At 39.4% G+C, this 144,179-nt stretch overlaps 3 protein-coding genes and 1 long non-coding RNA gene across 4 annotated transcripts; all 4 read left to right on the forward strand.

Moving 5' to 3' along the window:
* Positions 1-31,562: 31,562 nt before the first annotated feature.
* On the forward strand, positions 31,563-38,128 carry fpr1 (formyl peptide receptor 1). The gene is made up of 2 exons (XM_066683471.1): positions 31,563-31,737; positions 34,623-38,128. The coding sequence occupies exon 2, from the start codon at positions 34,650-34,652 to the stop codon at positions 35,760-35,762; it is 1,113 nt and encodes a 370-aa protein (XP_066539568.1). The 5' UTR covers positions 31,563-31,737; positions 34,623-34,649; the 3' UTR covers positions 35,763-38,128.
* Positions 38,129-56,213: 18,085 nt separating this feature from the next.
* On the forward strand, positions 56,214-82,564 carry si:dkeyp-84f3.5 (uncharacterized protein LOC334144 homolog). The gene is made up of 3 exons (XM_066682240.1): positions 56,214-56,407; positions 57,872-57,952; positions 79,686-82,564. Exon 3 carries the CDS (start codon positions 80,109-80,111, stop codon positions 81,951-81,953), a length of 1,845 nt encoding a protein of 614 aa, XP_066538337.1. The 5' UTR covers positions 56,214-56,407; positions 57,872-57,952; positions 79,686-80,108; the 3' UTR covers positions 81,954-82,564.
* Positions 82,565-87,760: 5,196 nt separating this feature from the next.
* LOC136708112 (uncharacterized) lies at positions 87,761-95,806 on the forward strand. Its single transcript, XR_010804318.1, has 4 exons — positions 87,761-87,963; positions 88,947-89,022; positions 92,858-92,904; positions 95,639-95,806. It is a non-coding gene; the product is annotated as an uncharacterized lncRNA (long non-coding RNA).
* Positions 95,807-101,786: 5,980 nt separating this feature from the next.
* znf1035 (zinc finger protein 1035) lies at positions 101,787-111,051 on the forward strand. The gene has a single exon (XM_066682394.1). It carries the CDS (start codon positions 101,816-101,818, stop codon positions 109,502-109,504), a length of 7,689 nt encoding a protein of 2,562 aa, XP_066538491.1. The 5' UTR covers positions 101,787-101,815; the 3' UTR covers positions 109,505-111,051.
* Positions 111,052-144,179: the final 33,128 nt, after the last annotated feature.

Below are 144,179 nucleotides of genomic sequence, written 5' to 3' on the forward strand. Positions count from 1 at the left end.
AAATAACCCAAACCCCGCAGAGAGACAAGCAGACGAGAGATGAAATGTTCAGACTTGAAAATTAATGTCCAACAACCAAACAGTGAAACAAGGGAACTTAAATACACACCACAGACAATGAACACCTGGGACAGATAATGAGGGGGAAAGACCACAAAGGAGGCATAACAAGAGTGGGGAGCTAAGGTGGAGACGTGCTCTTAGCACATGGCAAAGAAGGAAGACACAGACAGAGCAGGAACACACTAGACAGGGCAAAAGCATGACATTCACCAGTTGCTCAGGTGTTACTAAATTGACAACTTCTTCTGGTAACTCACCAAGGCTATGTTCACACAGCAGTTAAAAGTGGCCCAAATCCAACCTGTTTCTTCATATGTGACACAGATGTGTCGTTTGTGTGGCTGTATGAACAACACAAATTGCATTGAATCTGACTTGTTTAAATCCATAGCAAATCTGTGGCAATGCTACTCTGTCTGAACAGCCAGAGCGGAATTCATGTGACTTTCATGTGACCCTGCTTACCCAGTTCAGGGTTGTGGTGGGCCCGGAGCCCACCCGGAAGGGTACACACCCTGGAGGTGGCACTAGTCCTCGACACACACTCACACATTCACTCACACCTATGGACAGTTTTTGAGTCGCCAGTCCACCTACAAATGTGTGTTTTTTGGACTGTGGGAGGAAACCGGAGCACCTGGACGAAACCAACGCAGACACAGGGAGAACACACCAAACTCAGTAACGTGGAGCGGGACTTGAACCGACAACCTCCAGGCTCTGGAGCTCTGTGACTGCGACACCACCTGCTGTGCCACTGTGCGGCCCCAATGAATTTTCGATTTGTAAAACATATTGGGAAATGAAAAACCTTTGAAACTTCTAAATCCAAGTCTTTGTCTATTTATGAGAAAATAAATAAAAATTGGAAATTGGTATTGTATTTATAAACAAACATTTCTTAGTAGTTTGTTAACAATTTTATATTCTTCATATCATATGAAGGCTGCTTAAATGTGGATCGGAGAAATATTAAACTCATTGTTTGCAAGAAACTCTGCAACATCAGCTCATTAAGATTCTTTAATTTATATCCTGGTTTCCATACTTATTTGGAACAGAGAAAGTGGTTGTGTTGTGACATAGCACCGCAGTAAAACACTAGTCCTGTTCCATTCTGTTTAAAAACTATTTGAATGGAACAGACGCATCATCTCAAGCATCGTTTTGCTTATATGGAACAATTTATGAGCATTTTCTGTTCAGACTGATGTCAGATATAGGTCATGCTATATAAAAAGTGTGAACAGCACACCAAAAAAAAAAACTGATTTGGGCCTGCTGTGTGACCGTAGTCCCAGCCCTTCATGCTTTTTGTGAAGTTGACTCATTTTCTTAGCAACAAGTCATGCCTAAAGCAGTCTTTTAGCTACAAGGCAGATGTGGTGATGGTTTATTTGGGCTATTACACAAAGGACATGGTTCGTTTTTTGAGATGAACCATCGTACCAGATTGGGTAAGCTTTGCAGGGTGTCATACGTGGCTCTAATTCAAAACCTGTCTTGTGTGAACAATCTTCCACAGGTCAAGCCATCTCATTAGCCTTGGAAAATGCCCTGCCACATTGTCAACAGGATTTGCTGGTTGTAACCTTCAAACTTTATCTAGACCTTGTTTTTCTCTGTTTGTCACCTCTCTGACCATTTAGCCCTTTTTTAAGGTGACCATATTTTGTTTTTCAAAAAAAAGGACATATGGGTGTAAAAAAGATGACTAATCCATACACATGCATGTTACTGAACTTTTAAAACATAAACAGTAACATAAATAATTTTTACAAGACACTTCACATATAGTTCATAGTCTGGTCCTTAATCTGGTTTTAATCATCTAGACATTTTGCCTGCTTTCGTGTAAAGTAAAACAAACAGTTGCGCTGACGTAATTTACTCGTCAGGAAGACAGTAATGGTCAGATGTGTCAGTGTATTCATGATGTTATAGAGATAAACGAGTTGACTTTCAATTTTGTAAACTATAGAGCAGAAAAAGAAAGGCTTGTGTGTCACAGGAACACTTCCAAACATGTAGAAGAGATTATGATAAACTACCTTAACAATTTTCAACACATTTCTGTTTGGGGCTCAAGTAAAACACTTTTATGTATTATACAGAAAATTGTGTTAAGCCTTAGTGATGTAAACACATGTTGGAGCATGTGGCAAAGTGTGTCCCAATTCTGCTCTCAGCTGCTCGACACCTTGAACACTTGAACTCTCAAGCCTATTTTTTCACCTACCACAACGTCATCAAAGTGCACACCTCAAGGAAGGGAGAAAAGACTGTGGACAGTAAAATCTTTGACATATTTGGTGATTTAGAAAATCCCATGGGATCCCATCCGGACACATTTTCTAGATCCCAAAATGAGGACATAATTGGCAAAAAGTGAATGTCTCGTCACCTTACCTTTTTTGTGATCAAAGCTTTCATGGCTCTCCCTAGCCCAGACTACATAATTTTCTTGGGGTTTCTTGAAAAATTCTTGGTGCTTTTACCTAGAAATCTAATTTACTTTTCTGAAACCTGTTACCAGCACTTCATTTGACAGAGTACCGGTGCCAGTCTGTAACCAAGCAAGATGTTCTTCAGTGGTAGCTATAGTGAATTTCTTCTAAATGGAGCAGCATTCCGAGGCAACTCAGATGTAAAAGCCAATTCTGGATTAAGTTGATTGTGCTGGCATCCTGTTTGAAAACTGGTGTTAATGTTGAATTGCAGGACTTCAGTGTCCACAACTCACATTGATATAATAGCCTATGTATTGGTAACATCAAACTTTATATTTGCTTGGAAGGTAAATTTGGTCAATCATCTGAAGTCTGCTCTATGACTTCACTTGCCATATACTAATAGGAGACCAGCTGTATATTCTCTAAAACAGCTTCTGATTGGTATTTCCTCAAGTACATTGTATTCTTTCCCCTTCCACTTGAAAATGGATGATCCACTAGGCTGCTCTTGTGGATGGAAAGGCTGTTTGACTTGGCGGGGATTATTTTCATCCTGGCACAACAGAGAAGTTCTTCAGCTCTCATCTGGAGCCTTTTTGTGCACACATCTGTCTGCAGTAGGATTGTGACACATCCATGAATCAGTTAAGTGGTGGTAGTTCAGACAATTGTGCATTCTTCTGGTTATTGACCCCTTACCAATCAAGATGGCCTCAAAGTCAGCTGTAATAAGGATGGGTTAGATGAAACCATGGCCATTATCTTTTAGCTGATGTGCGACAGGCCAATATTCATTCTCCAGTCAAGCCATACAATTTGAAGGTCATTCTTCACTCTTGGAAAACTGGATTTGGTCTAGATTATTCATTCATTCATTATCTGTAAACCACTCTGGTCCAGATTAGCACTTCATATTCCAAAGAAACTGAGAAAACTGGGATTCCAAATGTCTGGCAATTTATGTTAATGTAGTTGCTCAGTAGCAGGAATTCTTTTAGAAATTATTTTAGCAAACACAGAAAATAAATCTTTCTTTCAACGGGATGTTTGGGGATATTTTGGAATTAGGCCACAGCTCTATGCCACTTGGCAGTAATATCACCTAGATAAAAGAATATATGCTTAAATTATAATAAATAAATATATTAATATATTTCCTCCCACAGTCCAAAAACACACGTTGCAGGTGGATTGGCGACTCGAAAGTGTCCGTAGGTGTGAGTGTGTGAGTGAATGTGTGTGTGTCTGTGTTGCCCTGTGAAGGACTGGCGTCCCCTCCAGGGTGTATTCCCGCCTTGCGCCCGATGATTCCAGGTAGGCTCTGGACCCCCCGCGACCCTAAATTGGATAAGCGGTTACAGATAATGGATGGATGGATGGATGGATATTAATATATAATATATAAAATAAATAAATAAATATAATAAATTGTATAAAATAATTATATTTTATAAAAAATATAAATTACTGAAAGCTACTCAGAGTGGTCTGACATATAGTAGTTAATCATAATGAAACTTACTGACTCAGTTCTCTTCAACTGGAAACTCACAATTTCAACAATTTAAATATTGCCATTTTTGTTACATGACATTTTTAGGATGTTTTTAACCTTACAACCCCCTGAAAGTATCCCTCTGCCAAGAATGGAATTTTAAAGGAGACATACTATGAAATACAAATCACCTTGTCTGTGCATGTGTACATTAATTTGAGTATCTGGAGTGTCTACAAACCGGATGACGGTCTGTGGGGAGTTTGGTGTGTTCTCTCCGTGTCCACATGGGTTTCCTCTGGATGCTCTGGTTTCCTCCCATGGTCCAAAAACACATGTTGGTAGGTGGACTGGCGATTCAAAAGTGTCCATAGGTGTGAGTGAAAATTTGAGTGTGTGTCACACTGTGAAGGATGGTGCCCCCTACAGGGTGTGGTCCTGCCTAGCGACCAGTGATTCCAGGTAGGCCTCAGACCCACCGTGACCCAGAACTGGAAAAGCGGTTACAAATAATAAATAAATGAACGTATGAATGAGTGTCTACCAATACACAAACTGAAATAAGGCAATCCAGTCAGATTTTGTGGTTATTGAAAATATGGGATAAAATTAGTTGTACTGATTTTGTGCTGTATCTTATTTTGAGTGCAGACACTTTAGAATTGACCAGTAGCTATCAGAGTCCTGGAACTACGTTTATGTGTGGGAACAAGTCTGAGGTTTAAAAGAGCAAATTGAACAAAATGAGCACCAAGAAATCAGTGTACAGATTAAATATAGTAAAGCATAAACTGATTAAAACAATAAAAAATACTACGCTTCTTGCTTATCACTCCTGGGCTCTCACAATGAACTGAGCTGTGGCTCATTCTCATTCATTTAAAGGAACAGGCACTGAAACAGGTGTTTTAAAAAAAAGCTGTTTAGACAGGAGGAAAACAGTGATGTGGTGTTTGATCCTTGTGGTACCAAAGCATGTAACAGATTTTTCATTAATAATGTTCCCAAAAAACTCAACAATGGTATGAGGCAGGATATTCACCATTTCATATTGAAACCTTCTGTGAGATCACTTTTAAAGGGCATTAAATGATTCAGACATCTGGTTCCGGTCCCCAGTATTGTGAACAATTCAGACCCTGTAAGTGTCTGGAGAGTGGAGCATTATATATCAAACCACTTCAGGCCATTTTTGAAGACAGTGTTTGCTTTATAACCTTTGAATTATGCATAAAAATCAGAATTCAAATGAATGCTTCTTGTTTCTTGAACAAAAAAAGCTGGAACATTATTGTCTTCTCTGTGTTTTTTCAAAGTGACTAAATTACACATTGGTTTGGTGGAGTTTTTTGATTTAATTGCATTACATATTCTCTCTCCCAACATGTGCTGTTTGTCAGGGCCCGTTTTAGCGTCGCAGATGTCCCTCTATAAAAGTCTAATTTAAACATGTGAAGTGGAAATGGAGCTCATTGCTACAAAACAGCACCATGTGCTTTGCAGATGCCTGCTCCCTCAAAGATGATGAAATAGCGTTTGTATATGTGGTCATGGAAGGAAAAACAGAAAAAAAAGAAAAAGAAAAAAAAGTAAAAAGGAAGACTTTCAGACTTCCCAGAGCAAGGGACATTAACCTTGTCTATGCGCCAAATTTCGACATCCACCAGCCCACATACCCCCTCCTGAGCACATGTTTAGATCTTCAGTGGTTTCCATTCTTCATCTTTCCTGACAAAACAGTGAATCTTTACTCTTTTGTCTACCTCCTCTACATGGGTCTCCTGTCTCCTGCAGCTCTTCCAAAATAAGCACAACCCCTCAGATCATATCTTGATATAAATAATATAACAGAGGCCCAGTTTTAATTTTTGTTTTGGTTTCCCAAAAACCTCTTTAATATCATCTTAACGGAGAGAGAGAGAGAGAGAGAGAGAGAGAGAGAGAGAGAGAGAGAGAGAGAGAGAGAGAGAGAGAGAGAGAGTCACGCTATCACTTAAGAATCTTCTTTGTTTTAAGATGCTTTTGGGAAAACCAGACCTGGTTTGTAACTCACTCATTCACTTACTCACTCATTTTGGATTGTGTGAGGAAACCAGGGCACCTTGAGAGAAAAACACGCAGAAACAGGGAGACAACACCAAACTCCTCACAACCATAGGTCCTGGATTTCTGTGAAAGGAAAACTACCTGCAGTGCTGCTGTGCTGTTTTGGTGGTGTTGGGTTTGGATTTTTTTTTTTTTTGTATTGTGTCATTTTAGGTGATATTTCAAACATGCTGGATGTGATGGTAACACTTTAAATTACAGCCTGCTAATTACTAGGTATGTACAGAGTACCTGTTAAGTAAGCCGTAAGATAAAATAAGTACTGAGTAAGTAAAAGGTATGATAGTAGAAATATGTTGCTATTATTGAGTATCTTACAGACATTTTACAAATAAGGAAGAAGATTAGAAGATAAACACCCATTTACTCATTAGTCAGCTATGTACATATGAAGTCTCAATACATATAGACTAAAGAGTGTAAAATATTTCCTAAGTATGTGATGATGATTATTGTGGTAAATCACATCCTGAACCTAATGAGCACAACCTATGAACCTATGAAACTCTGCTAGTGCCTGTAATGAAAGTAGCTGACCATGTCCTTCCCTGTGAAGGATTTATAATTACATTCAGAACTACAGTCAGTTCAATACAGAAGCTGCATTCCTTATTTATAAAAAAATGACAGCAATATTTATTCATTATCTGTAACCGGTTATCCAGTTCAGGGTCGCGGTGGGTCCAGAGCTTACCTGGAATCATTGGGTGCAAGGCGGGAATACACCCTGGAGGGGGCGCCAGTCCTTCACAGGGCAACACAGACACATTCACTCACACCTACAGACACTTTTTGAGTTGCCAATCCACCTACCAACGTGTGTTTTTGGACTGTGGGAGGAAACCGAAGCCCCTGGAGGAAACCCACGTGGACAACACACCAACTCCTCAATGACAGTCACCCGGAGTGGGAATCGAACCCACAACCTCCAAGTCCCGGGAGCTGTGTGACTGCGACACTACCTGCTGCGCCACCGTTCCGCCCATGACAGTAAATGTCACTTGCATAATCAGTCATACTTTTAATTCAATTTTTTAATCTGTAATTATGCTGAGAAGTACAAATAGATTCGGAACGTAGTTACATTGTTCAATGTTTGTAAGATACTCAGTAATAACAACATATTTCTACTGTCATACCCTTTACATACTCAGCACTTTGTTTTATCTTACACCTTACTTAATAGCTACTTACTCTGTACTTGCGATGTGCCTTATTTGTAAAATGTAATAACATATTTCTAGTATCATACACTTTACTTACTCAGTAATTAATTTATCTCACGCTTTACTTTAATAGTGCAGGAGTTAGGTCAGTGGTTCTGAAAGTAGGTGGGGCGTACAGAGCTAATTTTGGTGGGGGGTCACAGCAAGGCAAATGAGCTACGCATGTTTGAGCACTGCTAGCAAAAGATGGACAAGTTTGTGAGAGCTAAAGGTGCAGCAGATGATGAGTTTTCTCAAGCCACAACGTCCAAAGTGAAAACAAGAAAATATGATGAGGCATATCACATGTCACATTCTCATCTACGAGAGGGGGCCACAGCAGATAAGGTTTGGGAAACACTGAGTTAGGTTATTGCAGCTTTCCCAGAACAGTAGAATTTTTTTAATATCTCATATTTTAATAAATGCTGCTATGCAGGTGCCTCCAGACTACAATGTCATGTATTTATTTTTTTGTTTAGTTTAAATAGAATGTTGATTCAATTCTGGATTTTTTAAAATTAATAATGTATTTTCATTTTTCAATTTCATGTATTTTGATATTGGCGGCACGGTAGCAGCAGGTAGTGTCGCAGTCACACAGCTCCAGGGACCTGGAAGGTGTGGGTTCTAGTCCCGCTCCGGGTGACTGTCTGTGAGGAGTTTAGTGTGTTCTCCCCGTGTCTACATGGGTTTCCTCCGGGTGCTCCGGTTTCCTGTATGTACTTCTTTAGGATCTTCTTCATAGGCAGCTGAATTTTATTGCATTTTTTTCTGCAGCTTCCGCTGAGGTAGCAATTGTAACACAATTGTGCAACAAATTAATTCTTAAGAAACTGCCTCAGAGGCAGGGCATTTTATATCTTCCTCAGAGGCAATGAGTTACTTAATCGACCATTTAAACAAAACAACATACTGAGATTTTTGCAACACTTCTAATAAATAATGAAACAGAACTAAGTGCACGGAATATTGCATATTTATTTCTTCCAAAGTAATTTCTCTCAGTCAGAGCAGGCAAAACACAAGAGTCTAGGCGGAGCATTAATGGTTTATGGTGGAGTATTTGAAAAGCTCAGCCCAGTCTGTTTTAACCAATCACATTCATTCCGTACCTGTTGGCTGATAACTAGCTATGTTCTTTCTGTGTGTAAGACCCTGCCTTCAGAACCATTTTGAGTAGTGTTTTTGCCAATATGCATGTTTGGATATAGTGTAGCTAGCTAGACACATTAACTAATTTACAGTATCATATGGACATAAGCAATAGTTCTATTTGTAACAGATGGTGGCTGTTAAATACAGTTAAAAATAGATAATTTTTCAATGAAGCAATAGCTTGTTTTAATTCTTGAAAACAATATAGCATGACTACTCTGGGTGGAGGGCCGCAAACGCAATGTCGCCTAGGTCCCCGCAAAACAGCTCAGAAAGCTGTGTTTGCTGATGTTGTGCATTCATGTTCCCACTTTGAGCTCAAGCTCTGTGGTTAAGGCTGAATGAAAGGAAGTGGGTACGGCTGTTGAGCTCCAGCTTTTTGTTGACGTTGTGGTGGCCCTGCCTTAACGGCATCGAAGATGTTTGGACTCAGGAACAGAATTCCTGACCTCTCCGCAACTGTGACACATCAGAGTGTAACTCCCCCAACTGCTCAGCCACAACTTGATCAACAAAACTCCAAGAGGTTAGCACCAATGGAAGATTTCCTCTCTTCCAGTCAGTTCTGGTTCATTACAGTTTTACACTGGTTAAATGATTTCCTGTTTGATTGCTGGGCTCGTTTAATCACAGCCACACCTGGAGTACTTAAATTAACTCATACCAACAGATGGATTTCTAAAAGCTGTAAGTTCTTTTACCAACAAAACCAGCTCAACAGATGTTCACTAAAAATTAAACTAGGAGGCATAGTTGTGTAAAATATAGTGTCACTGACGCACATTTGTGGGGTCAAATATCTGTCTCAGGACAGTCTGTGAGGAGTTCGGTGAGTTCTCCCTGCATCAATATGGAGTCCCTAAAAATCTTGAAGGAAACTGTGGGGAAGCTCTGTTCTCACATTTGTTTATGTTCAAGTGGAGCGTTTGAGAAGTTTGAAGTTTGAGGGAAAAAACGACTGCGGTTTGTACGTGGCTGAAATGTAACCTCTGTAAGTCTGTAAGTTGTCAAAGACCTCTAATTGCCATTTAACTGCCGTGAGCAGATATAGAAATCCTAGCATACTGGACGGAGCCCCTTTGTTTTTTTATTTTACCCATTTACAGACACTGCGGATTCATAAACCATTTAGACCAGTTTTGAGCATTCAAACAGGCTTGAAAGCTAGCAAATTGTGTGGAAACATCGAGAGAATTTTATTAAAAAAATTTTTTTTTAATTACAACCATCTTTAAAGAACATGTTATAGTGTTATGGTATCTGCTAATCCTACTGAGTTTGCAACAAAAAAATATGTGAATTCAGAAAAAATGTATGTATATTGTACATGTTTGCCCTCAAAAAGGAGTTATTCTGTTTTCATTCACTTGTTCATTTTCTGTAACTGCTCCTCCAAAAGGTGAAATGACACAGCTATTTTACCGCTAACACAAATATAGTGCATGCCTCCTGGAGCGTGGTTCTAATGTGTTATGCTGAGGTGGTGGCATGGTTTTTGTTTGAAGTTTGAACAGCATATGTGTATGTTATGCTATGCTCAAAGTATGTAGTATTCTGAATATTGAAAGTGTTCCGCTCATATAATAGAACATAGGGACACCCCCATTACAATTTGGTATTTCACACACTGCCATGTTGGTAGGTGGATTGGCTATGCAAAAGTGTCCACAAGTGTAAGTGTGTGAGCGAATGTGAGTGTAAATATCTGATTAAAATACATGTTTTTATATTTTATGTGCTGTGCAAATGTTTATAGACTCCCTTCATAATTAGTGAATCCAGCTACTTTAATGTGCACCTATTGTGAACATAGATGCTCAGCTGTACACACAGCTATATAATCACAGTTAGTCAAAAACCTAACGTCACCATTCTCTGTGACAGGTTTAGGCTAGAGAGGTATAAAAACCTAGCATTATGCTCTGGAGCAGTGGACGTGCTGTGGATGGAGCACCTTTCAACACCTTAAGGCTGAGCTAGAGTGGGGTTTGTATTCCAAAATTATCATCCGATAGCCAGCCAATCTACCAAGAAATGTTCCAATATTCCCAGTTAACCTTCTGAAAAGGGCTGTTAATGAAGCAAAGAGAATAAATGGTACATTAGTGACAGAAGGGATTTTTTTATATTATCTCAATAGTAAATCAAATGATCTGATGGCATATATAAATTAGTTTTCTGTATAATCACAGGACTGTAAAACCTGTTGAATCATTACATTCAGACAGAACAAAATTAATTCGTTAAAACATATACAGCACAACATTTCTCAGAAGTGATCCAGCACATCTGCCTACACCCATATGTTATCTAGGAGAAAGCAGCCCATTTTAAATCATTTTTCTCCTCTAAACTGATTTTTTTTTATCTCCAATGTCTAATTCTACAAGATAGATTTCCTTGGGCTAATATTGGCACATTTTATTTTTTCTACCATAAGTAATTTTTAAAGTTTTGCTATATCAAAAAAGGCAGGGTTACACTTAGGAATGAAGTAATTGACAGTCTTGGCTTGCCTGAGAATACTTGCGGGATCAGCCGTCTTCTCCCAGAACTTTCTGTTCATTTCTTGAAGCAGCCTAGTTGTACTGGGGCTGTCAGGCACTTAGCTATTTAACTATATATTTACATATTTCCTTATAATTTTTAAATTTAGACCATTAAATAGTCATGTCATTTTTTGCTCAGGTGCATCTTGGCTTCAGACATTGTGAGTGAACTCACCTTTCCATCTGTTGGAGCAGTCACAGGCGTTTACCAGCTTTCCTTTCCAATCCAACCTTTTATTTATCCCCATCTGTTGGTTGGTAATCAATTATGTTCCTTCTGCCTCAAAGGCAGCACTGCTTCCAGAGCAAATTTTTCAGTAGAGCATTTGCACATGTGTGGTAGGGGGTGGGACTTTCTTTGGTTGGATCTTTTCAAAAAGTTAAATGCCACTATTCCACTTAATGCTGTTACATTTGTAAACTAATGCTTTGTTAGGAATCCAAGCGCTGTTATTGGTATTGTATCATGTTCCTGCCAAGATTTTCGAGGTTCCAAGTCCTTAGACTTAGACCAGTAGAGTTGGTTTTGTCCAATATCTAAGGTAGATGCTATCTATGTCGTTAATATCGACAGTGAGCATTACAGAGCAAGATACAGTTGCTGAATTGAAAAATAATTCAAGGTCAAAGCATTGAGAGTTCCTTATTTGGTGTTAGCATTTTCCACTCGACATGGTGTCACTCTGTAACCACTTTATTTCTTGCAGCACTTGTTCTTATTGTAATCTCTTGTCTGTGCTTGTTTCGCAATGGTCTGACTGGCCATTTTCCTCTCAAAGTAAGCAATTCTTATAAAACCATGAGGGTCATACATGAAGTCTGGTTTGCAGAACTAGTAAGTGATATTTTTAAGACATGTTTTTCTCAGTCATTGATAGAGTTTCCTGTGGGTGTGTTTTGTTGTAATTGCTTGAGATGTTACACCCGCATTCAGACAGGTCACTACTGGGATAGATTATATTGTGCTCTGGCCCCTAAATTATGGAACGTTGCCACAATCTCTTTGCCTCTACTCTCTGTCCTTCTTCTTAAAAACTGAGCTTAAACTTACCTCTTATCTCAGGACTTTCATCTGCCACCTAACTAGAGTTAACTACTGTAGGGTTTTTTCCTTTTAGTATGAGAAAGGTGTTATAAAAATTAAACTTATTATTATTACTGCTAATTATATTATTATTATTATTATTATTATCATTATTACTGTGCTTGCAAAGCACTGCATTGTTCTCTCTTTATGCTTTATTGTGCTACTTCTTATTTTTCCAAGATGAATAATTCAAACTCTTAAAATATAAACTTAATTCAAACTTTGCTACATAGATCTTGTAAATAGTACAGTGACTAAGATTAAATTTGAGAGAAAAATCAATGTGACATTATCACCCAGTTTAAACTGGCTCGAACCAGTTTCCTCTCTCTCTCTCTCTCACTCTGTCCCTCTCATTAAAAGTGAATGAACAGAATCTCCAAAACATCTTACATTCTATCTAATGTATTTTTTCGTTTTTATTTATTTATTTATTTATTTATTTATTTTTGCTTTACAAGCACTGGTATGCATATCTAATTATTATAATTTGTTTTATTATTATACAAACATGCAAATGTATTTTTTCAAAAATAGGTTGTTTGTTGTTGTAATGGTTTTGAAAATCACTTGCCCTTTCATAGCTCATAATGGACTTTGGTTCATTGTTTTGCATGTCAGTTAAATGACCCATCTCTTTCTTACAAATTCAGCTTTGCAAGGACAACAAAGAATACCTCCAACTGTGTCCAATACTAAGCAAAGCGGAGGAGAGCCCATCAGCAACCCTCCAGTCCTTATTGGACTAATGTTTTCATTTCCCGGGAAAAGGAAAGGGAGAAAAACAAGCTGGTGCCAGTTGTTCCTCAACAACTAGGAAAACACAGGTTGGGTTTCCACGCAGTGTGTCATTACATTTTTTCTGTAGTGCAGAAATGAGGGCAGGTTCATGGATGTTTAAAACATTTTGCCCTGCCACACCCTGTTTGAATCTCTGCACAAGAATCCATTCCAAGTGGAGCCCTGTCCCTGACTCAAACCTGCTCTCAGCACCACAGTCCCACTAGTTGTTTTACACACCCAAATTGGTATTTATGTTGGACAGCCAAATTGCGAGTTGGGCTGACAATCAAGAAGTGTGGTGAGAACTTGGGTCTGTCGAAGCTGCCCTCAAACTATAACCTTGAATTGTCTATTAATATACTTCCCAGACACCATTATTTTGAATGACTCATAACAGCTTAATGGCACAACTCTGCAACAATTATAAACTAAGGAAAAACTGGTGTTACGGATTGGAATTAAATTAGGGATTTTAATATGCCATGGGATTATTTTTTATATAAATGTCATGCTTGCTTGGCAGTACTTTTGCAGCAGAATTCCAGGACCCTCCTTTTTTTTTTTTGCTTCAAGCAGTAATTTCAAAGATAAACATAACTATGGGATGAGTGCAGTGTGGTTTTACTCAGATGTTCAACACATAAATTATGACTGAATAATCCACTTGAGGAAGCACAGGAGAATCTCATGTGATTTTGTATTAGATTTTTATTTTAATTTCACGCAGGGGAACTGTAAATTTCGAGCCTGTCCACTTTCTAAAAAGTATGGGTTCTAAACATTTCATTCCAATGAAAAGCAAGGTTAGCGAATACATACAGCCTTACACAGTTGTGTGCAAAAGTTTTGTCAAGCCACGTCAAATGACTTTCTAAGTGAAAATAAGTGAACATATTTCTCAACAGAGAACAAACTTTGACCTACTCAGGTGGCATTATTTTTACCCGTGGATATAGAATAAAGTAAATATTACTGTAGTATCCAATTAGTTTTAATCCTGTTTAGGCTCTAATAAATCATTTAAGTAATTTTTCTGGAGTGTGTGCTACCATTTCAGGAAAGATTCCTGAGCCTTTTACCTATTGTAAAATGAGCAGTAAACATAACCCCAGGTTATATAATAATCCTGTCATTAATAGACATGTGGGTGAATATTTTTTTACATCTCTGGTTAAAGGAGTTTGTGGGTTTTCTTGAGAATAGAGGAACTGGAAGAAACTTATATAAATGAAATACATGGTTCAAGCTATGAAAAGTTCATTGCTCACTCTGAAATCCAAAAAACCTAAAGGATTTTTCACTGAAGAATTTCTAGTAGCTGTAGGTAGGTTTTAGGCATAATAGCACCCTCCGTGAACATTATGAACATTTATACTACTCAGTAAATTACCATTAAATGTTTTATAATGCCATTTTCTCTGTGAATTGGTGTTTTTCCACTGCATAGCATTAGCTCAGCTCAGCTTGGCAGGTTTTTTCCTTGGTCACTTTTCCACTAGTACAGCATCCCCACAACATGTAACCACCGATGTTACAAAAACCCATCTCTGATAGGAACTGCAGGCTTTGAAATCCACAACAACAGCAGTGGTAACATTAGGTGTCGTTTTTCTAGCATAGACCACGCCCAGGAAAGCGTCGGAGAGGGGGGTGAACTCAGGAGGTTTGGGCTAGAGTTCGAGGTGGCTTGGAGGCATGCGCGTAAAGCCGTGCCCCACCCCCAGGGCTTAAGTGGTTAGAATGAAAGCGGGGTGGTGGTGGGTGCAAAGTTGTTCAACGGAGGGATGGAGTGAGAGTGAATTAGTGATGTGTCCTTCGCGAATGAACCGGTTCAATGAGCCGGCTCTTGTAAGTGAACGATGAGAACCGGTTCCTGTCTAAGTCCGAGCCATTCTTTTCTAAGGCTTGTCATTCAACCAATAAGAGAACAAGCAAGCTCCAACCCTCCAAGCTGAGACACTTGGTTTTCCTGAATGCCAATCTGCCTTCCAAAAAATAGTTGAAGAATATGTTAAATCAGTTAAATGTTTGTTGACAGTTGTGGTGGGTGGCACGGTGGTGCAGCAGGTAGTGTCGCAGTCACACAGCTCCAGGGGCCTGGAGGTTGTGGGTTTGATTCCCGCTCCGGGTGACTGTCTGTGAGGAGTTAGTGCTCCGATTTCCTCCCACAGTCCAAAAACAGACAGTCGTGGTTGTTTTAATCACTACCGTTGAATGCTGCTGTTTTGCACTTTGCAGAGAATTTGTTTATTTTATTACCCAGAAATGGATGATTATTTAAACTAATATGCTATTTTGTAATACCTACCTTTTGGGTTCCTTTGGGGTTATTAAGGTGTTTAAATAAAAATCCAGTTATTTATACAATTGAATGATTGAGTGCAATCAGTGAGTTCTTACAAGACAGCCATAAAAATAATTGGCCATTGCAACACTATTTATTATTTTTAATATTGAACAATAATATTTTGTCCATATAGTCATGTAAAATGTAGGTAATATTGTTCTGTACCAGTGGAAATAAGTGGTAAAACAAAGAGCCATTTAGGAGCCGAAAGAGCCGGCTCTTCAAGAGCTGGCTCCCCAAAAAGAGCCAAAATTCCCATCACTGGAGTGAGTGGGTATAAATGAAGCTGTGGAAAGGTAATTGGGGCGTGGTCTAGCTCCCAAATCTACGTCACGTGGTGACTTCACTTACCTGTTGTGTATTGATTTATTTTTTTTTTATTTTCTTTGCAGGAACATGACTCTGCACCCCAGTTCTCACAGACCACAGTTTTTCTTTTTGCATGGTCCAGCTCTCGCTGGAGTTTTTGGTTAGCCACCAATACAAGGAGCCTTCGAACCTCTTCAAAAGACCATAGGGTAATTTCACAACCTGCTGTTGTGAGTCAGATAAAAATAGTTGTAAACTCTGCTGTAACTGGAAGATTTTACAAGAGGTTACCATGTAAACAAGTCTCTCTGGCCAATCAGCGCTCCGCAAGGTTTACACGTCACATTTAGTACCTACTCTGCTCACTTCGTACCAGACACAAGCAGAGACTGAAAAAGTGGTACCATATGATTCACACTGTGTGACTGTAAAGTGTGAATGGAATAGTCACTCCTATCTCTGTTATTTTTACCAAGATTTCTTATCCAGTCTTATCTAATCCACCGTAAACATTACTGATGTTCTTTGGTAAGATTACATTACCCCCATAAACCATGTAAAACGAATCGCATCAAAATGAGGCTTAAGAAAGGAAAACTTAAATGTGCCAAAACATACTATCCTTGAGGGGGGGTTTGCTCCTGATTATTATGGACATATTTATTTACATTTTTTAAAAAGCTACCTGCTGTATCTTGAAGAAAATTCTTGCTGTGATTGGACATCAAGTAATTTTAGCAAGATTTAGGATCAAGCAGTTTAAGAATATTTCAAAAATAGATTCAGCATTACAGAAAACTTTGAAAGTGGATTTACAGAACACTGACCACTAATGTTTGATTTATGAGCAAATTGTTTTCTGAAGTTTTTTTTTGTATTTATCTGGTTAAATCATCTTTTATTATGAAAATGATTGCAGTGTATACATCCATTCTGTTCTAAATAATTCTAAAAATGTGTATGAATGTATGTGTATATATTTAAAAAATGTACATAAACAACCCACACATTTTATGAATTTCTTCTCCAAATTATTGTATTTTTTCTCAGTATGGTCTATATTTGCAAGCTCCAAGGAAAAAACTTATTTACTTTATTACTCAGGGTCACATGTAATATTGCAAGAAATTTAAATAGAATGTTACAGCCATTTCTCGCATCATAGAATGTTAACCACGAGTCTGATTCACAAGTTCTATTAAGAAGGACATAAGTTTGGCCCCACCTGAAGACAGCCCCCATATTACAGAAATATGGGTGACCCTTGTGTGTCAAATTCTTTGCAAAAATAGATTTGACTGCAGTGCAGTGTACTTACTGTCCTGTATTTTATTTTAGCTATAACAATAAAATCATACTATGATTTTGTTGTGTTTTCAAGTGTTGTAATTTATCGCACTCACTTCAATGAACAGATTACAAAACAAACAGTTATACATTATATTTCAGTGATGTATGTTTTTAAACTCAGCAAAGAAATGGCAAAAGTGATTTTTGCTGTGCAAAAAAAATCAGTCAGAAAATGTAATTTGACCAGGCTGTTTAAAATTTGCACATGACTGTGTGTGCTGGGATGGTGCAGTGTCTGTAAAAGCTGCACTCATTTATTCTGGCCTCCACTCCCTCTTTCATTCCAACACCCCCTCCCTCCCTCCCTCCCTCCATTCCTTCTTCCTGTCTCCACTTCCCACTTCTCTAATTCTTTAACAATTTTTTTCCACTCAACACATCTGGCCAGGTTGCAGTACAGTGTTCTGAAAATGCACAGCACAGCTTTCTAATTCTCCTCTGCTTTAAAAGAGCAGTTCTTTTTTTCATTTACCATTAAAAAGCAGCAAACAATATTTTTGAGTCATTTGTTATTTGAACATTTGTTTAGTAAACAGAAACCTGCATTACCACATAATAGCCCATTACTATGAAGTGGGAAATTGTTTACCTATGACAACAGCTGTCTGTGTTAACACACACACACACACACATATCCAACTCTTAATTAATAAGTAACATATTGCCCTAGTGAAGCTGTGACACATTTCTGTCCCCATTAAGCATAGTATGAATATTGAATTGGAGATTCAGATATTCTGATTTTTTTATCACTATATATTAGACGTATATTGCAGCCTTTATTGTGGGATGCACTTCAGTTCTGTCTGTGCACACCTCTACAGGTTTGGGTTATTGAGAAATTCTTAGAAAGTCTTTAACATTTTGGGATAGTTATTGTTGACTAACATAAAACATACAATGCTGCCAACAGTGATTCTTTGGGGCAATTTCATAGAACCACTGACCACAGACCATGCTGAGTGATCAGGAAATCCTGCACCAGACCAGCTTAAATCAGCATACATTACATGCCATTTGACTCAGCATGGCTGTAAATGAGATGTGCAAATGTTTGAAGAATCTCAATCTTCCCAGCCAAGACAAATTTAGTAACCTTCACTAATGAGTATTTGAGATATGAGATATGAGATAACATCTTAAAAACTCTAGATGACCACCAGAGAGACATTTTGTCCAGCTGTGTTACCTCTGCGTCCTTCCTTTACTCCAAAATCACTTTAGTGTGCTCCGTTCTCACGGCTCCTTTGACAAGTTGTTTATAGTGCAGGCTTTGGAACTTTGGAATTGGGAGCTGAGAAGAAGGTCCCTGAGCCTTTAGCCAAATTTGACAACCCACTCCCGTAAATATGAAGGTCTGAGCTTTGTGGGTGTATAATAAATGAAAGTACATGTTTTTGGATGGAGGGCTTGCGTAGGTGGTGGTGGTCCCTCCCTATCCCTGCTGGCTCAGTGCTGCTTTGGGAGAAACATGGGTTCAGCTGTTCTGAGGTACAGGCAGAAGGAGAGCTTACACGAAAACCCCAAATCTCACAAGCACTGAGCCACCTACACAATCCACTTCCACAGCTTGGACTGATTATAGCCTTCCCAAGAGTTTCTCCTCCATAGCCACAGCTTTCAGGTCTTGGTACATGTATGTTCAAAATCTTAAGGAAAGCTCTAACATGGTTTGTTGTTTTGGTATTCGGATGGCCATTAGTTTGACAAATGATTTGAGATGTCTGCATTAACATTCATTCATACATTTACTTTCTTATACCACTTAACCATTTCAGGGTTGCTGCTGCAATAACATTATTTTCATTATTGCATGCTTTTATAAGCTAGATTTAAATTGTTAACACTTCTAGGACTGTTCATGAAACAATTACAAAACCATGGCATCCCTGTAGAAAGTAAGGAATACCAAACAGAAGAAGGAAGAACACCAAGACTCTAAACACAAGTATAGCTAAAGCTAAATGGAAAAAGAGATGACCAGTACACAAGGAACAAGAAAGGGAGAAACCAGTAACTATAAACTAAGGCAGAAACTAATTACGAGGGAAGATATAGCCAAAAACAGAAAGAAGAGCATAGAAAATAAGGCTAAATTTAGAACCAGAGAAAGGGACAAAACTAAACCATCACTGAATTAGAATACAGTTTGTGTTGGTCGTCCTTTAATTCTTCATCAGTGGACACAGGATACTGTTGGCTGCATATATTTAATCAGTGGACTATTCTATATATAAGTCCAGCAGTGACACTGAGACCTTTTTAAAACTCTAGCAGCCTTGCTGTGTGATCCACTTTTATCAAGACAACACACTGTGAGTGTAGAAACAAGGTGGTTATGATGTTATGGTTCATTGGTGTTAACAAGTGCCAAATCAATTAAAACCTGACTTAATTATTTTTAATGTGTTATGCTATGATAAGCCATCAGAACACCATCAGTAGTGTAGGACTCAGCACATTCTGGAAAAATTTGGTTCCTCTGATGGTGTATTAATAGTAGAGGTGCAGAGCATTTTCTAAACTTCTGGTCCCACATCCCCCTGGGGGTTATGCCATATACTTTAAATATTTTTAACAGTCATCAAAAAGTGATCATGGGTTTCCACAAAATAAAAAAATAAAAACATCCAACACTGTCATGGTAGATGTCAAGATGACTGGCAAGTACCAATCACAAGAAAAACGCCACACATACACTTAAGGGGAATATTGATGATTCATCATGAGTCATATCACTTTTTTCACATCTCTGTAGGTAAATGCCTGTGTGTATTTGCATTTGAGGTTCAGGGCACCCATGAATATACATAACCACTCTCAGCACTTGTGGATGGAGTGTTCTTGCTGACACAGTCTGACCACTTCCTGCACTAACAATAATAGCACACACAAATCATCGTCCTTAAATAAGGGAATTCAACACTTTGTGTTTACACTTGTATCTTTCTCATATATTTAGAGTCAAATATCACTTTAGTGACGGATTCTGTTCAATCACTTCTTAGTCAATCAGTCATAGTGACACATGTGCAAATATTTAGCCCTCTTTCAGAGTTACTGAGATATTTTACTCTGGCTACCCTTGCCATCTTGCCAAAAAACAGGTCAACTGGGCCACATGCTGGGTTTTTAACTGTAGAATGTTATTAGCACAGTGGTGTCATCTGACATATCTACTTGGAAATATCTATTGTACTTTAGTTTCTCCAATCATTTATATATTAAATATTTTATACCCATATTTTTTAGCCAGATATCCTCCCTATTATTAATAGTTGCTAAATCCACCCCATTAGCCATGACTCCCCCAACCCCCTCTGCACAAAAGTCCATTAGTTTGGAATTGTGAAGGCAATTGTGCTTCCTCAAAGACAGCCACTGCTTATTTTTCAAACTGTGGCAAATGCACTAGAGGAGAATGCCTGAGAACTGCTGAGATCTGTTCCATCTTTTACCAGAAACACATAGGAGATTTTTGAAGTGGTTAGGGTTACCAAACTTTGAGCAAAAGGTCTCAACTTTTAAGCTTTTACAACTATGCTTGATGAAGTGCTTCATATAATTTTGGCTAATTGTGTAACATTAAAAATAAGACAAACAAAGTAAACTACTCTAGACAAGCCATAACTCTTATTCTGAGCATGACTTGGGACAGTCTCATTTTTAGTATAAATTGCCTAAAATGTTAGCCCATGAAGAGTGTTGCCTTAACCAAAGTATTTTAAAAACTCATTAAGCAACATCTACCAGTCATAAACACACCTGTGGGCTTATGTGAGGTCTTGACATAGGATGTTATGCCACATTACAGAGCTCATTTCATTAAAAAATAATAATAGTTATTATAATAATAAACCTGAATCAAGAGCATTTCAAAAATACTTTATTTGTATTTAAATTTGTATTTTTATACTAATGAAGTCAAACGATTTATCACGTTGAACATTTCACAAGTTTATGATAGTGGCATAAACTCTACTATTGTCTGGAAATGTATTGGAGAGATCAAACTCTTCTTTCAAAAGCAATCCCTTAAAAGCAGAATCTACCATTGTAGGGAAACACTGTTCTCTTGTTTGTCTATGTTCAGAAGCCTCACAGAAAGGGAGGTTTTTGTATGTGGCTGAAGTGTAACTTGGCTGTAAGTTTTTATTCACTGTTTGAATTACCAAAGAAACTAATTTGTAACTTGAGTTGTTTAGTTTTGTAGCACATTGGCTCTCTGTTTACTTCCATGCAATTAGCGCTCTCCTGAATTTAGAGTCAGTTCCATCTTTAGCAAAAAAATAAGTCAATATTACCCTAATAGCAAAATTCTTATCTTCATGCTTTTCAACATTTGGATGTCTTTTCTTTATCTAAAAACCTCTAGATGCCCTTTCTCTGCTGTGAGCAGAGAGAGAGAAAGTCTTGCGTACTGGACTGAGACCCTTGGGTTTTTCTTCGTAAACACTTAGACCAGTTTCGAGCATGCAAACAAACTGATTGGAATTAAACCTTTAACATGCTGCTTTGATCATGGTCCTGAAGTTTGCTCTCTAATTTACTGGTGCCAAATAGGTGCTAAATCAGGTTGCAATGCAGTGAGTGCAAAGGCCATAACATACACATATCGACATAACAATAAAATCTGACATATATTGTGTAGACCCCTTCATGCTAACAAAACTCTAAAAGACCTCTGAAAGTGTCCTGTGTTAACTGACAGCAACATATTAACAGCAGATATGTTAAATCCTGTAAGTTGTGAGGTCGACCTCCATGGGTCAGCCTTGTTTTCCCAACATATCCTACAAATGCTCAATCAAACTGATATCTACTAAGGTTCCATACAAATGTAAAAATACAAGGTCATGACGCAATGCAAGGTATCAGTTTTAGGGGTGTAAAGTCCCCCAACACTGGGCTGTAAAGCAGTGGAACTAGAGAGAATTAGCTCCATCCAAGGCCTTTGGGAGAGTTGCACTGGTGTTTGTGGTTCAGAACTCATTATTCAATGTCAGTACCTTGTCAGGACCTCACTGAATTGTTTGTGGTTAAATGCCATTAATTCAACCAGTGAATAAAAACTTTTTAATTCAACCATTGAATATACACTTGCATACATATTTTAAGTTATGTACAAATAGCAGTCGGTTTCTTACTCAAAACATACCATTCCACATTTAAAGTTGCAAAGATTCTGAACAAAAATAAACACAATGGAAATTTGAGAACTGTAGTTATCCAGGATTGTCTATGCTGCCTTTAAATCCTGGCAGCAATATTTTTACTACTACAAAGTCTCCCAAAAGCTGCAGTAACAGAAGCTGTTACTGCAGCAAAGGGGGAACAAGTTACATGCTTTGAACATATGGAAGCTCCACTATGAAGCAAAAGCATGTCAACATGAAATTACCAAATGCTTCTTTAAAAATAAAGGTATTAGAAGAAGCATTGAGTTAGTGGATATTTACAAGAATTTGACAATATACTACTGAATTTTGACAGATCTACTGTAAAGTGAACGCAAGATTAAAGGGAAATTGCAGGTATTTCATTGTGATTTTTTTTTTTTTTTTGACAGTGTACCTCAACAAAGGAATTGAGGATGTGGTCTGAGACTGTCTGGTCAAAAACTATTAACAATGTCATGCTGCATAATGGTGAGAGAGTTTAAGTCTGAGATGACCACACTTTTGTGAGCTCCTCACCACTGTGATCTTTGTGTTGAGGCCAAAATAAGCGAAGAACAATAATGTCTCTGTCTAGTCATGGCTGTGTTGAACTTGGCCATTCTGACTTCAGCAATGACGTCTTTTTGCTCATGTTTATGTACCAATGAGTCCCTGTTTGTGTATGCTATTTCTTAAATACACTACATTGCCAAAAAGTGGGTTTCTTTTTAAATAAATGGTATTAACAGTCAGTTTAGTAGTCATTCTTTTGCCAAAGCAGATGCTTCCACCCTTTGGGAAAGGTAGAGTAGAACAAGTAAGTTTGAATGATGTGATTAGAAATTTGATGGCATTAGGTCAGGTATTGATAGTGGATAGGTTCTGTATCACAAACACTAGTGTAAGTCATGCCAGAGGTACTGAATGGAGCTCGATCTCTCCAGATGCAATTCTTTACAGCTCAGTGGTGTTTGAACTTTTATTAGTCTGGGGGACTCTTAAAATTGAGCATGATAACCTAAGGCTCCTGTGGTAATTCAATTCATTATTATCTGTGGAGATTACAAAAGCCGTGTGTGCAACTGAACATCTGTGTTCATAATGGATGCACCATATTTTAGCTAAATGTAGTAATTCGAAACGTTTATAAACATCTTCGGGAAAATACAGCAAGTTGTCATTATTCAATGTAAGATCTTTATCTAATTCTTTTATTTAAGTAATTATCTAAAGCTTTTGTTATGCATAATTTAATAATTTCACAGGACATGGATTTTTTATTTATCATGGAGACCTGAAAGTATGAAAAAATTGATCTTGTTGAACTGTGTACACAGAATTATCTGTATTTTAGTATTCAGAAAGCCTGTAGCAGGTAAGGTGGCCTTGCTGCTGTGTAAAGAAAAGGTAAAAAAAAATGTTGAAAACTTTCAAGTTTTGAAATGTTTTTTAAGAATATGCATGGCAGTCTTGTGTATTATTGCTTACCACTCTCCACAGATTAACAGTACATTTTTAAAAAATTATTGTTAATATGTTCCAGAGGAACATAATATACTGTATATATTTGTGCAAGACTTTGCATGTTGAATCAAGGGTTAAATATTGTTAAAGCTTAACTGCTCCTTCAGTAGCTTTCACAGGAAAGTAATGGCAATATCATTTTGACAGCAAATATCAGACAAATATTAATAATAATCTTCATAGGCCTTTGGTATGCAATAGATTTTAGGGTTGTTCAAGCACATTTAGAAAAACAAGCTTCTTTGTAAGTTATTCATACTGTGGCCAAAAGCCACCAAACTTCAATTAAAGCTTTACCCTATAGATGTTGAAACATTTCTGTGAGGATGTAATATCATTCCGCCACAAGAGCATTGGGGAAGTCAGGTGATGTTAGGATTAAATTGAATGATCAGATCTCCTCCCTGGATCACCACCTTAACGTGGTGGAGGTGTTTACGTGCCTGCGTGAGCCTAGGAGGGCAATGGCCCCTTGTAGGGTCTCCCAAGGCAAATTGGTCCTAGGTGATGAGCCAGACAAAGAGTGATCCATAAAGACCCAGATGAAGAGAACAGCAGAGACACAGATTCCCTTACCCGGAGTAGGGTTACCGGGGCCCCACCCTAGAGCCAGGTCTGGGGGAGGGGCTCCTTGGCGAGCGCCTGGTGGTCATACTTTCACTCATTGAGTCCGACCAGGCTCAGCCTGAAGGAGCAGCATGGGTCCACTCTCCCATGGGCCCACCACCTGTAGGAGAGGTAGTAATCCAGGTCTGATGCATTGTGGATTGGGTGGCAGCCAAGTGCGGGGCCTTAGCGTTCTGATCCTTGGTTACTGAAACAGGCTCTTGGAACATGGAACCTCTCTAGTGGAAAAAGAGCCTGAGCTGGTGCGCGAGGTTGAGAGGTACCAGCTAGATATAGTTGGGTTCACCTTGACACACAGTATGGGCTCTGGAACCAATCTCCTTGAGAGGGGCTAGATGCTCTAAGCGTAAGGCAGGAGTGGGCTTACTCAGGATACCGTAGGCCTCATTTTGATGATCAACTTTATAGTCGTATCATTGGACCTGCGGCCATATGTTCTGGACACATGGGTGAAGAGAGGTGCTGAGCTGTCAACTGAACACCACCTAGTGGTGAGTTGGATCAGATGGCGGGGGAGGATGCCGGACAGACCTGGCAGGCCTAAACGTGTGTTGAGGGTTTGCTGGGAACTTTTGGCAGAGGAACCTGTCAGAAAGGTCTTTAATTCCCTCACCTTCGACTGGATCCTGGAGGAGGCCAGTGACATTGAGTGCAAATGGGCCATGTTCCAGACTTCCATTGTTGAGGTGGCTGAACGGAGCTGTGCAAGGTTGTCGGTGCCTGTCGGGGTGGCAATCCCCACACTCGGTGGGGGACACCCCAGGTGAGGGAGGCTGTCAAGCTGAATAAAGAGTCCTTTAGAGCCTGATTGGCTCAGGGGACTCCGGAGGCAGCTGATGGGTACCGAAGAGCCAAGTGGCTTGTGGCTTCAGCTGTCGCTGAGACAAAAATTCGGGTGTGGGAGGAGTTCAGTGAGGACATGGAAAAAGACTTTCAGTCGACTCAGAGAAGATTCTGGCAAACCATCAGTTGACTCAGCTGAGGAAAACAGTTTTCCACCAACACCGTATATGGTGGGGGGGGAGGAGTTGTTGACCTCGACTGGGGACGTCATTAGGTGGTGGAAGGAATATTTTGAGGATCTTCTTAGTCCCACTAGCATGTCTAACACAGAGGAAGAGTTTGGGGACCCTGGGAAGGGCTCGTCTATCACTGGGGCTGAGGTGGCTGAGGTAGTAGGAAAACTCCTTGGCGGTAGAGCCCCGGGGGTGGATGAGGTTCGACCCGGGGTCCTCAAGGTTCTATATGTTGTGGGGCTGTCCTGGCTAACATGTCTTTGCAACATCGCGTGGACTTCGGGGGCAGTGCCTCTGGACTGGCAGACTGCGGTGGTGGTTCCCCTTTTTAAGAAGGAGGATCGGACTCCAACTATAGGGGATCACACTCCTCAGCCTCCCTGGTAAGGTCTATGTGGGTGTACTAGAGAAAAGAATCCGACTGATAGTTCGAACAATGGATAGGAACAATGCGGATTCCGCCCGTGGAACACAGGGCCAGCTCTTTCCGCTCGCTAGGATGCTGGAGGGTGCGTGGGAGTTTGCTCAACCAGTCTACATGCGTTTTGTGGATCTGGAGAAGGCATTTGACCGTGTCCCTCTGGATATTCTGTGGGAGGTGCTCTGGGAGTATGGTGTACTAGGATCTTTACTAGGAGCCATCCAGTCCCTGTATAAACAGAGCAGGAGTCTGGTCGTATGTCTGGCAGTAAGTCTGACTGGTTTCCAGTCGGAGTTGGACTCCGTCAGGGCTGCCCGTTGTCACTGGTTCTGTTCATAATTTTTATGGACAGAATTTCTCAACGTAGCCAAGTGGCGGAAGGTGTCCAGTTTGGTGGTCTCAGGATTCCATGTCTGCTTTTTGCGGATGATGTGGTCTTGTTGGTTTCATTGAGCCGGGACCTCCAGCTCTTGCTGGACCAGTTTGCAGCCGAGTGTGAAGCGGTAGGGATGAGGATCAGAACCTCCAAATCCGAGTCCATGGTACTCAGTCGGAAAAGGGTGGAGTGCTCCAGGTTGGAAGTGAGATCCTGCCTCAAGTGAAGGAGTTTAAATACCTTGGGGTCTTGTTCACAAGTGAGGGAAAGATAGAGCGGGAGATTGACAGGCGAATTGGTGCAGTAATGCAGGCTCTCAGTGAGCTGAGCAGAAAAGCAAAGTTCGCGATTTTTCCATTCAATCTACGTCCCAACCCTCACCTATGGTCACGAGCTTTGGGTAGTGACCGAAAGAACAAGATCGCGGGTACAAGCGGCTGAAATTAGTTTTCTCCGTAGGGTGTCTGGACTCTCCCTTAGAGACAGGGTTTGGAGCTTGGACATCCGGGAGAGACTCGGAGTGGTGAGACTTCCTGGTGAGGTGTTCTGGGCATGTCCAATGGGGAGGAGGCCCAGGGGAAGACCAAGAGCACCTCGGTATACCCCCGGAGGAGCCGGAATCAGTGGCTGGGGAGAGGGAGGTCTGGGTTTCTTTACTCAGACCGCTTCCCCCGCGACCCATACTTGGATAAGTGGTGGAAAATGGATGAATGGATCAAATCTCATCCAAGCAATAATGGATGAATTTTCCAAAGAACCCAATCATTTTAAAGATGGATCGTCAAGGGTTATAGAGTAAAGAAAATGCTTCTATATAGACCCTGAACCCTTAAAGACATTTTTGCATAATAAAATTTTTTTTTTTGCATCATGAAGATTGATGAAAAATGTGCTATGGATTGTTCTATATAGCACCTTTTATATGGAACTAATAATGGTTCTTCTGTTGTAACGTATTTGACATCGTAACCATAGACGTTTTGTTGAAGGTGCTGTATAGAACCATCCATAACACTTTCACAATTCAAAGGACCTTTTTATCATGCAATGGGCTTTTTAAGGGCTCATGGTTCTATAAACAATCATTTGTTTTAATAAAGAAAACTTGAAGAACCATCATATTTAAGAATATAGCATAGAAGGGTTTTTAGTAAAGGCGATGTTTCTACTTAGAACCATAAGTTCTGTATAGAACCACTTGCATTGTGAAATGGTTCTTCAGATTTATAGAGAATGTGGTGTACATGGTTTTTATATAGCACTAAAAAAATGATTCTTCTGTTATAACAAGCCAGACCAAAGTACAATAGTAGAACCATTCTTATTGGTTTACAGGATCTTCTTCAAAAAGGTGCTACACAGAACCATATTAAGTTTTTTTAATCAATCTAATGAATTATTTCATCAGGGACAAAACCTTTTCAGGATGGAAGTAGTTCTATATAGAACAGTATATAGAACAGATGGTTCTAACTGGATCCATCACATTAAATAAAGAACCCTCTTTTCTAAGAGTGTACTTCTTCCAACACTTGCCATTTAGTATGTTGACGAATAGCTTGAGTTCCACTACTACAGAATGTGCAATTTTCTACAAAGTTAGCAAAATATTGAGCATCAGGGTCCAAAATGGATGCATCTACAAACAGTTGGACATATAGTATAGGTGTCTCAGATATATAGATTCTGCAGTGTGTGGTCAATGAACAGTTAATTTTTGATAACTCTAAAGGAAGTAACTGCCTTCATGAGTTTCCATTTGAAGAAAATATTTTCAAAGAGGAAAGGTGTGTGGGGACTTGCCAAAAGAAAACATATCACATGGTGCCCAGAAAAAAAAATCCTTCAAACTCATGTATGTTCATTGACATGTGTGGATCATTGGCTGTGCTGGACACTAAATAAATTAATTTATTTGCAATGTGGGTTATACATATGGTCCCAATCAGAACATTTTCTGTGAAACAAAGCATTTCATGTTAAATTACTCTGAATTCAGCAGTACATTTAGAGATCTGTGGAATTTATCTATCTATGCAGTTGATTTACTTCCCCTTTTAATAATAGAACAGAAAACCACATGCAGAAAAAGCTCACAAATTTACATAGGGCACAGAATTGTACTAGCTTTAACTTTCAAATGACTAACAAATGACCTTTGATTGAGTCTAAAAACTGCCTAGAATTAAATCACATTGAGATGTTTATCTGTGAACAGAGACCCAATGTATTCTGTGATAAAAAAAAATGAGTGGTGTGTCGAACAAAACACATACTAGTTTATGTAAATCTTTTTTATTATGAATTTTATTATGATAAATACATCTCGATACAACACTTCAAGTAAAAAATGCAAACTTATACAGTAACAATACAGTAATAAACAAATTAAATGGCCCACCTAGCTGGCTACTGCTAACAAATGTTTAAATGTAGATGTTATATCTAATGGCAAAAGCTAAAACAAAAATGTATTTCTTTAGTCCTTGCTGGAGGATTCTTTAAAGCAGTGTATAAATGATAAAACTGTTCCAACTGATACATCAGCAGTTTAAAAATACAGTGGGTATGGAAAGTATTCAGACCCCTTTAAATTTTTCACTCTTTGTTTCATTGCGGCCATTTCCTACAATCAAAAAAGTTAATTTTATTTCTCATTAATGTACACTCACTACCCCATCTTTAAAAATGGTGTTTGCACATATAGTGCATTGTATGTTGTCAGTCCCACTCAAACCATGGCCACCAAACATAAAAGCTTAAAACCTTTTGAAACATTGTCTCGAAGTCCATACCAGCATTAAAAAGTTGAGCTAAAAGTAGCATCATCACATCACCAAGTATTTAGAAACATTCCACCTGTATTTTTCCTTACTGATCCGAAATGAAATTCAACGGAATGAATGTGGGAATAGATATACTGTATTTTTCTTTTACCTGATGTTTGCTAATGCGTCTAATGTGTATTTGGGGTGTTAGTTATGAATTAGGTTCTGTGCGTATTACTTTGTGATATGAGCCATTGTTTGCTTATTGTTTTTGATGTTTGATTGTTTGTAATATGGAATTATGTTGATTATTTGATTTTTGTTTTCATTTGTGACTATTTATATGTGGATAATTTAATAAAGTGGAAAAGGGAGTAGATACTGCCATTATTAATAAAAATATAAAGCACATACTGTATTAATTTCCCAACCTGCACACAAGCACTCCCAACCAAATATCCCTTTATAAAAATCATAATATATAACAAGGTACAAAATAATTGACAATATACAATGGTGTATATAAATAATAATTTTAGAATTAGATAAAATAATCCAAATAATCTTTTCACTGCACTCCACCATCTGTTGAATTATGAAAGGGACACGTATTTGGCTGCTACTGTGACTATGCAGGAATGTTTCAGACAAGCCAAAGGTGCAGGTGAGCACCAGGATTTTTAATCTGATGATAGCAAATATTGAAAGCAAGCAAAAGGAATGGAGCTGTGTAGTAACATGACTGAATTTCAGAAAATAGAAAAAGAGCTGTGCTGTCATATTCTGGAAAAGTTACAGGGGCCTTATGGCTGTCAGAGAAAGACCAGCAAGGAGTTATCTGAAAAGAGACTGAACAAGCACCTGAGAAACTTGCTGAATCCTGTGTGGGAGAAACCTTTGTGATAGTATCAGGTTTGAAACATGAGAGCAGAGTGCTAACTTATCATCAGTCTATTCTGTGACGTATATCCACATGAGATTGGAAATACTTTGCCAGCCTTTGGCAGTAAATACCATTTGGCACTGTTTACTTGTTATTTAAATCATTGACTGCTGAATGATAATGAATTAATTAAGTTTTACAAAGAATGCACAGTAGAAATCTGATAGGAATAAATGAATATACTGTCATTAATTTATTTACAAATGTTCAGAAATCCAGCTTCTAATTTCAGTTTATGTTGGCAAACTATTTCCATATGTTTGTAGACAAACAATATGCATGGATCTATGAATATACACGGTGGTTAGCACATTCGCCTCTCAGCGCTGGGATCTTGGGTTCAAGTCCCATATGGGTGGAGTTTCCATGTTCTCCCTGTGTCTGTGTGGGATTCCTCCAGGGGTCTTCAGTCTCCTCCCACAGTCCAAAAACATGGAGGTTAGGTGAACTGGCTTCTCTAAAACTGCACTGGTGTGTGCGACTGAGTGTGTATGTGTGGGAGTGAATGTGTGAATGTGTGTGCCCAGATATGGATTGCCACACTATCCTGGGTGAACCTCCTAGTGCCCGAAGCAGTCCTCCAGGTGGATAATCGTTCCTGGTTGAGAGTATGCTGTGCACATTTGGCTGCTGCTTCTCACCAGTGTGTGTTTGTCGATAGAGTGGTTCTGAGCAGTGTCGATTGCAAAAGCATCCATGGGTATCTAGAAGGGGACTATATACGTGTAAAGATGAATAAATAAATCAAATTTGTCACTGTCTCTGTAATAATACACTTAACAATATTCATTTTATGTATTAAAAGCAGTATACACCATAACATTTATATCAGGATCTATTCAGACTATACCTCGGCTTAAAACTTTTCTTTTCTGATGAGAAAATACTTTATTCTCTCATGTCATATCAGTCTTATAAGTGTAAAGAACCTCAGTTCAAAGCTAGGCCAAGTTATGTGTTGAAACTGTTAATGTTGAGTTTAAAAATATATTTTACTTCTTGGATGATAGTGAATTGAAGAGAAAATAATGAAGTAAATCACAGAAATAATGGTCGTATATTTTGGAAATGTAGGTAGAAAATTAAAACATCAGTGGAGGTTAGGTTGACCCTTGGAACTGGAACAAAAATATAGAGAAAGAATTGTCAGTTGCTCGCTAAAACATAATATTATGTGAAAGCATTGTTTACTATCAAAACATAAAGGTGATTTCATATGCCTATCCTAGTGTCTGTGTCATCATTATATTATTATTACTATATTATTATTATATTATTATTACATTATATTATTATTATTATTATATATATATATATATCGTATTATTATTATTGTTGTTTAACTAATATAAACTCAATCTCACAATTGAATCTCACAATTCAACAAAGGATCAAGTGACATTCAGTAGGAATAACTACATTTAGAGCTTTAAACTATTTTGTTTACCACCTATTTCATAGAGAAATTTAACTTAGCCCTGGAATTCCTAATATGGGCATGAAGGATATATAAGGAATACCAATTATTATAATATTATGGTTTTGCACATATAATAATAACGTAAGATATGAATAACTTACTATCTTAATATCAGTAGGAATTTCCCTCAGCTGTTAGACAGGTTTAAGTTAGGGCTTAAGTTATGCCCACCTAGAACCTGAGGTTTATGATTGGCTTAGTACAAACTGATTGACAGCAAAACGCCCTTTACAATTGGCTGCAGTCACTTTGCTCATTGCCCCGCCCATTGAGAGTTCCAGCACTACAGATTTCTTCCAACACTGTAGGTATCGGCAGAACTTAAATAAAAACGTTGGAGCTGTGTGAATGGGACCGGAGAGCCTGTGTAGTTTACTTCACGCTGTCTTTTATCAGTTTTAGCAAATATTTTCGTTTAAAATGTGTTTTTCTTTGCGGTCACCTCGCTGAATGTGGCTTGAGTCTTGAGCTGGACTTTTCAGGAGCAGTTCTGAAGGTTTCATAGACGAATTCTTGTGGTAAGATTAACATTTTCCTTTTATTCAGTGACACAGAGGAAACGTTTTTGATATTGTTTTATTTTATTTTAATTTTAATTGTGCCTAACGGTTCAAGCGTCTCCTGTTAGTTATTTGGAATTTATTTGACTTTCCATGACTCATGTCAATATAATATGTATAATTCACGTTTAAAGTTTGCAAACCAAAATTTAAGGCTAGGGAAAGGTATCAATAACCTTGATATTTTATATTTTTAAAACTTCTTAAAGTATTCCTGAAAAAAATAACAGAATTTAGAGGATACTAAAAAAATAATAATAATTTTTTTTTTCATTCCAGTAGCATCTATCATGTGAAACATTGGGACATATTTCACAGCAAGTGAACAGTCCATTTTTAATGCTGGAAACAAGAAAAATGCATATGGATCTGAGTGATTTGACAAGGACCAAACTGTGAGAACTAAAGTGGGTCAGAGCACCCTCACATGGCAGTTAGTGTGGGGTGATCCCATTATAGAGTAGTTAGTACCTACCAAAATTGGTCCAAGGTCCATGAAAAGACAACAGTTGAACAGGGTCATGGGCTCCCACAGCAAATTGATGTATATAGGGCGTGGAGGCCACTGAGGAGCTGCTGTAGAACAAATTGCTTAAAACCTTCCTGCTGGCTATGATAGAATGGCATCAGAACACTGCAGCCTTGCAGCTTGCTGTGTATTAGGCTGAATAGACATAGACCAGTCAGGGTGACCATATTGATTCCTGTCCACTGCTGAATATGTCAAAATTGGGGTTGTGAGCATCGGAATTGGATGATGGAGGCAATGGAAGAAGTTGGTCTGTATGTTGGTAACCTGGAGAAGAAATGGGACAGTATACAATATTGGAAGGCATGACGGCAGAGGCAGTGTGATGCACTGGGAAAACCTAGGGACTGGCATTGATGTGCATGTTACTTTCAATTATACCACCTTCCTAGGCACTGTGCTGACCATGTACACTCCTCCATGGCAACAGTATTCTCTAATAGCAGTGGCCTCTTTCAGCAAAATAGTGCACACTCCCAAACTACAACTGTTCAATTATAAATGTTCAGGAAAAATACAAAAAGTTCAAGGTTTTGCCTTGGCCTTCAAATTCCACAAGCATCTGTGGGGTGTGCAGGAAAACTAATCTAATCCTTGGATGGCCCACCTCTCAACTTACAAGGTAGAGTATCTGCTACTAGTTTTGGTGCCACATACCTTCTGGGGTCTTTTGAAACCCATGCTTGGATGGGTCAAAGCTTTTTTGTGGCAGAAGGAAGACAGACACTATATTAGGCAGGTGATTTTAATGTGTCGCTGTCACACACCTCCAGGATCCTGGGTTTGTGTTCAAACCCCACCAAGGGTCACTGTGAGGAGTTTTGTCCCGTGTCTGGATGGGTCCTCCCACAGTTTAAAAACACATGTCGGTATGTGCACTGGCTGTGTAAACGTTCCCCTATGTGTGAGTGACTGGGAGGGTGTGTGATGCCCAGGGACCCTGTAAAGGATGTTTTGCTGCCTTGCACAGAATGATTCCAGGTAGGCTCTGGATCAAACATGACCCTGAACCAGAAGAAGCTGTAACCCAAAAAAAAAAAAAAAAAAAAAAAAGCATGAATGCATGATTTTAATGTTATGGCTAATTGGGGTTTATTTTTATGAGTTTTATCATAGAATCATTTCTTGGTCTCAGAATTCTGTATTATTATGTATTAATATGAAGTTAACCAATGACAAAAAATAGTGACCGAATGGGTTTTAATTAGGTTAAACCCTACAGGCTAAAACTGCAGTGTAATGTACTTATTTAAAAAAAAACAATACACTGATTTTGAACTGATTTTCATGTTTAATTTAATTTAAACTTCTAGACCGTCTTGTAATGCTGTTTGGATACAAATATCCACCCACACTGAGGAAGGCATGAGAAGGCATAGGGGAAAATCCAAACGCCAATAGTTTTTAGAGGATTCACTGTGGTTTTTGCATTATTGCAAAATGTTGAATGTTCCACTAAGCATAGTGTTACAGCTATGACCTCTAGTGGACGAATGCAGAATAGCAGTCGTGTGCAAAATATCAGGCAACCCTGGTCAAATTACATCTTATTTTTTCATAAATTCTGAAAATGAGTTAGTGTATATTCACGAACAAAAAAAAAACAATTATATGTTTAGAACTGAACTTTTAAAATTATGTGCAAACTTTAGTCTGACAAAGTTTTCCTAAATTTCTATCAAACACAAATATTAATATTTTAATGTGCACCACAAGTTCAAATGGCATAGCAGTTATAGGATGCCATGTCTGACCTTATATTGTTTTAAAGGGGATTTCAAAATTCTTATGAAGAACAATTATTTTTGTTTACTTAGAAGTGATCAAACTGTGGGATTGTGCCCCCTAGTGTGGCAAGAAATAATTGCAGGGGGGGGTGTGGGTCACATATGAGATTGAAAAAAAAAAAAATATATCATTTTTTATTTTTCTACTATCTAAATTAGTAACCGATTATTTATTTTATAACTATGTGAAATGATGAGACCAAGACAAATGCAACATCATGGACACCCATTGATGAGGAGAGACCTAGAGCATATGTTCTGTTCCTATGTGCAGAAAAGAGGAGAAAGCTGATGTATGCTGCTTTGCATGCTATTTTATTTATTATGTAAAATAACATGTGACAAATGGGATTAATTAATTTTGTATATATGCTGTAGTAGTTTGCATATTAACAATGTTGGTGTGTGGGGGGTTATTAATAAAAATGTTACCTGTTTAGAAGCCTTTTGTTAATTTGCCCTGATCAAATCTCTATATATTTACAATAAGTCACAATAATTTCTGTTTATTATTTGTTTGGTTACAGGTTTGAAGCTTGTGACAACAGGACAAAATGCCTAGCTTTCAAAACTCTACTGTTGGTAACTCGTCTGCAGAAGACTATTATGACTATGATGACGATGAACATGAAGAACTCAGGAAGTCCCTCAACATTATGTCGCTCATAGTCTACTGCCTAGCCTTTGTATTGGGAGTGGTTGGGAATGGCATTGTGATCTGGGTGTCTGGATTCAGGATGAAGAAGACAGTCAACACCGTGTGGTTCCTTAACCTTGCTGTTGCCGACTTCCTTTTCACTGCTTTCCTGCCTCTCAGCGTGGCTTACACTGCCATGGGGTTCCACTGGCCATTTGGCCGCTTCATGTGCAAATTCAACAGCACTCTCAGCTTCCTGAATATGTTTGCCAGTGTGTACATCCTGGTGGTGATCAGTGTGGATCGCTGCATCTCTGTAGTGCGTCCTATTTGGGCACAGAACCATCGCACTGTTGGCCGAGCATCTCTTCTGAGTTTTGGTGTCTGGGTTTTTGCATTGCTGTTGAGTTCTCCTTACTTTGTCTTCAGGGATACGGCACCAGAATACCAAAATGAGAATGTCATCAACTGCTTCAACAATTTTGCATTCTCTGATGACTATGAGACAGCAGAGGTGGTGGAGCTCCGGTTACTGCGGCATCGAGCCATGATCATCACCCGTTTCTTACTTGGATTTGTCGTGCCTTTTTCCATCATCGTCTCCTGTTATGCGGTCATCATCCATCGGCTCAAAAGAAACCGCTCCATGTCTGGCCGCACTGGACGTCCATTTAAGATCATTGCTGCTGTGATCACCGCCTTTTTCCTGTGCTGGGCTCCGTACCACATCCTGGTGCTAATAGAGATGGCTAACCACATGGCAACTGACTACAGCACCACCCTGGAACATGTCGCTACCATTGGCATTCCCATAGCCACCAGCTTGGCTTTCCTTAACAGCTGCCTGAACCCACTCTTGTACGTCTTCATTGGTCAGGATTTCAAAGACAAGGTGCGTAAGTCTGTTCTAAAGGTTCTGGAGACGGCGTTCACAGAGGAGGTGTCTCGCACCAACACCTACACAAATTCCATGATCAACGGACGCAGCAAAGATCAAGGGAGTAAATCTTTCTCCGATGTAGAAGTTTAAATGATGGCCACAGATGCCTGTCTTGTAGGCGAGTACATACTCCAAGCCATTTGGTTTGTGTAGTACACCTCATATGTAGCCTCCTGGATGAGCTATGCTTTTCCCCAGACTTTTACTTGGGCTGTGTCTCAAAGTCATTGCTTGGTGGCTATTTCTGTAGATATTGCAGATGAAGATTTAACTTGATATGAAGAAACAAGGTGGGGTCCTCATAATAGAGCATGAGAGGTAAAACATAAATTACACTCTGCAACCAGCTGAAACATGAAGGATTTATAAAAGTCAGAGCATTTTAGGATTGAGGTGGAAAGTGGCACCCGAGATTGAAAATATCCAAAGTATTGGTGGTATACAGCTGAATTGAGAAAAAAATGTTAAGGGGAACAGTGGCAATGGTAATACAGACACAATTTGAATGAATATGCCTTAAAGGCATAAGACACAAAGGGTTTCCAGTTATATATATATCATCAGAGGAATCACTTTTAAGTTCCTAAAATGAAAGAAAAGTAGATTTTTTGTACGGTTTAAACATTTGCATTTACATTTATCTTTAAGGCATTTAAAAGACACTCTTATGCTGAATGATTTACAACAGTGCTTTTTTCATCTTCAGAAAATAAATTTGCACTAGTACAAATGGGATTAGAGTCCAAATACTGTTGAACAAGAACATCGCTAGATACAGAAGCCTAAGCTGAACCTTAAAGAGAAAGACAATAAACATAAGTGCAATATGAAACCACAATCAGTGCTGAATCAGTGAAGAAGAAACAATTCAATGCATTAATAAAACAATTACACCATTACGACACTGACAGAAAATACTTTAATTTAATTAATATGTTTAATTGGTCAAAGATTTTAAGCATATATTTTTGTTTTAATGTTGGTATAATCTTTAAAAACATTTGTACCTAACAGAATAAACTAAACAGTATACCAAAGTATATTTGTTGGAAAATATACAGGTAAATGTGTTCCTTTTAACGTAATCCATGTCATTTAAAACTCCTATATACCAATGAATAATTTTTATAAACTGTACTTCCAAGAACTAATAAACAGTTAGGAACACTCGTATTAAGAGTCTAGCAGTGACACACAAGCTTTTGGTTTATTTCCAGATAATTTACAAAAATTATTCTCTAAAGAACCTTCCATTAATACCTTTGAAGATTCTGTTCCTTTTAAAGATTATTTTAAGCACTGAACATCCAAGAACAAAGAACTATTGGGAAATCCTTCCTTGTTTCCTTTTTTTCAGCCATAAATAAAGCATTTAAACCAACATTGTATTATTTTTCTTGTGTTTAAAGGACGATGTATGATCTATTATTGAAGATTATATAAAATATAGTGTATCATGTATAATAAAGTATTATATTAAACAGATTGCACTGTGCCTTCTGTAAGATTGATAATTTTTTCCACTTTACATTCTTTAAAAAATTAAAAGAAGATTGGACTCAAACAGGAAATAAATTTATGGTTCCAGTTCTAGTTCATTTCCACCAGCTTGAGACACAGTTGGAACTAAATATATTGCCACAAGATTTTATTGTCTTTTTTGGTTACTATACTTATCTCTGGAAATCTAATTTGGATAATAAGCCACCGTGCATGCTAGTTACATTAGTTTGTTGTCTACTGTGTATACAAAAATAAAACTGCAGAACCACATGTGGATTCAAATAATGTATTAATTTCAATTTCATGAAGGAATTTATGAGCTGAATCACTCTTTCTGTGGAGTTTAGCATAAATATTAATATTGTTATTTTAAACAAATTTATACTCTTAGAAAAACTGTTCAGTGTCTTTAGTTAGGGAATATAATTGTACCATATTAAACAATATTTGTAGATTGTTCAGTTGATTGAATATGCTACATTTCCAGGACTTCTTGAATATTACACAGTGAAATTTTTAAAATAGAGAAGAAAATATAACTTACATTTAGGGAACACAACTGGACTTTAAAACCACTGCTATACTTTTAAAGATGCATTTACACTGTTTGTACCAAATTTATAATGATCATTAACAATGGTAAAAATTCAGCAAATAGCATTTGACAAAATAAAATTCTAGTTTACATTCTGGCATAAGTGTTCGTGATTTAATAGTGCTCAGTAACTTTTTTGTCACCAGTACCACTAAGGTATTGTGTAGTATTTGGTTTGATTTGCAAATTTAGCAAAGGCAGAGAACAGCCACATGTAACATTAAAAGACCCAAAGAAAATGGATAAAGAAATGTAAATAAATTTAGCACTCATTGTCTTGTGATTTTGTACAATATATTTTATGGCCCATTCTTATACATTTGTAAATGTATGTCTTTGTGAAATTTTTAAATGTATATTGTAGGTGTAAATTAATTAACATTAAATGGATCGTTTCAAATACAAATTTCAAATGTTTTTTTTTACCTGACACACAAACTGACAGATTTTTCTCACTCAGGCTTTGACAAATGCTTCATGTTAATGTTTATTATTTTAGACCAAAAATAACCTGAAAATCTTTGAAATGAGGGTGTTTTTTCAGGGTGTGTTTTTCTGTTTGTTAAACCATGGGAATGCACAGTCATCAAGAATTAAAAAAAAATAGTGCAAGAGACAAATCTAAATAATAATAACAATAATAATAAAACATATAGACAGAATGCATTACAATGTCATAAAAATAGGGCATTCAAGCATGAATTGGACAGACTGCACTGACTAAAGGTATTTATTTAATATTATGAAATCTTCACATGAACTAACATGACCAAAATGTAATGCAATAGAAAACAAGTTAAATAAATTTAAATTGCCATCAAAGGCAATATTCACGATTTTAATCAAAAAACACTTTTTATAAAATTCTGAGGACATTTCCTTACCATTTGCTAGCTCTTCGAAATGTGTATCAGTCTGATATGCTAGGCTTTCTCCTTCATGTCATATGGAGTTTTTTAGACAATGATATCGCTCTATTCCTGTTCTACAGGTGGGTAATATTGACTTATTTTTGCTGTTTCAGAATACTAACAATGGAAATTTTTCCCAATTCTGGAGACGCTAACTGCAAAACTAAACAACTTGAGTTACAAATGAGTTTCAATGGTAATTCAAACAGTGAATAAAACACATACATACAAACAATAGTCATTTTTCCCTCAAAATACCGTTTCTGCTTAAAAGATATGGAGCTTCTCAACACAAACCAACCAGGGAGCCTACAATCGTAGATGTCCCCTTTAACACATTGGACCCGAATCTAACATTCTGCAGAGTAAAGAGCACAACTTATATTCTCAGATTTATAACTCATGAATGCCTGAAGGCATCTGTGTGCTCCACATACTGTTAGAAACCGCAGATCCTATTGTTTCTAAAAATAGCGCTCTTATTGTGATGCTGTGAAGCCTCTGGGAGTAATCCAGTTTGAAAAAACACCTAAAAAACAAGGCACTCCTTCAAAATCTGTTTTATTTTGCGCTCATAACTGATTGTACTGCAATCATAATGCATTCCTCTGCTAAAAGACATGAATGACATCAACCCACGCTGTCTCCAGGCAGGAAAAAAAAAGAGTCATTCAGCAAAAACATACTCCCATTATTTATTTTTAGTTTTTCAATGTTTTGTGGGTTTCACATCAAATAATATTAAATTAGATCACCAAATATAAACTAAAATGCTTAAATAATTCTTCATTGTGTGTATTCTAAATAAACAAGTATTATTTCATCATATTTTTAAAAGATAATAATAATAATAATTGTTACTTATAAGCAGCTGAGTAAATTGCCAATGTACCAAAACAATTTTTATTTGTTTGGATATTGTCCATATTTGCCCTGAACAAAATGCTGAACGTCCTAGAGCTTAGAATATCAAGAAAAATAAGTCTGTCTGATGCTTCTCATGAATGTGTGTGTGTCTGTGTTGCCCTGTGAAGGATTGGCGCCCCCTCCAGGGTGTATTCCCGCCTTGCGCCCAATGATTCCAGGTAGGCTCTGGACCCCCCGCGACCCTAAATTGGATAAGCGGTTACAGATAATGGATGGATGGATGATGCTTCTCATTAATTTTGTTAATGAGTAATGATATGTGGTAACATTCTGGTCAGAACATGGCCAGTTTTAAGAGAATATCAAATATCAGTCAGCATTTAAACCTCAAGTGATTACACAGCTCCAGGGACCTGGAGGTTGTGGGTTCAAGTCTGTGAGGAGTTTGGTGTGTTTTCCCCGTGTCTCTGTGGGTTTCCTCCGGGTGCTCCGGTTTCCTCCCACGGTCCAAAAACACACATTGGTAGGTGGATTGACTACTCAAAAAAGTGTCTGTAGGTGTGAGTGTGTGAGCGAATGTGTCGCCCTGTGAAGGACTGGCGCCCCCTCCAGGGTGTATTCATGCCTTGTGCCCAGTGATTCCGGGTAGGCTCCGGACCCACCGTGACCCTCAACTGGATAAGCAGTTACAGACACTGAATGAATGAGCTGTAATAGAGAGAACAGAGCCTCTGTCAATGCTAATCTTAGCTCAGCACTGCAGAAACTGTACTTTTAGAGGAAGGTAGGCACATTTTTCTTGTGCGTTCCCACTCTTCGTTACAAGTTTTTTCTATCTGTGACTTCAATATTTTTTCTTGTTTAACCTTTTAATTAATTCTGTGATGTCCAAACCTATGTCCCTAGTGGTGAATTTGCTGCTGTCTGCAGCTTCTTTAGTGTGGAGTTCTTATTTTTGGACTTACGTAGTTCAACTTAATCCATGTTCGCCTGACTGCAGACTAATCACAGTCATTACGGTCTGCATCAATGCAGCGCATAGTTATATTCCTGGAGAGGTGCTAGTCAGAAAGGCAGAGTTGTATAGAGAAAGAGTTGCATCAACTCTGTTCACTCCAATGGACCAGTTTTTACAGCAATGGCGGATCATCGAGCCTCTCAATAGTTCCCCGAAATTAGTCACTGACACCAGCAGCACCGTGCAGCAAAACTAACACCAGATACAACATTAACATCAATGTTCAAAAATACAAAATTAGCCTACTATTCAACTTTGCTTCAGTTTCTCACTTTTCAATCTGTGCAAAAATGAGCCAAGACAGGTGAAGGGCACAGGATTGAGTTATAGGAGTGAGAAGTGAGATATTGGTGGGGTCATATTTGCTGAGTCAAAGCCCATCCAATACCCAAAATATTATATAGCTATAAGCTGATTCTTATGTAGCTAAGGCAGTAAAATACTGCATGTATAATGATGTGGAACATCATTTTATTAACGTTAGAGAGTGAGGATGTGTTCCAAACAACACACTATGGAAACATACACTACAGAAATAAAAGGATGATGCAGCAGTGTGTAGTTTGGGACACTGCCGAGACTAACGTTAAATTGCTGCATGTTTAGAGCGCTTTCTCACAATCTGAACACTGCTAATATTAAGACTGACTCTCAGATCCTCCTCTGTTGGCGTAACAGTTATATACAAGCCGCTTTTATAACTGTAATTAACCGTCATTGTTATCTGTTGTGTTCTTGTTACTGACCTCAAGCCCAGAGCTGGTAAAACTAATTTTATAAACCAGACTATGACGGTGAACCTGAGGCCAGTGAAGCTGACGACTGGAGCATTTTTATATTTGAACAGGTGCCTTAACGAAGGCTGAAAGAATACCCACGGTGTCTGACTCATTGTCTCAGTGGCGCATTTTCAAAATAAAAGTTTGCAAATAAAAGCATATTTGGGTTCCAGGCAAGCTACGTTTTTCTGGTCTCCTATCTAATGTTCTTTTAGTATATTTAAGGGCTATTAATGAATCCATTGAGTTGGTGCTTTTTACTGAGTAAGCGTTATAGGCAAAACAGAAAGGTATTAATAAAGACAGGCTCATTCATAAAGAATTGCTCATTTCTTTAGATTCCTTGCCCCCACCTGCAATACCTACACGCCCCATTAGTGGGGGCGCCCCACACTTTCAGAAACACTGGGTTATGGACTTTGAGCAATTGGGCTTAATTATGCCAATGGTAGGATGATAGGAATGGGACTTTTATGTAAATCCTACACATTGTTGCTGTTCAATGAAAATATTAATTTTGTTAGAGAAGAAAAAAACTTATTTTTCAATGGAAGTCAGTGTAAAAGAAATTACATTTTAAGTCATTTTGAAACATTTCTATTGATCCACCTATCTTGATTTTTTTTTTTAAATAAAATGTGAAGGACAGCTGTTGTGTTCAAATAATGTAGTAAACTAAAAATCCGCAAGAATAGATACATGCATTTTTTGGACAACGACAACGTGGATCAGGCTCTGGCCACCAGGGAGCGCCACTGTATAAATTATGGCCTGTCAAGTGAGGGGTTCTTTGTTATTTCTTCGTTTAACTTGTATGTATTGAAAAATGGGTCTATCATCAACACAAACCAGTAGTTCATTATAGAGGTACTGCATAAAATGGAGATTCAGTACTGAATATACAAAGAATAAACTGGGCAGTAGATACAATAAATAAATAAATAAATAAATAAATATCCTGAACAGGCCTGAGAACAGGACAGTATACAGATTGGAATGAAAAGAATTTTAAGGCTATATTTCACACACGCACACACACACACACACATTCCTTAGTCTTCTTTTAATGTGCTTTTTAAAACTGTAGGCTGCATACAGAAAGTCTAAGATTGACTGCTTTTTTTTCTAGTCTTCTTCCTCTCTTCTGTTACCTGAAAAAAGCTTTGGAGATGCCAACTTGCTGGCTGTCCATATACTGAAAGAGACAAAGAAGCTAATTCAGACACCTGCCAGAGCAACACTGACTGGACAAAAATGCTATTGAAACCACTCCTCTTTAGGAGCATGTTGCAGTGTACATAGCATTCATGAAATGTTTTGATTAAAAGGGATGTTTACCATTATATTTGTTGCATGTTTTCTCTGCAGTAGCAGTGATGTCACTTTTAATTTGTTCTTAGTCTTCCCGGGAAGTGGAGATTCTCCAGCAGGGTGTGAAGCAGCTTCTTTCATCTGCTACTTTATTTGGACAACTGGCAATATGGGATCTCCAAATTTGCTTCCAGGCCACAGAAGAGAGGAAGAAGATCTATACAAAAAATAAAAAAAACAGCAAGTTTTAGGGCTCCTGGAGGCAGCCACGTAGTTCCAGGGGGGTCCAGAGCCTACCTGGAATCATCAGGCGCAAGGCGGGAATACACCCTGGAGGGGACGCCAGTCCTTCACAGGGCAACACAGACACAGATGCATTCACTCACACACTCACACCTACGGACACTTTCAAGTCGCCAATCCACCTGCAACGTGTGTTTTTGGACTGTGGGAGGAAACCGGAGCACCCGGAGGAAACCCACGCGGACACGGGGAGAACACACCAACTCCTCACAGACAGTCACCCGGAGCTGGAATCGAACCCACAACCTCCAGGCCCCTGGAGCTGTGTGACTGCGACACTACCTGCTGCGCCACCGTGCCGCCCAGCCACTTAGTTATTATAAAATATTCTACTCAAGTATTTGATATTTGATGAAATTTTACTCAAATACAAGTAAAATTACCGGTATAATAATGTACTCACGTAAAAGTAAAGAGTAGAGCATTTGAACTTTAGTAAATTTAATAAATTAAGTAAAAGATACTTAAGTTACTTACTTTTTAACAGTGTGTGGGTGGGTGGGGTGTTCTCTTCTGTGTAGTGTAAAAAGGACAAGGGGATATAAATTTCAAACCAGTTGGTTTTAATTAATGGAGTAATTTTACAAATGAAATAAACTGCTTGTGGAGAGGCCTGGAGATATTAACATGACTATTAAAGGAGCAATCTGTAACAATGACACCAAGCGTTTAAAATCGTAACTATAATACAGTTTCAAAACAGTATAGAGGGCTGTCTGCCTCATCCCCAGAAGGTTGCCAGTTTGAGGAAAACTGAATGAACAAGCAAGAGATGAACTTAAGAACTTGGGCCGTACTAGCTAAGAAGAATGTGCCATAATCAACACATTTACACAGAAAAGTGTTCATCATTTCACTAAAACATCTATCTACATAAAAAAGTGAATAGGTGGCCACCACTTCCTTGCATTTACAAGTCTTTACTGTCCAAATCCACCTGAAATATTTCAACTAGACAAGGCTGGTGTTACATATCGATTTTCCACCATAAATGTCATTTAGGAGGCAGAGTTTATCCACAATTTTCGTAGTCAAACATTTCATTCCATTAGGCTATAGATTTTGAAAATTTTTGAAGCAACTGTTGTTCCACTTTATCCATTTAAAACACAAAAATAAACTGTATTATTCAAACAAATATTCCAAATTTTTGTATTCAAGCATTTAGTTGCACCTTAAATGGGTCTGTTTATGAGACTTATTTGTGTTTTTGTCCAGCATCTTATTAAATACTCATTTCCACAATAAACAACTATGCAAAGCTAAAGCTAGCACTAGTTTTTATAAACACTCATTTCCCATTTTGAAACACTTATTATGTCACTACAACATCTACCTACTAGTGAAACGTTGGTATATCATGTGTACTACCAAGCTTCATTCCACCTTAAATAGGTGAATATGCAAGGCTTTTCAGACTCAATTATTACTCCTTAATTTGTTTAAAACACACACACACCAGGGGCGGTCACACAGATCCAGGGACCTGGAGGTTGTGGGTTCGATTCCTGCTCCAGGTGACTGTCTGTGAGGAGTTGGTGTGTTCTTCCCGTGTCTGTGTGGGTTTCCTCTGGGTGCTTCGGTTTCCTCCCATGGTCCAAAAACACACGTTGGTAGGTGGATTGGCGACTCCAAAAAAGTGTCCGTAGGTGTGAGTGTGTGACTGTGTGTGTTGCCCTGTGAAGGACTGGCGCCCCCTCCAGGGTGTATTTACGCCTTGCGCCCAATGATTCCAGGGAGGCTTTGAACCCACCACAACCCTGAATTGGATAAGCGGTTACAGATAATGAATGAATGAATGAACACACACACCACAAAGAGACACACATGAATCTGCCTGAATTTCTTTAAAACAAACATACAATGGTATTTACACTTTTCAATAATTTTGTTATTCACCTTTTTCTTATAAAACACACAAAACACAGTCCTAACACCTTTCAAATGCCTTGCAGGGTTTTTTTTTTTTTTTTGCATTTTTATTTACATTTAAACAGTATAGGATGTGATCATCCTCAGTAAAGGATGTGATTTTAAAAGTATTGCGGTACAATACTTAAAAAAAAATTAAGTAAAAGTAAAATTACAGAGTTTAAAAACTACTTAGAAAGTACAAGTATGCACAAAAAAAAATCTCAATTACAGTAATGCAAGTAAAAGTAATTCGGTACTTCCACCTCTGGTTACTTCATTTTTTAAACAACTCTCCTTCATGATCCTGCAGCAGCTATGAGACACTATTTTGCTGGTTTCCAAGTACTGGAGAAGACCAGAGAAGCTGCTTAAAACACTTGCCAGTTTCTGGATGCAGCTTTAGTGTTATTGTACACAACCATAGTCTTAGTAGCTTTTTCAAATAGATGCTCTACATAAATGACAACGGTCATGATGTAGGTCATGTTTGTAGATATAAAGGGGAGTGTGCCAATGGGGAGGAGCTGATCAATGGGGGCAGCTATTTTAGACAATAGCGTTATTGTGGCTTCAAGCAACAGTAGGTAAGATTATTATTTTTTTTTTTTACTTCTGGGCTCCCCCCTACAGAATATAGAGCCAGCATAAACCACATTGAACCCAAAAGAAGAATGTTGACTGATAAGGTAAAGTAATATTACAGAATTTCAAACAAATAAAATGCTTTAGTTTTATTCATTCATTCATTCGTTGTCTGTAAGTGCTTATCCAGTCCAGGGTCACTGTGAGTCCAGAGCCTACCCGGAATCACTGGGTGCAAGGCAGGAACACCCCTTGGAGGGGCACCAGTACTTCACAGGGCGACACACACTCACACATTCAGTCACATGCTCACACCTACGGACATTTTTGAGTCACCAATCCATCTACCTATGTGTGTTTTTGAACCATGGAAGGAAACCAGATCACTTTGAAAAAACTCATGCGGATAGGGGGAGACCACATCAAACTCCTCACCTGAGGGCAGGACTTGAACCCAAAACCTCCAGGTCCTTAAATACTGGTGGGGTGGCATAGTGGTGCAACAGGTATTGTCACTGTCACACAGCTGCAGGGTCCAGGGGTTGTGGGTTTGAGCAGTGCTCTGGGTGACTGTCTGTGAGGAATGCTGTGTGTTCTCCCTGTGTCTGCATGGGTTTCCTGTGGGTACTCCAGTTTTCTCTCATGGTCCAAAAACACTGTTTGGTAGGTGGATTGGCGACTGAAAATGTCCATAGGTGTGAGTGAATGTGTGAATGTGTGTTGCCCTGTGAGAGACTGGCGCACCCTCCAGGGTGTGTTCCCATCTTGTGCCCAGTGATTCCAGGATAGATTTGCAAGTTAAAACTCAAAAGCATCCTTTGGACATGCAATTGACAACGACTGACCAAATGGGTTGCTAGGATATTTGTTTGAAACAACTCAGTGTGACAGGGATAAAACCAATACCAAAACCAAGTCGATTTCTTACAACTTCAATCTGTATGCCATGTCTTGAAAATGCATGTCTTGAAAAAAGCATGCATGTTTAATCTGTTTTGCAGTGGAGCACTCAAAATTTGCATGACAACTCAATATCATAGCAAGTCAAGCTAACAAAACCTGAACCAGAAGCAATATACTGTAAAAACCTGGATATAAGATGTTTTAGTCAACAAAACTTGGATTCCTTTATACTTGTGCACAAATGTATCTGCATCACTTTGCAATTACAATGGCAAAACACTAGGGCTGAATCACAAATATATTTCTAAACCATGCAGGTGATAAAATAATGATTTCTTCATTTAAAATGTACATTGTATGTCAGATGATAAGATACATTTATACTGCACTTTAAGTTTTAGCTCGCCCTGATTTCGTGCACTGTCTGGGTGTAGTAGTATTAGTTTTTAATTTTTCCAGGTGCCAGAGTGTCACGCCCTGGCCCTGTCATGTCTGTTGTTCCCACCATGTGCTTACTTAGCACATCCATCCATCCATTATCTGTAACCGCTTATCCAATTTTAGGGTCGCGGGGGGTCCAGAGCCTACCTGGAATCATCGGGCGCAAGGCGGGAATACACCCTGGAGGGGACGCCAGTCCTTTACAGGGCTACTTAGCACATGGCTCTGTTAATTATTGTTCATGTCTCCGCCCTAGTGCCAAATTAGCTCCACCCCCTCATCAGTGTCTCCTCTTGTTATCCCTCTTGTTGTTCCCAGGTGTTTTGTATTGTCCTCTAGTTTATAAGCCCTGTCTTACAGCACAATGTTGGTCGACCATTTGCATTCCATGTATCCCTTTGTGTCTCGGTATTGCTGTTGTTCCAGGTCCCTCTGTTTCTTTGGAACTCTGTGTTTGGATTTAGCATTAGCTCTGTATGTAGGTTTAGCCTTAGCTCTGTGATTAGGTTTAGCCTTAGCTTTCTGTTTAGTTTTTGGGTCTTCCTGTGTAGGTCTGTTCAGGTTAATGTTTAGTGTTTTGACTTTAAGTTTTTCTGTTGATTAATTACTTGTTTTCTATTTCTTCATTATTCTTTTGTTATAATAAAGTATCCTACCTGCATTTACCTTCCAGATTGCATACCGTGATAGAATGGTTGACCTTAATAAAGAGGTAGCGGGAGGTTTTAGGAGACTTGGTGAAGTCCAAGCTTCCATAATCCAAGCCCTAGTTGAGACCAGGTCTTCAAATGAGCTACACTGTGTTTCCGTGGGATGTATAGGACTGGTACATGTACAGCAGGTGGTTAATGAAGGCTCCAGAGTAAAGCAGAAAGTTAAAAGAAAAAACAAGGCCAAGAAAAGCTGTCCTGCTCAGAGCCCCGAGACCTATCCTGCTCAGAGCCCCGAGACCTATCCTGCTCAGAGCCCCAAGACCTATCCTGCTCAGAGCCCTGAGACCCTTCCAGTTCAGAGCCCGAGGCTTGTCCTTCTCAGAGCTCCAAGTCCTGTCCAGCTCCTCTACACCAGTCTTCAGTTCCTATGGATGCTAGAAAAGCATGCCAGTTTGCCCTTTCTTCATGGACAACTATTAGGGAACTGGTAGGCTCTATCAGACATACCATAGATGGGTGCCTGTCAAGAGGAGGCTCTCAAAGACTTTATATTCAAGTTGACTGTTATGGTTAGTCTGTTTGAGGACGAGCTCAGTGTACCCCAGCCTGCTTCCGAGAACAACGCCACAGGGCCCCCTGCATCCGAGGATGATTCCGCAGGGATGCCCCGGTTCCCAAGAGAGCGGCAATCCAAGCCGCTCCTGTTCCCTAGAGGGTGGCGATCCAGGCCACTCCTGTTCACGTGACTGTGGCTTTGGCCGCTTCTGTTCCCATGACTGTGGCTTCGACCGCCTCTGTTCGTGTCCCTAGATTGGCCCCAATGACTTTGAGGTCGATTCATGACACAGATAAGGTTACTAGGCTCTTGAAAGCATATTTTGAGGACATTAAATTTTGTTGCATCATGGCAGTGGTTAGACATGGGTATAATGGCTGAATGTACGATTTCACCATTAGTGTTTACGATGACAATGGAGGTAGTAATCAGGGCCTCTATGTGGGTCGTAGGTGGGAAAAGGTTGCATGATGGTACTTGGCTTCCCCTAATCAAGACTTACATGGATGGCATGATGACCTTAATGACTACTGTGCCTTGCACACGGCGGTTGCTGGGAAAGTTAAATGATAATCTAAGTTTGGCTAGGCTGAAAGTTAAACCAAACAAGTCTAGAAGTCTCTCGATTTTCAAAGATAATCTTGTGCAAGAAAATTTTTGGATGGAAGGAGAAATGGTTCCTACAGTACTGGAGAGACCAGTGAAGAGTTTAGGTGGATGGTATAGTGCCGCGCTAAATGATACTGACCAAGTTGTAGGAATAAAGGCTGAATTGGTGAAGGCTGTAATAGCATTGATAGATCATGTTTGCCAGGGAAGTTGAAATTGAGGTGTCTGCAGTTTGGCTTACTGCCTCATATTAGATGGCTTTTGACAGTTTATGACATTTTGATAACAGAATTAGAGAGGATGGATAGGGTTATGAACAAGGCTGTAAGGAAGTGGCTAGGCAGTGTGGCATGGAATGGGAGAGGGGTACTGGAGTTACCACTCACAAATTTATTTGAGGAATTTAAATGTGCAAAGATGAGTCATGACATGATTTTGTCAGGATCGAAGGACACAGTGGTTAAATCAGCAGCGCCAGTCACAAAAGCAGGAAGGAAGTGGGACCCATGAGTGGCAGTGCAGGTAGCCAGGAGCTTATTAGAGCTAAGTGATGTGGTTGCCAAGTGCAATGTGGAACAGCAGGCCTTGAGTCAGGTGATTCGTGGAAAGCATTTAGTAAGGCCACATCACCAGAGAGAAGGCAAATGATGACTAGATTTATTTGCGATCAGGGAGAGGAGGCACGGTGCGCAACAGCAGCATCACAGGCAAAACAAGGCCAGTGGTTTCGCTGAAGGAGAATCTAGAGAAGCGGAAGATCATTTTGCAAGAATTGTGGGCGATGGAGGCAAATTGTATTAAGTTTTTGCTTGGAGCAACTTATGTCCTTCCAACTCTACAAAACCTTGGACAGTAGGTAGGTGAAGATCCTAGTTGTAGATTATGTACAGGGGTTGGTACGCTGAAGCATATTCTATCAGCCTTAAGTTTAGTTTGTTACAGGGGAGGTATACATGGAGACATAATCAGGTGCTAAGAATTTTACCATGTTTGTTGGATAGCAAATGCTTAGAGGTGAATGCATTGTTTTAGTGGTTTAGTAATAAAGTGATTAGGTTTGTGCGTGAGGGTGAATGTATTCAAGAGTGTGCACAGGCTATAAATGTTGGTAGATGGGGTGAAGCACAAGTTTGGAAATTGCTGATGGATGTAGGTTAAAAAATTGCAGGTCCCAAAGTGCATTGCATTAACTACACTGAGGCAGATATGGTGCTGTACTCTGAAAGTAAATGGATAGTTAATTGAATAGAGTTAACAGTTCCATTTGAGGATGCATTAGACGAAGCATTTGAAAGGAAGAAGCTGAAGTATGCGGACTTGGTGGCTGAAGTAAGGGAATGTGGGTGGCAGGCATCTGTAAGACTGGTGGAGATACAAGGGGATTTGTAGCCAAGTCTGCAACATCCCTCCTTGTGCAGTTTGGCATCAGGGTCTGGAAATTAAGGGCAGCTGTGAAGGAGTTATCAGAAACAGCTGAAAGATCTAGTCAGTGGTTGTGGATAAGGAGAACACAGATTAGTTGGGGAAGTGCTCTGTAGAGGTGCTGTTGTGGTGTTTGGTGATGTGGCACGTTAAGATCACATGGAACTGTTGGCACTGAGCATGCATTAATGGTGCCAGTGGGGCTAAGTACAGCCCACCTTTCCAGGGAGGCCAGTGTGAATTTATGGTTTTTGATGCTTAAGGATAAGGTAGGACTGCAAAGCTGGCTTGGAGGGGGTGTGTCTGGGATGCTAGACTTCACTGTTGAGCCTTCTGGAGGTGTTGTGGGCTTAATTCAGCGCATCACTGACAAGGGGAGGTGCCTACCTGATGACCCCCTGTGAAGAGCTAGTGATACAGTGGGTGGTTTCGGTACTCATGGGCTGGGCTCAATGAGTAACCTTAGAGTTTAAGGGTAGCTGGTTGTTGATCGGATCATATACAGCCACAGCAACCTTAGGGTATAGCTGTAGGATTGGAACAATAGAAATTGTGTGGCTGCCAGTAGGGAGAGTGTGGGGTGGGCCCTATGTGAAGCTCTAATGGATTGGCATATGATATATTACATCTTATCTTTTGTTTGATTATAATTAATAATAATTTATAATCTGAAGTGTGATATGTAGGGAGTAGGGCACTATTTGGGACAGAGTTTACATGTGGAAGAGAGGTTTAAAGTTCTTGACTTCATTGATTTATCTCTCCTTAGCTTGATCCATGTTCATCCAACTGCAGAGCAGATGTTGTGGTCTGTTTTTTCATGACGCATAGTCACATTTCTGTGGGGATGTGCATCAGGTTACATGTCGAAGAGAGGTTTATAATTCTTGACTTTCTTGATTAATCTCTCCTTAGCTTGATCCATGTTCATCCAACTGCAGAGCACATGTTGTGGTTTGTGTTTTCATGACGCATTGTTACATTTCTGTGGAGGTGTGCATCAGGTTATGGCATAGGGTACAGGGCTACATTGTACTTATGTTTTGAGCTTTGATACAAATCACTAACACCACTAGCAGCTAATGAGTTGACTTGGCTTATGATCACTACTATCACAGCAAAACATCAAGCAAGTGAAACAACATAAGTTATTACTTAATAGGCCAAAAAGACTGTAGCTAGCTCATTATCTGTCTTGTATCCTCATGTCTCTTTTGCCTCATGCCAATGAGTAAAATCAGTGCAATATTTACTCTTTCCTGGTCACTAGCTTAGTCTCCCACTGTTGTTCTCTTACTTGCTTTCATTTTGTGAATCACATGTCTTAAAGCATTACACAGTTCTCATGTGATGTATCCTGCCCCTCCTCCAAAGTTGTAAAGTGCGGTTTTAGTTTAGATTACTGCTGTTTCAATCCAGAGTCTTGTTCTTTCTGTCCGATGCTCTCCAATGAGGGTGGGAATTTAGTTTGACTAGTACATTGTCGCTGAGTAAAGAATTTTCCTTCTCTAAAGTTACTATTTTGGAAATAGAAAGTTTCCTTTGGACAGCAATGATACTGAAATCTTTGTCTTATATCACTCTCATGTCTCTATGATCACTCTCATGATATCTCTTTTTGTCAACTCTTGAACAAGAATGCAGTGTGCTGTAACTCCTCCATTTGGGATAGGTTCTTGCCCCCTACTTGGAGTGAGCATGCCATCGGTTTCCCAGGAGATAACTATGGCCTAAGACTTGGATGTGTTGAGTCATATAGTGGCCCTTTCATATACTGGCTGCAAACAGCTCAAGAGCCTCTGTACCAAGCCAGAAGGACACAATCATCTACAAATTGCATGCAGCCAGTGTCCTGTAATCTAAGCACTCTTTTTTCAGAATAACTCTTGCCATTGTATCCACAAATATTAAGGAGAGGTTTCCATGTCCCATCATTTCTCTGAGAGCATAAAGAACTGTTCCACACATCCATGGCCAAAATAGATGGAAATAGAAATAGAATCTGTCACCTGAGCAACCTCTAACCCAATCGAGTTCAGAGTTTCACAATTCTTGCTAAGCACAGCTTGGACAATATCCCCCTTCCCTTCCTGAGCTGTTGAAGAGTTGTACAGAACCTCTTTGAGGCTGCCCAGAAACCATTCTCCATTACCTCTCTAAACTCCTCCCATGCTGCAGCATTTTTGCTCTCCAAAATTTCCCAGGATTGTCTAAAGTCAGCCAAAACTCTGATGGACCAAATGGATATAAAAATACATTACACACAGACAATAGACTGTGTAATATTAAAAATCTCATCTACATTATACTTGTATAAGATTAAAATTATACTAGCTATACTAAACACTGAGTACAACACAGTAAAAACTGAGACCAATGTGAAGGAAATTTTTAAATTCATGATTCTTTAACCTTTGTGAGTGCTCATTGAATCACTAGTGTTTAATAATAATCACTGACAATTAGTAGTCTTTTTGTTTAGTATGAAGATGAGTTGTTTTATGAAATGTATGTTGCATTATTCTGTTTTCTCAAAGTGTTTCACTAACAGTCTTTTGTAGAAAAGAAATGTGATGTGAGGATATGGGAGTGAAGCTTGAAAGAGTTACACGTCTGCATACAGGAGATCAAGGACTTTTTTGATTCTAACAAGCATGGGATGTAGCTGATTCTTAGAACTCAGTTTCTGCACAAAACTGTTATCTCTTTCTTCCCTTATAGGTGGCTCAGTTACAAAAAAAAACTCCTTATATGATGAAGTTCTTAAGTGTGTGTGTAAGTTATAAAAAGTGTTTTTCCTTTTGATAGAGCAGAGCAGAGTAGAGGGTTAGTGCATGCTTTTAGCTGCTCTCAATAAATGTTACTCCACTTTCAGTCCCATTTCTTATTAGTTGATAATTTCCATGACACCAGGTGTCTACACAGCAAATATATTTGTGAACTTATCCGTACACTGTTACTGACTGTCCTTAGCAGCATAACATTCATTCATTCATTATCTGTAACCGCTTATCCAATTCAGGGTCATGGGGGTCCCGAGCCTACCTGGAATCATTGGGCGCAAGGCAGCAGCATAACATTCATTCATTCATTATCTGTAACCTCTTATCCAATTCAGGGTCGCGGTGGGTCCAGAACCTACCTGGAATCATTGGGTGCAAGGCGGGAATACACCCTGGAGGGGGCGCCAGTCCTTCACAGGGCAACACAGACACATACACAGACATTCACTCAGACACTCACACCTACGGACACTTTTGAGTCGCCAATCCACCTACCAACGTGTGTTTTTGGACTGTGGGAGGAAACCGGAGCAACCGGAGGAAACCCACGTGGACACGGGGAGAACACACCGACTCCTCACAGAGCAGCATAACAGTGATGATTAAATTTGTCCACTGTCTGGCTGCTTAGTAGCAAGGGTGTAGAATTGGGTAGGGACATGTCCCTACCAATATCCAATGACTGCTGAATTGTCCCTACCAATCATTTTGGTCAAATATTATAATACAATGCTCCATCAGTATCTAGTTAATGTATATAGAACACAAACAGTTAAGATCTTCTCATCTATGAGTGAGGAAGAGTTGGAAATCTTGGTATCACTTTATACTACAGTGTATTTTATAATACAGTGTATTATCTACCAGGGTTTTAGGGTGTACTTTCCTGGTACTTTCTGTGTAATTTCCAACATTTTAAAATGTAGTTTCCCACATTTTAGAGTGGTAATTTCCCACATTTTACAGTGCATTTTCCTGGTACTTACAGTGTAACTGTATTAAGTTAGACAATTCAAATTTTATGTACAAAATCATGAGGCATGTAGGGATTTATAAAAAAAGTATTCATTATTTACACAAAAATGACAAGTGAAAGAAAGAATTCAAAGTAAATGTGCAAACCATCCTCTCAGTTTGTAACGCATAAAAGTTAAAGATGAAGACTAAAAGAGAATTAAGGATGATTTACACTCACTTGTTTAAAATAACATCAAAAATGCAGAATACTAAAAAAATAATTTGTTACATTGCTTGCTGTATTTCATTCTATTTTATTTGTAGTAGTTTTGCTCTCGCTTGTTTTATTTCACTCTGTATTTTATTCAGAATTTTCATTTTAATTATTTTAGTCTATTTTGTTTTATCTTACTGTAATAAATTAATTTGCAAAGTGCCATAAGTTCATTATTAATATTATTATTATTATTATTATTATTATTATTTACTGCCTGTCATAATGTCATTTTTGGTGCTATTAAAACCTTGCTAACAGACAAACAAGGCGACAACATGTCTTCAGAGATCATGATTTTTTTTTGTTAGCGATGATGATTTAACACTGTTTACTGCTGTGTTTATTTGTAACAAACAATTTTTCCTCACCTTGATCTCTGAAACAATAACTTCCACTGCGCAGTTGCCTAGGGTGACCAGATCTGAGATGGTGAAAAAGAGGACACGTCTCCAGGAGGGGGTGGGGGGGTGGATGACTACTGACGTGCAAACTGACCAATTAAATGTTTGCAGAGAAGGTTATCGACCAATAACGGTAGCTCTACAGTCAGACCCTTCCAGTCCGAAGATTTTAGGCTACTTCACCACTCCCCCTTCTCACTCAAGCGAACCAATCGGAGTAGGGGAGGGCGGGACTAGTTTGTGAATGATACGCTTCTCGAAGTTCTATGTAAGCTCTAGAAAAACAAAATCCTGGATGTTTGTGAAATTCCACCCGGGCATTTTTTTAAGTTTAAAAAAGAGGACATGTCCGGGTAAAAGAGGACGTCTGGTCATCCTACAGTTAACAGAGATTTTGTTTTTTGGTCCTCCATTGTCTCCACTATCTCACACGAAAATGAACGGAGAAGCCTATATTTAAATAATCACAAGTTTATTTGCATTGACAATTTAAAGGTAAATGTGGGGAGCATGACGCTGGCTCATCTGTGCACATTTTGAAGAAGGTTGTGATTTATAAAAAGAAAACAGCATTCAGGTGTGCGTACAAAAATATGATTTTTGGGGCACATGTTATTTGTTGGCTTTTTTTGTGCATGCACATTTTCATTCCAGAATCCACACAGCTTTTTAAAGAGGCCCCTGGAAAGCCGAAATAACTGTTGAACATGTTTTAGTTTCGAAAGTAGAGAGTGCCGTTGATCACTTCTTCAAGTTTTAAAAAGAAACCAACCAGAAAAGAAACCAACCAGTATCAGAAATGCCTCCCAATTCACTATTGCTTATATTATTCCCTATATAGTTATAGGAAACTCAATTTAGGAAGGTAGTGAAAGATTTCAAACTTAGCTGGATTTATTTTTTACCAAACAAGTGGATTTTGGGTTATCTGCTATCTGCTAGTGTATATGTTATCTGCCTTACTTTTTGCAGTGCTGGGATTGTGTGAGTGCACTGAAAATTGTCCATTATGTTTTGGGACACTACTCCAAAATGGTAGAACCTCCAAATAGTGCATTATACAGTGAATAGGGCACAGGTTTGGACTAGCACAGAGCTAGACTGCTTCTCAGTATATATTCTTTTGTTCTTGTTTTTTTCCTTGAAGTCATCTTCCACTGCCAAAATTTTGTTCCAAAACTCAAAACACAAATGCCAAGAATGTTTTTTATGTTGCCCAGCCAAACTAATGACGTTTCATCTGACTTGCAATTGAGAACAACCTGAATATCCCATTATTCACTGCGGCATCATGAATTTACTAGGTCACTTCTCAAGAGCACTCTTCTCAAGTATGTTCTTCTAAAGTAAGAAATTAAGTCTATTCTTTGTGTTCTAGGTATTGAGATACAGCACAGAGGGATAGTTATTAGTTTTGAAAGGAAATGGAAATTTTGAGCAGGTTTTAAGTTCTCAGAGTACTGTTTTCCTCCCAAAACATAATTCAAAATGATATTCTTCTTTCAAACATAACAATCTTCTCTAAACCTGACATTCTTCTCTTAAAACACTGTTATTTTCCAAAAGTGTAATGTTCTCCTCTCAAAACATGATATTCTTCTCTCAAATATTTACAAAATAATCCTTGTTGCAGAGCTCTGGAGCTAGACACTTTAGAAATTGCATTCTGGGTTACAAACTTCCGGGTTGTGGTTCTTTCGGCGTTCCATACAAATCAATGTTTCGAGTTTGTAGGAGGTAAACACTAGGTGGAGCTTATAGCTTTGACTTGCGGATGGACGGAAGACGTGTTCGGATTTACAGCTTTCTCTTGTGGTTTACGCTTCTTTTTTTTCATTTACATCGGTCTCAAAGACGCATGTACTGAATTGCGGACAAGGGCTGGGCAACGAGTTGCAAAACTAAAGGAAAGAGGGACGAGAAACCGCCGAAAGAGCCAGGATAAATGCGGTTAGTCTTTCATCCTGACTTGAGGTTTTGGACGAGGCACAGCGAGAGCGCGTTTCAAACCGTGAACGTTGTGTGCACTCCACTGTTAGCATTAGACGCTTTAGTGACATTGTGTACAGTGTAAATGTATGTGGTTTGAGACACAACCGTAGGTGTTGTTTATCAAGTCAGCTAGTAGCTATTAGCTGTTGATTAGCCTGGTTCTAGAGAGAATAGGTTCTAAAATGTCCATGAATGTATAAAGTACATTATAATAATTTTAACTGTTTTTATTTTATGTTTTATATATGATTAGGCTAATGGGAGTTGTTTCAAAGTTCCACTGATTTTTAATTATTTGCTCAATTTTAGCTAGCTAGCAGGCGGATCCTATAGTAACAATAGCTATAGCTATGCTATCTAGCTAAATAACTGCTGAGAAAACGTGGTTTGCTATTGTCGACGCTATATATATATCAATATATATTCAATGAATGCTTTCTTTTAGCATTTACCGGTAGCCTCTATTTTAAAAGTTCCAAGTCCACCTTAAATTCTGCCGAAGTTAGCACTGGCTACTTTATGGCGCCGGAGGACAATTTGTCTACAATATGAAGCTATAAAGTTAGTATACAAATGTTAAGAACTATAACGCAGTCTGTCGTAGTTTGTCTACTAATAAATAAATTAGTGTGAGATATAGGCCCTACATTGGCATAATTTGTTCTATCCAAACATGTGCCAGTTATGAATGTTTAGAAAGTGTGAGAATGAATGGTGCCGTAGTCTCTACAAGTTATTCGCAAAGACCCCAGGGAACTGCTTTACCTTCTGAAAAAGACAATTAATATGCCCCTTTAAACGTGGAGCTCATTAATATTTAAATTTTAAATAGGCATGTGTTCAGAAATCCTCAAATATTGTCATGGAGATAAATACAATGCTCAACCTGCCGCACATTCTTTTTACTCTGTATGGACTATAGCCTCGTGCTTTGATGAGAAGTCTGTTTAGATGAATATAAGTTTTCATTCAGCAATAGAAATGGCAACACAGTTGTACTGTAGGTGTGCACTTAACATTGAATATTCATAAATTATGTGAAAGCAAACGTTGATATTAAGATGAAGTACATTTTATAAATGAGGTCCTAGGTTTTGGATTAATTAATTAACATATCTACTTTTATTTTTTTTTATTATTATTGCAATTCCCACATCATATTTATTTGGCAACAGTTTCCTCAAATCCAAATCTCCTTACATTAGGTCAAATGATGGTTCTGGAAAAACACAAATACATAAGTTATTTTAGAGACAGTGAATTAATAATGTGATAATGCTCATTGCCATAATGTTTATTGCCTGCATTTTTTTTTTCATATCATCCCATAGCAATGTGTGTCTGCAGCAGGGAATGGTCTGTTCTAAGGTTATCTTGTTCATTTTAATCATTTATGCTCTTGCATTTATTTTATTGCTGTAGAAATCTTCAAGAGAATTCCTTGCTGGCTGATAGCAATCAACATAGTGGATAAAAGTTCAGAACAGAAGTTTTTGGGAAAATGTAAGTACAACAGTGTGTAGTTTATTTCTTTGTGTGTTTGGTACCAATTACATGGTTGGAAGCATTTCTTTAAAAAACAGCATTGATTCCATTGATTTCTTCTCAAGGCAAATAGTAGATTTATATCACATTTAATGAATTGCTTAAAGGAAATATCTATGATTGTTCTCTCTGGCATCTATGACACAGTTCTCTTCGGTTGCTTACATTCAGAAGTTCCACATCTATTCTGTCATATCACATGCTATGTTCACAGGGCCATTACAAAAAAAATCCACAGTAAAATATCTTCATATCTGATGAAATTATCAATATTCATTATACAACACATTTCTCCATGATCTTGTTTTGGCTAACTTCTGCTTAGTGTAGTTTTTGCGTTGTAGCCCATCTGTCTCAAGGTTCACCACATTTGCACGTTTAGAGGGGCTTGTCCCCAGGTATATATGTAAATGTAGTGACAATGTGTCATTCAGCTTTACTATGTTCCAGGATGGCACTAAGACAGCGTTTCTGAAAGTGTAGGTATTGTGCAAGAATCATAAGAAATTAGAATTTTTATGCCTGTCTTTTAGCCTGCCTTTCTGTATTCCTAATAAAGCTTATTCAGTAAAAAGCACCCCTCACAATTGATTAATTAATAGCCCTTTAACATGTTAAAACAACATTAGATAGGAGACCAGAAAAATTTAGCTTGCTTGGAAACAAATATTTGATGCTGGCATGTTAATTGCGGTGGACCAAAACAATACAACAGGGCAGTAGACATGTATATAGAGCTGAGTGATATGACCAAAAATCTATATTTAATAGTGTAGCCTGATCTATGACGTCGGATCCAATCCAAAATTCATGAGGGGAGAAAATAATTTTGTGTGAGGGGGGAAAAACCATGGCAGGAAAGGAAAGCGCTCTTGCAAATGGGAAAACATTTCCAGGGAGGAAAATGGTTTGAGTGAAGAAAAACCCACCTTGGTCGAGGACATTCAAGACAGTCAAGTTCTCCCTGTGCATGAGGGGAAACTTCTGCACTTGTGTTCTGACAGGGGGTAGCCATTCTAGATAAAATACACCCCAAACACAGACTGAACAGGAGACTATAACATAATTAATGTTAACTTGTTTACGTTCCCAGGTTAATGCGGTCTCCTATGTTCATTTACCATAACAACACGAGTGCTGTACTAACTGGGAATAGAAATGAAGGTTTATTGCCAAAATTACCCAAAGCTTATCATTGTTATTGTTTATATAATTTATGACTTGAAAGTGGCAGTATTGAGCATGCAATCCTGTTTTGAAAAGATGTGTAATGTAAAACATGCTCATTACAGGCTCATTTTAGCACAGATTTAAAAGTGAGATACTGAAGCACAATTTAGGTAATAAGCCAATTTTGTATATTTTTGAACATTTATGTTAATGGTGTATCTGGTGTTATGTTAAGCTACTGATTTAGAGATAGAATTTGATGTTACTTCAGTAAATTAGAAAATTGTATACTTTCAACTTATACATTCGTATTTTATTACCATGTAGGGGCAATATGACATGTGGGGCATGGAAAGTCCCCTACTTCTGAGTTGAGGAATCATAGAAAAAGTTTGAAAACAACCACACTAAGATGTATGTCAGGTGGTGAAATGCATCCAAGTAAAATCAGCCTTACACTTTTCATTGTCGAAAAGACAAATGTGCAAAATGTGGAATAAAATCATTTTATCACAAGTCTTGCTGGAGTGGCAGCACACACCCCTCATCTTGATCATTTGTTTAAAAATGGACAGGAGGCATGTGTCATGTCTTTTTCTCGTCTTGATGTTGTGTCTCCTCGTCAGAGGAGTAAATGATCCCACTTTGTTGTGTAATTAGGAGGAAAATGCCATTAATCTCTGTTAGCATTAATCTCTGTTTTAGTTTTTTTTTTTTTTTGTCATAGAATCTAACGGAAAACTATTACCATAATAGCCTCTAATGTATTTCTCTGCTGACATGACCAAATATGTGAGTTAATCACACATATATCTTATACAGGCATCAGTAATTGCTTTGTTTCGCCCCACTCATGTTTGTTTCGGTGTGTAAGAGGCTACAAGCAAAGCCATATTTTGTCCTGTTCTTTTCACCCTGTTTACCAGTATATAATCAAATCACACTGATCCTGTGTTCAGAGAGTGCAACAAATTCTTGGAGAATTGTTCTATCACGACTGTCTGCCTGAATTATTTCTCTGTTTTAGTTTAAAGTCTGAAAAGTTAAGATGAGTGGTGACATTTCCATGCCACATCAAATCGGAGGCTGAATCTCAAATATCTGTGTCTGAAGAACTCTCCCTGCTCCACACAGCTCTCCGCGTGACACAGAGTGGCTTCGTTGCTAAGAGATGGACAAACAGTAGCCATGCTGAAACAAGTGAAAATATTTCTCTGTCTAAAACCAATAATACCAAATGCAGACTTTGTTTTTATTAACTGTTGTGCGAATTTGAGACTGTAAGTAATCAATTTCAGTTCTTAGAACCATTATGAATTAACAAAATGATCTGTACCGTTTTGTATTTGGCTGTATTTGAGTCATCAGTAACTAATATCCATTCATATACACGGTTTACAGATCTGTAGATGTCACAAATCACTCATCATGGGTGAAAGTCAGTTAGAGATTTATTAAATACAATGGGTGAAGTGAGGTCAAAACCAGAAGAAATATTCCAAAACCCAAAAATCACTACAGAGAGATTAGTCCAAAAGATAAAAACGAGTATCAGATGAAACAGAAAAATAAAATTGGTTGCACAAAACTTTTCCTTAAGGTTTCCTTAAAATGTTCACTTATATATTTAAGGTTTTTTCCTTATCTTTGTCTTACCCCTTAAGGAAGCACTAACAGTTTGTTAAATCGTTGCTCCGTGACCGGCAAAACCCACTGAATAAACTGATTATGACTGTTGGGGCCATGCAAACCTGTAATACTAATGTAGAAATGTGTGTGTTTTTAAGTACAATCTACAATTCTCATTAAAGTGGAGTAGGGTACTCTACAGCCAACTACAGAAATTCTTCTCACAATCAATGCAGGGTGCAGGGGGAGTCAAATGCAGTGAAACCGATATAATATTGAAAAATACAGTGATATAGAATTTTGGTCATACCGCCGAGCACTAATAGGACATTAGAGCCATAATTTGTCATGGTACCTTTACCTTCGATTCTTAAGTACATTTGAAGGTAAATACTTTTGTACTTTTATTCAAGTAAAGGTCTACAATGAGGACTTCTACTTTTACTGGAGTAATATTTTACCTTGAGTATCTGTACTTTTACTCAAGTACATGGTTTGTGTATTTTGTCCACCACTGCTTTTACAGATGGCTTGATGTGGGACTGACTGCAGATTCCAAATTCAGACCACTAACTGTATGAAACTAAACACAGATGAAAAGTGCTACAAAACTACTCGAGTTACAACAATGAGTTACAAATGAGATTTTATTGTAATTTAAACCGTGAAAAAAAAAAAAACAGTTACATCAGCCAACTTACAGCTTCTGAATGAAAACAATCAGCAATTCCCCAAATTCGTCTATGTTCTCTTTACGCAAATTGGGCTGTATGGAGCACATTCTTAAGTATTAGGCATATTAGGGCAGTTTTCCAAGTTTCAGGAAAAGAAGATTGATTGCTCAGATCCACGCCTACATGTGACCAGAGTATGACACAGGTTTTATAAAATTGGACAGGTTAACCATTGGGTCCTGGCGCTTTTTTGAAGGCATTGATTGATTAGCATCAACAATTTCTTTGTAAAATAAAGGAGCATTTTGGCAATCTTTGTCATCATCTGAAGTCACTGCCATTTGTATACTATCTAGATATGTATAACACTGAACCTTAATTCTGGGATTTGTAGAGATTCTTAGTAAGTTTTAAATGTGGTATTTTTGGTATGTATGGAAACCTTTTAATATCTTCACAAACTTAATTGTTTTGAATGCTTTTAGTCTACTAGCTAATAGTCTACTAGATGTACTGCCATGTTTGTAGTACTTTTGCCTTAAAGAAGTAATTTACTAATATGAAGTATACCCAGAATCCCAGAGTATGTTGCCAATACATACTAGGTTGCAGAACATAAGATTTGATAAAAGAAAAGAATTAATTCCCCAGAATCTGCTCTTACATACTGGGGTGTCAAAATTGGTATGAGTACAACCATGACCTGATGAGATAGATTAAGTAATTTGGCAGGAATGAACTGTATAGATAAAGCTGCCTGGAATAAAAATGTAATTGAAACAAATCTTCTTTCAAGGTAATTGAGTGAGATGAGATATAAACCTTAAATGCTTATTGATTGAAATTGCAGTACCACACCTGTGTGGAACTGAAAAACAAGGGGGGTAAAAACTGACCAACTCAGTCTTTTTAATTTTAGAGACACTATATATAATTTCTACCTCAAAATTACAGCTTCTAAATGATTGTGATGTTCAGCAGTAATAGGGAGAACAGAGCCTCTGTGGCTGCTATGCCAGGTCTACTGCTGGGTAAGTAATTTCTGACTAACAGGGCAAAGGGCTCTCGCAAGAAATGTGAAATGCTTTATGTAACAAATCTCAAGGGTGGTTACCTAGCTACAAGAATAATTTAGCTTGGTATTCCCGGTACAGACACTGTGGCAGAGGGAGCTAGGAAGAGAAAGGTGGAGAGAGAGAGTGCCCGTACAAGAGTTAATACTGGACCGAATTTACAGGGTACAGTGAGCTGTAACAGACACAATGACAGAAGTTGGAGTAATAAGCATCTTGCATTGTAACTTTTTTCATGTGTTGCTGTGTTTGTTTGTGATGAGTTTAGCTTACAAAAGTGTTATAATCAGGAATTTTGATAGTTGGTGTGCAGTGAGCCAGGGTTTGTAGCTGCTAACTTGAACCAGATTGGCGCACTATTTTGCATTAGACATTTATTCTGTTAATATGTGCTTTTCTCTGATTGATGTGTGGATGAAATGGTTAGAGTTACACTTTGTGTCAGCGGAACCCAAGCTTTGTTGAGGACAATGTTGTCAGCTTTTTTCGTTACAGATGAATAAAGTCAAGTGGGGGCGCCCACTTACTTTAGCCGGGTTAACTCACTTTTTACTGTTTGATATCGATTCTGGTAATAAGTGCTTTTCTGTTGGTTGCTGTGGTTATAATGGCTAGAGTACCACCAAAGATATATTTTATGGTTATAATAACATAGTCCAGTGTATATTGATATATGCATTTTAAAATGCAGTCAACATCTTTCTATTACATTACCCACACTCCCCAGGCTCAACATCATCTGAAGCCCCGAGAGCCATTGTGACCAATGTAAATACCTCTTGGTGTGTGTAGACCTGTCGCAGTTGCGATTATTTGAGATAACTCTGATGATCTGCTCTAACCGCGATCAACCTTTTGCCACATTTCAGGCTTCAAACATAAAGATATAAAATGTAAATTTTTTGTGAAGAATCAACAAGTGGGACACAATGGTGAAGTGGAATGAAATGTATTGGATGTGTCAAACTTTTTTAACAAATAAACTGAAAAGTGGGGCATGCAATATTATTCGGCCCCCTTGCGTTAATACTTTGTAGCGCCACCTTTTGCTGCAATTACAGCTGCAAGTCGATTGGGCTATGTCTCTATCAGTTTTGCACATCGAGAGACTGAAATTCTTGCCCATTCTTCCTTGCAAAACAGCTCGAGCTCAGTGAGAATGGATGGAGAGCGTTTGTGAAAAGCAGTCTTCAGCTCTTTCCACAGATTCTCGATTGGATTCAGGTATGGACTTTGACTTGGCCATTCCAACACCTGGATACGTTTATTTGTGAACCATTCCATTGTAGACTTGGCTTTATGTTTTCGATCATTGTCTTGTTGGAAGATAAATCTCCATCCCAGTCTCAGGTCTCTTGCAGACTCCAACAGATTTTCTTCCAGAATGGTCCTGTATTTGGCCCCATCCATCTTCCCATCAATTTTGACCATCTTCCCTGCCCCTGCTGACAAAAAGCAGGCCCGAACCATGATGCTGCCACCACGTTTGACATTGGGGATGGTGTGTTCAGGGTGATGAGCTGTTTTGCTTTTACGCCAAACATATATCGTTTTGCATTGTGGCTAAACAGTTCGATGTTAGTTTCATCTGACCAGAGCACCTTCTTCCACATGTTTGGTGTGTCTCCCAGGTGGCTTGTGGCAAACTTTAAACGAGACTTTTTATGGATATCTTTGAGCAATGGCTTTCGTCTTGCCACTCTTCCATAAAGGCCAGATTTGTGCAGTGTACGACTGATTGTTGTCCTATGGACAGACTCTCCCACCTCAGCTGTAGATCTCTGCAGTTCATCCAGAGTGATCATGGGCCTCTTGGCTGCATCTCTGATCAATCTTCTCCTTGTTCAAGATGAAAGTTTAGAGGGACGGCTGGGTCTTGGTAGATTTGCAGTGGTCTGATACTCCTTCCATTTCAATTTGATTGCTTGCACAGTGCTCCTTGGGATGTTTAAAGCTTGGGAAATCTTTTGTATCCACATCCGGCTTTAAACATCTCCACAACAGTATCTTGGACCTGCCTGGTGTGTTCCTTGGTCTTCATGATGCTCTCTGCGCTTTGAACAGAGCAGGTGCGTTTATATGGAGATTTGATTACACACAGGTGGATTCTATTTATCATCAGTCATTTGGGACAACATTGGATCATTCAGACATCTTCACTGAACTTCTGGAGTGAGTTTGCTGCGATGAAAAAAAAGGGGCCGAATAATATTGCACGCCCCACTTTTCAGTTTTTTATTTGTTAAAAATGTTTGACACATCAAATAAATTTCATTCAACTTCACAATTGCGTCCCACTTGTTGTTGATTCTTCACAAAAATTTGAATTTCATATCTTTGTTTGAAGCCTGAAATGTGGCAAAAGATTGAAAGGTTCAAGGGGGCCGATTACTTTCGCAAGGCACTGCATGTATTTTATTTAAGCAAATAAGTATAAAATTACACTTTGGCACATTTCGACAAGGTAGCACAACTCGTCAGAACAGTCAGATTGGCTATTAAATGGTGGCTGTAAAAGGTGCCAAAACAACAAACCTGAGAAATCATCTGCGGATCCACCACCCCAGTTCGCTGAACTTGGGAAGACAACGGCATCAACATTCTTCCTGGCAACTGGCTATTACGGCGGCTCTCAGGCGAGTATCTTTAGGCTATGTTCGCACAGCAGGTAAAAGTATATCAAATATGATTTTGAGAGAACTAGACGAGCACAGACATAATGAGTTTAATATTTCCATGAGTCACATTTATAGGAGCTTCATACTGATATGAACAATATAAAACCAATATAGAACTACTAAAAAGAAGCTCTTGTTTGTTTTAGGAAAAAAAAACCTGTATACAAATTTCCACCTGTTTTATCATAAATGAGAGTTAGGAAACCTGGAGGTTGTGGGTTCGATTCCCGCTCCGGGTGACTGTCTTTGAGGAGTTGGTGTGCTCTCCCCGTGTCCGCGTGGGTTTCCTCCCACAGTCCAAAAACACACGTTGCAGGTGGATTGGCGACTCGAAAGTGTCCGTAGGTGTGAGTGAATGTGTGTGTGTCTGTGTTGCCCTGTGAAGGAATTGCGTCCCCTCCAGGGTGTATTCCCGCCTTGCGCCCGATGATTCCAGGTAGCCTCTGGACCCCCCGCGACCCTAAAATTGGATAAGCGGTTACAGATAATGGATGGATGGAGTGTTAGGAACCTGGTTTCAGGAGTTTTTTTCACAGGTTTTTCGTTCCCCAATATTTTTTACATAATGGAAATTCCATTTTTCCCCATACTAAACACCTCAAATAAAAAAAAAAAATGCTTTGGACCGTAGTCCAGAGATTATTCTTAGCAGCCAGATTGATGTAAAAATAACATGAATTCCAACCTGTCCTTTCAGACAGAGTCGAATTTCCACAGATCGGACATGGATTCATTACCACATAAGAAATTGTCCCAAATCAGATATAAAAAAAAAAAAAAAAAATCAGATTCAATGTGATTTGTGCTGTTCACACAGCCACATGAACGACACGTTTCACATATGACTGCCTCTTTTCCTGCTCTGTTAATGTAGCCTCAGTATTCCTTGCCCGGAATATGCCAAGTTGGTAAATAACAGATGTTTAAGCCATAGTACATTTTATTTTATTTCTGTCATAAGTGTGTGTATATTAATATGCTATAATTAAGTATACAGGCCTATTAATATACTGGGGGTGTAATAAAACATACAATTAAATTTTTAATCGCAGTTAATGGTATGACAATTAATCGTCAGTTAAAATTTCATGATTGTGACAGCCCTAGGTGTGTGTGATACCCCTTTCTCACATGCACTCTAATCCATAAATATTGCAGTATTTACCCAGAGGAGCTGTATATGTAAATGTGTCCACCCGCAACATTCATCCTGGACTTTATCTCCCTTAAGCTATAGTAAATGTTCAGGGTAAAATCATATACAAGAGCGGCGCGCCATGCCAAAAGCCTGTGTTTCATCTTGCACTGCGAGAGCGAGCCATGTATGAACAACCACTCAGGGACCGCTCCGGACCTGACACTCTGGAGTTTCTCTGGAGTTCCAATGTGAAAGGGACATGAGAAAGAGAACCGGCTCACATGGCTTCTACTAACACACTCTCTCCTTGTCTCTGTCACAGATAAATGCACATTCTCTCTCTCTCGGTCGTAAATGGCTCTTATGAAGAAAGTTACAATGCAAGTTACTTACTATTCCAACTTGTGTCCTCATGTCTTTCAACTCACGGTATTCTGTAAATTCAATCTAGTATTAACTCGTGTGTCTGCTCATTCTCTTCTTCTCCTCCTTGCTCCCTCTGCCATTATGTTTGTACCAGGAATACTGAGCTAGATTCTTCTTGTAGCAAGGTAAACACCTGTGAGATTCGTGCCGTAAAGTGTTGAGCATTTCTCACAAGAGCCCTCTGCCCCATGATTTAAGGAATTGCTTAGTCCAATAAACCAGCAGTAGACCCAGCGTAGCAGCCACAATGCTCCCTGCTACAGCACAGTGGAACATCGAAATCATTAAGATGATGTAATCTTAAGGTAGAAATATTATATAGTGTTTCTTTAAGTGCTCTTCATCATGACCTCTTGACCTTGTTTTGTTTCAGTATAATCTTCAGAGTTAGTTTTGTTTGTACAGTTTCAATAGTTTTTGCATTTTAACATGGTTTGTTAGATATGCTCACAAATTCTTCCCCTGGCAGAGCTTAAGGCAGTAAGATTCAGTGCCTTTTAATAGTCCTTCCATGAGTGAACACAATTTACTGACTTTCTTACTTCCTGCATTGTGACAAGGGAAATGCTGTTTCAATATTTACTCCATTTTCTGCCTTTTCTCTGCCACAGTTCTGGTTCCTCCATAGCTATTTTCACACAATTGAAGTTACCATAAAAATCTGTAAATGCAAATAAATCATTCTTAGATTAAGTTGCTCAGGAAAAGATTAAATCAAATTAAATCCTACATGGATTTTAGCCCAAAGAGGTCAAATGGAACTGGACAAGGTGCAGAAGGCATCAGGCACCAAAGTATATGCAAACATTGTTTCTGGAAAATGTGGTTTTAACTTTACATGCCAGCCTTTTTATTTTAACTTACAAAAGTACAAAGGAAAGCTTTCTAGTGTTTTCACTGACTAACTTGATTGTATTTGGTTTTTATCTTTACTGTATTTAAAAATATTTTGGATTTGACGCCTGCAGCATACTTAGTTTACAGAAAATTCTAGTTACAACTAAACATTAAACTTTTTAAAACATTCCACTAGAAGTATGATATCTCAAGGTATGAAAGGGGCATCAAAGCAAAGCTCAGTCTTTGCAAGAATAGATGAGGCCTTGCCAAATTTCAGGAGAGAATTGTCAAACAATTTTAAAATCATTTTTCAGTGTGATATGACAAAGAATTAAGGTCCTTTGCCATCTATCATATTTTGTGTTTTTGGAAGATTCAGAGAATCCAAAGAAGTATTAAGGCAGTAGGTTGTTGTTTGTGACAGAGCGTACTTGGGGTGAGAGGAAAGAAACAAATACAAAGTCGGCATGTTTATCCTGAATATCCACATTTTTCCTTTGTCTACTTTTTAAAATATTCTTCCCTGACGCCCATACCATGTCTAAGGTTTGACGCAAAAGTATAAGTTGGGCTTTAGTCCCCACTCATCTTGTTCAGAATCACCATCAAGCAGAGACTAAAGTTCCCAGTTCCACATACGAGGTACCGGATTTTTCAGATACCAGGTACCAAGCAAAACAGCAGAGTCAGGTTGTGTAGATACCATGCAGTGTAAAAGCCCTGTATGAAGTTTTAATTGTATGTAGTCTAATGGTGATTATTGACTGCATGAAATTAACTTGACTCGTCTCTGCTCTTTTGCTTTTCCACTAGCGAATTATGACACCTGGTCCCTGGAACCGGGTAAAAAAAAAATATTATTATTATTAATATATATTATTTATTTATTTATTTTTTTTAAATCCCTGCTGTAGGGTTGGGCGGTGTAACGATTATACCACAGTATTTAAAAATGGGGCGGCAAGGTGGCGCAGCAGGTAGTGTCGCAGTCACACAGCTCCAGGGACCTGGAGGTTGTGGGTTCGATTCCCGCTCTGGGTGACTGTCTGTGAGGAGTTGGTGTGTTCTCCCCATGTCCGCGTGGGTTTTCTCCCACAGTCCAAAAACACACGTTGGTAGGTGGATTGGTGACTCAAAAGTGTCTAAGTGTGAGTGAATGTGTGTGTGTGTGTGTCTGTGTTGCCCTGTGTAGGACAACCAGGGTGTGTGCCCGCCTTGTGCCCAATGATTCCAGGTAGGTTCTGGACCCACCGCGACCCTGAATTGGATAAGTGGTTACAGATAATGAATGAATGTCTTTTAAAAGTCGGCTAAAATGTTCACGTGCATTTAAGAGAGGGAGGGAGGGGGTGCTGGGGAAGCTCAATGACTGGTGATGTCACGGTCTGAAAATGTGTAGAGGTGGGCGATACCGGGAGTTTTCGATCCGATACCAGCAGTACAGTATATACAGGGCCAGTATTGCCGATATTGATACCGATACTGTTACGTCTCAGTCTAGGAGATGATTATTGGTTAATGAGATTTCCCCAAAAAATAAAGTAGAGAGAAAAAAAGAGAAACTCGCACAGTTTAGAATAAATGAAAACAGTGTATTTACAAAGAAAATATGGATATTAAACAAAATCAAACAATCAAATCTTAAAATAATAACAAAAAAAACTTAAAGCCATATCTCCAGGGGTAAGCCACAGCCAAAATAACAAACATAACCCAACACTGACTCCAACCCCAACAATAACTTTGCTATTCAAACAAAAATGACAATGAATATACCTGACTCCCTATCTATCAATGAACCAGGAGAAAATAGACAAACTCAAAAGGCGCTTACCCCCTTCCGGCACAGGTGATCAAGAAAAGTAATAAACAGAACACAACTAACAAACACAAGGAAACACAGTCTCCAGATATACACGGTTCTCACACAGACGGAGCAATCACCAAGCTTCACACCACATGGCAATTCACAATTGGAAAAAGAGGCCTGACCATCTTCAGCTTCGTGCTTCTTTTATAGGCAGACACAGGAAACACCTTCTCAGTTCCCAGCAATACCGGATATCTCCACAGCTCCACCTAAAGACAATGATGGATAGCAAGACAACAACAAAAGAAAAAGAAGAGACACAGACATACAACCTGTAACACCCCCCCAACCAAAAAAATTTTGTCTAGGGGTATAGAGAGTGTGACAGAGCATCAGCGACAACATTATCTGACCCCTTTTTATGTTCAACAATGATATGATAGTCAGTAAATACTGGTTACCACTTTTTGTCTTAGGAAGAGGACCAACACAGTCCAACAATAAATGTTCAAAAGACTCACCCACGGCAGATATGGGACACAGAGGTGCCGGGGGAATGCTTTGATTAGGTTTTCCGGCAACCTGACAAACATGGCAAGAATTGCAATATTTCACTATATCAGCCCTAAGTCCTGGCCAAAAGAAATGCTGCAGAACACGCTTATAGGTTTTACTAATATCAAAATGTCCTGCCATTTATATGATTATGGGCAAGGTTTAACACATGGGACCTAAACTGTTCAGGTACTACCACTTGGAACACAGTATTTCAATCAGTAATCTCTGAAGGTGGTGACCATTTTCTCATTAAAACTTTTAGTCTTGTAGAAAGTAAGCAACAGAAGATACCCATATTTGATCAGGGGCTACAACTGCAGACCTGCATTTAGCCAAAGAGGGATCTAATTCCTGGGCAGATACCAACTCAGCTCGATTAACAGGAAGAGACAACACACAACAATCAGCTAATGCCAAGTCCCTTTTACAAACAGAGTTGTTTGCCGGTAAATGAACAGAGGAATCTCCATTCATTTCCTGACTACTTGTAAATAAGTTGCCAGGATCAAGTACATCCTTGTTAGAGCATTGGGATCAAGTTGTGACACACACACACAGGAAAAACAGAAGGAAATTCTTCTTGTAATTCATCCAACTCATTTAAGGAAGGTTCAGACACAACCTCTGGGATGGGGAACACTTTTCCACCAGCAAGGTCATTACCTAGTATCATATCCACCCCTTCAACAGGTAATTTATTTCTCACAGCAATTCTAACCATTCCACTGACCAACTCGGAATGTAAATGAATGTAATGCAACGGCACAGTCACAGGGGACACATACCACCACATAAGAGCCACAAAAAGAGTGTTCACCCAAATCAAGCAGAATACTAGAAAGAAAGGACTGGGCTGCCCCGGTATCCCGTAAAATTTTAACTGCCACAGTACCCTCATCACTTTTAGACAGAGAAACACAACCATCCAGTATAATAGGCTGGAAAGTAACATCACATATCTCCTGACTTTGTAGAGCCTCCACAGTATTAGCCGCGGCAGCAGACATACAAGCCACATTCTTAGGTTGATTTCGTTTTTTATTCCAGACTTCACAGTCCGCAATCAAGTGACCAGCTTGCCTACAATAAAAACACACGCTTCTCAGATGTTTGTGAGGAAGACTGAACAGCAGGAGTATTAGGAGACTTCTCTCGTCTTGGTGACCTCTGGAAGTTTCGAGTCACTGGAGACCACCCTGCTTTACCTCTTTTGTCTGTACCACCAACTACAGAAGAGGTAGCATTCCCAGACGGAAAAACCATTCTGTGGGTTAAAACAAATTTGTCTGTTAAAACAGCAGCATCTGACAGTGTAGAAACCTTTTTCTCATTTAGATGGGCTACAATAACTTGAGGCACAGAATTTTTAAAATCCTCCAATAATAGTAACTGTTTTAACTGGGGCAAAGTAGTCACTTTAGATGCTGAACACCACTTCTCAAACAAGACAGTTTTCTCACAAGCAAACTCAACAAATGTTTGGTCTGCAGATTTTCGGTGTGACCTAAATCTTTGACAGTATGCCTCAGACACCAACTCATAGGCTCTTAGAACTTTTCATAATCAAGGCTCTGTTCAACACTTAGGGATGAACACACTTCCTGCGCTTTACCATGTAGTTTGCACTGGAGATGTAAAGACCACATATCTTTAGGCCAGTGCAAGGTAGCTGCTACTCGCTCAAATGCAGTAAAATAGGAGTCAACCTCAGATGGAGGTTCTCTAAATGGAGGCACTAGAGAGATGTGCTTACTGATATCAAATTCAGGCAAGTGTGAAGCAGTATGCCTGGAGGAGGAACCCTTATTTGCCTCCAATTCCAAGGCACGAACCTGCAGCAACTGTGTCGCATGCTCTTGCTGCTTTATAGCAAGATCCAACTCCTTTAGCTTAATAGCCATGTTCAAGTTCATTTCACTAAGTGGACTAACTCCAGATGGAGAAGTAACCGGATCTATGCCGGATGGTATACCTGGTGACTGTCCAGTAGCCTCCACCACTGTTGAGACATCTATTTCTCCTGAGGAAACACCAACACCATCCACACTAGACAATACGGCTGGACCTGTACTTGCAGAACTCCTTGTATCGGGACACAGGCACACGTCTGTCTTAACGAAGCCGAGAAATCAACACATCCCGTATTTCACCTACTCTAGCTGAGCGAGGTATTGAAATGTCATAAAACTCAGCAACCAACAATAAATTAGCCTTTCGACAATCCCACAAATCCTCTACTGATGGAGACAAACTTCTCCAGGTCAAACTCCATACTGCACCCAATGGAAACACACAACACCTGCCCCCACACAAAAAATAGGACGAGACCCCACTTGTTACGTCTCGGTCTAGGAGATGATTATTCTTTAATGAAATTTCCCCAAAAAATAAAGTAGAGAGAAAAAAAAGAGAAACTCGCACAGTTTAGAATAAATGAAAACAGTGTATTTACAAAGAAAATATGGATATTAAACAAAATCAAATAATCAAATTTTATAACAACAACAAACAAAACTTAAAACCATATCTCCAGGAGTAAGCCACGGCCAAAATAACAAACATAACCCAATACTGACCCCAACCCCAACACTAACTTTGCTATTTAAACAAAAATGACAATGAATATACCTGACTCAAAAGGCGCTTACCCCCTTCCGGCACAGGTGATCAAGAAAAGTAATAAACAGAACACAGATATGTGTATATCAGTCTCCAGATATACACGGGTCTCTCACAGAGACGGAGCAATTACCAAGCTTCACACCACATGGCAATTCACAATTGGAAAAAGGGGCGTGACCATCTTCAGCTTCCTGCCTCTTTTATAGGCAGACACAGGAAACACCTTTTCAGGGAGGGATAGCAAGACAACAAGAAAAGCAAAAGAAGAGACACAGACATACAACCCGTAACAGATACCGCTAGTCTTCACCACGTGCAGGTGCCGAAGCAAAAGACATGAGCGGGGGGAGGTGACTCTGCGCTGACTCACCCATATGGCATTAATTATGTGCCACAATTCTGCACGTGCACGCAGATATTTCGAGCGAGCAAGAAGTTTTCTGCGTGCGGGGATATTGCCAGATATTTTGAGCGAGCAAGAAGGTTTCTGTGCGCATGGATATTTTTGAGTGAGTCAGAGACCAGTAAATAGTGGATAGTGGATGGTTTTGGTTAGGGCTGAAATCTGACAATGCCCTCTGAACGGCAACAGACCAGTACACCACAGCCAGTCATTTTATTTTATATTCATTGAATTGGCAACACTGTAGGGTTTTTATCTGTTGTTTTTGGCCTTGTATTTACATTGATTAACTGAGTCAGCAACGTAGCTGATGTGCTAAAAACAATGCACATAGTGTAAATTAGTGCTAGCAACGTAGCAGTAAATGGTACTGCAACTACTGTAGAAACTACTTTATTAGTAATAGAAAGAACTGTAAATGCTACCTAGATAGGTAGTTATCAACATACAGGGCTAGCCGATTGTTTAATGCTTAAGTCTAAATAACTTCCTAAAGGAAGCTTAATACTGCAATAAAGTTAGCTCGTGATTAGCTATTCAGAATTCTGTTGGCTTTAACTCTGTAATGTAGTAACGTACACCTGCATATATTAGTGTGTATTTGATTTAACTATGCTTCACAATTTAGGTATAGCAAAATTTCAGTTTTTTTGCCGTAAATATTGGCAAAGCAATGCATGTAACCTTAATAATATACAGGGGAATGAAAGGAGGTTGAACTGAACCCACCTGGTCTGTGAAATATTTCTGTAATTTTTTTTGTATTTTTCTGATAAACTCAATAGGGCTTTCCAGAGTTAAAACCTATTTGTTCAGGGTTTTTTTTGTGTGTGTAAAACTCAGAGTTGCTCAGATGGGTCTATTTAAACCTGCCTTCCTCTCTGTACATGAACAGTTTTTGAACTGCAGTATTAAGCTTCCTTTAGAAAGTTATTTACTGGTCTCTGACCTGTATGTCTTGACTGACTTGGCAGTCAAGCCATCCAATCAGAAAGTACCCATGTCATTTGACGTTTCTGATTGGCTGAAACTGAGGCACATTGTAATGGCTGTAAGTGTGGAGCGAGTGCGTGGGTCCGAAACATTGCACGTAGGACAGGAGAGCAAGATGTGTAGGTTGTAGTGTGCGTTCAAGAAACCTCCTTGCTCGCTTAAAATATCTGCGTGTGCGCAGAAACCTTCTTGCTCACTCAAAAATATCCACATGCACACGCACGTGCGCAGAAACCTTGCTTGCTCGAAATATCTGCGCGGCAATATCCCCATGCGCAGAAACCTTGTTGCTCGCTCAAAATATCCACGCGCGTGCAGAATTGTGGCACAAAAATAACGCCATACACCCACAGACTTTAGCGGGAGAGCAATGGGAGAGAAAAAAAGCTTGAGTATCCATCTTTTTCCACGAGTATTGATCAATACCAATACCAGCGTTGGTATTGATATTTGGATCGATCCGCCCACCTCTAGTGTAGAGAATAACACAAGCCCAGTAGCCCACTGCAGTTGTAAGTTGATGAGTTTGTGTTAAAAGAGAGAGGAAGAAAGATGTAAAAAGACTCAAAAAAAATCCTTCAGTCGACTTTGTGCTCACAAAATCACGTGTGGTTTGAGCCTCAGATTGCTGAAAACAATTGCTGCGTTGTTAGCCTGTTAGTGCCAGCTGTGTTTCTAAACAGTGTACACCTCTTATTTTGCCTATTATGAAGCATTTCTTTTCCTTCAGCACCAGTTTAGCTAAATTCACTCAACAGAGATAAAAGGCTCAGCGCAGCCTGACAGAACACCACCTCCCCAGGGTAATACTGCATACCGAGATAATACAATAAACCATCCATCCCTACCTTGCTCGTACCTGGTACGACGCAAGCTGAGTAGGTACTAAATATGGTGTGTAAACATTGCAGAGTGCTGACTTGCCTTAGAGACTTATCAATCACTAGGAAATGCAGACCTCCAGCACAAACTAACCACTTTTAGTGTTTCAGCAGTGGTCACATTTGTCTTTATGCGACACACAGTGGCATCTTGTAAAATTACAAAAGCCTGCAATGTCGCCAGTTACATTTTGGGGGGGAGCTGTGGTAGTGGAAGAGTGACAAGATAAAAGAATTACAAGCTGTGCCTGAGTTAAACTGATGCCTTGCAGTGGAAAAGCACCATGAGTCCATGTGGCAAAGTTGTATCGGTGGAATGTGCCTGTGTGTTTTATATTATGTGATTTTGATGGATTAAAGAGTCTGATTTGTGATGTAGGGAAGAGATGTTGATGAACCTTGCTGTTCACTGGGGTGTCCTGTAGGGGGACATTCCCAAATCAAGTAGTCAAGATGCTGATGTTGAGTGTATAATCTTTTTGTGCTCTCCTGAAGTCAACAAACATCTCCTCTCTATATGCTGATTTGTTTATCAAAACAGGCACTTCACAATGTTTGGCATGAATATGACAGGATGGTAGGTGTTAAGGCAGGATATCGGTTCTCAAAACTGTCCGTAAAAACAAAGTGGCTCCTGCTGGCCAGCTTCTTACTGTGGAATGCCTCATGAGAGATCTGTTTGCTGGAATCAACACCAGATTTATGTGGTCTCAGAATCCAATTTAGGCAGTACTGACTTGAGATGAGCATGGATGAAATCTCTGGCAACAATAACAGTTTGTCTGTTCTGCAGTGTGCTGACGGCTCCATACATTTCCCACCACTCCCACTAAGCATTTGTGAGGAGGTGAATTCCCTTGAAAAAATAAAAGGTGTGAATCAAGTTGTTTTCCATTGTGGATATTGAATATTTTATTTCACCCACGATTTCAAACTTCCTGTATCTATCCCATAGATCTAAACCACAGTGTAATTTTATTCATAGTTCTTAAGATTTGATTATGCATCTCATCTCTTGTATTTCTAAATGTCTACTCTTGCATATTACTAAATGTCTGGGATGTCTACTTGTAGAGCTCAGATACAGGTTTGTGTGGAGGCACAGATCTGGAGAAGAAAAAATTACTACTGCACTGAAAGTTCCCAAGAGCACAGTGGCCTCCATAATTCTTAAGTGGAAGAAGTTAGTGCTGGCTGACCAACAAATTAAGTAAGGTTCAGAGAGAAAGGCCTTGGTAAGAGAAGTGACCCAGAATCCAATTATCACTTTGGTTGAGCTTCAAAGATCTTGCCTCTCCTCAGTAAAAGGCACATGAAATCCCACCTGGAGTTTGCAACAGAACACCTAAATCACTCACATAAGATTAAACATATGGCCTAAATTCTAAACACCCTGTATGGGGGAGTCCAGGCAGTGCTCATGACCTGCGCGTTATTATTATCCCTACTGTGAAGCAGGGTGGTGGCAGCAGTATGCTGTGGGGGTGTTTTTGCGAATGGAAAAGGAATGTTTATCAGGGTTGTGCAATAGCTGAAAGGAGCAAAGTACAGAGATCTCAGACTGGGCCAAAGATTCACCTTCAATAAGACAGCAACCCTAAGCACACAGCCAAGGCAACGTGACTTTCTTAGGAATAACAAGAAATGACCTTGAGTGGTCCAGCCAGAATCCTGAAACCAGATGTAGAGAGGAATGGCAGAAAATCTACAAATCATGGTGTGCAAATCTTCAGAATGCATTGTAAATACTGCAAAAAGAAAAGTGTATTTTGAAGACCGTGAGGGCCTCTGCTATAATGTGCAATTATTTGGCATTGTACAATGTACAGCAAAATTTGGCAGTGAGCGCACACACACACACACACTAGTGCACTAGGGGCAACGAACACACCCGGAGGGGTGGGCAGCAATCCCTGGCACCCAAGGAGCTTTTGGAGATTCAGTGCCTTGTTCAAGGGCACTTCAGCCATGGATGCTCCTGTCTGTGCTGGGGATTGAACCAGCAACGTTCTGGTACCAAGCCCTGTCCTCTAACTATTAGGCCAGGTTTGGGGATTACTGAATAAGGGCAGCAAATCAATGGCGAGAGGTTATCTTCAGAGTACCTGACATCAGTTTGAATGTCACTGATTGATTAAAGAGGTACAACTTAAGGGACAACTATGGACAAATTTGCAATGAGGAGCAGGGACCAAGGCAGGAAAAAAGAGCAGTGCAGATACACCAACACAAGCATTAATGCTCACAACCACACAGGAAACTTGCACAGGTTATGGCATAGTCTCTGCACTAATTTAATGCAGAGGCATAAATTGGCATTAAGGATTAAGAATTTTACCATTTCTATTATGTAGGGAGTGGCTAGCCCATCCTTAGCTTTGTAGGTGAGAATCAGAGATACTGGAACAAGTGAAAGGAATTATGCAGTGGATCATTGTGGGAGACTTTTGAAAAATTGAAGACCAGTCATACTGCAATATTCTAGTGAGATGCCTTAACAGCAAATAAAGGAAGACCAGTGAGAAGCTATTTGGTCTTCTGAAAGAGAAAATGTTGAATCCTTTGTAAGTTGTAGAGGAAAAACCTGCATAACAGTTTTAAAATAGTAGTTGAGAATGATAACTGGTCATACTTTCAACTATACTTGAATGGACTGGCTCTCAGATAGGAACCATTTCCATTCAGAGGCAGTAATTCCTTTATTGGTGAAAATAGAGGAAGGTCTTGTGGTTGACTGGGTCAAAGGAAGCTGAATGATCCAAAGAATCAGGACCAATCACAGTTGGCTGCTTTGGCAGTGTTAAGCTTCTCACTCATAAGTATGGGGCCAGTTTCTGTGGAATGTACTTGTTTGAAGCCAGACTGATTGGGAACCTCAAGCTGGTTCTGGTGAGAAGATTGACATTGATTACAGACTACACATTCAAGAATTTGAGTGAAAAGATGTTTGTCTAACATCCACGTTCTACCATGTTTATTTTTAATGGATATGAACCCATTATTCAGACCATTTAGTTTAATGAAAAATCAAGATCAAATGTGGCCTTTCTAACATTTTATACATGTGTTATTGCTTGAATGATTGTATCATTGTGAATTTCTTTAATTTTTAGTGACAGATGTTGTAAATAATGTATACTGAAATATTGAAAATGTGTTTTAAAATCATACCATTGTAATTGAAACATTTTAGATTGTGACATATATATTGAATTATTGCCCAGACCTACCCCAAATGTATTAAATATATTGAATGGCCCCAAATACAGTCATAACTTTCTGCTCCACATTTTTTGGTAAAAGAAATACCTTTTTTGTTTTTACTCATTACCTGTGGTTGCTCCATAATTTCTCCAATTGGTACTCTAAAAATCAATCTGTTTGTCTTCACTTATTTCATGTCCTTATATTTCTTGGTGTGGAAGAGTTCCATTGATTCAGTCATTCATGCTTCCAAAGTCAAAACATTAGTCTTGTTAAAGAAGATCAGTTACAGATGGAAAGTATCAAATTCAACTACCACTGTTTTCAAACTGGCTACTCACCAATTTGGAGCTGGTCTTTAATACTCATTGACTGAAATGTTTCTGAGAGTTTGTTGATTCTTGATGACAACTGATGGATCGACTAAGTTTTTCTTCTTCATGCTATCTGAATCTCAAAATTAGAAACCAAAATCCTACCCAACGAACAAATATCTAAATACCCAAATACTTAGGGCCAGCACTATTGTTCAGACAAGACTGCACTGTGGCTCCCAGTATGGCTCCCCTTGCTAAGTCATTCGCTAACTCATGCATACACAGTCATACAAGGGCAGAGTGTACACAAATAAACCAGAACTTAATGGAGGTGTTCTAATTTGAGCTTGACACAATGAACTGTAGCTTTGCCTGGCTTCTTTGTAAGTAGTTTGCTGTAGCATGTTCGTTCAAGACTTATGTTGACAAGACTGAATACATGTGGAGTGGAGGGTTGCCTTTATCGACAGCCACATTTATCCAAAAGAACAAATATCCGAATCTCAAAATTATATACCTATATCCTACCCAACGAACCAATATACAAACAGCCGAATATTTGGGGCTAGCCCTACTAAAGGTTTAAAAGCTTTCAATTTTTTTTTTCTATTTTTCTGAAAAGGAATCCAGCTAGTTCATTTTAAGAGAGATTTTTACAGTGTTGTATATTTACTGTTGTTCTTTAACAAAGTCTAATTACTGAAATAATTCATGGGTAGTCCAGGTTTCTCCCATGGCCTAAAAACATTTTGGTTTGTCAATTGACAGTATGAATTTGCCCAGTGGTGCAAGTGCGTGAGTGAATGGCTTGTGAGTGTGTGATGCCTTGTGATACACTGTCTCCCTGTCGAGGATATGTTCCTGCTTAGCACCGAAAGATCCCAGTTATGCTTTGGACCCACTGTGACACTGATCTGAATGAAACCTTACTGAAAATGAATGAATGATTTGCAGCCCAAACTTTTAACAATTTATAACATGTCAGTTTTTTGTGCAAAAAGTACATTTCAGTATACTGTGCATGTTGTATACTGAGAATTTTTAAGTTCATGTCTGTTTAGACTGGATGCACATAAATAATAAATCTTGGATTTAAAAATAATCACCAGTGTGAAGATTTCTTTTGCTTCTAAATATCGTTGCAATCAATGTGAATAAGAAACATTTTAGAACTTCATTTGACAGTTATTTTAAAAGGTTTATATGCTGCAAACGATCGCTCAGTACATGCAAATATTTACACACATCTCCATTTTTCTCCCTTTATATTTTTAGATGCTGACAACCTAACTGAAGACAACAAGCTGGAGAAAGGATATTCTGCCTTGAATGGTTTGAGTCTCATATTTTAAACTCAGGTTGCATTCCTATTCCACCTCCATCAAGGGATCAAGGGCTAAAGACACTTGACATGCTTTTATTCCCCTTTCAATTAAGTGGACTGAGTTGACAATGGGAAGAAATGCTGAAGCTTTTATTGTACACATTTGAAAAATTATTTTACAAAGAATCAAATGAAAGAGGTAATTAATAAGTACAATTTACCTAATTTGCCGTTCAGGTGCAAATAACTTGCTGCGCTTTTTTTCCCTTTTTCTTTACCTTTCTGACCTGATTTTATTTCGGCTAGCCTGTTTGTCTCTATCAGTTTGCTAATCATTCATTTGTTCATAATATTAGCTAGATTTTGGTCAAGACATGGCATACCCTTTAATTAATGTTGCAGTTTCACAAACCTCAGCTGGAGATGAGTTCATCTGTGCAGAGTGTGGTGAAGGATTTGGTCAGTATCAAAAACTGATCACTCACATGACTATTCATGGACCCACTGCCCTTTTTCCTTCAAATAATGAAAATGGCAATAAGGGTTCTGATGCACCCATCGAATTTGCCCTTCATGAGAATGGAACACTCACTGTAGTTGATAGATCTGCAGTATCTAACTTCTCATTCTTATTTGGAAAACCCACATTAAAGCAACATGAATCCAGTCAGACACCTATTCAAGAATCATTGCCTTCAAACCAAGTAAAAGAAAAAGAGCATACCCAATGTAAATGTGAAAGATGTGGTCAAGTGTTCAAGAGCCAGAGAAATTTACAGCAGCATCAGCGTTACCGCCCCCTTGAGCAGGGGTTCCGATGTACTCTGTGCTGCAAGATTTTTTACGACAGAGAGTCTCTCCAGAACCACCTTCAGAATCATGATCATGAACGGTTTTACAGCTGTGGACATTGTGGAAAACGATTCTTAAAACAAGAGACCTTGCTCTTGCACCAAAAAGAATGGCATAGGTCTTTGGGATCCAAGAGTCCAAGTAAATTTGAAGATGACCATGAAAATGGTATGGACAAATCATATCCTTGCCAGATTTGTGGCTTGCGTTTCTTTTGGTTGTCTGATTTGCACAGCCATTTAATTAATCATTCTCATATGAACAAGTCAGCTGAGGCCAAACAAAATGAGAACATAACTGAACAGTTGGAAAGTAGCCCTAAGACAAACAACAAATCATCAACCGATAATTCTATGGATCGGTCTTATCGCTGTGGTTTGTGCGGAGGACGTTTCACATCTTTGAAAGAGTTGAAAGGACATCATGCTTCAGAGCATCCGGATGCGGAGCATGATGATGATGAGGATGATGATGATGATGATCCCCCCTCTGATTCAGGTTCTCAGACTAAACGGCAGAATGTGAACTATCATGGCATAATGCGCCAAATGGTTTCCAAGCACCAGATGCAGCGCATGGATCCATTGAGGTCACGGATAAGAGGTAGACCTAGGGGCTCTAACAGGAACCTCTCTAAAGTGTTCCCTTGCAAACAATGTCATAGAGTATTTGTGCACTCCAGCAGTTTATCTCGCCATATGCGTTACCATAAAGGTACTCTTCATACATGTGTTTATTGTGGCAGACATTTTCCTCAAAGATGTGATGTCACAAGGCATGTTGCTATGTATCATAATTCAGATGTAAAGGTGAAAGTTGAAAGTGAAATGCTGGAGGAAAATGATATGCAGGATTTATCAAAAAGCCAGGCAAGTATTGATTCTGATGATCTTGAAAGTCAGGAAAATGAAGAGTCACCAAAGTCACAAGATAATGAGCAGTCTCCAGAAATTCAAGAGATGTCTATTCTCAAGCCAAGGATGACCTATAAATGTCGAGAATGTGGTAGGGTCTTTGGGCTACTAAGTGTGTATCAACGACATGTGCGTTATCACAGGAGAGACCCTGCCAGAGTACTGGTTAGTTGTCCTGTTTGTCCATGTCGATTTACTTTCCGTACTGCTCTTGAACGCCACCTAGAGAATCATCATAAAATAGAGTCTGAAAAGAGTGGTAAGGAAGGGACTCCAATTCCAAAGACTTGTACAGGTTATTTAGAAGATGGAGGTTTAGATTTTGAAATAAATGGGTCTGAAGTTAAAACAAAGGACAATACAGCAAGAGATGTTTTGTATGAATGCACTGAATGTACACAGACATTCACTGACCTGCAGATATTCCTCCAACATCAAAGTGCACATGGATGAAAAATCTCTAGGTGGATGTAAGAATACAAGTATAGTACTACAGTGTCATTGAAGTTAAATGCATTCCAGTTGTTCAATTATTGAAACAAATCAAGCACTATGTGATCTTACCTTTTTTATGTATTTTTTTCTGTTTCTAACATTGTATTTTGATATATCATCAGGTTGACATTCTTTCCTGTAATTTCTCCTGCAGTCATAAATAAAGTTTTTCCCTATTGCTACAAAATACTGATTGCCCAAATGTGTACCTTCCAGAAGTTCCTTTTATGCAATTTTTGAACCTTAATCCCTTAAATGTTTCTTGCTCAAATATTGAAATATATGGTATTTTACAGTGTTTTGGGTCATCGCTTAACTGCCTTCTAGTTTTTTTTTTTTATAATAAACAGCATCATAAAACAAATTACCATATGACTGACCAAGTTATGCCCTCCTACTGACTTTTACATCAACATGTCTTGTGCTTTTGAAACTGTGAATATAATAAAAGCGTGAGTGTAATTTTGTCATTTGTGATAAAATGGTAATTGTTGATCTGTTTGCATGGTTATGGATGCTGAATTTGATTTTGAGGAACAAAGGATCATAAAAGTGCTGTGAACATCAATAAACACATTTTCAGAATGAAATGCTGAATCATGATATATGTATGCATATGTTTAATATCAGTATGTTTAACAACATAATATACTAGACGTGTTGTTGACAACATGGCTAGTGATTTCTAGTCTAGAAATGCTGTAAAATACAATTCATGCCATGTGAAAACATGTAGGCCAGGGTAGTGAGTGTCACATGTTAGTTTGTAGCTCCACCAGGGAAAAACTGAATTGAAACCATATGGACATGCATATCTGGAACAATTTTCATGTAGTTTTTCAAAATATGTGTCAAGAGATGATATCCTAATTCATTAATTTATATTATTAAATAGCTGATACGCTGCAGCCCAGATATTTGTAAATAATCCCTACACTTAGATACTGCAGATCCCATAAACATGCTATGTTTGGTTACAGATTTGCACCAATTACTTGTCCTTTATTTCATTTCAGTCTCCTCCAGTATGGGATCACTGTCAGAAAATTGTCACTGTGGTGGTACTCTCAAGGGAACATTCAGAACCTTCAGTTAGGAAATATAATTGTACTTTATTCTGTTTATAATTGTAGCTTTTAAACATTCACCTCTCCTTCTGAAAAAGAGAATGTAATGTAAATTTAGGGAGCATTTAGGGAATGTAATGCACATGCAGGAACTGGTTGTGCCTTTTAAAGGTACATTTACACTGTTTGTACCTTTAGTGACCAATAATGTAATTCTGTCCTTTTTTTGTGTGTGTCTTTTTTGTCCCCTTCAGAGGGTGTTTAGAAACAAGACGTTTTGGTAGAGTGCCCTTAAACAATTCCATAAGCTTACTGAAAATGTGATTAAATTATCTTACCTAACAGGTGGATTGGCTATTCAAATGTCCATAGGTGTGAATGTGTAAGTGTGTGTCACCCTGTGAAGGACTGCCACCCACTCCAGGGTGTGTTCCCGCCTTGCACCCAGTGATTCCAGGTAGACTCTGGACCCACCATAACTCTGAAATGGATAAGCAGTTTGATTAATTAATTAACTTACCAAGCACTATTACCCCAAACTAGCCTATAGTAATAAGTATCAAGACCATATTAATCAAACATCCATACAACGTGGAAACAAGAAGAGATCTGAATGAAGCTGATTAATCAACATCAACCGAGAGCTGTGGATCTGTGTTCTCTGGAGTAATAAAGCTCCATTCGGTTTTGTTGACGTGTGATCCAGAACTACTTATCAATAGCCAGCTTCACAAGTGTTCATGTAGCTGTAGTTTGTCCTCACAGCATTGTTCCAATTTCTAGTGTAACATCTTCCTAAAACAGTAGGCGATATTAGATAGATATTACTGCAGTACAGTGTGGACTAACTCCCAACACCTGATTTCAGAAGACATTGGGTTAGTCTACAAACTTTTGGCCCTATGATATATTACCTTTACTACTCTAGTTTTAGGGTGCAAGATGTAATTGATTGTAGACTTCTATATTTAGGCAGTTTATAATTTGCTCACAAACAGCTGGTCAAATAAGCAGTTATTTGCGGTCATGGAAATGGAAGTTTCTGCTGTGCTCCAGTCAGATCCCTGATTGAAAACTATCATATGTCCGCACTATTTATTAACCAAAATTTGAACTATGCTGAAATTTCCTCATTGCATGGTGCCATACCGCACACAAATGTGTAACAATGAAACATTAAAAAGAATTGGATAATGTTCACATGGGTGTTTACCATAAAGTACGGGTGTCAAGTCAATTATCGACATCATAACTGCTTGAATTACCAGTGAGGCATTTAATAGATATCACACCAGGAATGTGGTGGTCAGTGGTATGGCAGCAGTCATGTATGCTCAGATCTCCGAAGTGCTTTGGTCAAAATGCAACTAGTATCAAATAGAACATCACATTTACCTTGTCTTAATAGCTGTGTGCTCCGGTTTCCTCCCACAGTCCAAAAACACACGTTGGTATGTGGATTGGCGACTCAAAATGTCCGTAGGTGTGAGTGTGTGAATGAATGTGTGTGTGTGGTCTGTGTTGCCCTGTGAAGGACTGGCGCCCCCTCCAGGGTGTATTCCCGCCTTGCGCCCAATGATTCCAGGTAGGCTCTGGACCGCGACCCTGAACTGGATAAGCGGTTATAGATAATGAATGAATGAATGAATAATAGCTGTGTTCAAAGCCACTAGTTTCAGTGCCTGTTCCTTTAAATGAGAATGCGCCACAGCTCAACTGATCGCATAAACCCAGGAGTCTTCAATATTCTGGCCTTTGCCCGACTTTATCATTACTCATGTTTCTTCCAGTTTGTGTTAGTTTTGCTCTATTTAACCTCTTCTTTCCAATCTCCCCTAAATGTAGGTCCAACACTGTGATTGCACAGACTGAAAAGATATAGGAAGAGGCACAAAATCAATTTTTTTTAATCACATGTTTGCTGACTTGGGTTGATTTATTTCACAATTTGTGAGGCAATAGGCAATTCAGATTCCAAAATGAATGTGCAAATACATTGGAAAAAAGGTGATCTTTTCCATAATATGTACCTTTTAATGACATTTTCTACTTTAACACACCTAAAACAATTATTCTCCAGGATTATGTATGTCTTTGCCCTCTTGAAACCTGATTTTGACACAACTATCTATGGCTGAATAATTTTGGGCCACTAATTCCCAACTTGACACAGGAAAATGGATATAGCATATTCAGTTCTCAGGCATCACAAAGACCAACAACTTACAACTTTGTCACTTCCAATGCTGGTAAGGGCGAACTTGTTGGCAATTCATGAAATTTTAAACAATGGGTGTAACCCTAGGCAATATAAGTGTAGAACTGTTTACATATAAGGTGGCACGGTGTCAGACTGGAGGTTGTGGGTTCGATTCCCGCTCCGGGTGACTGTGAGGATTTGGTGTGTTCTCCGTGTCCGCTTGGGATTCCACCAGGTGCTCCGGTTTCCTCCCACAGTCCAAAACACACGTTGGTAGGTGGATTGGCGACTCAAAAGTGTCCATAGGTGTGAGTGTGTGTGTTGCCCTGTGAAGGACTGGCGCCCCCTCCATGGCTGCCTTGCGCCCAATGATTCCAGGTATGCTCTGGACCCACTGTGACCCTGAAATGGATAAGCGGTTACAGATAATGGATGGATGTTTGGCAATAAAAACAAACTTGGCAACTTGGGGTAATGGTACAAATTAGAAGAAGCTTCAGTCTAAATGGTACAGCAGCATCATAAAATTAGATTGCAGAGGGCTGTAGCTAGTTAAAACATTGCATCAGGCACTGACACTTGGCTCCAAATAAGTTCCTTAAGAGTCTGGGTATGGGGGTAGGCAAGAGGATTGCAGAGCAAGGCTACCTTCAAATACTTCAGATAATCTCCTTGCAGTGAAAATTACCCTTCTCCCTAGACCCATCGAGTGTAGTTTTGGAACCACACCAAATGTACTTGAAATATCACTTACTTGGTTTCCATGTGTTTTAAGGCTGTGCTCACTTACATGGTCAGGGAGCAGACAAAAAGTATCTTGGTAAAAAAAACTAAACTAAACTAAAAAAAAAACCCTGAAACCATATATCTGGCCTTCATCATCAAGTATTCTAAAGAGACATTTTCCCTTAAGAGTTCACACTGTGACACTGGGAACACATCCAACCAAAATGTTGTCTGCTTTTCTGGTATTATTGGTGTCTCAAAGACAATAGAAAACTGTATCAGATAGAACTCAGTGACAACCTTTAAAACCTGATCTAGAGTCAGTCCATAACAGAAGGAGGTGGATAAAAACTGTCCTATTGTAGATTATCTGTAGCTCCACATAATGTATTGTATAGGACCTGATGTTGACATTTGCCCAATGTGGTCCAGAGCACAATCACTGCATTCAGACATGTCTTTACTTGTCTTGGTTCCAAGAGTCCAGTTTTTTGCACTATTAAATCTGTCACCAGCAAGTCTTTAGGCATTCCAATGGTTAAAAGCAATACCTCACACTGGAAGCAGGCAGTTACATGACAAGGAACTAGAGAGATTTTACCCAACAGCATAGTATGTCCATGGTCTATGCTGCATATCTGACAGTCAAATGGCAACTTGATTAACAATGGTCTGTATAACAGAGGGAGTAAACCATGGAAGAATGCAATGTAACTAGAAAACAACTACTCTATCTCAAAAAAAGACATGGTTGTTTCATAATCAAAGTCGGTGTTTGTAGGGCGTCCTAACACATATGGAACAGCTTTGAGATAGTGGTGAACTGATGGGATAGGATTGTTAGAACTTGCACAAAAGTAATGTAAATATAAAGGGCCAGGTTTTGCAAAATCATCTTAACACATTAATTATTCTTAAGGATAGTGGATGCATCACACTGAACTCTATTTAAGGGAAGTCTTTTACGAGTTAAAAGGTATCTTAATTCTATGATGGTTTTGAGAAACCCAGCCCAGATTTCATTTTTATATGGTACAAACTATTCTTAAGGTTCAGTTGTGCAACTTGATTTTTAATGAGTTTTAATGTACTTTACCATATCCAGGGAATTAATATATTTATAGGTTTTTTTTAATGTAAAGTCATGATTGAGTACATGAAGTGCAATTTCCAAACTATACTTACTTTTGATTATGATACAGTTATGGTATCTATGGTACCAAAACTTACCATTGAATGCACCATGACAGTGGCAGATAGTACAGCGTTGCAAATAAAGCCAGGCTTTTTAAGAAAAAATTGCAAGTCATTAAGTCTAGTGTGGAATCTTTAGACTATGAACCACTTCTGGGTCTATACAACTGCTGCAGATATTACTTTACTTGAAGTGACATGTGGGCACAGTAACTACACATATGACTTGCTGATAGTTGTATCATAACTGAGACAACAAGTAAACTTACACCAGGCAGAAAGCAAGGGGAACATGTGAGGTGGACATGTTAAGCTGCAGCAGACCACCCATTAAACAGGTTCTGCAGAAGTAGGGAAAGGCACAAATCAGAAATTGGAGACACTGCCACCCACAGACGTCCACGGTGGCCAAACCTTGCTGCAGTAGCAGCCATCTTACAGAACCTTCGTTGAGGATCATGCGCAAGACTGCACCGATTGCGCAAAATGGATGTCGTAGTGGTAAGCCCCGTAGAAGCAGGGGGCGGTGCCTTTATGTTCTTTACCGAGCTGTGATTGGTTCAGGAGGTTGTGTCACGAAATATCCCGGGCTTCTGCACATTGTTTGTAGGGGAAGGTGCGGTGTGGAAGAAAGTAGTGCAGATATTTTATCTGGGATATTGTAAGTTTAGCGTTGTGCACGTCGAGTACACCGTGCCCATTTATTTTCTTAAACAGTAGGTTGCTGTCGAGGAAGAGAGGGACAACAGAAGGGAAAACACATAACGACGTAACGACGACGGTAAGTAACCATAGCTAGCTTCTGAACAGGAAAACGGAGAGGTGTTTAGCTGCATCGAGAGCTATGCATGTCCTTAAAAATCCGTCTTGTAAAAAAAACTGACGCTACCTACCGTGGTGGGAACGTTATTCGGGGGTGTACTGCAGCTGCTTATTTCTTAGGTTTCATTTTAAGGGAAGGTCATGCTGCATGTGGTTTTTTAAACGCGTTTTTTTTGTGCAAGCTCAAGCCCCGTGGTCCGTTTCTTGTGCCTGGGAACGTTAGCCTTGTAGCGTTGCTAGCTATTTAACCAGCTAGCTAGTAAGGAGGTAGGTTGGCTGCTAGTTCGGCTAGATGCTTGCTTGCTGGTTTATAAGTTGTGATGCTAATGTGGCTTTAGCGTGGCTGCACTGTAATTCGATTTATAAATCATTTTAGAGAAGAAACAAGACTGTGAGAGCGGAATATTCCTTTCACACACGTTTACGCAAGTTTTCCTTGGTGACGCGGTGGCTTTAAAACAGTTCATCTGAATAGAATTACCCTTAGTTCATATAAATAAACTTTGCCCTGCAAGTTACCCGGCTAATGGTCATTGTCATTGTTTCGTTTTTTTCAGAAACACTTATACTAAGCGTTATTTTGGTCTGCTAACGTCAATGTTAAACGTTTTAGTAGTGGTTTGTTGAACGTAGATTTGAACATAAACAACCGCAGTTATATATGTATGTGTATAGTGTGGGCAGCTACTGATGTTGGAGGATTAGTTGTGGAGGATAAACGCTGCTCCAATGCATGTAAAAGGTATTGGATGGTGTTCCATCACTCCAGAAAACGGTCTCAGTGCTCCCCAGCCCACTTTTGGGATGCTTTAGAGTTAGATGTTGTTTGGAATAACCACTAGACACTTAAGCCAGTGAATAAGGTTTATTTATTTTGATTTTAATTCTGTTAAAATACAAATCTCTGAGATATTTTGTATGTTTCTTCATTGTATTTTACAGTCCCAGAGACAGAGATGGCAGTAGTGTGGAGACTACAATGTTGAAATGAATGATGGAACTGTAGACAAATGCCATGGTATGTTATTTTAATAATTTCATATGCTATGTACCTTCATTTTTTTTCTGAAACCAAATTTTTAAACTTTATTTGTCATAATGTTAGTTATGGTTCAAAATGAATGAGTGCAAAATATGGAAAATTATGCTTGGCCAGTGGTACCACAATTTTCCATTAAATATAATGTTTCATGTGATGTTGAACCCTTTTGGATCTTGTAATATGTTGTCAGCCATAGTTTGCAACAACAGCCATCAGGAGAGTTTTGCTGTGTTTTCAAGTAAGCAAATATTTGACAGTGTAATACTATTCACAACTTTATTTACTCATTTTAATGATACTTATAAACAACCATCAGCTTGCAGGCTTCCTACATCACCGCTAGATATATCCAACAATAGCAAATTAAAGCTTCAAATTTCTCTTTAAATTAATATATTCATTCTCTTTTTTTATGCATTTTTAAAATGTAAAGCAACTCATGGAGTTTGTTTGTGACTCACCATTATGCGTAAATATGTTTAACAAATTCTCCAGATAAAGAGCACTATTCAGGGGCTCTGTATCAGTAACACTAATTTTTCTTTCTTACCTTTGTTGTGGCCTCATGTTAATGTGACAGGCTTCTCTTACTTTCTTTTAATAATGTTCAGGCTTTATCTAGAGCATGGTGATTAATTAAATGCTGAAAAATATCTGTGAGCATTACATTTGTATTTTTATCAAAAACTCCAGGTAAAATGGTAGACAAGTGTAGCCTGTGATACCTTATTGTATAGCAGCAATATTTGTTTGAAATTCCAACTACCTATTTAACAGGCATGCAAATGAAATATAGCCCATGTTTAACAGCTTCAAACACTAATTATATTCAGTCCTTTTTTTTTCCAAATATCAAGTATTCCTTTTAATTCTCTTATATCTCTTCTGTGGATATGCAGCTTTCCTTAGCCTGGCTGCCAGATGAAATAGCTTAACAGATGAATAACTTCTTGCTATGACATAAAAATATGAAGACATATATTGACAAATATTCATCAAAACAGGTTCTGCTGTTTATTCATCAAAGTTGAGCATTGGCAAATTTGATCATATAATGTATGCACACAAATGTATGCACCTATGATCAGGGCGGCACGGTGGCGCAGCAGGTAGTGTCGCAGTCACACATCTCCAGGGGCCTGGAGGTTGTGGGTTCGATTCCCGCTCTGGGTGACTGTCTGTGAGGAGTTGGTGTGTTCTCCCCGTATCCGCGTGGGTTTCGTCTGGGTGCTCCGGTTTCCTCCCGCAGTCCAAAAACACACGTTGGTAGGTGGATTGGCGACTCAAAAGTGTCTGTGAATGTGTGTGTCTGTGTTTTCCTGTGAAGGACTGGCGCCCCCTCCAGGGTGTATTCCCGCCTTGCGCCCAATGATTCCAGGTAGGCTCTGGACCCACCGCGACCCTGAATTGGATAAGCGGTTACAGATAATGAATGAATCATCCTCATGATCAACCTCAGTGTCTTTTGTAAGAGACTGTATGTATGTGAATTTGAACATAGTTTGACAACTTAAACTCCTTTTTAATAATAAATATCAAAAGCACATGCTGGTGGCACAGCATGTATAGTTGTCACACTGGTCCAGGCCAGGGTTGTTGGTTCAGTCCTCTCATCTGGCAACTGTATGTAACTGTGCACATCAAAAGCGACACAGTGCATGGAAGTCATTTTCGATGAGTGTCAGTGACACTAGGCGACATTGAACAACGTGAAGTGGGCGAATTCAGCAAAACATTGAAGTTAAGCTCAGCTTTAGGCAAAAGAGCAGGGATGCACACCAGCTACTACAAATAAAGGCAACCATTCATGTTACCTTTGAACCACTCTACTCACTTTGGATCATGCGGAAGATTTGTTCCTTTCTCAAAAAGAAAGAGAGACCCATAACTATTGTATCTGGATTTAAATGTTTAAGTATGCAGTAGAGCGGGGCAATATGGCCAAAAAGATTTTTCTTTATTGATTGATCTAAATATTTATTAAAATATTACCATTTTGTCACACTGTGACAACTTAATTACTTATCTGTGTTTTGTGTCATGAAAATATTCTTAGGGCTTTACCACCTCAAGCATTTAAAGAAACAAGTGAAAAGATAGATTAAGAAGTTAAATAAAATAATAAATAAATAATCACCCAAGTGCTGAACTGTAAAAATATTGCACTTAACCCATTAGAATGCTTAGAACAGTGCTTGTAACAGTGGGAAGGCTAGAATGTTATCACTTTCGCAAGTTTGTTCATTGATTGTCTGTAACCGTTTATCCAGGTCAGGGTCGTGGTGTGTCCGGAGCCTACCAGGAATCACTTAGTGCAAGGCAGGAACCATTCCGTGCTTGGGAGTGATTATTTAAGAGAAGCAGTCTGATCTACGGCATAGGGTCCAGTTAAAATTCCAGAGTAAAGTAGTGTTGCACGGTATACGGATACTAGAAAAGTATCTCAATACTTTGTCATTAAAAACAGTACAATGCCTAATATAATAAGTACCAGTACTTTTATTGAGTATTTTTAAAATAAGCAGTATTTCCAACAAGTGCCACAGGGGGCAGTGTGCACCTGCAGCGTTTTGCCACCTCTCCCTCCCTTAAGGATTTTGCCACTAGTGTACGAACTTTAGACATTTTAGCGAGTTATTTCAAAAACACTTTTAAAAGCGACTTTCTGTACAAACATTAGCTACTTTTTATAGAATAGTATCACCGGTAGCAACTTGTTAGAACACCGGGACGACCACGAGCAGCAGGGACAGCTCTCTCAAAGGCTCATCTGCTGCAAAGACGGAGTAGCATAGTTGGTCCGCAAAGCAGCTCCCACAGATCAGAATGAGCTGTGAATGTGCAAAAAGTTCTGCAAAAGACACAGTTGCTTCCTTTTATGTTGAATTTATTCCTTTTCTGAACCCCTGAACTGAGTTCACATAATTTAGGGTTTCGTGCAGTGCTTTACATTTAGTGCAGCTGCCTTAATGTTGTCCACACCACTCCCCCCACCCCCACTATTAGTTTCATACATTCTGTGATTCGTTTAATGCGTTATTCCTCAGTTTTCAGTCATAAACACGCCAATGCTTGTAAACAATGTTTTGAATCATTGATTTGAATTTGCACTCGATTTGTGAACCAGTTCTCTCAATGACTCAACTCTACACTCAGCCTGTCATGTAAGTTTCTCAAAGCAATCAAACACCACTCGGAGTACATCATTTTTTTTTAACATTTTCACGTTCATGCGATTGCTATATTCATTCACACCAATAGCAGGAGTATACGCACCTGATAGCGTGCAGCTGGCTGTGCTAACCAGGAATAGAAATGAAGGCTTATTGAGCTTCTATTGCCCAAAGCTTATCATCGTTATCAAGCAAAAATAATCAGAAAACAAACTGTACCACTGGTGAATTTCTGCACCTCTACTATCTAGCTACACATTTGCGTCCTCTAATGCTGGTCTCAGAACTTAGACTGGTGGCAAACACTTCAGTGTCTAAGATCCCTAGCTATGTATCATATTGCTATAATAACATGCACATAAAAAGTGTGAATGTAATATTAAAAAATAAATATTCTGGATCTGAACCTCTGAGCGTTATATACAGTCCCTCAAGGAAAAATCCATTGAATATTTTAATTAATTTATATAGCACATATTAATACTCTAAAGCACTCAGAGGTCCCCAGAACACCAAAAGGGTTTATTGTATAATCTTACCATGTTGAATTTACAGCATTCTTTATGCATACCCTATGATTGTGTATTCTTTCTATTTATTTTTTTAAAGAATATTAATTTGCTTAATTTGTTTTTCAGACAGATGAATTACATCTTGCCCCTTGCTCTATACTGGAAACTGTTGGGTGAGTGTTCATTTGTTCTTTCCTTTTGAAATATTTGTGTAGGATATGATTTAAAATATGACTGGCCAATTGATCAATAGTTCAACTTGTTTTGACTTGAAATTGACACTAAACATAACTGAACATTGAATATAAACACTGACAAACTTTCAGCAAACAAGGTTAATACCATCAGTCTGTTTCAACACTTAAAACATAATTACATCACAAATTATTAAGTCTATGGCTCAAATCGGTCCTTAATGGATTCAGATTTTCAAAGACCCAAACGGTATGCATGTACTTCTGCCTATTATGAACCCTACACCCTGAACCAAAGCTTTTCCTAAATGGGGATCCCATCACTAAGTTATTGGGACTCATGCTGATCAGTAAACTCTTATCTCTCACAGTTCTTACAGCAAATGCATTAAAAACTTGGATATTATAAAGGTCCTAGCTACAACTAAATGGGGAGCAGACCAGCAACTACTAAGGCTGCACAGAACACTCATACGCTGGGAGTATTATTATTAATACTGGGAGTGTTATTTATGGGTCAGCTAGGAAAACATATATTCAAGCCTTTGACACTGTCAATCATCACCAAATACGGCTATCTCTAGGAGCTTTCAGAACGTCTCCCGCCCAAAGCCTATTGGTTGAGGCAAACAAACTATCACTTAGGAACAGGCGGCTGAAACTAGCTCTGCAATATGGCACTAGATTGAAATTCAATCATTGTAAGCCAGCATGTCGTGCAGTCTTACACCTACCACTGTATGAAGCCAGACCAGCTTTCATTTGACCTCTTGGCCCACGTATCCATTCAGCCATGAAAGTTGTAGACTTGGACTTGGATGCCATTGCGCAAAATGTTGATTATTCCACCTTGGGAACTAAAAACAAATAAATACAATCAAGGAAATTTCACAAAGCAAAAAAATCAGAGACCCACCCAAATACAATTACAATAGCGTTTTTTAAATCAGAGAAAGGTGTTCTGCATATGCTGTAATATACACAGACCACTTCCAAACATCAGTGGCAATAATTTCTGCTCGGCTACAGAAAGGGATTACACTCCCAAAACAGCTTAATTTTCAGAGCTGAAGACTAAGCACTGCTTCTAGTATTGGAGTATGCAGTATCAGTTCAACAACGAAGGATACTAGTATGAACAGACTCCAGGTCCTGTCTACAGGCAAACCCACCACCCAACAATCAAACTCAACAAAAAATTTGGATACCTGGACACTGTGGACTCTTGGGCAGTGAAAGAGCAGATTTCAACTCAGATCAGATGTACCAGATTCTACCAATGAATGTCAAGTCTGTAATACAAACTTTTATCAAGTGAATGGGATACATGCCAGTAGTACTGGGCAGTATACCGGTTTGCACCGATAACCGGTTTTTATTTTTCATATACATCTGAGACCAAGCAGTGTACACAAGATGCTTTATTGGACAAACCAGTTTAATTAATGTATATTGTAAAGGGAGAAGCAGCCCCATATTGTGCAACATGCCAAACTCAGCTTACGATAAAGCATTTAATGTTGGACTGTACTGATTTTGGCCATGAGAGCCATCAGATCCTACCTGTAAAGTCTATAACAGAATTATTAAAAAAAATACGAAAGCATCTGCCCTCCCAATATTCCTTAAGAAACACATATGACAAACTTAAATACATGGCAGCCTCAACATGTCTAAAATAAAACTGTATTAGTAAATCTATTACAAATCTAACTTACCTTTCTTGTCATGAATGTGGCCCTATGTGCAGATATCTCATTAATTATTAACTAACTAACTATGGCTCAAAAAAGAGACTGACAAACTCCCAGCAACATTTGGAAAAACTTTCCCACCTTCAATACTTGAGCATGTTTACAATACAAGCCTTGTCAGTGAACAATGCAGTGTCAGTGAACGTTGAGGGCAACAAAAATCTTCATTAATCATAATTGAGGTAAAAATGTTCAGTTGTTAAACTGATTAGTGGTTGTTTCAGTCAGCAATAAAATATCCTATGTAAATCCTTTTAAAGCTTTAAAGTTTTCTGTAGATAAAAGTCCAATTTTTACAATCAGATGTTATTGCTCAGTGTTGTTATTTAGTGATCAATCCCTTCTGTACAGTGGGCTGATCATCAGCCAAGCACCAGAAGGGAGTAAAATCACATTTTTCTTAACCTCTTGGTATATACAACCTTCTGATATGCACCCAAATGCAGAATAAATTGACGTTTAAACACTGTAGATCGCTGGTTAGCCAGAGAGACTCGTCAATCGCCATGAAATGCATAGTGCATAACAGCTGGGTCTCATATCTTTAGTCTGAAAAATACAAAACACCTGTATACACAATGAGTAAACGACTTATAACTTTACTGCGTTGTTGTGGTATTCAAAGCATGCGGTTTCTGTTAGAGATGGGGTTTTGCAATGTCACCGGCTCCATTTTGTGGGGCAGCTGGGCTAGTGGAAAAGCAACCGGCTAAAAGCGAGTCGAGCGGAGCCAATCTCATGCAGTGGAAAAGCACCAGATTGTTCTACCCAGCCCTTTTGGTTACAAGTTCTGACATCAATCTCTACTTGTCGATCTTATATACATTTGCCATCCTTATTCTCTCACCTCAATAATCAAGTCTGCATACTTCATCCTGTTAAAAGCTTTATTTTACATTTTTTTTTTAATTTATAATTTTTTATTAATGTCTCTAATATGAACATATGTTTACTTTCAGAACACAACACCTTGTCTGGCCTTGGCGTAGTTAATGCAACACCCTTTGGGATTTGTAATCAATGTTCTCAACTTTTTTCAGGGGGTAGTTAAAGCATGCTTGAAAAGTTGGGGAAATTATATAATGTGCTCATTTGCATGTGTGTGCAGGCTGTTAACAGTTCAGCTGATTTCTTTGAAGGAATAAAGGAATTGGTTCTGTAAAAAAAATAATAAATAAATAATAATTAATTAATTAAAAAAAATTGCTACTTCTAATCTCACCTCAGTTATGTAAAGTTTCTCATTAATTCCGTCTCAGATGTTTTTAGATAACCAGGTAATTATCAAATGTATTACATTCATAAGTAACTTTTTTAAAGCTGTTTGAATAAAGCAGAATGTCTCAATATATTATTTGATCACAATTCAGAAAAAGGAATAAAATTGAAGGTTTATTTAATAGTAAAACAAACCGGCTTATCTTTAGTATAAGCTTTAAAAGTGCAATCTAATATATTGACACCAAGCATTTAAATTCGGCAATATAATAGTTTCAAAACTGTCTGCCTCCTCCCCAGACCGTATTTGCCATTTTGAGGAAAACTGAATGAGCAATCAAGAGACGAGTTTAAGAATTATGGACCATAATTGCTACGAAGTGCCATAAAAATCAACATATTTACACAGAAAATTGTCAGTTTCATTAAAACATCTACCAATGCATGTAGAATATGAAGTGAACAAGCAGCTGCTATTTCCCTGCATTTACAAGCCTTTACTGTCCAAATCCATATTAAATATTTTGACTAGACCAGGCTGGTGTTTCTTATCGATATTTCCTTCCATCATAAATGTTGTTTAGGAGGCAGAACTTTTTCATAGTCAAACATTTTGTTCCGCTTGCCCATTTACGAGTCATATTGGCGTTGAATTCGCCGTTCCACCTTAAGAGCTTTGAAAGTTTTTGAAGCAGTTTTTTTTTTTTGAAGAAAGTTTTTGAAGTTTTTTTGCTGTTTTTCCCTGCATTTACAAGAATTTACTAGGTCTAAACCACATTAAAATTAAGATAAGGCTGGTGCTGATATCCCTTAAATGTCATTTTAGGAGACACATTCATGCTGCTTATTCATAATTTTCATGTTCAAGCATTTAGTTCCACATTAAATGTTTTAGTCTATTTGCATTATCCAGCTTCGTGTTGAATACTCATTTCCACCTTTAAACAGCTATGAAAAGCTAAAGCTAGTGCTAGGTTTTATAAACAAGTCTCGTTTTGTAACACTTTTCCCATTTGTATCCATTTAAAACACATGACTAAGTGTACATCATGGCACTAAAATATCTACCCACTAGTGAAACGCTTATTTGCAGTGTACTTTCAAAGTTGATTTATCCTTTCCACCTTAAATAGGTGAATATGCAAGGCTTTTCAAACACAATTCTCATTCCTTAACTTTTTTAAAACACACACCACTGAGAAACACACTTATTAAAACAAACAAACAATGGTATTTACACTTTTCAATCATTTTGTTGTTCAGCTTCATATAAATCACAGCACAGTCCTGACACCTTTCAAACGTCGCTATACCTCACTTTATATAAAACACGCAACCTATGTTTACTCCTTTTTAGTCTATACATGGGCATCTGTATTTATTTATTTATTTATTTATTTATTTTGTTCAGAAGTTATTTGCTGTTACCTATTCAGGAGAAAAATAGCCAGCTCTGGCTTTGTTCTTTAGCTAGAGTTGCAATTTCTAAGCTGCCTTCACCTTTCAAATCCAAGGCCAATATTTCCTCTCATGTCTCTCCATCTCATGGAGATATTTTGAAGGACAATGGGACTTTTTGTGTCAGGTAAAATATAACAGTAACTCTGTTCAGTTGGTCATTTCATGGCTTCAAGACACTATTTGTATATTTGTATGGCAGTGGGCGGGATCACAGGCAGGACCTCAGATGGTGGGATTACTGAATATCCGTTCCAGACTGGGCACTTCTCAAAGAGAATATATTGCTTCAGCAATGTTATGAGAGGCAGTAGTGTTTTAGCTTCGATTGTTTCTTTAATCTATGATCTCACACCCAGGACATTTGAACCAGCTTATTGATCTTTACAGGTTACTAAATGCTTTTCATAAATTGTGGCACTGAAACAAGCAAATCTAGTAAAACCACAAGTAGTTCCCTACCCTGTTTCTTTGCTCCCTGAATCTGATACCAGATTTATGCTGCAATGCGCCAAACAACCTGCAAACCCATAATTCCTTTTTTAAACGGACATTGATTAGTTTATTCACTTTAAAGTATGCAGCTAGCCTCCAGGGTAAAACTTTACCCTCCTCTAAATAAAAGTCCAAACCAAGACGTAGTTGGCTGTTTACATAGATATGACAAATTCTATCATATTTGATAATTCATATCATTTATGTGCACGCCCCCAACGTGTAGGCTGTCCCAGTTCTTATACCTCATTATGCTGCTTACAGAGATGACTTTCAACCTGGCCATATTTTAAGGCAGCATGGAACAGCTGTTCGCCAGCCGCAAAGGTAATCCTATGATGCAGCTTAAGCACAACTCTGGTCAAGTCAGTGTCTACTTAGACAGCATTCTAGGATTTTAGGACAGATCTGTTCACTGAAAGTGTTCTATACCCACAGCATTCTTCTTTTTTTTCCCTTAAGAATAATTATTTCAAATGACAATCATTCCACAAAAAACACATCATGGACTTGGGTGTGTTTTTGTACACCGTATACTGCACCTAATTATGACCTGGTACACAACCAGTCTTTGCATGATGTACCAGGTCTTTAGCTTAACTCCACTTTGGTGGGCTAATATGCATTTTTTTCGGTCACTGGTGGAATTTCTAGTGGCAAAACTCATTCTTTTGCCTTCTCTTATCAGTATACATATTATTAAAATGCCTCTCTACTTTTGCAATTCCCAGACTTCTCTATACTAAATAAGGTCTTCACATAATTAAAAGGATTCCTAAAGAATGCTGCACTAGCACATTTTTTTGCCCCTCCTTTTCCTCAAGACCTCTGTTCTCCTGCCAACTTAAATTTGAGCTTTCCCTGTAGCAAATTATTACCATGTTTATGTGCTACTCGTCTCCACTGCTTTCTCAGAGACCTTACCTCCCAAATGTGTTTCTACTTGCTGTCTAGGCTTGACTTGTCCTTTTTCTGCAAACAAAATCTTGCCATTCTATATCCATGTATAACTTTTTTTGATATCCTGTTATGTGGTGTAGCCTTCCACTGGACTTCAGCAGACTGATATGACCCACTACATACCAAGTATTGTTCAATGCAGGGCCCCTGTACTCACTCATCTAAGAGCTTTCTCATTCCTTGATGAATCCTCAATGCTGCAATACCTGAAACCTCTTTCCTTGCCTCTGTTTACCTGAACTTGGCCCAAAAAGTAAGGAAACTTGTTTGGTAGATTGTTTCTTTGTTGTAACAATGCTTTTTGGTAATAAGTCTTATACCATTGGAAAGCCTGTTAATTTCCCGTTTAAATGGTGCCACATTTGTAAGGAACATGCCTTTGTGGGAAGCAGAGAATGTGGGTTGTTCCCATGGAGAAATTTGCAAAATCCTCTCTGCCAATGCCAAACAGTGTATTCTGCCATTTGCTTGTTTGGTAGCTTGGATAATTGAAGTTTGAAGAAGCAAGACATTTTAGTGATTTAACAAACAAGAGCCTCAGTAGCATGTGGAAGAACCACAACAGCCTGGACCCACCACTTCATGCTGGTCACCAGCCTGGTCACACTGCTGTGTAATGGCATCCCCTTCTTCAACCAGTGTTTGTCGCAAGTCAGGCAATGTGGTTGTGTTGGTCACTCTGGTATGAACAGCATGCCCAAGCTTATTCCACAAGTGTTCATTGGGGTTGAGGTCAGGACTGCTGGCAGGCCATTCCATCATCTCCACTCCCAAATTCTCGAGGTAGTCTCTGATTAAACCCCGCTCTGGGGGACAAACCTTGTTATCTTGGAGGATAGAGTTCGGTCCCTGACTGTGGAGATATGGGATTACCACTGGTTGTAGAATTTCCTCTCCCCTCTCTCTCTCTTTTTTGATTAACTGATTGTCCAATGATGAGCCTTTTTTTTTCCAGTGAGGGAGATGCTGCTCCACACATCACACTGCCGCCACCAAAAGATCAGTGCAGCAATATGGATAGCTTTGTCCGTGTCTCTCTCACTTTGACCCTATGATCCAACTGCCGCAGGCAGAATCTGGACTCAATGCTGGACATAACATTCCTCCACGTGTTCAGGTTCCAGTGTATGTTGCCAACACCAGTCGGTCACGGTGAAGCGCACTTATGGCAGTCCTCCTGGCAGCCTAATGAGACCGGAGTTTGGCTGCATGAAGTCTGTTCCGGATTGTCTGGACAGAGATCCTTTGGTCATATCGTCTTGCAGACCTTGACTACAAATCTGTAGAAGACAGCCTACGGTACATAAGTACTGTCAGGGTGAGGAAATGACTTTCTTGTGACGTCATCTTCTTGGGACACCCACTTCGGGGCCTGTCTCTGACACCCCCTGTTATATGGAACTTGACCTTCAGTTTGGAGATGGTACTAGGGCTCACTCCAAATAATGCCATAACTTGGTTTTGCAGAACACTAGCTTGAAGTTGTCCTATTGCACTGGCCCTATACAGCTCAGTCAAATGTGGCATGCCGATTTTTGGCTCTGCTGCAGTAGTCAGTAGGTGTCTGCTCCAAGAACTGGATGACTTGCATAACTTGGTTTAGCGGAACACAAGTTTGAAGTTGCCCTATCAAGATCAGTCAAACGTGGCATTCCGAATCTTGAAGCAGACAACTACTGACCCCTGTAGCATGGTCCATGTTCATAAGTCCTGCCAACCAGGGCACCCAGGGTTACCAGAAGCTCAAAACAAGTGTCAATAGCAACAGCAAAATAAGCTGTTTGGTAATGGCAAAGAAGATTAGGCAAACTTTTCATGGGAGCAACCACATACTGAGCTCTATTGCTGTTACTTACAAATGTGACACCATTTAAAAGGAAAATTAACAGGCTTTCCAACAGTAAGATTTATTGCCAAAAAGCATTGTTGCAACAAAGAAGTAATCTACCAAAACAGTTCCTTAATTTTGTGCTAAGTTTGCTTTCTTATAGTCAAAGATATTTCATCTTTCATATTAATGTAAATCCTCCATCCCTGCTCTTGCAGACTTATGGTGGAATATACCATGGATGTTGCTATGAGTTGCTAGCTCACAATAGCCTAACTATGGTCTCCCTGATGTCAGCTCGCTCTCTCCTTCTGACATAAGGTCTTTGTCCTATAGTTTCATCTTCATTGTTCACAGCAGTGACAAGTTGAACTAGGTATGTACTTGTAATTATGCAGAACACAAGATGTAAAATATCCTGTGCCAATAAGTTACAGCTTCACACATGACTGAGGCCCTGTCTTTCTAGCAGCAACCGTATTGCGCACTCTTGTCATGGATCAAATGTAGGCTCCTTTTTGAGTTTTGCATGCTTAAACGCCAAACTGGCCTCCGTGGTGACTACATTAATGCATTGACACCAGGTCCATATGGGCTTTACACACGTTGCCAGTAGGACACACCACTTTGCTAACCCCCACATAGCCCATCCCTTCCTAACCTGAACACAAAATCCTCCCAAGTAACTAATGACACAATTTAAATGCCAGTGCCAACATTTCCACCTGGATCTACCACATTAGACATGACACAACAGCATACTCACCTACACATTCTTCCACATACCTCATACTTTAAAAACCTCAGCAATTACACATTTATAGTGCATTCTCCCAACTACTGTGATGTCTTTATCCAGAACTAACATGACATATTATAAGTAACAATTATAATATGCACTTGATTATGTATCCACGTATAAAATGTTGTAGATGTACTTGTATAGGGTGTTTTACTACGATTTATAAATATTTATTTATAAAATGTAATGTCTTTCAGGACTTGAAGGTATCTGCAGAAATTTATGAACTCCGGACTCTCAGCAATGGCAGATGGCTGGAATACATGTCACTACAAGACTTCATCCACTTCAGAAACTTTGAGGGTGTCGTTAGAGTCTGAGCAGAGCCTTGGACAGCATGGTGAGCAGCTCACTGGAGGAGAAAATCTTTCAAGCATGATGGTTTCCCAAGAGGTCTCCACATCAGACTTTAGATGTTTGAAATCAGAGGCAGATCCTCAGCAGAATACATGCCATGAAACACCATGGCAAGTGGCTGGGAAATTAGTCGAGTCTGAGGGAGGTCAGTCAAGGCACATCAAAACACATTCATCTGATTCATCTCTTTTGGAGTCCAGTTCACTTGTGACAGGAACAAATCCTGTTTTGTTGAGCATGGCCAGACTTGAGGGCTACTCTGATGTTAGTAGCTGCTCTGATGCAGATCTTGACAACATTTCTCATGCCTTAACAAATGACAGTTCTGATCGGTCAGCATATCAAAACATAAGCTCTAAAGGAACAAATGGGGTGGAAGAAGATAATTTGACTCTGGCCCTTACTGATAACTCAAGTACTGTATTGACAAAAAGTGACAAAGAAGCAGAGGAAAAGAGAGATTCTGACAAAAAGGCACTGCATGAGCCAGAGCATGAAATTGGGAATGATGGTTTGAACCATTTGATGGATAACAGCATAGATAGTAGTCCCTTACCTCTCGTGAATCAGTGCTTCAATATCAGTAGCACTGAAGTTAAAAACGAGTGTACTTTAAACAATCAAGAACAAATGCAGAATGGACCATGTGTTACACAAAACCTAGCCTGGGATGTTGAAGACCTCAAAGAATGCAGAGATACTCCAACTCAGAATAGTTCTGCTAGTGCCTTAGAGGATAATGGTGGGAAGAAAATTGAAGGTGAAACAGATAATGACATAAATGGTAGAAATACATACACTCAGAGTGAATGCCAGTTAGATGGGGTGAGCCAAAGCTTTCAGGCCAAATTTGTTTGTCTTGAAAATGAGTCAGACCCAAATAATCAAAAGACTGCCCTTGAAAATCAATCACAATCTGACAGAGCAGATGGTAAATATATCGACCAACAGGTCGAACGCAGTAGTTTTGAATTCTTACAGTCATGTTTTGGCTTTGAAAAATCTGAAGACAACCCTACTCTCTCAACTAGTGTGGTTCATACAAAATTAGGCCAACATGAGACAACTTCAACATATGAAAATACAAACCAAACCTCACAAAATTGTAGTATTAATCATGAACCCCCGGTTCCCATGAAAACATGTGAATCTGTCACTGATAATCAGATAGAAAAACCAGAAGATAAACAGGAACACCCTAAATTGCATACATGTTTCAAGGCCCATGAGTCTTCTGCACCTAGTAATCAAAACGATTGTGTAGAGGGGCGAATAAATGGAAACTTATCAAGAACTGAAAGTGGTCTTGAGACCAGGACCACAAGTGAGGTCTCCTTGGTGTCATCTAATACCTTAATGAGAAAATTGCAGCCTGTTGTTCTTCTAAAGACATCTGACTGGAAAGCTCATGACAAAAATGTATACTGCTGTTTCAATTGCAAGAAATCATCCCAAAGTTCAGATGAACTTATTGAACATTATCACTGTGAACATATGCATTGTAATTTTCAGTGCTGCAACAAATGTGGGTTTTATTTTTCAAATGAGGCATTGGCAGAACAACACTTGTGTGATCCTACTAAGCCCAATCTGAGATGCCAGACTCACTCTTTATCATCAGAAAAAAAGCAGAAAAACAGTGTAAATGCCAAATATGTATGCAGGTACTGCAGAAGACCTTTCACCAAAAAGTATTCTTATCTTGATCATTTGCAAAGGCATACAGTGGTCACACAACATAGATGTGGTTGTTGTGGTTTGTACTTTTCCCATGAAACTAACTTGAAAGTTCACAAAAGAAAAATCAAATGCACACCCTTGATAATAGATCCCCAGGAAGAGGTGAACGAAAGTTTAGAGATGGACCAGAAGCCAAATGTGGTTATCAAAAATGATGGCTGTCAGATCAGGCTCCATGAGTGTTTTGTGAAACTTGTTGATGTAAGCAAGAGGGAACCTTTGCCTAGAAAAATCTGTTGCTCAGTTTGTGGAAAGATCTTTAGACTTAGAGCACAACTGAAATCACACCTCAGGTCACACTCTGATGAGAAGCCCTTTAAGTGTGATATTTGTAAGAAGGATTTCAAATATTCCTGGAATCTTAACAAGCATAAAAGGGATAGGTGTTGTCAACGTAATGTGCAAATTCATGCATCCTCTAAACCAGACAGAAAACTATCTGGAAACTTTCGGTGCCCCCTTTGTAAACGGGATTTTACTTACATCTACAATAGAACCCGACATATGCATCAGCAGTGTTTAAAAGAGTACACTCGGGAAGGAAAAGGGAAAGTTGGAACGAGATATGTATGTCCGTTGTGTAATGACACATTCTCTTTGGCTTGCAATCGTAATAGACATCTTAAAAAGACGTGCTTTCTAAGATATAAATGTACTGGGAAAAAAATCAAAGAGTCAAATGAAATTAAGGAAGAAGTTAAAGATGAAAAAAATGAGAAGAAGCACTTGCCAGTGTCCTCACTCAAATTGTTACGGTCTAAATGTAAACTATGCCCAGCTGTGTTTTCAAACAAGTCAGCAGTCTTGAGACATATGCAAAGACACAAGTTGCTCCACACGACCAAAAGACCATTTGGCAAACGTGACACACTGACTGATCTGAAACATTCAAATTCTGATAGCCAGGGGCCTTCAAGTCAAGGATCTTCAAATATGGTCTCTAGCCAACCTATCTCTTGTCGCTTCTGTGAAAAGTGTTTCACTTCATACTGCACGTTGAAGAAACATTTGCGACTACATGTGGGGAAAAAACCTTTCCACTGCTTGGAGTGTGGCAAGAACTTTAAAAGGCATGGACATTTGATATCTCACAAATCTGTTCACAGCCGAAAGATACAGTGTTCAGTCTGCAAAAAAATTCTGCCCAATATTGGAGAATTGCTGAAACACAGACAGTCCCACATAAAAAAGGGTATGCTTAAGTGCCCTGATTGCCCAATGGAGTTCAGGTTTCCTGTGTACTTGCTCCGACATGTTTCAACGCATGAAAATGCATGTAAACCTAAGTCAGTTGAGTCTTCATCTGCCAGACAGGTTCCTAGAGACTTCAAGTGTGGACTATGCAAAAAGGAATTTAATGATTCCAAAGCAATGAGTGAACATTGTTTAACTCACATGCCAAAACCCTCTGTTTCCAGATGTCAGTTCTGCAAACGAAATTTTCAAAGTCGAGCAGTATTAATTCGGCACATACGTATTCACACTGGTGAAAAACCTTTCTCTTGCCGGATTTGTGGAAAACATTTTGCTCGAAAGGAATACCTAAAAGTTCATGGGGAGATATGCAAAAGCCCCAAAGAAAAGCAACCACCCGTAACATCACAGTTTGCTCACTTGCCAGAAAAATCAACAGTGAGTAAAGTTTTGAGCAATGTTTTAAAATGCTCATACTGCCCACGGGTATTTGCCATGACTAACAACTTGACAATTCATGAAAAAGCTCATAAGACTAATAATATTTTCCCATGTTCAAAATGTGGGAAGTATTTTAGGAAAAGGAACATGAAAGAACATCAAATGAGTTGCAATGGCAGTGAATCCCAACATGCATGCAAAAAATGTGGAGCAACTTTCAGTGAAAAAAAAATCAGACTTGCACATGAAAGTAAGTGCAGCAGCTCTGATTCAGTTGCTGCAAATAGAACATGCAAAGTACCAATGATCATTAAGGACAAGCTTAAGGAGAGGTGCCCACACTGTCCTAAACGTTTCCAGTACAGATGTTACCTCCTGAGACACCTTCATTCTCACACAAAGAAAAAGCGATATTCTTGTATGCACTGTGGTCAAAAATATGACAGCAAGCAGCAGTACCTACAACATGAAGCATTCTGTGATGGGGTGTTCAAAACGTCTAAAACGAAATTACCGAATGACCCAGAAACTACCCTCAAGTCAAATATAAAAGAAATGACTGTGGCAGTTGAAAAAGGAGAGTTTAAGTGCAGTATTTGCACAAAAACATTTACTAATGCCCGAAATTTGAGGCGCCACGTTCTTACACATACAGATGTCAAGCCATATAGATGTAAAGCATGTGAGACTTGTTTTTCACGGTCTGATCATCTGAAGCTGCACCAAATGCACTGTAAAGGCAAAAGACAGCGACTTGAAGTACGAATTGAAAAGATCAATGTTAACCAATTTGGTGGCGACTGGCAAAGTCAAGTGCAGCAATCCAATGAAGTATTTGAATGTAAAGTTTGCTCAAAGCAGTTTCCCGCCAAAACCAGTTTAGCACGACATATCGCTATGCTGCATACTACCATAAAACCATACTCTTGCAAAAAGTGTGGCAATATGTTTAGCTCTCAGAAGTCATTAAGTAGACACGTTCTTATGGTAAATTGCAAAAGGTCTACCGAAAACATCTTGAAGCCACCTCAGCCAAACACTTCTATTCAGCCATGCAGAGAAACTTCTAAAATCTTGCAACGTATACAAGGACACTATTCAAGTAAATTTAAATTCAATTGCGAGTACTGCCCCAGACGTTTTAAAACACAGTCACAGTTGAGTTTGCATAATCGGCTGCATACTGGGGAAAAGCCTTATGGATGCCCCAGGTGTGGCGAGTGCTTTATTAGAAGAGACTATTTGCAACGACACTCAATTAAATGCCGTGGAAAGGGGGAAACTAATGATAAAGTGGTTTGTGACCGGTGTGGTGGGACATTTACTAAAGATGCTCTTTATATTCACCAAAAATACTGCATCATTAAGAAGCCACATGACCTCTCTCAGACAACAAGTACTGGCAGATCTTCAGTGATCAACGGATTTTCATGTTTTAGTTGTGGTGACAGTTTTTTGTTGTTCTCGCAACTTCAGCAGCATATTCTGATTAAACACAAAACTGATGGAATTCAGCAGTCAAACAGCCTAGATTACCAGCAGCTATCAAGTACCATGAACATAAAAGAAGAACCAGTAAATGAAGGGTATATTGAGAACATTCCAGTCAGCAATCAAGTGCATGCAAATACAAATGCTGAAAAGAGAAAACCATATGCGTGTAAACTATGCAATATGAGGTTTATCAAGAGTTGTGGACTAGGGAGGCATATGCGCACACACACAGCAGCATACCCTCTTTCCTGCAGTAGATGCTCCAGAGGATTTTGGAAGGAAATTACACTGCAAAAGCACAAAAGAAAGTGTACAGGCCTTGAAGGGATTCCACGAAAGGATTCTAAACTAGAAAGTGCTCATTTAACAGAAGCAGAACTAAACGATAAAGTCCTATTATTTAATAAGGGATCAAAAACAACCGGGACTGGTGTACTGCAAACTAACTTCTCATGTAAGGATCAGGAACAAGGAAATATGGACAAAGGAAATGTTGTTCACAAGTATCAGTGCTCTGAATGTGATCAAAGTTTCACAGATGGCCTCAGGCTTATAAGTCATCTTGAGGATCATGGCCGTGAAGATCAAGAACGTAGATTAGGCAAGAAGCACCAATGCCACCTGTGTCACAAGACCTTTGATCTGTTGGGGATGCTACATAGACATGTGCGACTCCAGCATCAGGAAAGTGTTTCTAACACCTGTCCTGAATGCTTCAGAAACTTTCGCTGTCCCTCAGATTTAGACATACATAGGTCCTGTCATGATCCCAACCGGCCATTTGTCTGTAATATATGCCAGTTGAGGTTTTGGACACCTAAAGCCTTGAGAATTCATCAGACTCATGCTCATCCAGGTACTGACCCAGGTGCTTGTGAGTCCAGCACTGCAGGGTCCTCTAAATTATATAAATGCATTCCCTGTAATAGAACCTACACGATTAAAAGTTCATATGTAAAGCACTGCAAAATTAAACATAAAGGGAGTTTGAAAAGTCTTGAAATTACAAGTTCTCCCAAAACACAGCAGTTAAACAAGAACAAATTTGATGGAACTGATGCGCGTAGCGAAGGTGAAAGTGATAATGACTCTGACTCTGCACCCTATTTTCCTTGCCACGTATGTGGTAAAACATTTCTGACATCAGAGAATCTAGAGGATCATCAAAGATGTCATCTTGGTGAAAAACCATATGAATGTGAGGAATGTGGCAAATGCTTTTTCCAACTTGTAACATTGCAGCAGCATCAGCGCAGCCACAAAACTGAGTTTCAGTGTAACATGTGTGGTAAAGGTTTTGTTTCACACACTGCCCTACGTAAACATAAGCATGCACATGTTACCAAACGGCCCCATCGCTGTACCAAGTGTCATTTAAGTTTCACAGGATCTTCGCAGCTGGCAGAACATATGATTATTCATCGTGATGAAAACTTTCCCTGTGATCTTTGTGATGAAACATTTTCCTGCAAATCAAGCAGAGCAGAGCACCGCAAGAGCCACACTGAGCAAGAGGAAATGCTTCCTCCCTTGATTCCACCCACAAAGCAAATTTCTCCTCCTCCTGTGAATAGCAGCAATCTTTCATTTAACAATGCTCAATTTAATTATCGCTGTGGATTTTGCCAAGTGCAATTCCAAGACCCAGAGCAGCTCTCAGAGCATGGCTGCTGTTCGGCAAAAGACCGTCCATATTCATGTCCTGAATGTAATAAGCATTTCATGCATGGCTCCCACCTGAAAAAGCATCAGCTTTGCCATCACTTGTCAAGGCCTCAGTCTTTTCAGTGCAACAGTTGTCAAATGAGCTTCAGTAAGCGTCAGTCATATTTGGTCCATATGCGAAAACATGGTGATGAGCCATCAGACTCTCAGATCCATGAACAAGTAAAGACAAACACCGGTCATCTGAATCTGGACAAAATTTACAAATGTCCCATTTGTCCTGAGAGCTTTGCTCAAGCCTTGGAGCTAGCAAGTCACCTGTCTGTGCACTCGCACATGTGCAATGTTTGTAACCAGACTTTTGCAACTAAGCAACAACTTGAGGAACATGAGCAATGCCATTTGTCTGCAGCTACACAGTATGAGTGCACAGAATGTGGAGACAGCTTCCTTGGAAGTGATGTTTTTCGGCAGCATAATTGCGCTCGCAAAAAAAATACCTTATCCAAGTCTCCTCATAAAAAGAGATCTTCAGGAACTTCACTACTAGTCATCAGTAATGTGGAGGAGGAAGAGGATGTTGATGTTGGGGAAGACTTTTATAATTGCCATGTCTGTAACAAACGGTTCTCTTCCAATACGAGTTTACAAGAGCACCAAAAGTTGCATGAAATTGAGCGTCCTTACAAATGTTTGGTTTGTGGAAAGGGCTTTGCAAAGAAGAGGTATCTCGCACAGCACCAGCAAATACACAGTGAGCGTCCATATCAATGTAATTTTTGTTCTGAATCCTTTAAAACCGAGTCTTCTCTTTTGTCCCACCATAAAACCCATGATGCAACACGGAAATTTCAGTGCTCATTATGTAACAAATCATATCGTACAATGCACGAATTGGCAAAACATGAACAGAAACACCTAGAACTACAGGGTTTGGAGGAAAGATGCAGTGATCATAGATGTGATATGTGCTATAAATCTTTTATTTCAGCTTCTCAGTTGCAAAAGCACCAGGAAACTCATGTTGGCCAAATTGTCTATGAATGCACAGAGTGTGACAAAGCTTTTGCCTTCCTAAGCCTTTTAGAAGAACATCAGCAAACGCATGCAGTCACAGCAGATTTTTCCCAGCCTGAATCTCAAATTCTCTTTGAAAACCATATTATTGACTAGTGTACGGTAGTGTAGTTCCTGCAATGCAGGTGATCTATAGTCATTGAATTTTCTGAGAAAATAACTGTACAGTTTCTTAACATGTTTTTGTAATATTGTGCTTTACTGTGTTACACCATATTGTCGTACAATTTTATGTATATATGTAAACAGTTCTTACTTTATTACTACTCTGGATCTAAAAATTCTAAAGTTGCGAGTAGTGTTTGTTACAAATTTGGTGTTGATTTAAAGGTGTGATTTGCATGCCAAGAAAAAATACCAACTAATGTTCATTTTTTTCCATCCCTGTTTATGGGCTTATGGTATAAATGTCGTCTTTGTCTTATGCCTACGTTTTATTGCCCTTTTGGTACAAGGTCACCTCAGAATGTACTTCATTTTGTTAATTGGCAGTAGTGATTCTAGAACATTTTTAAGTACTGATTTTATGTCATTCCTGTTAACTGATTTTAGCCATATGTAATATTCCTGCAAACATTTCAGCAATCTTAAGTTACTAAAGTTAAGAATGCCTTTATATTCAAGTTGTGTATCTTTGTATATAGTTTTTCATAAGGAATATTACATTTTGTTCCAGTTGAAGATTCCCCGCTATTAATAGCCTTTGCTTAACAGGTGTTAATGAACATCTATCAAGCAATTCATGATTTGGTATTACTTGGTATGACAATTGACTACCTTTGTATTAAAGCATATATGGCATTTTCTTTCTTGCATAAAATACACATGTATGAAATTTAAACTGTATTGTCACTCAGATAATAAACCCTTTTGAATCTTTTTATTTGTAGTCTACAACTTATTTTGAATACTTTTCTGGCTAAAACACTTAGAAGTGAGAAAGTTTCTTGGTTTTCATAACTCAATTCCATATAATCTTTCATTAATCTGCCATAAGCATTAAAATGCCAGAAAAATGATCTAAGAGTTAAGGTTTTAAATGGTTTGGCTAAGTATTTTACTTCTCTGGTTGATATGGTCTTTTTTTGTGGGGGGCTTAAAATTTTTGTTTAAAGAATTGAAAATGGGGTTTATGCCACTACATTTATGTATTTATGCCCTATCTGTTAAGGATTGGTTTTACATGGGGAACTGAAGTAATTTTAATTTTACTACAGAATGCCATGTTTATGATAGATTGGCACTGGATAAGAAATCTTGATGCAAATAAAAGATTGCAGTGGCACATTGATTCACACCATTTTCGGCACTGCAACGACACTGACATGACTGAATTTTTTATATATATTTTTTTAAACATTGTAAATTGTGCCCAGCAGTGCTACTGGAGTTTTCAAGTTATCACTACCCTTCTGAGATCAGTTCACCAACAAAGTGTCCAGCCCTAAACAAAGTTTCTTACTAGTTCTTCACAACAGATAATAGATGACATGATGGCAAAGGAATATGAAACTCATTCATAATCCTTCATCCCCCATACCCACCTTTTCGGGTATCATGAGTTCAGGTTTTAGTGTAGCTTGTGTGTAATAGCACACAGGACACAAACTTTCTGGGGTTCTTGAATTGCATGTTACTTGATTGGGAAATGTAATGTTCTGTTTTGCTTACTGGTTGTTGCTTTGTAACTACTGGGAGTAAATGGAAAGCTTATGAGACATAAAAAATAAATACGGCAGTGTTTATGAATCTAAGTTTCTTTACAGGCTCCTTTTCTGCAGTTGAAAACGGCAATTAATTTCTCACACAATTCTCGCTGGGTTTAACAGTCATCTTTCACCCCACAATGTGCTTCAGACCATGGTGCAGAATCTCTCATTCAAGACGCTCAAACAACACAAGAATTTAAGAGATTGTTAAAGGGCTCGGTCCAGTAACTAAGTGAAACAGAATCTAATAAGATTTCATGTAATTTTTTAAATGCAAGAAGCTTCCGAGGTTTTTCCCTACCAGGCTACATTTCCCCTGCTAGATGTAGATAGGCATCCTGGCTTCTTGTAATGCCTTCTCAAACAAAGCCATGCCCAGATTTGTCAAAATTTGGGAAAGCATGTCATTACTCACTGCAACCTCATTACAGGTGGACAGGTGGTAAGTGATAAAGGTGTGAGTGAACCCAAGCATCCCTCTTGCTTCTCCTAATGGTAGGAACAAGAGGATTATTTTTAAATCAGGCATTTGTACTAGGTAAGTTATGTAGTTCTGACTTGTGTACTCTTAATCAATCCTCCTTTCACAAATACTCTATCCAAAGTAGTTTAATAGGAAGTCCTAATATATCACTTGCACTGCATTCTCCTGAGGCCTACAGGGAGTTTACAAAATTCTGCAGTGACTTTAATTTTTATTTGGAATTCCATATTTCATCACTCCTTCTGAAGCACTTTCGCAGTAGCATAATATTTTTGGTCCCTAATGTTGAACAACTGTGTAAATTTACTGACAACCTGAGTAGCCACTAAGGCATTTTCATGGCCATCGGAAGCTGGTTCAAACACGCTGAAGTTTATAGCTACTACCTCAAGTGGCCTAAAGAAAACAAAAATCCTTTAAAAGGCACCTGGAGCTTTGAGACATTTTGGTGAGAATGCACCCTTTTCACCCATATCATAACAGCTTCTGACTTCGTGGTCTCTTAACCAAGCAGGTAGGAGTAACTGCCAACATTCTCACTGTGGAGTGTCATCTATGACACAGTACAGCAACCCCCTACTCAGCCCTATTCTCCGTTCATGACTGGGTTACTCACACTTTCTGATTTTTGAAAATACCAGCTGTTCTATAGTGAGACCAGGAAATGCAGGTGTGCACTTTTGTGTATCATGTGTTTCAGCAAATCCTTTCCTCATTGTTCCACAAGGAAAATAATGTGTTTTGGAATTTCTACTATTTCTTATGAAGGCATTCACCAAATTGTGCAACAGACAAGACACTTTAGAAAATCCTTGAATAAACTGCCTGGATTAACTACAGCACCCTAAAAATTAATATAATTACTTGGCACTCTGGGGGACCTTCTAGTCTTTAACTGTAGCTAGCTTAATTTGTTCCATCCCCACACCATTTACAGATATCTGTCTACCCAAAAAAAATAAAAGAAACGCACTTCAAGTTCTTTGCTGTAGGTGCTCAATTCCAATTTCCTCTCTAAAGCTTGCTTACTTACTGTGAAAGTCTGTGAGAAAACAAAAATGTAATCTAGGTTAACAAGCATTATTTGTAAAATTAACTCACTTTTTTCAATAGAAAAATATTTTAAATTACCTAAATCCATAACTGTAGTATTATTCTACTGTCTGCCTAAGCCTAACACTGCATTAGTTTCTGAGTTATCTGAGCTACTTATACTTATTTGTTTAATCTCTCCCCACTTGTTGCTTTCAATATTCGTATAAAGTCTCAAAATTGTAATGTTGCAAATGACCTCATTTCTCGACTGCTCCTAGTCCTGACAAGGTCACATCCTTAACAAAGTTTGCTCTTCTGCTGTACCTATATTTAATCTCTCTTCATTGCTGTTCCTGTTATCAGATCATAAGCTTATCCTTTTCCCTGCTTCTATGGCCTTCCCTAAACGCTCTTACAAAAAGACCAATTTCCTTTTGCAAGTTTCAGTCCATTGACCCTCTTACTCCTAGCCAGTCCACTACTACTGTCTTTTCTATTGACTCTGCTCCCTCTTCTCCTGAGAAACATGCCACTTTGCTGAATGCTACATCCATCCATCCATCCATTATCTGTAACCACTTATTCAATTTAGGGTCGCGGGGGGTCCAGAGCCTACCTGGAATCATCCGGCGCAAGGCGGGAATACACCCTGGAGGGGACGCCAGTCCTTCACAGGGCAACACAGACACACACATTCACTCACACACTCACACCTACGGACACTTTTGAGTCGCCAATCCACCTGCAACGTGTGTTTTTAGACTGTGGGAGGAAACGGGAGCACCCGGAGGAACTGAATGCTACATTTTAAATCAATTAACCTCCTAGCCCCCTGGAAAACAAAAACTGTCAGCTTCCGCCCCATGGTACACCACTGAACTCTGCATCATGAAGCAAATTGATCACAGACTGGAAAGGTTTATTCTGTCCATGCAGAAGGCTTATAAACAACACCAATTGGCCTATAAAGAAGACTTGCATATAGCTAAGTTAGCCTATTTCTCTGATCTCATCAACAGTAGTAATGCAACTCCCTGTAATATTTTCTCAACAGTCAAAAAATTGTTTGAACCCCTGAAACTACTGGAGTTACTACTCTCCCCTACCAATACTCACTCACATTCTTCCTGTCTTTCTGAGTGTTGATGCTTCTATGGTCAGTGTTTTTATGCTCACTTGATCTCTTTCCAATAGTTCTAACTAAAGCCTGCTTTCTGCCCTTGTCCCTAATCTTAGTACTCTTATCAACAATTCTCTTTTCCATGGTCAGTTTCTCTCTCTCTCAAAAATTGCTGCAATCATGCCCATAATCAAAAAACCTGGTCTTGACCCATTAGACTTGAATAACTACTGCCCCATCTCTAATATCCCTTTCCTAGTCAAATACAAAATGCTAGCCAAACTTAACATTCTTCTCGTCCTTGATTTGAACGCAGCCTTTAATATGGTAAATCATTCAATTCTCTTATCAAGACAGCATGATTTGGGCATAAGGAGCACAGCTCTGGAATGGTTCAAGTCATACTTGTTGGACAGAACATAATTTGTTACTCTAGGTGGACCATTCGTCTTCAACCTCTCTTTACTCAAGGGGTTCCACAAGGCTCAGTCCTTGGACCACAACTGTTTGTGTACATGCTTCTTGGTCACATCATATGCAGTTTCAGGTTTCGATAATACATGCATGACACTCAGATTTACATCAGTACTTTATCTATTAATAACCCACCCATCAGTCCCTTAGAAAATTGCTTAACTGAGATCAAAACCTGAATGCGGCAGAGTTTCCTCATGATAAACAGTAGTAAAACAGAACTCATTCTCACTGCCACAAAATCAACCCTGGTACGCAAACTGGGTGTTTGGTCCATCTCTTTCATTTAGTTCACACCTTAATCCCGTAGTTGGGATTTTTTACCTCTGTAATAGTGCAAAAATTCAATCAAGTCTCTCTCAGTCAGCTGACGAAACTAATCCATGCATTTGTTTCTAACTGCCTGGACTATTGTAGCTCCCTACTAGCTGGCATGAATACTGCTCAATTAAATTAACTTCAAATGGTGCAAACCTCTGCAGCTCAACTCCTCATTCACATCAACACAGCATGCCTTTTCTGCAACTTCTCCACTGGCTTCCCATAAAATACTGCATTCAATTAAAAATCCTTGAGCTCACCTACAAAGCTTTACATAATACTTCTCCTTCTTATCTGTCTGATCTACTGACCCTGACTATGCTGGATTACTCAACTTGCAGGGGAATAGTGATCATGCTTTCTCAAGGCTGGCTCCTCATCTCTGGACTCTCTTCCCCAACTTTTTCAAGAGACCATCTCCATTTCTACATTTAAATCCACATTTAAAACCTGCTTCTTCTTCTCTCTTGCTTTCAGTTCCCATTAATATAATTCTGCTCATGATTATTTTGTCTCTATTGTTATTCTATAATTATGCTTTGTCCTCATGTGTGTTTCTGTATGTTTGTGTTTTAAACTGTAAGTGTCTTTGAGTAATTCAAAAGCTCTCTCTCTCTACTGCTCCAAAAAATAAAGGGAATACTAAAATAACACATCCTAGATCTCAGTGATTGAAATATTCCAGTTGAAAATCTTTATTCATTACATAGTGGAATGTGTTGAGAACAAAATAATAAATAAAATGATCAATGTAAATCAAAATTATTATTCCAGGGAGGTCTGGATTTTGAATCATACTCCAGATAAAAGTGGAATATCAAATTACAGGCTGATCCAACTTCAATGGATCAGTGGAAATTTCTCAAGAGGATTTCAATTAAAGCTCAGTAGTGTGTGGCCTCCACGTGCCTGTATGACCTCCCTACAATGCCTGACCATGCTCCTGATGAGGCAGTGGATGTCCTCCTAAGGAATCTCTTTCCAGACCTGGAGTAAAGCATCAGTCAACTCCTGGCCAGTCTGTGGTGCAATGTGTTGTTGGTGGATGGAACGAGACATGATGTCGCAGATGTGCTCGATTGGATTCCAGTCAGGGGAACGGGCAGGCCAGTCCATAGCATCAATGCCTTCATCATGCAGGAACTGCTGACACACTTCAGCCACATGAAGCCTAGCATTGTCATACATCAGAAGGAACCCAGGGCCCACTGCACCAGCATATGGTCTCACAATGCGTATGAGGATCTCATCCCGGCAGTCAGGGTACCTCTGGGAAGCACATGGAGGGCTGTGCGGCCCCCAAAAGAAATGCCTCCCCACACCATAACAGACCCTCTGCCAAACCGGTCATGCTGGAGGATGTTGCAGGCAGCAGAACATTCTCCACATTGTCTTCACATTCTGTCACATGTGCTCAGTGTGAACATGCTCTCATCCGTGAAGAGCACAGGGCACCAATGACGAATCTGGCATTTGCATGCAAACACCAAATCGCCCTGCACGGTGTTGGGCTGTAAGCACAATCCCAACTTGTGGATGTCGGGTCCTCATACCACCCTCATGGAGTCTGTTTATGACAGTTTGCGCCGAAACATGGATATTACTGGTCTGCTGGAGGTCATTTTGCAGGGCTCTGGCACTTCTCTTCCTGTTCCTCCTTGCACAAAGGAGGAGGTAGCGGGCCTGCTGCTGCATTGTTGCTCTCCTATGGCCCCCTCCATGTCTCCTGGTCTACTGGCCTGTCTCCTGGTATCTCCCCCATTCTCTTAATGCTGTGCTGACAGACACAGCAAACCTTGACACATCTCCTCAATGCAAAAAGACCTGGACTCCCATGGAAGACAACAGTGGTGGATGATCGCAGAATAATTTCCATGGTGAAGATAAACCCCTTCACAACAGCCAACCATGTAACCAACACTCTCCAGGAGGTAGGCGTATCAATATCCAAATCGACCATAAAGAAAAGACCGCATGAAAGTAAATACAAAGGGTTCACTGCACGGTGAAAGCCACTCATAATCATCAAGAATAAAAAGGCTAGATTATTTTAGACTTTATTTAGACTATTATATATATAGATAATTTTAGACTATTATTTTAGACTTTGCTTAAAAAAAAAAAAAAGCCAGCATAGTTTTGGAAGAACATTCTTTGGACTGATGAAACCAAGATCAACTTCTACCAGAATGATGGAAAGAAAAAAGTATGGTGAATGCATGTTACAGCTTATGATCCAAAGCATACCACATCATTGGTAAAACACGGTGGAGGCAGTGTGATGGCTTGGGCATGCATGGCTGCCAGAGGCACTGGGTCACTAGTGTTTATTGATGATGTGAAACAGGACAGAAGGAGCTGGATGAATTCTGAGGTATTCAGAGACATACTTTGCACTCAAATGCAGCCAAATTGATTAGTCTGCGTTTCATAATAAAGATGGACAATGACCCAAAACATAAAGCCAAAGCAACCCAGGAGTTTATTAAAGCAAAGAAGTGGAATATTCTTGCATGGCCAAGTCAGTCACCTGATCTCAATCCAATTCAGCATGCATTTCACTTGTTAAAGACTAAACCTCATTACTGAACTAAAGCTGAAAGTCTGAACTTCAATTGCATCTGAATTGTTTTGTTCAAAATGCATTGTGGTAATGTACAGAACCAAATATTTCGTCATCCTCTAAAGCAAATACACTAGAATATTTACCAAGCAGTAGATAGGCCTGACTCAGGAGTACCCCTACATTATACCTAGAACTGACAGGGCATTAGGCTACTGATTTACATTTATTGTGACATGCTTAAGATCAGTAACAATTCTTACAATAATCAATACATTGCAAAGATAGACATATATATCAGTGGCGGATGCTGATCTTTCAAGGAGGGGAAGCTCAATTTCGGCCTACATCATAAAATGTGTCGGTTTATTTATACGTTAATTCTACCCTCTGTCCCTTTTCAAGAAAATGATCTGTGACCCTGTCGTACCAACAAGGCATCTTTTCCAGGGACTTGACTAGTGTCCTAGTCAGTGTCAATGGCCAGCAGAGCTAGGCTGCTTAAACGGCCTTGGCCCATGTGAAGTGTGTCCGCCTGTGAGTGCTTTATGACGGTGAAGGGGCTCAGCAGCCCCCAGAAACTGTGATAGAAGTCAGAAAGAGTGATAGAAGTCAGTCTCCAAACACAAGCAGCTACAAAAAAAACCCACCAGAAATAGAAGCTCGATTTGTCGCTAGTCGTTTTTAACAAAGAAAATGCCGCTAAGAGGATTCAGAAATTCTCCGGTTCAACTCAGAACAGATTGAAAATATAATGCTCCCACGGATCTTTACACCAAAGGATCGCTGATTCGCTCATTTCGCTGTCAATCAAAAAGGAATTCAGCCTCAGACAGATCATCCAATCATCATGCAGAAGCTGAGCGTCCGGGCCAGCCGATGCCAGCCGACTGCCCCATAGACCCCAAGAAATGCTGAGGGTCCGATGGGCGGGACAAAGCCCAGCATTTATCCAATGACTTGTCTCGTTTCGCTATTGAACTCTGTGGACGCTGTTTAAAACACCGTGAGGCTGCGGGAATGATTGAGAGGAAAGCCGCGTCTTTACCAGTGATAAGAAGCTGATTCTGAACAAAAGTTGAGCGCATTGTAGTGCATATTTATTCAATGACATGTACACACAACAGTATATATTTGATCACTTATTTTTTGACATTTTAGGGGAAGCAGAGCTTCCCTTGCAGTCTTAGAGCAATCGCCTCTGATATATATATATATATATATATATATATGCAAGGTATGTCCAAGGGGAAGCATGTTTACAATGAAAAGAAAGTTTGCAATTCAAATTTGTGTCAAATTCTGCTTGCATAATTTGTCTACATCTACTTATGATATTCATCCCAATAAGGACTAGAACAGATTCTGTTCTGAGTATATGTCACTACAAGAAAAATGAAATTTGGCAGTTAGCTCAATTGTTTCTACATAACCAGGTAGGGTATGTTAAATCCATTAGCTGCATTCATTTTTAGCCACTTGGATGTAGAAAGTACTCCTTTTTCCTCATCAGACAAACAAAATCTCAAAAATCGACTCTCAAATCAGCCCAGAATAATCAGAGTTTGCTGATTATGCCCTGCAATTTCCCCAGTACCGGTATGGAGTATTGCTCAGGGTGGTATGTAAACACTCTGTGTAAACAAGGCACTGAACAACTGTGCCAGATAAAGGGGTCTACATTACATTTTTCATTCCGTATCAGCTGAACAATGATTTTTGACATTCTGTTTCTTTAAACACAACCTGAAGCACTGACTCCTGCAGCAGTCCTCTCCTTGTGAATCTCCCCCATATTTTTAAATGGTCTTTTCTTGACAATCCTTTCAAGGCTGTAGTTATCCCTGTTGCTTGTGCACCAGTTTCTACCTCCCAAGGACACCATAGATGCTCTTTATTGATGACAGCTCAGCATTCAGCACTAGAGGTGGGCGGATCGATCCAAATATCGATAATGTCGATACCAACGCTGGCATTGGTATTGATCAATACTCATGTAAAAAGATCGATGCTCAAGCTTTTTCTCTCTCCCGCTAAAGCGCTGCCCCGGCATGTGGCGAAGAGTATCGGTATCGATATCAGCGATACTGGCCCTGTATTTACTTGGTATTGGATCGATAGCAAAATTACCGGTATCACCCACCTTTATTCAGCACAGTCATGCCACAGACACTCTGCAGATCTCCTCACCACTCCTCACAACCCTCATTAACCCTATGTAACTAGGTGATGATCATTTTTACAGACAGACTTCTACCAGTGTGAATGGGTAGCCATATTTCCGGTATAAGATCTGCAAGCACGGGTACCCCACTGAAATGTGTGCTGAGCCCCCGGCTTTACACGCTCATTACATATGATTGCATGGCCTTCCAGAACAAGATATATAGATACTTTATTGATCCTGAAAGAAATTTAGCAATAACAAGAACATCATCGAGTTTTCAGATCATACCACAGTCATTGGGATTTATTACTGGTGGGGATGAGACAGCATACAGGAGGGAGGTGGCATGGTGAAGTTACAACAATCTGGCCCTGAATGCAGTGACTATACTTTCTAAGAAAGCTGCAGAAATTTGGCATGTCAGCCTAAATTCTCTGCAATGTCTTACCAGTGCCATCAAAGTCTGGTGTGGAAACTTTACTGCAAAGGACTACAAACCCTGTTACACACAACTACCAGTTTTGAGCCTCTGAACATTTTTTAATAAATTCACATAATTTCACATAAATTTCTACATGCAATTTTGACATGTGCACAGAAATTGATATACAACTGTAGACTTAATATATTTGCAAACATTATTTCACAAGCTCAGAATATTGATCACCCATATGTGATTCCATACGAGTCTTCTGCTGCTCCAGCACTCTAGAACATAGAAGGACACTGGCCGTCAACAAGTGATTCATTTGTATAGTGCTTTTTTACAACCTGATGGTGTCATAAAGCAGATTTACAGACATTGGAGTTAAAACAAAAATTTAAATTAATAACCAAAGGCAAGGAGGAACTCCCTAGAAGCAGGAAGAAGAAATCTTCGTAAGAACCAATAGGGGGGGGGGCATATTCCTTTCGTCAAACAAATTACAAACAGTATAGTTTTGATCTAAAACAGCAGGTAGCCATAGTCTAAAAGTCTTTATAGGTAGTGGAGGCTTTAATAAAGGTCTGTGAAACTATGGACTTTAGTAGATGCTGGGAATGGAGGGCAGATGTCTCAAGATAAGTGAGCAGGAGCCTCTTCTATCACTGTCTTGCCGGACAGAAGAATAGTCATTAACTCCAAGGGAGTAGAGAGATGGCATTAGTTCAATTTGGATTTATGGACTATAGATATTATGAATATTTTCAGAGTGTGGCTATAGTGATTCTGGCAGATCTAACTACAACAGCCTAACTAAAGGTCAGAACCAGAAAGTAATAGGTACAAGGGCAACCTCAAACTTTGGCAAACCTCTGTTCCACTGCTATCAAACCCGAGTGAATGGGTCCGATATCTCAGTTTACCAAAATTTATGATGTCAGTGAACCCCTGGATGTATGACCTTTATCTAAGGAGAAAGGTATTTAATAAAAACTACACTAAAGTAAGTTTTCCGTCTAGATGTTTCTTAAGTGGACATGGTTTGTAAAGTCCTTGCAGGTATTCCTGCCCTTACAAAAAAGAAGTTTATTTAAGTGTGCTATTAGTATACCTTTAAACTAAAAATAAGGGAGTTTACATTCAGTAAAATTTTATGTACTGATCAGTTATATACTAAACATAATTATACTTAAGTATACTTGGCTTATGCTGACAAGTATACAGAAATGTCTTGAGTATACTTGGCCTATATTTGTACTTTATTTTTTGATGGAGATATACTTAAGAAAAGTATAATCAAGAAGTCTTGGCTTGAACTGTAGTTTGGAGTGGAATAGCTTACATGGGTGGAATTGAACTTGATCTTTAATGCACACCTTGTTATAAACTAACAACTAATAAACACTTGGCTAATTTTATTGACAATATTCTTCCAAGCTGTGAGAGTACTCTAACAGGAGGCTTGATTCATTCATTAGCTTCACTAATCACACTGGGAAAATATCTAAGTTATATGTATTAATGTAATATTTACATGGGATTTGTTTAGGATTAGGACATCATAGGTCTACTTTTCTGTTCAAATTTAACATTAGTAGTTTAAACAATAGAAGTAAACAAGCTTAGGGAGAGCTAATCTAAACGCAGCTTGGCTTTGGCCTTGGATGTGTTAAAACATGTCTAAGGCATCAAGGGGGGGGGGGGTGGGGGGCGGTGTACGTGAGTGCTTTAAACGTAAAAGATTAAATGTATACTAAAATTTGGCATTCATTTGTGTTAAGAAAAGAAATTAAGTTGATATTAATTGATTTTATCCATTTGTAAAATGTACTTAAAATGTGTTAAATGAACATAATTATCCAAATATTTAATCAAACATAAATTAATCAACCCAAATGAAAGAAAGTGAATTAAGTTTATCCAAACTTCTTAATATTGCGAGATGCATCCGGTGTGAATGCGCAGGCTCACATATGAGTTTTGAATAAGGTTAAGACATGCCTCCTCTCGATGTCTCGTCATCTGCGTCTCTCTTGTAGTTAGTAAATGATGAAGAGGATTACAGAAACAAAATTTACGTGTTTGAAGATGGGTACGTGTATTTTAAAAACAAACTTTGTTTGCTAATATCTCAGTAATGGCGGAATTAGTGCGTGGCTAAATTCTGCTAAAGTGCACGATTCTTGAAATGAATGTGTACAATTTTTTTTTTTAGTTGTGTGAATATGTGATTTTATACTGACCATAAAATTACTGGAAATCTCTGTTCAAGTGTAGATTGCAACTTTAGGTTTGTGTGAGAGAGAATGTTACAACCCAGTCTAGGTTTGAGCCGTAACAGAATGAGGTGTGTGTTGGAATTGATATATATGAAGGGAATAACTGTAACAGAGATGTAAGTGGTGAAACAAAAGGACACAAACGGAACCACAGAATGAATAATGAATAGAATATATATATTGTAGATGTGATATTTACAATGAAACCAAACACCAGTGAACTTTGGGATGGCCTTAAGCCGACAAAAACAACAAACAAACACCCCTACTAACTGACCCACAAACAGCTCTAACTTACCTAAGTGAAAACAAAAGGAAACAAAAGACAACACCTTACCTTACTCCCTGTCTATACACAAAAACACACACAAAACCCACTCCCAAAACAACCGGCAGCCAACCCTACTCTGGTGAAATATATATATATATAGTGTTTACAATATTTTACAAAAGATAGATCTAGCGTCAGTATTCAAAAAGGGCAAAAACAAACTCGTAGTCGAAGTGGGAATGTAACAAAGTCAAAACCAGGTAAACAGAATTCAATATACACTACACAAATCACAGAGCACAAAACAAAGCTTTTTAGCAGTACACAGAGACGTATTTATGAGATGACGAGACGAAATGGTGACAGACACAACACATGGACTGACGGTGGACCGGACTCAGGACGATGCACAAATACATGAACTGGAAACTGGAATGAACTCTAGACGGGTGAACAAACATGGACTGGAACAGATTGCAGAACCTATATTTTTTTACAGAGATAGGGAGAGAGAGAGAGAAAAAAAACATACACATACACAGCGCAGCGTAACAAGAAAGAAAGAGTGTTCCCAGGTGTTTTTCAGGTGTGCATTTCTCTTAGGTTTGTGTGTGTGTAGAAAAAAGGGAATGAGAACCTCTTTCAATTAACTTAGTAGGACCTGGATTTTTGTTCCTTTTACAGAGACAGTCACAATTTCCTCCTTTGCCTGTTACACAATCGGCCTCAGGTGAAGTGCCTTCCTCACAGCCATCAGTTGGCCAGCAAAAGGTTTCCCCTAAGCACATGCCCCCACAGCCACCAGCAACCCATACACCACCACCTTGAGAATGTGAAAGATTTTTACTGTTCCCAGAAGCCACCACATCTCAGTTCTCATCAGAAGAAATACCTCAAGGCTGTCACCAGCTCCGCCAGCAAAGAGGCCCTTCCAGCAACTTCACCCCAGCCACAGTTACATCATGCTACAGTGCCCCTACCTACACAGCCAGCTATGCTGTCCTGGAAGACCGAAAAGGACCTAGACTTCCAGCAAAAACCCTGATGGACAGCCTCAGGAACACCTGCAAATCATTTTCTCATCCCCACAGTGACCTGGCTGTGGATGAAAGACTGGTTGCCACCAACACTAAAACTGGGATGATCCTGTATATAAAGGCAAAACCCAAAAAAGGCGGGGTGCAAGCTGTTTGTCCTGGCTGATTCAAGGAATGACTTTTCATTTGCACTGGCAACAGCGACATCCCCCTTGGACATGGCCTGTTCAATGATGCTGTTATACTTTTTGGTTATAGCTTTTACATAGTGATACTAATGGACAAACAATGACGTTTTACACAGTAAAATTAGCATTCTTCTATTTGACAGGCAGTGTACATTTTTCTTTTTTTCCATCTTTTTAAGCATTTACTAATTGACAAAATGAACTTTTACACAGTAAATTATGTTTAATTAATGGTTAATTTTGTCAAAGTTGAATTAATATTTCATCAAGTAGAGTGATAGAAGGCACTTTTTCATTTTAGAAATTTCTTACACTTTTAAACACTATTTAATTCAGAATGTTGTCACAAAGCAGCTTTACAGAGATCCGGGTCCAAGCATCCTATGAGCAAGCCAAGGGCAACAATGACAAGGAAAAACTCAGCACATAAGGAGAGCACAACAGAGAACATACCAGAAGTAAGAGTGAACTGATGACAGATAAATGGGTTATAGTAATGTGAAGGTAAAATATTAGTGATATGAATCTGAGGAAGGAAGAGGTGCTCAGTGATTCTGTGGAAGGTAAAAGCAGGTGCAGTGTTAATTTGGGATAAAACAGCATCCATGCATGGCCAAGCATGATACTGTAGGTGAGACAAGGCCAGGATCTTGTACAGGATACACAGGGTCAGGGGCTGGATCAGGGCAACACCTGGAGAGCAGCATGACATCTCGAGGCATGAAAGAGAAAGGAGAAAAAAAAACAGACAAAATTATCCTGCAAAAAAAGCTTCCACAGCCAGGCAAGAAAACCCAGCAACAGACAGCGGGTGAGAGAGAGAGAGAGTGCAGTCTGGTTGGCGGTTACCAGAAAGCTAATTTAAAAAGCTGTAGGTATGGTACTGTGACAGGGTTAATACAAAGTAGTGATAATATGAAAATTAGCTCCAGTAGAGACATAATAACCTGAAAGTGAGTGATTAACAAAAAGCTTGTGTGAAAAGGTAGGTTTTTAATTTAGGTTTAAAGATTGAGAGTGTTTCTGAGCCCCGAATAATAACCGAAAGCTATTCTTCCTCCTGCAGTGTTTTTGTTAATGCAAGGAACTAAGAGTAGAAGGGCATCCTGTGAACAAAGGGTACGTGATGGGTGAAGTTCAGTAAGATACTGCAGGCCTAAACCATGTAGAGATTTATAAGCTAAGAGGAGTATTTTATAATTTGCAAAATTTTACAGGTAGCCAGTGTAGGAACGAGAGAACTGAGGTTATATGGTCAAATGTTCTAGCTCTAGTGAGCACTCTGGATGCTGCATTTTTAACTGAAACTTGTGTGATGCTTTGCATGAGCTCCCTGCCAGGAGCACATTGCTGTAGTCTAGATGTGAAGTTTTAAATGTATGCACTAGTTCTGCATCATTTAAGTATAAAATATGGCAAATTTTGGCAATATTGCATAAGTGGAAGAAAGCGAAGCACTGACCCTTGTGGAACACCATATTTAACTATAGTATGATGTGAGGATTTAATATTCAGATAAACAAATTGATAACAGTCAAACAAATAGGATCTGAACCAAGAGAGGACAGATCCTTTTATTCCTACCAGATTTTCCAGCCTATCAAGTAGCATCACATGATCTATGGTATCAAATGCTGCGCTAAGGTCAAGCTGCACCAGAATAGAGATACAGCCCTTATTAAGTGAAAGGAGTAAGTCATTAGTTACTCTTGTTAGAGCGTTTTCTGTGTTGTGATTTGGTCTAAGCCCAGACTGAAAAATTTCATGAATGTCATTGTTTGGAGGTAGGAGCACAACTGCTACGACACAACTTTTCTAGAATCTTTGCAATAAAAGGGACGTTTGATATTGGCCTGTAGTTTGCGAGCTCAAGAGTTTCAAGGTTGTGTTTTTTAATAATTGGTTTGATTACTGCTAGTTTTAGATATTTGGTACATATTGTGATGGAATTTGTTTATTGAAATGATTCATAATCAATAGAGATATTTTTAATCAGCAATAACCATGCATGCTTGTGTAACTGATTTTTTTTTATTCCTAATTCTCTGTGTGAAACAGCAGACTTATGTGTGTGTGTTTCAAATAACAGCATATTGACACCTTCCATTCAATCAACTCCTTTTGTCTCCAGACCAGAGAGGAGACAACCGAGACTGAATAGAGGGGGTGCACAGAGCACGTCTGGAAAGGTGTTAGAAATACAAAAGAGAGTAAAAACAAATGGTAAAAGACCTTGAGTCATACTGGGAGCAGGATACATTGAAAGGTGGTTGAAATGTAAAAGGGCAAACAGATGGTAACTTCAAAAGGTGTTCCAGGTATAAGAGACGCTAGTTGAGAAACGGTCAGACAGAGCGGTAACAGTCTTGTGTGCAGCATTCTCTCTTCGTTAATAAATTGTTCTTTTACTTGAAGCCGACTCAAAGACTCAGCTTTTATACTTAAAGCAATGATCTGATGACTTAGGTTATGATTTGTTTAATCATCAGAGATTTAGACCAAGATGGTGGCGTGGGTAACTGCTGCGGCCCAGAGCTCTTCAAACTTTGGCAGCTATCTTATCTTTCTTACTTTTTGTTTACTTTTTTTCATAACTCTGGGACTACAGTATAGTAGAACACATCTGATAGCTGTTGCAAATAACTTGATACACTACTCGGACTACAAATACTGGAATTCTATCCCTCCGGAGATACGGACCTATCCGGAGGGCACTAACATCATTCCTCCCCCGCTGAAGCGACGCAGATGGCGACGCGACAGAAAGCAAAAGATGGGGAAGAGGGGAGGACTAGCAGCTATGCTACACAACAAAATGGACAAACTACGACTGCAAATTACATCACACAAACTGGATTATTGTGCACTTATATTTACAGAATCTTGGTTGGATATGAACACCCCCGACACTAGAATCGCACTAGCGGGATGGCTATCTTCAGAGTGGATAGAACTGTGGACTCTGGTAAGAGCAAAGGAGGGGGAATCTGTATCTACATTGATAATAGATGGTGCTCCAACATCACTATTAAAGGCACTCACTGCTCTCTGGACATTGAATTTATGATGCTGCTGTGCAGACCGTTCTATCTGTGTAGAGAGTTTACATCGGTGGCCATCTTTGCTGTTTATGTACCTCCGCAGGCTAATGCTAAACTAGCCTCTAAAACTATACCTCTCCATTAGCAAATACCTAGTGGTACAACCAGACAGCATTGTCATCGCGTCAGGGGACTTCAATCACGCTAAATTGAAGTCTGTCCTGCCTAATTTCCACAGATATGTAAACTTTCCAACAAGAGAGAGGAACATTTTAGATCAGGTCTACTGCAACATTCCTCATGCCTACAGAGCCTCACCACATCTGGGTCTCTCTGATCCTCTGTCCCTGTCTCTAACACCAGCATATAAACCACTCATCTGTAGACAAAAAACAGCTACAAAAACAGTCAGAGTATGGACTGAAGAATCCACCTCAGCCCTACAGAACTGCTTTGAGAACACAGACTTGGGAGACTTTGCAGAGGGGACAGCCCTGAATGGACACACATCAGCTGCACTGGACAACATCAACTTCTGTGCGGACTGTGCGACCAAGACCACTGCTGTGAAAGTGCTGCCCAATCAGAAACCATGGTTCAACAAAGAACTGAGGACCCTGCTCAAAGCTAGGAACACTGCTTTCAGACTCGGGGACCAGCTGGTTTACAAAAGAGCGAGGACTGACCTGAGACGGAGCATCATAAAAGCCAAGCGCAAATACCAACTGCGCATCCAGGAGTACTTCAACCAAAATAACTCCAAAGGTGTGTGACAAGGAATAAAATCACTCACTGGATATGGTGCCACATCCACATTTGCCACAGACAGAACCCACCCAGACACACTGAATCATTTCTTTGCTCGCTTCGACCATAAGAATAACAGCAACCCGGATGCCACCAGCCAGCCTAGACGTGCAGTCGAGGACACCCCCATTCAGCTTCACCCAAAACCAGGTCCGATCTGCTCTGCGCACGATAAACATTAGAAAAGTTCCTAGACCTGATGGTGTTGCCGGACATATTCTCAAGGTCTGCGCACACCAGCTGGCAGGAGTGTTCACCACAATTTTCAACCTCTCCCTGCAATAATCTGCAGTTCCCACCTGCCTCAAATCAGCCACCATTGTCACAGTGGCAAAGAAAAACAGTGTGCTGCCTAAATGACTACTGCCTGGTCACCCTAACTTCCATCATCTCTAAATGCTTTGCGAAACTCATTATTCCTCATATCAGATCTGCCATCCCAGCTGACCTTGACCAACATCAGTTTGCCTACAGGACCAACAGGTCGACAGAGGATGCTGTGATCACAGCTCTCCACTCAGCCCTCACTCATCTAGAACAGAAAAAATCATATATAAGGATGTTGTTTGTGGACTTTAGTTCAGCCTTTAATATAGTTATTTCACAAAACCTTGTCAAAAACTGGGCGATCTGGGCCTGGGCAGTTCAATATGCTTATGGATATTGGACTTCCTGAGCAACAGATCCCAATTCGTCAGGATGGGAGATTGCACATCCTCAACTATCATCTTGAACACAGGCACCCCACAGGGATGTGTCCTCAGCCCCCTCCTCTACTCACTCTTCACATATGACTGCTCCCCCATTCACACCTCCAATAACATCATCAAGTTTGCTGATGACATCACCATTGTAGGACTGATTACGAACAACAACGAGTCAGCCTACAGGGAGGAGGTCCGGCACTTGACAGTATGGTGTAAGAATAAAAACCTGGAACTGAACCATAATAAAACCAAGAAGATGGTCGTGGATTTCAGAAGATCCACCCGCAATGAGACCACAGCCCTCCTCATCAATGGAGTGGAGGTTGAGAGAGTGGAGCACTTCAAGTTCCTCACATGGGCCTTCAACACCCAATACCAAGTGCGGAAGGCACAACAGAGACTCTACTTCCTCAGGAAGCTGAAGCACTCCCACCTCCCTCAACACTTGCTGGTGAACTTTTACAGAGCCACCATCGAAAGAATCCTGACATACTGACAACTGGATTTCAAGTTAGTATAGGTCACACAAGTCTCCCACCAAACTTTGTATGTTTCTTGCTATTTTGTTGATTATGTGTGAAAACACATAACTTTTTTTTTGTTAAGAATATGAAAGAAATACTTGGTGTTGTGTAATTCATACAGAAGTAATATAGAGAGAGAATCCCTTGCAGTATACTGTTAAACTATTTTTGATACCTCTGAAGTGTATGACTTGATCTGGTAAATGCAAACCTAAATAAAATCATGTATGTACATGAAGAAAATATAATGGGTTAATAAACATAGCTGCAGAGAACTCGATAAGACCTACCGCCCTGCCTCATTTCTTCTCCTGTTTTCAGGAATTTAACTGTTACCTCAGTGCTCTCATGCAGTACCTGTAACAGATTTTGTGTGGCCCGTATGGGGATCAGCATCATATGCACAGGCGAGGAACTGATCCAGACCCAACTGTTTAAAGAATCCATTAGTGAACTGGTGTTGCCATGGAATTTGCCATTGAAAGAGGTTGGGTTGTGTTTACTGGGACATTATGCCCAGACACAATGCCCAGAAAAGCCAAATATCTCCTCAACCCTCTCTGTCCTCACCTACCCACAGAGGTGTCTAGCTAGATTTATTGGAGAAAAAGTTCTCACGTAATGTCGTCTAAATGGCATAGCATTTAGTGCCTTTCTGGATACAGGGGCTCAAGTAAGCATGATTGATAGAGAATGGAGAGAGAAATATTTACCCAACACCATTGTTTGGCCTCTCTGTGACATTCTTGATGACATTGTAGAAGTGGAGGTTCATGCAGTGCATGGACATACCCTCCCTTTTGATGGTTGGGTCCTCATCACTGTCAGCCTGTAGAAGGATAAGGGATTTGGAGTCCATTGTGGTGCCCCTCCTCATTAGCTGTATTCCCCTTGAACGACCATTACTACACTCTAAAAAATGGTTGGGTTGAAATAACCCAAGTTGGTTCAATTTGTCAACCCAGCGCTGGGTCCAATAGGGACAAATCCAGCATTAGTTATTTTAACCCAGCTATGCTGGGTTACCAGTTTAACCCAACAGGCTGGGTTATTGACATTGACCCACTATTGGGTAAAAACAACTATATTGTAGGGTTACCGCAACCCTTGGGTTGGTTCATTTTTAATCAATTTAATGCAAGCATGCACACAAATATTATTCCAGAATATTTTTATTAATAAGCCAACAAACAAAAATAAAAATATAATCTGTGTCTAGCTGGAATAAAAGACATACGTACAATAGTCAAGTTATCAAAATATTGTAGATTTTTATACATTTAAAATATTCAAAAATAAAATGTAAAGTGTATTTATATTGTTTACACACACGGACAACAGGAGAATCAAGCAACACAAAATAATTTACCAAGAAACACATCTAGTCCAGAAGTCCACAAAAAACAAGTTCAAATTATTTTTCTTCAGGTTATAAATGTTATTGAAAATACAATTAATAAATGACAACAAGATATTGGAGGTCAAATATGTAAAATGCTTTGAAGCAAACATCCACTGCTCTCAGTAGTGTGTTCTGCTCCAGAGCTTCTCCACTGATGATTACAAAAGCTTGAGAACAACGACTGCAGTCCCCAAGCATCAGAACATATGGAAGCTCCCTGGTGTCCTTGGTATGTCTTAAATACTCAGCCATATTACTTCCAACCTAGGAAAACAAGTTGAGCAAAGGTGGGAAAGAGGAAATTGAATTAATGTATGAATGAGTGAATAAATTAACAAAATCACAAACTAACTCACATGGAATTCCAGGGTACAGCCCACAATAGGTTAAGCGTTTGTACTATATAACAGAAATAAAAAGCACCTGCACATTTGTGGCCTACAGCCTGGACACCTGTAAGCTTTTAGAGTAATGATATGTTTGGACAGATGCTAGCTTTGATAGTGTATCAGTTGCCTTTCTTTGTTATGTTTATCCCAACTTTACATTATATTTTACTGATATTTTTCCTATTTTCGCACATTTGAAATAAAAATGCTTTAAATGTAATTGTCTAAAGCCAATAAGAATAAAAAAGACACAGACAAAAATACACTAAGCATAAATCAAGTGGCGCTGTTTCATCTCTTACATACATTATTTAATATAATACATATTAAGGAGTCTATGTTACTAGATAACATGACAGACTTTAAATTGATTATGGCCAGCAAGAAGAATGTATTGGTCAATGCATTCATTATGCATTACATAAGAAAAACAGCTGCAAATCATAAAAATCTTTTTTTTCTGTTTCTAGGGAACAGCTTCAAATATATCTCTATATTTTCCTGTTTGAAAACAAAAATTGTGAATAAAAAGCAAACATCTGCCTTTTTAAAATGAGGATGTGGGTAATGTTCTGAATGTGGAGTGCACTACTCATTTTAACCACTTGCTGTCAGCATTAAAGATTACTCCTTTAATTAAAGTGTATAATTAGCACATTTCAACACACATTTCTCATGACTAATAAACATACATCTATCAGATCTTGAACATTTTAATATTTGTATTCCAAACTGGCTATATATACTTTGCCAGTATATATACAGGCGAACTAGCGGTGGCTTGTTCGCCTGCTGGCCACTTTTGTGGATCAGGCTGCATTTGTATTTGGATCGAGTGAAATGCGAGAGGAAAGTCTCAAAATCCAAAAACCTGCCAGAGGAAATGAACAAATGCATGTCACGGAAAACACGTGAGTGACTCTATTCACAAACGCAGATTCAACAATTTACAAATAAATTTTAAATTCGAGACTTTGACTTTACAAATATTTACAATGTAAATTTAAACAAATGTATTTATTTTTGCATAAAATTGTGATATATCTATGAAAAACAAACACGTGTGTTTATGAATGTAACTGTATTTGTACAAACTGCAGACTGTGAGACACAGATTGGGATGTGTTCATTTGTGAACAGTGAAACAAATTTATGACTTGTGTTTAATTTGTGGATTAACATTTACACATTTGTAAAGTATTTTGAGACTAATCTCTCTCCGTATGCGGTGTCCAACAAACGTGGATATTCTTGTAGTATTTCTACAACTGTTTTGGTCCGATTCTCCCTTATCCATTAGCTCTATGGATTGCAGTCACCTTCATGTATTGTCTAACCTGGCTTGGTGGATGAATGTTGTCCTTAAGTCACTCTTGCATAGCCCTGTCCACAGTCACAGCAGACAATAAAATACATTTTTTAAATATATTTTAAAAAAAACAAATGTGATTAAAAAATAAAAGATTTTAAACCTAAATATAAAACAAAACTTTCCGGGTCAGTGCTCTGGGGACAAATAAATGCTTTATACATACCTCAATATGCGTACAAAAGTTTAAAGTGTTGTGTACCAAATAGTTGTCATTTAAAGGTCATCACTGATTTTTAAGGTAACTGTTGTGTAGTATTAAAAACGACACTTGTCTTTTAATGAAAAAAAAATTTATTTTGAAAAGGAGAGTAAAGAATTTAATTACCGAAAGCGCTACAAAACTACTCGAGTTACAAATGTGTTTCTGTGGTAACTCAAACAAAGAATAAAACTTACAGTTTTCTCCCCCTCAAACATGGCGTTTTACCTTAAAAGACGCAAAACTTACGATTGTAAACAAAACGGAGAGAACTGTGTTTTCCCCCAGAAATGTAGACATTCCCTTTAAGCGAGACATCAAAACACCATGCAGTTGATCCTGAGTTTTAATCCCAAATCACTCAATACTCCCTATGTAGTGCACTATGCAAGTCATTAACTTACTGAATCTAAATCTTAACAGTGCATTATATATTCCTAATACAACATCATTTATATTTATTCACATGTGGGAATCTGAAATCTATTGCTATCTGCTTGAGTACAGTGTAGTGTATGACTGATGTAATTTAATATAGAGAAAGTGAAAAGCTATTTGTATTTCAGACAAAGACAGATGTGCTGTCTCAATTTTCCTCATCCACGTGAGCACAGTGACAACCATGTTTTTAAAAGTCTCCACCTTGGGAGAGCATTTTTGCAAAATCTCAATTTTCAGTGACCTGTGTGGGGATGGGAGGCCAAAACCGAGACAAAACCTTGGTTTTTTTTTCGTGTGTAGACAAAACGTCTATACCTGAAAACTCACTGTCCTTAAACATTATATACATTGTTGCAAAACTAAAATTGAGTAAGAGAGAGAGAGAGGATGCACACAAAAATTTTACATACCTTCGATTTTAGGAATTAATGTTTGAAGATTCCAGTCTTCGTTTGAACAAATTCATCCATGTGTCACTGCAGATATCAACATAAAATTTTAGAAAGACATGTACAATACTTCATAGTACAAGACCAAATAAAAAAAACACCATGTGTAAAGTTAGAAAGTCAAGATGATCCACTGTGTTGACATAGTATTACGCATTTATTAATGGGTTGCAGCTGTTGTCACATTGCCGAGTACCCGTCATGTTCATGGGTTGAAATGACAGTCTTTTTGGCGTGGGCACCATATTGGGGTTTCAAGGTGCAACACTAATGAATATGAATAGGAAAGATGAATATATTTATCTCATACACAGCTCCTGTCAACAACTACGTAAAGTTAGTGTAGTGCATGTTTTATAAGAGGTACATGAGGAATAAAGGGTATTAAAAGGTAAAATATTTGTGGTTTGTGCTTTTACGATTATAACGAGTGGTATTAAAAGGTGTTTAATGCATTTTGAACAAAGAAAAAGAGGAAAGAGACTTTTTTTAAAAGCTAACAATCATCACAGTTACCCTTTTTAAGATGAAACTACTAATTAAAACAAGAAGCTAGTGAATTACGCCAATGTTAGCCTCATATACTGACAGGTTTAAGGTAGAAATAAACATTTGAATACAAAAAATGGAGAATAAGAAGCAAACGTCTTCCAAAAATGGCATTTAAGGTGGAAGGGGGAAAAATAAATAAGGAAGGCAACATCAGCTTCGACTAGTGACAATTTTAACACAAGGAGCACAGAGAGCCGGTGTGTATTTGAGCGCTGTGACTGACTTTACTCCGTGTGTTGTGTTGGTTTTGGTGTGGAAGGGAGACTTTAGTCACAGCTGTCAAACCAGCGGCTCTCTTTGCTCCGGTCTCAGTCGGTCAAATAAGCGTGATGCTTCTAGTGTTAAGGTGGAAATGAAAATTCCAATATGAAGATGGGAAGCTATTTTCTGATTTGACATCGTAATTTTTATCACTCGTTTCATATAAGTAAAAAAAACAAGCAAAGGAGGTATTCATTTCAAAGGAATCACAAGCGCTGGTTAAGGAGTGCTGTACAGATTTTTTTTTAGCACATTGGCTTTCATTTAAAAAGCAAACATCCCAATAGGGATAAAGCATGACATACCCTAAGGCTACCACACACGGGCCATATCAGTCCAAGAACGGCAGAAGTAAACTTAAGTCAGGTAGAAGCTTATTTAACTCAGCTAACTCTAGCTAGTGCTACCTCACGGAGGCGCAGAGCAGGAAATTTATCTGAGGTATCGCTAGCATAACTGACCTAGCGTTAGCAGGCAAGAAATAACATCAAAGCCAATGTTAATAAAAACAGTATTTCCAAATTGGGTACACTAAATGATACAGCGATAAACATCATAAATATAGGTTTAGTAAAAATAAACCTGAGTCTGGTAGATAGTCACGTTAGCCTGGGTCTTTAATTCCTTCGGCAGAATGATAATGTCCGTTAGTCAGGAAACTGGGATTTACTCGCTGACCGGAAACAGGAACTCAATTAAGATCCTGATTAATACAAAACGGTTTTTAAATTTATGTAAATTAAAAAAATACTTACAAATATGCTCACGGCCAAAAGTGTTCAGTGTTCTTTCTCTGGTGTTCAGCTTCGGTTTCTTCTTTTCGCTCGAGCTTCTCGTCTTCCCGCCTATTCCGACGCACGACGTGACTGTTCCCTTTCAGGTCTGCATACACAACCCAATGCTGCTGGGTTGCTTGTTATTAACTCAATTTAAGTCAAAATAACCCAACATCATGACCCAACATGCTCAACCCAGCAATTGGGTTATAAAAATAACCCAGCATTTTTTAGAGTGTAGGATTAATGTGATAGAGAATGTGATACACTATCACCCAGAAGGGTTGGCTTCAATACTTACCTCCCTCATTCTGATGCGATAGCAATACCAACTGAGAAGTCAGAGCTGCTTGTGAGCTTCATCCAAGCGGGAAAACCTTCAATGCATTATGGATTTTTGAGAACTGGCACATATGACATTATTATCCCAGCAGGACCAGTAACTTGGGTCAAGTGCCAGGTCCCATTTAATATTGATCCATCAGATACTTATATTCTTTTTGAGCCTGATGAATACAATGGACAACTTACAGAGATAGATGTTGGGGAGGGCCTGCTGGAAATACATATTTCAAAGAGACTGTATGTTGTTATACCTGTGAGAAATGGCATGAAACATGCTGTCCAAGGAGGACAGTCCTCTGTAGTGTCCAAATGGTAAAGAATAATTGATCCATCTGGGAAACCTAAGGCTAAAGCAGCAGTCAGCAGTGCTTCATCATTATTGTTGACTAAAACTAATCTACACTTGTGGCAGCCTCCTGTTGACCTCAACCACCTTAGCAAGGAAGAACAGGTGAAAGTCAAGAAGATGCTATAGGAAGAATCAGCAGCTTTTGCTAGAGACACTAACGATATCGGATGAATTCCTAGTTTGCAGATGTCGATCAGCCTTAAAGATGATATTCCAGTACAGAGAGCATATTCTTCAGTCCCTAAACCACTCTTCAAGGAAGTGAAGGAGTATATCCAAGAGCTGCTAATGAAAGGTTGGATTGTAAAATCTAAATTCCCTTTTCTGCTCCAGTGGTTTGCGTAAGAAGGATGGGACCCTCCGCCTATGTACTGATTATCGTCTATTAAACCAAAAGATCATTCCTGACTGAGATCACCTGCCTAGGATACAAGGTCTGACTGACATTCTAGGTGGCTATTCCTGGTTCAGTATTCTTGACCAGGGAAATCCCTACCAGCAAGGCTTCATCGCTGAAGGTTCCCAGCATCTCACTGCATTCATTACTCCAGGGGGACTCTAGGAATGGGTCTGTATCCCATTCTAGCGGAGCATGGAGGAGATGTTAGGGCTGCTGAAGGATGAATGCTGCATAACTTATCTCAACAATGTTCTATGTTATGCAAAAACTTTGACAATCACATAGAAGCTGTCCGGAAAGTGCTTCAATCCCTACAGCATCATGGGATTAAGCTAAAACCTGAAAAATGTGAGCTGTTATGAAGATGTAATGAACGAAGATGTTATGAAGTTTCTGGTCTATTATCGTTCTTACATCCAGGACTTTTCACGCATAGCTAAGCCAATCTATGAGTTGCTTCAAAACAAGCCAGATCAGGTAGTTCCCATGTGTGGCAAAAGTATAGGGCAACAATTGCCTTCTCCAAAATTGATAAACTGGACAAGTGAACACCAGCAAGCTCTTAAACTTATCGCTTTTCTAGTGAACCCACTGTGTTAGCATACCCTGATTTTGAACTGCCTTTTGTGCTACATACAGATTCCTCAGACCTGGGCTTGGGTGCCATTCTCTATCAGAATCAGGATAACAAGTTGAGAGTCATGGGATATGGGCCAAGGACACTAACATCAACTGAGCATAACTACTATCTGCACAGTCGGAAACTTGAGTTCCTTGCTTTAAAGTGGGCAGTGTGCAAAAAATATAGGGACAACCTGTTCTATGCACCACAGTTTACTGTATACACTGTAGTGGAGATGAACAGATTATTACTTTTAATAAAAGATATTATAATTTTTGGGGATTTAATATGCCAAAGTTATCTTATGCTGAAAGGCCTCTCTTAGCCGGTTTTCAGAGATTTTCAGTGACATCCCCTCCTTGCACCAAGCCAAGATCGGAATGTGAGATTAGCATCCAGAGCAGGCTCGTAAAACCTCACTCCAGGACGTTTACGACCCAAGGTCCCAGGGTCAAGAGGAGAATCTTTGCAAAATGCAGAGAGACACACAGACTCAAACTTGATTAAAAACAAAGATTTTCTCACACATTTTGAAATATTGTTAAACAAAACAATCACAAACCTTAATTCCCATTGGTTTAAAACAATTTGTAGTTACATATGTGCACAACTGTTTGAAATTAATTCCATTTTGACAATCAAAATTGGTGGAACTAATTTACATGTGTTTTAAGTCATTTTTGTTTTATATGAATATATGTAGAACCAAGGTAGCCACATACTATGTGTGTAGTTGGTTAATAATTATGTAAAACTTGGTGTGTCTGAATGATATTACTTTGTGTTAACATCATCATCATCATCATTTTCTTCTCCGCTTCTCCATTTCAGGGTCGCGGTGGCAACAGGGCTAGCAAAGAAGCCCAGACGTCTCTGTCCCTTGCAACATCCACCAATTCCTCCTGGGGGATCCCAAGGCATTCCCAGGACAGCCGGGAGATATAATCCCTCCAGCGTGTCCTGGGTCTACCCCGGGGCCTCCTTCCAGTTGGACGTGCCTGGTATACCTCCAGTGGGAGGCGTCCAGGAGGCATCCTGATCAAATGCCCAAACCACCTCAACTGACTCCTCTCAATGCGAAGGAGCAGCGACTCTACTCCGAGCTCCTCCCTAGACACTGAGCTCCTCACCCGATCACGGAGAGTACGCCCAGCGACCCGTCGGAGAAAGCTCATTTCGGCCGCTTGTATCCGCGATCTTGTTCTTTCGGTCATTACCCAGAGTTCATGACCATAGGTGAGAGTGGGAACGTAGACTGACCGGTAAATTGAGAGCTTTGCTTTATGGCTCAGCTCTCTCTTCACCACAACGGTGCGGTACAGTGACCGCATTACTGCAGACGCTGCACCTATCCTACGGTCAATCTCACCATCCCTCTTCCCATCACTCATGTACAAGAACCCGAGATACTTGAACTCTTTCACTTGGGGCAAGTTCTCACCCCTTACCTGAAGGGAGCATGCCATCTGTTTCCGGGAGATAACCATGGCCTCAGACTTGGAGGTGCTGATCCGCATACCGACCGCTTCACACTCGGCTGCAAACTGCTCAAGTGAACGCTGGAGGCCTCCATGCGAAGAAGCCAGAAGAACAACATCGTCCGCAAAAAGTAGAGATGCCACCTCCCGAGATCCTCGACGGAAGCCCTCCTGCCCTAGGCTACGCCGCGCCACCCTGTCCATGAATATCAGGAACAGGAGTGGAGATAAGGCACAGCCCTGACGGAGTCCAATGCCCACACTGAACAAGCCTGACTTACTACCAAGGATGCGAACACAGCTCAAACTCTGAGAGTACAAGGACCGTACGGCTCGCCGGAGCGACCCTGGCACCCCATACTCCTGGAGCACCTCCCACAGAATCTCTCGGGGAACACGGTCATATGCCTTCTCCAAATCCACAAAGCATGTGTAGAGTGGAGTAGCAAATTCCCACGCCCCCTCAATCATCTGTGCAAAAGTAAAGAGTTGGTCCATAGTTCCACGGCCAGGACAAAATCCGCATTGTTCCTCCAATATCCTAGGTTCGACTATCGGACGGATTCTCCTTTCCAGCACCTTGGCATAGACTTTCCCCGGGAGGCTGAGAAGTGTAATGCCACGATAATTGGCACACTTTTTCCGGTCCCCTTTTTTGAAAATAGGAACCACCACCCCGGTTTGCCAATCCAAAGGCACCGTTCCCGAGGTCCATGCGATATTGTATAGGCGTGTCATCCAAGACAGCCCCACAGTATCGAGTGCCTTCAGTAACTCTGGGCGAATCTCATCCACTCCCGGAGCTTTGCCACTGCGAAGCTTTTTCACCACCTCAGTGACTTCAGCCAAGGAAATGGAATCTGACCCCCCAGACACTTCTGGCCCTACCTCCTGTACAGGAGGCATGTCTCTCGGGTTAAGGAGTTCCTCAAAGTGCTCCTTCCAACGCCCAACAATATGCTCAGTCGAGTTCAGAGTTTCACCATCCTTGCTGAGCACAGCTTGGACAGTGTCCCCCCTCCCCCTCCTGAGCTGTCGGAGTGTTTTCCAGAACCTCTTTGAGGCCGCCCGGAAGTCATTCTCCATGGCCTCTCCAAACTCCTCCCATGCTCTGGATTTTGCTTCAGCAACTGCCACAGCTGCAGCCTTTTTCGCCTGCCGGTACCCATCCGCAGAATTGGAAGTTCCCCGAGCTAGCCAATCTCGAAAGCCTCCTTCTTCCGCTTGACAGCTTCCCTCACCCCTGGTGTCCACCAACGGGTTCTTGGGTTGCCGCCATAACAGGCACCGACAAGCTTTTGACCACAGCTACATGCAGCCGCTTCCACGATAGAGGTCCTTAACAGTGTCCATTCAGACTCCATTCCCCCTACCTCCTCCGGAACATGTGAGAAGTTCTCTCGGAGGTGAGAGTTGAAATCCATCCGGACAGAGTCATCTGCCAGCTTTTCCCAGCACACCCTCACAATACGTTTGGGTTTACCAGGTCTGTCCGGCAGTTTTTCCCGCCATCGGATCCAACTCACCACCAGATGGTGATCGGTTGACAGCTCAGCCCCTCTCTTTACCCGAGTGTCCAAAACATACGGCCTCAGGTCAGAAGACACAACCACAAAGTCGATCATTGACCTTTGGCCCAGAGTGCTCTGGTACCAAGTACACTTATGAGCAATCTTATGTTCGAACATGGTGTTCGTTATGGACAAACCATGGCTAGCACAGAAGTCCAACAACATCACACCACTCGGGTTTAGATCAGGCAGTCCGTTCTTCCCAATCACTCCTCTCCAGGTTTCCCAGTCATTGCCAACGTGAGCATTGAAGTCCCCCAGCAAAACAACAGAGTCAGTGCATGGAATCCCCTCTAGAACTCCAGTCACTGCCTCCAAGAAGGCCGAATACTCTGAGCTGCTGTTCGCTGCATACGCACACACAACAGTCAAAGTTTTCCTCTCTGCAAGCCGGAGCTGCATTGAGGCGACCCTCTCATTTACTGGGACAAACTCCAGCTGTACAGGCGCCAGCCGGGGACTTGTGAGTATCCCCACACCCGCCCAGCGCCTCTCACCCTGTGCAACTCCTGAGTAAGAGAGAGACCAACCCCTATCGAGGAGTTTGGTTCCAGAGCCTACACTGTGTGTAGAGGTGAGCCCAACTATATCTAGCTGGTATCTCTCAACCTCACGCACCAGCTCTGGCTCTTTTCCCCCCAGTGAGGTTATGTTCCACGTACCAAGAACCAGTTTCCGCTGACAAGTTCCACGACGCCAGGGGCCCCCTTGCCCCCGCTCTGTGCCCGATGGGCATTGCACCGCACCCCTACTCTGGATCTTGCGGGTGGTGAGCCTACATGATCCTCCCACGTTGCCATTTCGGGCTGAGCCCGGCCGGGTTACGTGGGCTGCCCAGCCACCAGGCGCTCGCCGTCGGACACTACCCCCAGGCCTGGCTCCAGGGGTAGGTCCCGGTAACCGTTTCCCGGGCAGGGTACACTGAATTTTAATGTGTGTACTCATAGGAATGCTTTTGGATCATGTTTGTCTGGATCTTCACTCCAGACCTGTTCGCCATGGGAGACCCTACTGGGAGCTAACAGCTCCCGACGACATAGCCCTGGAGGTCATGAGACCACACAAGCCCTTCTGCCACGACAAGGCCCTGATCCAGGAAGGGTTGTGTTAACATAATCTTTTATAATGCAAAGTATGATTCAGAATCCTGGGATATTCATTCACCAGGGATGGTCAAGTCTTTGTCTTGTCAAGTGTCATAAATTTTATGTGATGTCACGTCACCACCAAGGTACAGGAAGCAGTTTTTCTAAACTCTGGTAAAAACCTGTCACACACTACACTTAGAGCTCTCACTCTTTTAACACTCCTCTTGAGACAAACTCTTCGAGAATTTTGGAGAGGAAGACGTTTTTCTGAAGAACGTTTCTCCTGCTTCCAGCAGACAATGCTTCTCAGGTAGGGTAGTCAGAGAGCTCCCCTGCTCTGCAGACGTCTCTGCAGGCGCAGGCTCTCTCATGGCTCTCTTCAACAGTCTTGGGCCCCTCGTGGTCCAGAAGATCTTGGTCCACAGATCTTTCTATTTTAATTTTGATCTCTAATAGAAAACGATAGTTAGAAGAGCTATAGTTTAACTCCAGCAAAAATTCAATGCCACATCCAGAGCATTGTAGGAGACTAGACCTCTGACCTCTGAATTCTAGCTAATTCTGCTGTATAATCTGGGAAGATGGCCTTCTTCTAAGTTAAAATTAAGACAGGTAAGGACACTACATATTTGTTAATGGCTGCCAAACATACATAATAAAATAATAATTAATTATCATTGACTCTGCTATGTAGTGCTTATGCCACCACAATGTGTGCATAACTATTTCCACTACAACACTGACAGAAATCCGTTGACATACGTCATGAATACCACTAAGCTAAATGCGTCCTGGAGGGGTGCCAGTCCTTCACAGGGCAACACAGACACACACACTTACGGACACTTTGGAGTCACCAATCCACCTACCAACATGTGTTTTTGGACCATGGGAAGAAACCGGAGCACCTGGAGGAAACCCACGCAGACACGGGGAGAACTCACCAACTCCTCACACACAGTCACCCGGAGTGGGAATTGAACCCACAACCTCCAGGTCCCTGGAGCTGTGTGACTGCGACACTACCTGCTGCACCAACGTGCCGCCCATGACGCTATCAGTGAAGTGATAAAGTTAAAGGAAGCAGGTACACAGTTGACTAAGTAGGTATGGAAAGTAACCAGAGGAACCACAAGGAAACTGTTCCATGAATGGCAAATCATTACTAGAGGATGAACTCCTCTACAGGCGAGTTAATGAAAGGACACAGATAGATCTCCCAGCCAAATACAGAGACTTTGTTTTAAAGCAACTTCATAGTAAGATGTCTCATGTTGGCACAAAAAGGGCACTGCATTTGGTGAGGCAGAGATTTTACTGGCCTTTCATGGCAAGGGAGATAGAGGACTACATCACTAAGAGATGCAAAAAATCCAGTTACTTATGTCCGGGCTTCCAGGGTAGTATCACATAAAATTTTCCTCTAGAGTTGGTGTGCATTGACTACACTTGGAGACAAGTAGGGGTACTTATGAATACATTCTTGTGGTAATTGATCATGATCATCTTTATGACTTTATGACTTTAATGACCTTTTAATAATCATCATCTTTAATGTCTTTATACCCGGCTTTGGATATCCATCAAAGATACGTGACAACCAAGGCTGTGAGTTTGAGAACAAACTGTTTTGCACCTTTCAACAGCTGTCTGGTATCCGTCATTCAAGAACATCTCCCTACCATCCAGAGAGTAATCCAGCTGACACTGACAAGGAAAAAGAGAGGTGGAAGGATTGACTCCTGCATACAATTGTACTCGGCATGAGTCAACAGGCTTGTCATCCTTCTTTCTTCTCTTTGGTCACAACCCATGTTTGCCAGTTGACTTGTTGTTTGTATTGGTAGAAGAAACAAACAAATTTGCATAAGGGGTATGCAGGGAAGTGGGCCAGACAGATGTGGGAGGCCTATCAAATCGCCAGCGAAAATAGTAAGTCCACTGCCAGAGGCAAGTCACTTCATGATGCAAAAGTAAAAGGAATGACATTACAGCTTGGAGATAGGGTCCTAGTTCAGAACCTCAGTGAGCATGGCGGACCAGGAAAACTGAGGTCATAATGAGAGAAGGTCAGTTATATTGTAAAAGAGGATTTTGCTGATAACCCAGTGTATGTTGTGTACCCTGAAACTGGGGATAAGCAGAAAATGAGGATGCTTCACCACAATCTTTTATTATTCATTAATGACTTGCCAGTGGAGACTTTTTCATATCCTGGCACATCTGTCCCTAAGAAAAGGAAACATTCAATCCAGACCCCTTAGCACACACATACTAAACAGCTCACAAGACAGTCTTCTAGTGATGATTTGAACGTCAGACGTTATTGGCTAAGGGTACCAACAGAAAAAGCAGAGAAGATGCTTACAGCAATTTACCACCAACAGTCCACCATAGATCAAAACAGTCCAAGTCAAGCATGCCTGTAAGAGAGAGGGAGAGAGAAAGACAAGCAATAGATGAACACACACCTGTTTTTGCAGGGTCAGGGGAGGAGGATGTGTATGAGACACTGTCCATGAAGAGCAGTACCTGGTTCCTGCTGTAGCACAAACCCAATCAGGGTTTAGGAGGTCAGCTCAGGTTAGAAGACCCAGGCAGGTTTTTACCTATGAATCACTTGGTCAACCGACAGTACGGACCTATGCTAGGGTTAACTCAGCGAAGGCGTTAATAAGTACGCACCCGCCTACATATACCATACCTCATCCTTATCAGCTTCAACACCTGCCTATGCATAATATCACACCAAGCTATACCCTACAGCCTTATCCCACTTGTTATCCCTCACTCACTTATGTGCCCTATACTTATTCTGCATCTTTAATTTCACCATCATACATACCACCTGTCACCCTGGCATGTTAGAGGAAAATCAAAAGGGAGAGTTTTAGTTGAGAGAGATTTATTGGAACTGGTGGGACCCGGTCGCTTTTTTTTTGTCTGGGAGTGTGTGACACCCACAAATTGAAAACACTGAAGTTCTCACGGACTACTAACTATTATCACCAGTAGATTGACCAGAGGAGGATGGGTCACCCCTTGTGAGCCTTGGTTCCTCCCAAGGTTTCTTCCTCAGCTGGGGGAGTTTTTCCTTGCCACTGTCGCCCCTGGCTTGCTCACTTGAGGGTTTTACATTTGTTTTTACATTTCATGTCAAATCTTTGTCTTACTGGAATTCTGTGAAGCTGCTTTGTGACAACATCAGTTGTGAAAAGCGCTATATAAATAAATTTGATTTGATTTGATTTGAAATTGTGGTCACATTCGTTTAGGTGAATATATCCCAACAAATCCATCGTGCCATCAGCCGTTGCCAGCTGAAACTCTACAGTGCAAAGAGGAAGCCCTTTCTAAGCAAGCTCCACAAGCTCAGTGTGGCAAAATGGAAGACTGTTCTGTGGTCAGATGAGTCATGATTTGAAGAAAATCAAAAAATGGCCTTGTCCCAACTTTTTTGGGATTTGTTGGAAATTTTGAAACAACATATTTTTCCCTTAAAATGATACATTCTCTCATTTTAAACTTTTGATCTGTGATTTGTGTTCTATTCTGAATAAAATATTAGATGTTGGCACCTCCACATCATTGCATTCAGTTTTTATTCACAATTTGTTTTTGTTTTTTTGGAATCCAGTTTATATATATATATATATATATATATATATATTTTTTAATAACATCTTTATTTTCTGTACTCTTCTGAAGTGTTGTGTTGAATGTATTTATTTTGGAAGAATATGGTCATACTCTCATTATTCGCATGTTAATGTTTGGCCAGCAGTGTGAGCATTTCTAGTTTGGCGAATTCGCCGGTAGTACTAATTCAGTGACTGTGTGACATGGAAATTTGCCTTATGAGCATTACTAAAATTCTTTCAGAGCTGCAGAGAACTCTGTATAGTTAAGACCTACCACCCTGCTTC

The sequence above is a fragment of the Hoplias malabaricus genome, chromosome 10 (genome assembly GCF_029633855.1).
Source record: "Hoplias malabaricus isolate fHopMal1 chromosome 10, fHopMal1.hap1, whole genome shotgun sequence".
Taxonomy (NCBI): Eukaryota; Metazoa; Chordata; class Actinopteri; order Characiformes; family Erythrinidae; genus Hoplias; species Hoplias malabaricus.

Coding starts and splice junctions, on each gene's coding strand:
- fpr1 (XM_066683471.1), top strand. CDS start 34,650: ATGCCTAGCTTTCAAAACTCTACTGTTGGTAACTCGTCTGCAGAAGAC.
- si:dkeyp-84f3.5 (XM_066682240.1), top strand. CDS start 80,109: ATGGCATACCCTTTAATTAATGTTGCAGTTTCACAAACCTCAGCTGGA.
- znf1035 (XM_066682394.1), top strand. CDS start 101,816: ATGATGGTTTCCCAAGAGGTCTCCACATCAGACTTTAGATGTTTGAAA.